This window comes from Sus scrofa, chromosome 1 (genome assembly GCF_054392235.1).
Source record: "Sus scrofa isolate SSC_HxYL_T2T_F1_AM1 chromosome 1, Sscrofa_HxYL_maternal_Yorkshire_Landrace_v2.0, whole genome shotgun sequence".
Lineage (NCBI taxonomy): Eukaryota > Metazoa > Chordata > Mammalia > Artiodactyla > Suidae > Sus > Sus scrofa.
Window position 1 is genome coordinate 84,153,495 of NC_139383.1, and position 144,006 is coordinate 84,297,500.

Below are 144,006 nucleotides of genomic sequence, written 5' to 3' on the forward strand. Positions count from 1 at the left end.
TGGCCTTTATTATGTTGAGGTAGGTTCCCTCTATGCCCACTTTCTGAAGGGTTTTTATCAGAAATGGGTGTTGGATTTTACCTGTGATCTTTTAAGATTGGCTTTTTTCACTCAACATGTTGCCTTTCAGACCCATCCCAGTTGTTATGTTAGTTACTTAACAATGAAAAGTTAGTTACTTTTCATTGTTGAGTAGTATTCCAAGGTACAGATGTACCATATCTTGTTTAATTGTTCACCCACTGAAAGACATTCTGGTTGTTTCAAATTTGGGATAATTACAAATAAAGTTGTTCGTGTGCAGGTTTTTTGGTTGACTTTTAAATGGTGTCTTCTTTGGGTGGATCTGCTTGATAGAGCCCAGGCCAAAGTTTGTGCCCAAGCCTCTTATAGACCTTCCTTTATCATCATTAGCCCCTACTGGTCATTTGGTACAATTTGTAACTTACCCAAAGCAGATAGAAATGTACGTGAACACCCATGTTGTCTCTGAACTTCAATAATATCATGACTCTGCCATTTTTTTTCATCTATATCTACCTACTCTCCTTACGAACACTTGATTATTTTGAGACACATCCTCAAAATATAATTTTATCTGTGAATATTTCATTATGTATCTCCAAAAATGGAGCACTTAAAAAAAAATCAAAAATGCCACTGCCCCACTGTCATACTTCATGTTCCTCCAGAAACCAATAATGAAACAAAGACTTGAATGAAAATAATCTATGTGAAAGGGAGGCACCAAGAGGAAAAAGGGAGAAGTGAGACAAAAAATGGAAGGTTAAGTTAGAGGTTGGCAGAAAGTTGCTCTGGCGAGCATTAACTCCTTGCCATTTGGAGAAAGCCATGAGCAGGCAAAGATGTCAGCAAAGAAATATAGATGCTGACAGCTGAATTCTGGGTAGATGCACTGAAGTAGTTACAGTGAGGGCCTATGGGACCTTGGAACTGACAGCATCTCCTACATAGGCCTAAAAGCAAGTAACAAGTAACCAGCCAGTATTCAGATTTCCCCTAGTGTCTCATAATTTTTTTTTTTACAGTTTGTCTAAATCATAATCCAAATAAAGTACATACACTGTATTTGTAATTTTTTTTTTTTTGGCTGAGCCATGACATGTAGAAGTTCCCAGGCCAGCCATCCAACCTATAGCAGTGATAATGCCAGATCCTTAACCTACCAAGCTGCAAGGGAACTCCTGATATGTCTATTTTTTAAGTCTGTCTTTCTCCAACTTTTTATTTTGAAAATTTTAAATATACAACAAACTTGGAAGGATTTTACTGTGAACAGCTATATATCCACCAAGATTATACAGTAAACATTTTTAATATACTTGCTTTATCATATATCTACCATCTATTCACCTTTTTTACCTGAACTCTCTTTCTTGATGCATTGCACAGCAAATTGCCAGTTTCAATTTACATTTAAACACTTCAGCATAAAAATCATTACTGAAGGCCATATCATTTACTGTTTTTTTTTTCTTTTGGGGTAAAACTTAAACAGTGAAATACATGAATTTTAAATGTGTATTTGCTGAGTTTGGACAATACATATATCTTTGTACCCCATACACCTCTCAATATACAAAATATTTTTACCATCTCAGAAGGTTTTCTCATACCCTTTCCCAGACAATACATAGCCCCAGCTCCTCAAAGGCAAACCTCTTTTCTTTTTGTCTTTCTTTCTTTTTTTTTTCTTTTTTTTAGGGTTGCACCCTAATCAAGGAACAGAGGGGATGCGGAGCCCAGGGAGGAAGAGTTAGGAAACAACAGTGCATGAACTTCTTTGCAGAATAGATACTGACTCACAGACTTTGAAAAACTTCTGGTTTCCAAAGGAGACAGTTCGGGGGATGGGGGGATGCACTGGGGTTGTGGGATGGAAATCCTATAAAATTGTATTGTGATGATGGTTGTAAAATTATAAATGTAATAAATTCATTGAGTAATAAAAAAAGTCTGATGCAAAAAAAAAAAGAAAGAAACAAACAAACAAACAAACAACAGTACAACAGTGCATCCTTGGGGCAGTGTCCTGGTTCCTCCTTAAGGGATGCACCTAACAATGTGTTTGAGTTCTTCTGTAGAACTAACACCCCAACAAATGGAAGACGTTAACTATTTGATGAAGTTTTTTTTTTAATTTTTTGGGGGAGGCATCTTTTTAGAGCCACATCAGCGGCATATGGTGGTTCCCAAGGCTTGGGGTGGAATCGGAGCTGTAGCTGCTGGCCTACACCACAACCACAACAATGCCAGGCCCAAGCCACATCTGCAACCTACACCACAGCTCATGGCAATGCTGGATCCTTAACCCACTGAGCAGGGCCAAGGATCGAACCTGTGTTCTCATGCATACTATTCAGATTCATTTCCACTAAGCCATGACTGGAACTCCCATACCACTTTTCTGATTTCTTTACCTTATATTGTTTACAATGTTCTCTTAATTTTTTTTCTAATGTCTGTAGGCTCTGAAGTGATGACTATTCTTTCATTCTTGATATTGGTAATTGCGGTTCTTACTGAGAGACAATGACTCATGGGTCTCTGTTAACAGAAAACTGGACTTGCCTATTGGTGGTTGTAAGACAAAAGATGCAACCAAGCCGAAGATTGGGAGAAGAAAGGATTTATTGCTAGGAGCAAGATAAGAAGAACAGTAGGGATCTTTCCCAAAGTACTAACTACCTAAAGAACAAAATTGCTAAAGGTATATGCATATTCATGAAGAGGTTGGAAAAGAGGAGAATTCAGCACAGAATTGGGGCAAAGATTAACAGAGTTAAAGGTTAACTAGTTAAAGATTAAAGGTTAACAAGTTTTAGTTGATTGAAGTCACTCTTGAGGATCAGAAAAGGTCAACCTTATCATTCCTTAGATTCCAGTTGACCTGGTGGTTGAAAGGGTTCGAATTCTGCAAAAGATCTCAAGATAGTGCTTCAGGCTAACCTGTACCATTGTAATGGAACCAGGAGTCTACAATTGATTTATTATCTTTGCTGTTTTTACTACTTGCCTGATAAAAAGAATGTTCCTGCCTTCTTTTGTTCCCTTAAGATCAACATGTTTATAAAGACCTGTTTATACAACTATAAATGTAAGAAAACTCATTGAGTAATTAAAAAAAAAAAAAAAAAAGAACTGTTCAAGGACAAGTGTTGTGGCCAGGCTTAGGTCAAAAAATGACTTGGGGAGTTCCCGTCGTGGCGCAGTGGTTAACGAATCCGACTAGGAACCATGAGGTTGCGGGTTCGGTCCCTGCCCTTGCTCAGTGGGTTAACGATCCGTGAGCTGTGGTGTAGGTTGCAGACGCGGCTCGGATCGGCTCGGATCCCGAGTTGCTGAGGCTCTGGCGTAGGCCGGTGGCTACAGCTCCGATTCAACCCCTAGCCTGGGAACCTCCATATGCCGTGGGAGCGGCCCAAGAAATAGCAACAACAACAACAACGAAAGACAAAAAGACAAAAAGACAAAAAAAAAAAAAAATGACTTGGGCCAAAATGGCTTCTCTTATGTCAAGAAAGCCATGCGTAGTTCTCTTTTTCCAAGGATCCCCTATTCCCATCTGCTTATACTATCTATTACTGAGAGACAAAATCTGTTATGATTATGAAACTGTCTATTATGAAACTGTCTTTTAGTTCCGTCAATTTTTGCTTTCCGTATTTTGAAGTTCTGTTATCAGGCACATACATATTCATGATTAGGCATACATACATTATTTCTTCCTGATTAGATCCTTTAATCATTATTAAATATCTTTCTATCACTAGATAAACTTTTTGTGTCAAAGTCTATTTTTGTTATTTTAATAGCCATCCTGCTTTTTTTTGTTTATGATATATTTTTTTCCATCCATTTACTTTTAGTCTGCTTCTTTATACTTAAAGTGAGTCTATTTTAGACAACATATACTTGGGTCTTAAAAAAAATTTATACTGGGAGTTCCCTTTGTGGCTCAGCAGAAACGAATCCGACTAGGAACCATGAGGTTGCAGGTTCAATCCCTGGCCTTGCTCAGTGGGTTAAGGATCTGGCGTTGCCGTGAGCTATGGTGTAGGTCATAGACAAGGCTCAGATCTGGCTTTGCTGTTGCCGTGGTGTAGGCCAGCAGCTACAGCTCTGACTCAACCCCAAGCCTGGGGACCTCCATGTGCTATGGATGTGGCCCTAAAAAGACAGAAAAAAAAATTTATTCTGACAATCTCTACCTTTCAATTGGAGTGTTTAGTATTAAATCAAAAATAAGTAAATAAATAAACATGTAAAAAATAGAGTTCCCTGATGGCCTAGTGGTTAAGGATTTGGTGTTGTCACTGCTGTGGCTTAGGTTACTGCTGGGGTTTGGGTTCAGTCCCTGACCTGGGAACTTTTGTATGCTGTAGGCATAGCTAAAAAAAAAAAAAGAACTTAATCATTTAATACAGTTGCTGATAGGGCTGAATTTGTTATTATCTTATTTATTTTCTATCACTTGATTATTGTTACATTGTTTCTGGTTTCTTGGCTTTTTTAAATTATTTGAACTTTTTATAATTCCATTTTAATTTATGTATGGCTTTTAGATTCTAGTTCTTCTTTGCATTATTTTTTTTAATCAGCTCCTTTAAGGATCACAATATGCATCATTATCTTTCCACACTCTACTTGAGTTAGTATTGTACCAATTCACATAAAATATAGAAATCTTGGCTATAAACAGGCCCATTTGCCTCCTCTACCCTGTCTTTGAAGCTATATTTGTCACTTATATAATGGTTATATACATTATAAACCTATGCGCAATATCATAGTCTTTGCTTTGAAGTCATATGTATTTAAAGGCATTGATAGGAAAATACAAACTTTTACATACAATGATTCTCATTGTTTACAGTAGTTATGTTCTAGAAAGTCACCACAAACACCAAATTTTGAATACTGAGCATTGCTCCCAGAAGAAATACAGAATTAGCTTCCTGGAGGCCTCTACTCACAATATTTTTTGTCAATTGATCAATATATAACCTTGTTTTATGTATATTTCTGTTTAAAGACACCTAATTAAAGTATATTGTTGATTATTAACATTGAACCGATTACCAGTGACATCAGTTCTTGAACAAAGCTTATCTAATACATGTATTTTTTTCCATAAAGCATACTGTAGACTTCTTGGGCTTAGGAACAGTAGACAGCATTGTCATCATTACATTTGGGAGCCACTTTAATGAGCAAAATCATCAAACAAAGCACAAGAATGCAAAAAACATGACAATTATAGACAGTGAAAAGTCACTTGTTTACATTACAGAAAGGCAGTGCCCATCTGGGAACTTTCTGGGAATGCACACGCACTGGGCAGCTCATAGTTTCCACTGCCCTGCATGTGTCCCTGAATGACTGTGAGTACTGATTTGGGGGTGACAAATAAAGATTAGCAGGCGGGCAAATTCACAAATGTGGAATCTGTGAATAATGAGAGTTGACTGTATTTCCTCGAATGTTTTTCACTTCTCACATTCTTCCTTCCTTCCCAAAATATTGAGTTTCCATCTGGCAGCATTCGATCAGGCTGAAGAACTTTCTTGAACATCTCTTGTGGCATAGTTCTGACGGCAAATACTTCTCTTAGTTTCTCTAAAATATCTTCATTTTCCTTCATTAATGAAGGATAATGTGTGGGTTGACAGTTTCTTCTGCTCCTTAAAGCTATTGATCTACTGTCACCTTCATAGTTTATGATATGAAATCCTTAGTGATTCAAATTATTCTTTATGTGATATTCCATCTTCCTCTGAATGCTTTCAGATTTCTGCTTATTTTTGGTTTTGAAAAATGAACTATTGCCTGCCAGATCAGTAAACAAAAGATGTCACAGTCATTCGTCATTGCAGCCACCTCCTAGGGTGAACAAAACAGGAACACCAGCCATCCAGCACCCATCAGACTGCAGCCACTCCCGACAGTGAGCCTTGAGAAAACTCAGGATGTGAAAAGACAGAGCACTGGCCCCAGAGCAATAAGGTTTATATCAAAGGAATTATTTTAGTGAGCCCAGACCTTGCATTTTCCCATACTTAGAAAAGCACTAAATTCTTTAATTTGAGATATCTAGTTTTGAGTTATTAGCAGTAATCTTTTGTTCTTACTACCAGCACATGATTGCAAAACTCCTATATAGCTTAGCTCCCCACAGCCTCCTTAGAGCAGTTTTCTCAGGGTTCCTTGAGATGCTGCCTACCAGGCTTAAGTCCTCAGTTTTGTCCACCAAATAAAACATAACTCTCAGGAGTTCCCATTGTGGTGTAGTGGAAACAAATCTGACGGAATTCCTGTCATGGCGAAGCAGAAACAAATCCAATTAGGAACCACGAGGTTGCAGGTTCAATCCCTGGCCTTGCTCAGTGGGTTAAGGATGTGGCGTTGCCATGAGCTGTGGTGTGGGTTGCAGACATGGCTCAGATCTGGTGTTGCTGTGGCTGTGGCATAGGCCAGCAGCTATAGCTCCAATTCGACCCCTAGCCTGGGAATCTCTGTATGCTGTGGGTGCGGCCCTAAAAAGACAAAAAACAAAACAAAACAAAACAAAAAACAAAAAACAAACCAGAGTAGTAAAAATGAAGACTCAGGTTCAGTCCTTGGCTTCGCTCAGTGGGTCGAGGATCTGGCATTACCATGAGCTGTGGTGTAGGTCATAGACTCAGCTCAGACCCTACATTGCTGTGCCTGTGGTGAAGGCTGGCTGCTCTAGCTCTGATTCAACCCCTAGCCTGGGAACTTTCATGTGCTGCAGGTGCAGCCCTAAAAAGCAAACAACAACAACAACAACCACCACCCCATAACTCAACTTTTAGGTTGTGCATATTTTTTAATCATCAGTTTTTGGCTATCAGACTGTGGTGTCTCTGGGCATAGCTATCTTTGTATTTATCCTGCCTGGGGTCTACTGAGCTTCTTTGGATCTGTAAATTTGTTTCTCATGATGTTGATTTTCCTCAAATTATTTGGCAATTCTTGGTTTTGTGGTCATTTGAACACATAAGAGATTTTGGTTATGGAGGAGAGTATCTGTCATATACTCTCTCCGTGGGTAGAAATAGGACCTGTGGCCACCACCTGAATAGCTTGCATTCTTTCAGGATGTCATTGCCCAAACTCGGCCTTTGTCCACTGTGCCAAACAGAAACACGGAGACAGAGTTTGGGGTGAAGGAGAAATGAGTATCTTTATTGCTTTGCCAGGCAAAGGGGGCCACAGCAGCCTAATACCTTAAAGACTGTGCCCTCTCTGGGGAGAAAATAGGAAGGGGTTTTATAGTTTGGGAGTGGAAAATAGGGCCATAAATAAGGGCCAATGTAGATGTAAGCTTGCATTCTTCTTCAAAGCTGGCATCAGGTGGTCCCAGGTTCTGGTGGTCCTTGAGGCTGTCTCACTCTAACAACTTTCTGGAATAAAGAATGCTTCATCACGAGTTTCCATCATGGCTCAGCAGAAATGAATCTTACTAGTATACATGAGGACACAGTTTCAATCCCTGGCCCGGTTATGGATCTGGCGTCGCCATTGATACTGGAATCTGGGTTCTTGTTCACAGCAGTCAAAGAATGTACTCTTTGAACACACAGGCAGCAAGCAATCAAAGTCTTTATTAAAGAAAAGCAAATCGCTCATGGGGCTACTGGAAGGGGGGAGAAGAACCCCCCTTCTTTATTGTCCTATAGGGATTTTTATCTCTTAGAGGTGGGGAGGGGCACCAGCGGGTCCAGAAAGATATGGTTTTCTCCCAGTGGCCTTGCTCAATTATCTATATCAGTCTTTGTCCAATAGAGGTTTTAGGGTTGGAAATGTCCCATAAGTTTTACGGTTTTTTGGTCCTTTTCTTTCCTTAGACTAAGTCACCATTCCTTTCATTCCTTTTCTATCAGTTGAGGAATGGCTAGAGATTGGCATTTCCTATAGTAAACAAAGCCTGTGGGGAATGTGCATTTCCTATAATAAAACAAGACCTGTGGGGGTGTTATTCCCTGGAGCCCTTAAGCCACAAATGTTAATCAATATCCATACCAAAGAATGTAGAGGAGCCCATGTTCCTACACTGACTACCTGAGTTAATATTCTGCCTCACAGTGAGCTGTGGTGTAGGTCGCAGATGCTGCTCGGATCTGGCATGGCTGGCATTGCTGTGGCTGTGGCGTAGGCCAGTGGCTACAGCTCCAAGTCTACCCCAAGCCTGGGAACCTCCATATGCCATGGCTCTAAAAGGACCCCCCCCAAAAAAAAATTTTTTTTAAAAAGAATGCTTCATGAAATAGTTAACGTCTTCCATTCGTTGGGGGTGTTAGTTCTACAGACGAACTCAAGACATTGTTAGGTGCATCCCTTAAGAAGGAACCAGGACACTGCCCCAAGACTGCACTATTGTTTCTTAACTCTTCCTCGCTGGTCTTTGCATCCCCTCCCTTCCCTGATTAGCAACTGTTTGAACCTGCTGTTTGGAACTCAGGGGAGGTCGTGGAAGCTGAATGAAGCCTACTACTTAAAAACTAGAAATGAGGGACACAGAAAGGCTTTTGTGCCCAGGAGCCCCACAGTGCCCTGCTCCATTTCAGTATGAGGAATGGGTAGGGCTTGCTGCTGAACAGGAAGAGCTAGCAGTTCATGTTTTGGTAAAAGAGTTTCCTGATTGGAGTTCCCTGGTGACTCAGTGGCTTAAGGATCTGGTGTTATTGCTGTGGTTCTGGTCACTGGGTGATGGGTTCAATCCCTGGCCTGGGAACATACTCATGTGGTTGATACTGGAAAGATGATACAGGAATCTGGGTTCTTGTTCACAGCAGTCGAAGAATGAACTCTGTGAACACACAGGCAGCAAGCAAGTGAAGTCTTTATTAAAGAAAAGCAAATAGCTCCCAGGACAGTTGGGAGGGGGGAGAAGAGCACCCTTTCTCTATTGTCCTATAGGGGTTTTTATTCCTTACAGATGGGGAGGGTACCAACATGGGGTCCAAAAAGATGTGTTTTTTTCCTCCCATTGGCCTTGTTCAAGTACCTATATCAGTCTTTGTCCAATAGGGTCTTAGGGGTGGAAATGTCCCTTAAATCTAATTTCTTTGTCCTTTACTTTCTGTAACCTGAGTCACAGGGGATTAGGGATTAATGTCCATCTGGGCAAACAGGAGTGTGGGGAGTGTTACTCCCTGGAGCCCTTAAGCTGCAAATGTTAATTAATGGCCATATCAAAGAATGCATCAAAGCCCAGGGTCCTACACTGACTACCCTCACAGGGATGGGGGGGGGGTGCAGCCACACACACACACACACACACACACACACACACACACACACACACACACACACACACAAAAGCTTTCTGATTATTCCAGGTTTCACCTGCCACATGGAATGTCCTATCTTATCTTTTAAACTAAAGGCCCTGTATTCTACCTGCTGCTATCATTGATGAGGCTAGCTTATCTGCTCCTGAAACCAACACACTTTTGACTCAAACCCAGGTTCAACACAGGTGGGACTTGAACCCACAGTTTTTTGTTTTTGTTTTTATGTTTATTTATTTGTCTTTTGTCTTTTCTGTGGCGTATGGAGGTTCCCAGGCTAGGGGTCTAATTGGAGCTGTACCCACCAGCCTATGCCAGAGCCACAGCAATGCCAGATCCGAGCTGCGTCTGTGACCTACACCACAGCCCATGGTAACACCGGATCCTTAACCCACTGAGCTAGGTCAGGGGTCAAACCCACAACCTCACGGTTCCTAGTCAGATTCGTTAACCACTGAGCCATGACAGGAACTCCCTGTTTTTTTTTAAATTAGAATCACTCCCTGGAGGGAGTTCCCACTGTGGCTCAGTGGTAGTGAACCTGACTAGTATTCTTGCGGGTCGGGTTCAAACCCTGGCCCCGCTCAGTGGGTTAAGAATCTGGTGTTGCCATGAACTGTGGTGTAGTTTGCAGACTTGGCTCAGATCTGGCATTGCCGTGGTTGTGGTGTAGGCTGGTGGCAGCTGCTCTGATTTGATCCCTAGCCTGGGAACCTCCATATGCCATGGGTGCGGCCCTAAAAAAAAAACTAACTAAAAGAGCATTAAAAAAAAAAAAAAAAAAAGAATCACTTCCTGGTGTCTGGACTTACTAAGGCTCTGGTTCCTTGTGTCTCAGCATAAAGAAATTCAATGAGAGACAAAGTGATAGGCAAGAAATAGATTTATTAAGATAGAATGCTTGTGAGCGATACAAGTGGGCAGGCACAGAAGCTCTGCCCCGAGGATTAGCTGGGCTACATTTTTATAATCCAAGGAAAGTGGGGAGTGAGAAAAGATGGGCTTCTTCCTCATTCTTTGAGTAGACATCAGGCTTATATCACCAGCTCCCCCTTTGTATCAGGTAAGAGAGTATTTGACCCTCTGAGGTCAAACAAGGATTGTCATGGTGCTTATTTAAATCAGCAGAAGGGTGGTAACATAGGCTAAAATGTGTTGAATCATCTCAGGTTTCTGTATAATCAGGGTCTCCTACTTTGAAATATCATCTTTCCCTTAAACTCCTGCCCTTGTTCCTCAGGATCATTATCTTGTTGCTGACCTTGAATGCAGACGTCATTTTATCTTTCACTCAAAGACCTTGTGGAAAGTAACATAATGTCTTTTCTATCAGAGGAAATTTTGGTTACTCCATTTTGCTCTGGTTTTGGCCTAAATGCCCCTGCGACCCCCTTTCTGTTTACTTCTTTTTCCCAGCAACAATTTGTTTCAATTAGCCAACCTCTAAGAATGTGCGCCCTGACCTGACCAATGGGAAGGGGACAGGTAAATCACCTGCGTTAGGGATAAATAGGGAAGGGTCCTTTGTTTGGTGGGCATGCTTTTTGGAGTACCCGCGCTTTTCTGCAGAAGTAAAGAGCCTTGTCGATATTTCTCTTTGTCCATGTGTCTCACTTTCCGACACTGGTGACCCAAGCCAGAGTTATCTTAATTTCCAACAACCTGAGGCATGTCACGTGCTTTTATTTATGGTTTTATTTTATTTTATTTTTTCTTTTGAGTACTGCACCTGTAGCATATGGAAATTCCCAGGCTAGGGGTTCAATCAGAGCTGCAGCTGCTGGTCTACCCAACAGCCATGGCCATAGCCACACCAGATCCAAGCTACACCACAGCTTGCAGCAAGGTTGGATCCTTAACACACTGAGTCAGGCAGGGATCAAACCCACATCCTCATAGATACTAGTTGGGTACTTAACTGACTGAGCCACAGTTAGAACTCTTATTTAAGCAAGACTGCTTCATTCTCCAGACATTCTGATGACTTTCTTTCTTTTTTTTTTTTTTTGTCTTTTGTCTTTTTAGGGCCACACCCTTGGCATGTGGAGGTTCCTAGGCTAGGGGTCTAATTGGAGCTATAGCCGCCGGCCTACACCAGAGCCACAGCAACGCCAGATCTGAGCCGTGTCTGTGACCTACACCACAGCTCATGGCAACGCCGGATCCTTAACCCACTGAGCAAGGCCAGGGATCAAATCCGAAACCTCATGGTTGCTAGTCAGATTTGTTAACCACTGAGCCACGATGGATACTCCTCTGATGGCTTTCTTGAGCAATTATTAACTAACAGTGGTCTCCCAAATTTCCCTAGGTTTCCCTCTCTATCTGTGGTCTCCTACTGGGACTTCTACAACTACCTGTGTAACTATCCTACTCTATCTGCTGTGATACTCCAATCTATCACCTTGTGACTTAGTGTGGATTCCTTCCTGCTCCTGACAGCCACCTGTAGATGTGGGTGCTACTACTGCCTTTTTCAGCAGTCCCGTCTTCTTGTTGTTTGGGCTGTTTCTCCTTTCTACTGTCCAACCTAGCCTCCTCTCCATCTTTCAGGGACTCCTAAATTCTGGACCATCAATAGCTAATCTTGTTATTTTCCAATGCACTCCTGAATTTATGAATTTTAAATATCAATTTTCAAGATGTCTTGTCCACCAAGTCTAGGGATTTGTGGCATGTAGAGAAGGCTGTAGTATGTGTCTAGTTTGCCATTTTATTTATTTATTTATTTATTTATTTTAATTTTTCCCCCCTTTTCTGGCCACCCTACAGCATATGTAATTCCTGGGCCCGGGATCTGATCTGAGCCACAGCTGTGGCAATGTTGAATCCTTAAACCACCGTTCTGGGGATAGAACCTGCATCCCAGTGCTCCAGAGACACCTCCAAACCCCTGTGCCACAGCAGGCACTCCTCTAGTCTGCCATTGGCATTTAAAATCAAATGTGCTTTGGAGTTCCCATCATGGCTCAGTGGTGCCGAACCTAACTAGAATCCATAAGGACGTGGGTTCAATTCCTGGCCTCGCTCAGTGGGCCAAGGATTCGGCATTGCCATGAGCTGTGGTGTAGATCACAGATGCAGCTCAGATCTGGTGATGCTGTGGCTGTGGTGTAGGCCAGCAGCTATAGCTCCCATTCAACCCCTGGCCTGGGAACTTCCATATGCCTTGGGTGCAGCCCTAAAAAGGACAAAACAAACAAACAAACAAACAAAGAACATAAAATGTGCTTCTCCCCCTCCCCCGACATCCCCATCTGCTCCCTCCTCTTTTTCTTAGGGAAGCAGTGCTGATAACAGCCTGATTTAATAGTGAAGTTAGGTAAAGAAAGGATACAAGAAATTCTTTTTTTTTTTTTTTTTTTTTGTCTTTTTTGTTGTTGCTATTTCTTGGGCCGCTCCCGCGGCATATGGAGGTTCCCAGGCTAGGGGTTGAATCGGAGCTGTAGCCACCGGCCTACGCCAGAGCCTCAGCAACTCGGGATCCGAGCCGATCCGAGCCGCGTCTGCAACCTACACCACAGCTCACGGCAACGCCGGATCGTTAACCCACTGAGCAAGGGCAGGGATCGAACCCGCAACCTCATGGTTCCTAGTCGGATTCGTTAACCACTGCGCCACGATGGGAACTCCAGGATACAAGAAATTCTAAGTAAGATGAGCTGCGAAAAGAACACTACAAACTTTCAGAGTGAAGGGGAGTTTGTTCTGATTGGAAAAGTGTGCTAAGCTTGCCAAATTCATAGGTTTGATTTCTCACAATTTTTGTTTGTCTCATGTAGGCTTTGAATTTGTCTTGAATTCCTCCAGTATTTGCCTTGCGTTTTTAGATTTATTGGCGGAGTCTTCTTTCAAGCTTATACATTTCTGAAGTTATATTCAAACACTGCCATCTTGTGGGTCATTCTTCCTGTCTCCCAATCCCACCCCTCAAACTCATGCAAACATTTCTATCCAGAACAGTTCAGGTATGTCAACTTTTATTAGGTGTAAACCGCAGTACTAAGTGTTCTACATATATTAAATTGTTAAACTTAATAAGACATTTAGGAAGGCAGTTCCTAAACTGTTTGTTGTTGTTGTTGTTTTTGTCTTTTTGGGGCCGCACCCATGACATATGGAGGTTCCCAGGCTAGGGGTCTAAATGGAGCTGTAGCCGCCGGCCTACACCACAGCTCATAGCAATGTGGGATCTGAGCCGCATCTGCAACCTATACCACAGCTCACAGCAACGCCGGATCCTTAACCCACTGATGGAGGCCAGGGATCGAACCCACAACCTCATGGTTCCTAGTTGGATTCATTTCCACTCCACCATGTCAGGAACTCCAAGTTCCTAAACTGTTAATCCCGTATTAGAAATAAGGGGACTGAGGCCTCGAGGAGTTATATAACTTGCCTTAGGTTTTACAGCTAGTAAGAATAGGAGTAAATTTTTACATGTAGGACGTTTGCCTTCAGAACGTTTGCTTTCCTGCCATGGCTCAGTGGTTAATGAACCCGACTAGGATCCATGAGGATATGGGATCGATCCCTGGCCTCGCTCAGTGGGTTAAGGATCCGGCATTGCCGTGAGCTGTGGTATAGGTTGCAGATGCGGCTCGGATCTGGCATGGCTGTGGCTGTGGCTGGCAGCTAGAGTTCCAATTCGACCCCTAGCCTGGGAACTTCTATATGCTGTGGATGTGGCCCTAAAAAGCAAAAGCAAAAAAAAAAAAAAAGTAGTTCCCGTCGTAGCGCAGTGGTTAATGAATCCGACTAGGAACCATGAGGTTGAGGGTTCGATCCCTGCCCTTGCTCAGTGGGTTGACTATCCAGCGTTTGCCGTGAGCTGTGGTGTAGGTTGCAGACTCGGCTTGGATGCCGCGTTGCTGAGGCTCTGGAGTAGGCTGGCAGTTACAGCTCCGATTAGACCCCTAGCCTGGGAACCACCATATGCCGCAGGTGCGGCCCAAGAAATGGCAAAAAGACAAAAAAAAAAAAAAAAAGGAACACTTACTTTTACTGCACCCTCATGTAAAACTAATAAATCTAGAACCAACACAGGGTGAAACAGTAATATGAATAAACTATAGAGAGGAGGAGGTAACTGTTAAAAAAAGTCATCAGGGAAGGCGTCACAAATCTATGAGGAGGTGGACTCTTCTAAGTGAGAATTTGCAGGGAAGTCATTACCTAGGAGGAGTGCAGCGGGGGCCCTATCCCCTGGAACTAATGGTGTGGAAACACCCTTTAGTTGTCTATTGTTTTGTCTGCTCTGCCCCATCTTCGTTTGAGAAAACATTGTCACCCTGCTTCAACCACAGACCTCTAAAAAGTTGTCAGTCACAATACCCTTGACTCCTCACCTAATCTGAGCTAACCTGAGCCGATGTGAGGGCATATCGGTGCCTCTGGGATCTTCATGCTTGAAGCAGAGGGCTCAGTGTGACCTTCCCTAAGGGCAAAGCTGAGATGTGTGTCAGAAAACTGCTCCTAGGTGCTCTCCTGTGGCACAGCAGCATTGTCACTGCTTTGGCATGGGTCACTGCTCTGGCTTGGGTCTGATCCCTGGCCAAGGAACTTCCCCATGATATGGGCATGGACAAAAAAAAAAAAAAGAAAGAGAGAAAGAAAGCTGCCTCCAGCCATGTGTTTAGATTCGGAAAGTGGAAGATGGTTTAGAATAAAAGAGAATATGGCCAAACAATAAGTCATTTGCAGGCCAAATGTGCTGCTATTCTTCCCGTGGTGATAATCATTCTTGCAGAACCTGAACAGGTTTGGGTTTTGATCCACTGCGACCGTACAAGCTCTGATGTTCTCTATCTTTCTCTCTCTCTTTTATTTTTTCTCTTTTTAAGCAGCATCTGAGGCATATAGAAGTTCATGGACCCAGGATCAGAATCAAGCTGGAGCTTCGACCTATGTAACAGCTTCAGCAATGCTGGATCCCTTAACACAATGTGACGGGCAGGGGATCGAACAGGCACCACCACAGAGACAGGCTGAATTATTAACACCTTCAATGGTTGTTAAAGTCAATACATTTTGATTATGAAGGATATTAATTTATTTTGGAAAAATGGCATTTAGGGAGTTTACTGCAAATGATGTGGCTCAGTCATTTCTGCAGCACTCTATCCTGGCCTCATCTCAAACTCCATTCTTGACGCCTGGATTATTCTCCTCTTTCTCCTCTAAATCACTGCCCTCTTCTAAAGCCATCTTTAGACTTCTTTCTTTCCACATTGGTATTTTATTTTATTTTACTATTTTATTTTTTGTCTTTTGGGGGCTGCACCCATGGCAAATAGAAGTTCCCAGGCTAGGCATCTAATTGGAGCTACAGCTGCTGGCCTGCAATGCAGCCACAGCAACACCAGGTCCGAGCCATGTCTGTGACCTATACCACAGTTCAGAGCAAAGCTGGATCCTTAACCCACTGAGTGAGGCCAGAGATGGAGCCCATGTCCTTATGGATACTAGCAGGCTTTGTTACTGCTAAGCCACAACAGGAACTCCTAAACTTTGATTTTTAAAAATTAATCAAGTAACTCAACTACTACAAGTAAAAATGACAATTCAAAATGATAGAAATCAAGAATCACTCATAACCACACAGAGACAATCATTGTTTTTGGTATATTTCTATCTTTCCTTCTATGGGTAAACACAACAAATTTTTTTAAATGGTTGATTTTGATCTCTTCTTTCACTAACCACATCTGCAATGCAGTTTTCATTTAATTGTATTTCATCTGTACTGTTGCCTAATCATTGCAATATTCTGTCCTAGAAATTATCAGTATCTTTGAGGACAATTTTCCAGGGAAATGGAGAGCAATCCCATATGGCTTGCAATCTATTGCATCTGGTTATCTCCTACCCAATATTCTAGTCTCAGTTCAAGTGTCACTTCTTTGCAAAGTTAAATTTATCATAGCATTATTTGCAGTTTTTGTAAGGGTTGCAAACTATTTTTACATGTGTGATTATCAAGTTTGTGTTTTGTTCACTTTTGGATCCCTAGTGCTTACCACAAAATCAATGAATGCTTGGAATAATTCTGTTGCTAAGGAAATACTTCTTACTTATAAAAAGTATGATCTACCACTTATGAAGTGTTATTGTGTGCTAGACACTCTGTTAAGTGGGATATATCTGTACATAGTTATGTTTTCACAACCCTAAAATGCATTATTGCTTCTATTTTACAGTTGAGGAAACTGAGGCTTCAAAAAAGCCAACTAGGAGTTCCCAGGCTAAGAATCCAGGGTTGTCACTGCTCTAAGGATGTTCATTTCCTGGCCTTGGAACTTCCACCTGCTGTGGGCTTGACCCCAGCCCACTGCCCCCTCCCCCCTCCAAAAAAAAAAAAAAAAAAAGAGAACTTGCCCAGCGACAAACAAAAGATTTAAAAGATTTGAATTTAGGTCAATGCATTTATTTACATTATGGGCTTTACTTGCCATTCCTAGCTTCTCCATGATTATAAAGGTCATCATACATAGCTTATTTTCAAAACCAGCCGATTTTTACATTACAAACTGGTTTTTGTTACATGTCAAAAAAGGACGTCAGGCACCTAGAAGGGGCAAAGAGACAGAACAAGGTTTTGGGAAGGGCGGCGGGAGAGCTAGTTATTTTCCTATTCCCTTCACTAGGGAGGTGCGTGGCTTTGGGGATTCCATAAGGTAGGCTCCAAAAAAAGTAAAGCCGAATGGGCCTTTAAGAAGACATCTAGTTCAAGTCTGTCGTTTTACAGATGAGAGGGACTAAGTGGCTTGTATAATCTACACGTGGCAGAACTGCACAGCTGTGTCTTGACTCCTAGCGTTGTTTGTTCTGAGTCACACTAGCCCTCCCTGAACAAATATTTACTGAATCAGGCCTACTCTGCAGGATGTTTCCCTTTCCCTATCCTAGTATCGATTATCGGCTACTTGCTTTCCTCCCTAATTATTTTCACTCCATTTTTAAAATGGCCCTTGGATGCAGAGTTAAAGGGGAAAAAGCATAGTGCAAGAGCTTGGGGTGAGGACTGAGTGCAGTGATCTGGTGAGTGGTATGACCCTGGTCTGGTCCCACAGCAGTGATCTAAGGAGGCAGTGACGCCTCCTGACCCAGGGAGTGACCCCAATATAATGCGGGTGTAGGAGCGGCCGGTGAGGGGCGAGGCTGAGTCTCTGCAAGACAACGCCTTTGGCTTTCCTGTGACCCCAGAGTCAGGGCAACGGGAGGGCACTCTCATAGGTGCAACATGCCAACAACGCCTTTGACTTCTGCGGCGTGGCCAAGGCATTCCGATGCCCGAGACATCTAGCCAGGTGTCCCATACTGTTTCTAAACCCAGGTTTATCCTGAGTTCCAAATCTCCTGCTGCGGGGGAGCGACGTTTCCTCTTGGGCGACGGCTGACCCCCGAAAGGGCCGTCACCTTTCCCACCGCCCCGGTCGGCCGAGTGTCCCCGGCTGAGGCCTGCCCCGCCCCCGGCTAGCGCTGGTTGCCCCAAGGCCGGCGGGGTCAAGTTCCTTCACGCGGCCAGGGAAAGGCCAGAGCTTAGGGCTGCCACGCGAAGCATTCTGGACAGACTCCAGCCAATCCGCAAGAGGCATACACGACAGTCAACCAATCAGCGCCGGTCTTATTCCTGGGTCCCGCCCGCGCCGGCCCGTCCCTCCTTGCCCCCCTTCCGCGCGCCTGTAGTCGCGGCTGTAGCTGCAGCCGCCTCCGGAACTGACCCGGGCCTGGGGAACGGGCCTCCACTGGCGCCCTTCGGTTTCTTCTGCTGCCTTCACTGAGGATGAGTCCCTGCGCGGCCGTGTGCCCACCCCGCGGAGAACACCGGCGTATTTTCATCTAGCGACTGGTGAGGGACTGCATGGCACGGTGCGACCCCGTGGAGCCGGCAGGGGCGGTGGCCTCCCCGGAGCAGGGTGGCGTCGGGACGGTATTCTAGCTTCCCTGAGGGTGCGAGTGGGCCGCGGGGCGGGGACGCACAGGCTGCCCGGCTGCCCGCGCATTGGCGCGGGGCCAGTCGAGTGGCCTGGTCCCGGCAGCCGCCCTCAGGCCGCCTCCTGGAGCTAATGAATGGTCTGTGCAGGCGACGTGCTACGTTGCTGTCCTGCCTGCCACGCCCTCCATCGACGTAGAGGTGCTGGGTTTTGATAGTTGTCTCGTGTCACTTTCCCTCGAGCCTTGAGTTTTAAGCCATTCCTCCAGGCGCCCCTGTCCCTTATCTCTTTCGTGGCGTCACTGAAGTTTTAGTCACTGTGGGGATACTAACGATGAAGTTCAGCCTGAATCTACAGTTGTCTGTGAAAAGGGACCCGTGTGTTTTTTGGGGGGCGTGGGGTGGACAGGGGAGAGGCCTTTTTCTTTTTTGGCCGCCCCGCAGCGTATGGAATTCCTGGGCCAGGAATCAGATCCGAGCCACAGTCACGACCTAAGCCTGAGGTGCAGCAACGCCAGATCTTTAGCCCACTGCGCCAGGCAAGCGATCCAACCTGAGTCTCGGGGCTCCCAGGATGCTCTTGATCTCATTGCGCCTCAGCGGGAACTCCCCGATAGAGGCCTTTTCTGATATCATGTTGCTTTATTTCTAAAACGTTTTAGTTCAGCAGTGAAATAAGTAACCCAGGACTTCTGTGACTTCTGATCTCCAACGTAGTTAAAAAAAACTTAAAGTCTGTTGACCAGACAGGTTATTTTTCAGGAAGCAGAGACCGATGTAGTAGCACTTTTTTTTCCCCCTCATGCCTGGAAGCAGAGTGTGTTTGAAAATTGAAATTTGAAAAACAGTTTTTTTGAAGTGTAGTTGATTTACAATGTGTTAATTTTTGCTGCGCAGCAAAATGATTCAGTTATATACACATACACTCTCACGCTTTTTTTTTTGTTTTTTGGTTTTTGGCTGCAGCGTGCAGGGCCTTGATATGGGATCTCAGTTCCCAGCCCAGGGATTGAACCCTGCGGCAGCTGTGAAAGCACTAGGGATTTCCCAGCATTTTTTTTTTTTTTCTTCTTTCTTTTGCCTCCACTGTGACATATGGAAGTTCACAGGCCAGAGATCAGACCCGATCCACAGTAGCAACAATGCCAGATCCTAATCTGCTGCACCACCAGGGAACTCCACAACATTCTTTTTTAAAATAGTTTTTTCTTGGAAAAAAAATTCTTAAATCGATGAAGTTAACATTTTAATTTTATTAAAGTATAGTTGACTTACAATGTTGTGATATTCTTTTCCATATGGTTTATTACAGGATGTTGAATATAGTTCCCTGTGTGCTGTATAGTAGAGCCTTGTAGTTTATCCATTCTATATGCGGTAGTTTGCATCTCCTAACCCCAAACTCCCACTCCATTCCTCCCCCACCTATTTTCCCCTGTGGCAACCACTAGTTTGTTTTCTGTGTCAGTAAATTTGCTTCTGTTTCATAGATAGGTTCATTTGTGTCATGTTTTAGATTCCATAGATAAATAATATAATAAGGTGTTTGCCTTTCTCTTTCTGACTTACTTAGCATGATAATCTCTAGGACCATCCCTGTTGCTGCAAATGGCATTATTTTGTTCTTTTTATGGTTGGGTAGTATTCCATTGTGTATATGTACCACATTTTTTTAATCCACTCATCTGTTGGTGGACATTTAGGTTGTTTTCCTATTTTAGCTATTGTAAATAGTGCTGCTTGTGAACACTGGGGCACATGTATCTTTTTGAGATAGAGTTTTGTCTGGATATATACCCCGGAGGTGGATTGCTGGATCATATGGCAATTCTATTTTTAGTAGAAAATCAAAATTTATCAGAAATACTGAAAGAATGTGACTCTTGTGAGTGGTAGAGTTTATATGCCCATGATGTGCAAATTCACATCCTTCCATAGCTCCTTCATCTTTGTACTGTTTCTCTTTCTTTCTTTCTTTCTTTCTTTTTTTAACAGCCACATCTGTGGCATATGCAAGTTCACCGGGTGAGGGCTTAATCAGAGCTGAAGCTGAATCCTGTGCAATAGCCATGGCAATGCTGGATCCTTAACACTGACTTGAAGCAGGAATTGAACCTGCATCTTTAGAGACATCGGGTCCTTAGCCTGCTGAGCCACAGTGGGAATTCTTCTATTTTTTTTTTTTTCTTTCTTTTTGTCTTTTTTGCCATTTCTTGGGTCGCTCCCATGGCATATAGAGGTTCCCAGGCTAGAGGTCGAACCGGAGCTGTAGCCACTGGCCTACGCCAGAGCCACAGCAACGTGGGATCCAAGCCACATCTGCAATCTACACCACAGCTCACGGCAACACTAGATCCTTAACCCACTGAGCAAGGCCAGGGATTGAACCCGAAACTTCATGGTTCCTAGTCGGATTCATTAACCACTGAGCCACGATGGGAACTCCTCTTCTTTCAATTTTGAATTCTTGATTTTTTTTTATTGGTTTTTAGAAACTGGTATAGGGTAGATAAGGGCAGAAAGAGCTGTTTTCTAAAAAGAATTATAGAGGGTACAGATACTTGCAGAAACTTTAGTCAAAGCAAAGCAAATTTTACTTCAAGGAATTAAAAGTAGGTTACTTCAAGGAATTAAATACATGGCTCGTCCATTATTTTAAAAAAAGACTAAGGAGTTCCTGTTGTGGCTCACTGGGTTAAGAACCCAACTAGTATCCTTGTGGGTTCGATCCTTGGCCTAGAAACTTCCATGTGCTGCAGGTTTGGCCCTAAAAAGGAAAAAAAAAAGATGAAAAACTTATATCCAGATCTTTCAGTATGCTAAATTTTGAGTAAGGAACTTGTTATGTTTTTAACTCTCTGTGCTTTAGAATGATACGCTTCTATAGACCGAATTACATAAGGAGCTCACCATTACTTGGTTAATTATTATAAATGATGTCAAAGTTAGTTTACTGTCATGAATAGGACAATAATTCTTTCCCCCCTAAAATTTAGGGAAGTTATTAGTTGTGAAACTGAGTTTTGCACTAATAAAATATTGGAGTTTCTTTTGTTCCCAGAGATTATTTGAAAAAAACTTTAGAATGAAATACAATATTGATAAAGCTGAATTATTAATTTCCTGAAGTAGTAAGTCTTGATGTTTTAAAACTATGTGAACTCTTTTCAGGGCTTGCAGAGGGATATAAAATCTTGAAAATTCTTCAATTATGAGTCATTGTAATTTGTAGCTTTGTAACAGTTATTTTAATATAGATACAAGCTTATAGGGAAGATACTTTGGTTTTAGAGAGCTCTTTTTTAAAAAACTGCTTATTGAATTTTGAATATTTTATTTTGTGAGAAACGTAAGCATGGCATTCTCTCTGCTTCCCTCCCTTAAGGAGGCAAGGTACCTCCTTACAAGGCGTGTTATCATCATTTTGCAGATGAAGAAATTGAGGACTAGAGAGATTAAACCATTTGACTTAAGTTTTAGGTAGCAGGAATTCAAATTTTATGACTACAAATAAGAGTAATTTTTTTTTTTTAATTCTGTTACACTATTCTTCTCATTAAAGATTTCCTAACTGCATTTTGAGAGTGCAATTTGGGTAGAGTAGAATATGTGGAATCTAGAGGACTTTCTGTCTGTGATATTGGGTAGGCTACTTAAACTTTCACATCAATTTCCTTATTGTAAACTGAGAGTAATAATATATATAGGGCAATATAGGCTAGAAGGAAGATTAAATTAGTTAATTTATGTAAAGCACCATGTTTGTCCATGTGAAAGCTCACAAGGTGGTAGATGGATGGTTTTAAGCCATGGGCAGATTGGCAGCCTTGTAAAGGTTTGGGTAAAAAAGCTTTCCAAGTAGAAAGGATTCTAATACAGTTATGCTATTTTCTTGTGCACACACACACACAGACACACACATATATGTACCTTTTTCCTATGTGACATTTTTTGGGTGCTTTCATGAATGAATTGTTTCCTTTACTTTTCAGAACAACTCAGAAGATAAATAGTTGTTATTCCCATTTTACAAATGTGAGAATTGAAGCTTAGGCAATTATGATTGTGTGCCCAGGGTCATTTATTAGTTGTGTACCTGAGTTACTAGCCCAGCATTCTGAATTCATTGAGTCTGAACTTCATATGCTACATCGTTCCCAGGTCTAACTGACATCCTCTTCTTGAAGTCACAAGGCTTTTAACACATGAAATATAGATATTGGTTGATTTTGGCTTTGGCTGTGTCAGAGAATAGCAGTCTTGTTTTTTAGGATGATAACTGAAGTCAGCCATGGATGAATAGGATTGTGAGCATTTGTCGAGGGCTCGGCCTCTAGTGGTTGGCACCTTTGTGGTGGACCATTCCTCAAGGTTAAACAGTGGCCTGCAACTATCTGTACTTCTCAACTCAATTTCTCGTCAACCCTTCCTGTCATCACGTACATAATAGAAATCTTCGCCTTTAATTTCTTTGTTCCTTTGTTTATTTTTCTGATTTCCAAAGTATTTATAACCCTTACTCTTCTTCCTTGCTGCCCTATCTGTAATCAAACCGCAAACCTAGGAGTTATCACCATGTACTGTCAATTCAAGGTCCTAAACATGTTTCTGAATCACTCACTTTATTTATCCTTAAAGATAGGCACATAAAACTGTGTAATCTAGTTCATCCTTATATGTATTTTAGGCCTTACACATTGCTGTCTTCTGAATTACATGGAATTTTCAGAATGGACCAAGATGATTTTAGTGCTTTTACATTTACTGTTCTTTCTGCCTCAGATGCCAACCCACCCTGAATTTATCAGGCAAACATGTACTCGTTTTAAGTCTCCTTTGGGAAATCTTGCCTCTGTCCCTCTTGTCAGCTCCCCATTCCTGTAGGCCACTTGTTATATCTTTACCATAGGTTTATAATCATGATGTATTTTTAAAAATATTTGTTTATTTTTGGCCACACCTGTGGCATGATATATTTTTAGTGGTTAAATAAAAACCATTCTTGGAAGTGCCCCTGTGGTACAGCGGGGAAGGGATCTGGTGTTGCCAATCCTGCAGTGCGGATTTAGATGCTGGCCTGGGAACTTCCACATGGGCCTGGCCAAAAAAAAAGTTATTCTCTACCAAGCTGTGACCCATTGATGGTAGAGACAGTATAATAGATAATATATTTCATTCGCTTAGTATGATTGTTAAATGAGCTATATTTTTTACTCAAATATTATCCATGAATCTTTGCTTTATTATCTAAAATATTTAAGTTCTGTTTATTTTTGTATTCCCAGTACCTTATGACCTATTGATACACTGAAGAGGCAGCATAATGTTGTAGAAATAGCTTGGACTTTACTGTTAACTAGATCAGTGTTTGAATTTCAACTCCTCTTTTACTGGTGGCGTTATTTGCTTACTTAACCTCTGTGATGAATAATATCATACCGTGTAAAATACCACATGCTTAATAATTATTTCATTTGCTTTCTCGGCCTTCAGTAAGCACTTGTTGAAAGCATAAATAAGACTGACACTAGGCATTGGAAATATAGGCCAGAAATTTAGGAGATACATGAAGAGTATACATGAAGACAGATTGGGGGATTATGAGTATGTAGGTTGAATAAAGTTAACATGAAGAGATTGAAGTTATCCAGAGAGAATATGAAATGGAGAGGAAAAGGAGACTGAAGATAGAACACCGAGAGAAGCCCAGCATTTGAAGGTTAGAGGAAGGGGAATGCCTTTGGAAGAAGTGGTAGGAAAGAGATCCCTTGCTTTAATGCTTCAGTGGTTCTTATGCTTTTAGTATTCTTTTATAGATTTCTTAGGAGAATGGACTATAAAGTAATATTATCCAAAAGTATTTGGCAATTTGGAGGTCAATAGTAACCTTATGTTAATGATTTCATTGGAGTAGAATGCATAGAAACCAGGTAGCAGAGACACTGAAGCCCAGACTTGAACTTCAGGATTAAAATTTGTTAACTTTTTACTGAAGAAGTGATAGTAATAAAAGCTGCTGTTTGTTGAATATATTTTGGTGCCAGGCACCATGCTAAGCAGTTTCATTTATCACTACAGTAATCCCATGAGGTTTGGTGGCATTGTCTCTATTTTCAGATGAAGAAATGAGGGCTTATTTAGCTTATGTAATTTTTAGAGTTGTGTAATTGGTAACAGCATTGCTGTGTTTGAATCCAAATATGTAGGACTCTAAGAACTGCTAGCTCTTAGTCACTTCCGTATTTATGTTCATAGTACTCTATTCTTCTTTCTTCATGTATTATAGTATGGTATTACTTTTATATTTAATACTTTTTTTACATTTTAAGTGTTTAAATTATGTATAGTAACAAATTAGGGAATTCTTTTCTATTGTACCTTAATTCTTTTTGTAGGCTTTGAATGATTTATGTAAGTGATTCCTTTCAGGTATTAGGAAGATACTGAAAAAACAAAGATGGCAAAATTTTAGAGCCTCGAAGCAATGTAATTAACTACCTTTGACTATTTTGCCATATATCATGTTTTCCAATTTAACATTTTAACTACTTGCGACTTTGGTACTTTTTTCTTTATGTCAACTACCACATACTTTTTGCTGATTTTTGGTTCAGATAAGGTGGAGCTGATTTTTATAAGGATTCTATCAAATTATAAAACATATAGTCTAGTAGAAACAGAGCTGGAGCTAGAAAGGATTAGGAGTCATCTAGTTCTATGCTCATTTCCAGATGGGGAAATGAGAATAGTTTTTCTTGTGCATATAAACTTACTTATGTCCCACTAAATATTATTCTTATAACTGTTTTTCTGTCATTGAGTAAATAGAGTTGTCTCTTGGTATCAATAGGGCATTAATTCCAGGACCCCAGCAGATAACAAAATCCACAGATGCTCAGAGTCCTTTGTATAAAATGACATAGCATTTGCATATAATCCACATACATCCTGCAGCATACTTTAAATTATTTCTGAATTACTTGTGATACCTAATACAGTGTCAGTGCTATGTAAATATGGTTGAACCTTGAACAACTTGGGTTTTAAGTGATGGGTCCACTTATGCTTGGTTTTTTTGTCAATAAATGTGTACTGTAGTACTACAAGATGTGCCTTTGGTTGAAACTACAGATGTGGAACCATGAATTGGGAAAAGCTGGCTGGCTGTAAGAGGGTCAGTGTGTTGTTCAAGGGTCAACTATAATTGTGAATGTTTTGTAAATAGTTGGCCAGCATGGGGCAAATTCAAGTTTTTCTTTTTGGGACTTTCTGGAATTTTTTAATATTTTTACTTGAGCTTGACTGAATTCATAAGTGTGGAACTTGCAAATGTGGAGAGCCGGCTGTATTTTAAAAACAAAACAAAAAAAATTCTTTGGGGGAACTTAGTATTTAGGATAATTTGATAGCTTGGAGAAGAGAATTTACATAGAATTTCTGCTATAAAAGCTTTAAAATCTAGACATTATGGATATGACATTTTATAGTACATTTTCCAGATTATTTCATTGTAGGAAATATATAGCTACTTTATTCTTTTTGATACATGAATAATCTGTTGCATGATCATATGTAATCATCTCTTAACTGTTTATTTTTTTTTCCATACAGTGATAGATGCAATGAATATATTTGTGCTTATGTCATTTGCACATGGATGTATTTTTACATGATAAATTCCTAGGAGTAAAATTGCTTCAATCAGAAGCAATGTGCATTTTACATTTTGGTACTTATTACTAAATTGCTGTCCATAAAGGATGTACTAATTTACACTCACCAACAATGGAATAGGGTTTCTATTTTTCCACAGCTTCATCAATACATAGTAATATCAATCTTTTTGATCTTTGCCATTCTAATAGATAAAAAATGGTGTCTTGTTGTAGTTTTTGCATTTCTTTTAAGGACAGTTTTTCTCCTTTTTTATCTTTGACATTTCTTATGTATATTTTAAACCGATTCATTGATCTTTTATAACTTTTGGATTTCTGATCTTTGTTTTGTTTTGTTTTTTTTGTTTTTGTCTTTTTAGGGCCACACCCTCATGGCATATGGAAGTTCCTAGGCTAGGGGTCGAATTAGAGTTGCAGCTGCTGGCCTGTGCCACAGCCACAGCAACGCCAGATTCGACCCGTGTCTGTGACCCTCACCACAGCTCACGGCAGCGCTGGATCCTTGATTCACTAAACGGGGCCAGGGATCGAACCCACACCCTCATGGATCCTGGTAGGGTTTGTTACCGATGAGCTACAATAGGAACTCCTCAGATCATATTTAGAAAGGCTTTTTTTTTTTTTTTGGTCTTTTTGCCATTTCTTGGACCGCTCCCATGGCATATGGAGGTTCCCAGGCTAGGGGTCTAATCGGAGCTGTAGCTGCCAGCCTACGCCAAAGCCATAGCAACGCAGGATCCGAGCCATGTCTGTGACCTACACCACAGCTTATGGCAACGCCGGATCGTTAACCCACTGAGCAAGGCCAGGGATCGAACCCGCAACCTCATGGTTCCTAGTCGGATTCACTAACCACTGTGCCACAACGGGAACTCCAAGAAAGGCCTTTTGTGCTTTAAGATTATATGTAAAAAAAGGGTCTCTGGTTTTCATCTGGTGCTTTTATAGTGTCATTTCTTATGTTCGTCTTGGAATTTATATTGGTGTAAGATATAAAGTAAGTATTTAAAGCTATTTTTTTCTAGCGAGTTAACCAGTTCTCTTGATACCTGTTGTTTGATTATCATCTCCTGTGATGAAGGACCTTCCAGGCAGAGAGAACAGTGTTAGCCCAGAGCTTGGCACTTAGTAAAAACTAATGAAGAGAGCCTTGGTTATTGTGGTGGTGAAGGTGGAGGTGATGGTGATGATGATTATGTAGTTTTAAGGAGTGAAGATTTTGAATGGTAGTCCAAAAAAATCGTAAATTTAAGAATGTTTATAGCTTGTAGAGGCATAACTAGTTGAGTGTAAAAAATGCGGAAGAGAAGGAATGATGATCTGAAAGAAAAGAGGTGGACTCTTTAGACACAGAGGTTAACCTTCAACATAACACTGGAAAAAAGGTGAGATTGACTGATGTAGATACAGAATATTATAGTTGTGAAAGTGATATTAATGCAAATAACCAGTAATCTATAATAAGAATGGAAGGGAGTTCCCATTGTGGCTCAGTGATAACGAACCCTCCTAGAATCCATGTGTATTCAGGTTCAATCCCTGGCCTTGCTCAGTGGGTTAAGGATCCAGCATTGCTGCAAGCTGTGGGGTAGGTCGCAGACTTGTGGCTCAGCTCTGGCATTGCTGTGGCTGTGGCGTATGTCGGCAGCTGCAGCGCCGATTCGACCCCTAGCCTGGAAATTTCCATATACCGTGGGTGTGGCCCTAAAAAAAAGAAAAGTAAGAACAGAAGAGGGTTTTATTCCAGTCAAATAGGACAAGAGTCCAGGAACCAGCCTCTCAGTAGCTTTGAGGGAACTATTCTGCGGAGGTAGGGGAGGAGACAGTATGTATGAATTATTTTGATTGGGAAATATATATAGTCAAGCATATATGTTGGTAAATGATTACTGTTAATCACAAAGAACTGATACCTTGAGTTAATGATTTTAGTCTTATTCTATATATGGGAAGGTGCAAGAATCTGGTCTTCTTTTTAACTACTTAGGAGCTTCATCCTGTTTTTCCCATCCTAAATTTCCCTCAGTATGCACTGTCGGTGGACTTCTGTAGTGGGTTTGAACTTAACCTTTGTATACCTGAATGATGAGCCACACTCTTCTTTAATGATTAAAGCAGATCTACAGTGTATGTTCATAGGTCATGAAATAGGCTGCTGTAGTTAGCATAAAATTCAAGCCAAGTTTGTATAAGCTGAAGTGACTTCCCCATGTCTCACTATGTGAAAATTTCTTCTATCAGTGAAAAGTTGATAGATTCTTTTTTTGTTTGTTTGTTTTTTAAGTAGGAAATTGGGGCATTAAGTTTATAGGAAATTAAAGAGGTACTTGTATTATAAAGTATTTGAGGAGAATAAGAGATAGATTTTGAATTTTTACTCTTTCTTTCTTCTCTTCTAGGTCACCCTTGCAATTATGGATATTTGAAAGGATCAGTCAGTGTGGAGGGGGAGTTCCCCTCCCCACTCCCCCTTGGTGCTTGACTCCAGGAGTAATTTATAAACTGTGGAAAGCTTTTTTTTTTTTTTTAACTAAATAACTTGTATTTGATATAAACTTTATAGAGCTATTTATAATTTTCTGACTGAAGTGCCAAATAAATTGTAACAATTCTATATAGTTTTATACTGTTACCACAAGGGTTTAAATTATAATACTAAACAGGCCATTTATTCTCTATACATCTCTCTGAATAGCACCTTTGTGTCCTGGCTTTTGGATTTTTTTAAATTATCTGACTATTCTGAAGCAGTAAACTGTATAAAGCAATTAGGATGAATTCTTCCATCCCAGACTGCACATCAAAGTGTCGATCCCTGAAGCATGCTTTGGACATCCTTTCTGTGGTAACCAAGGGGAGTGAAAACCAGATTAAGGCTTTTCTCTCTAGTTACTGTTACAATGCTGCAACTATCAAGGATGCCTTTGGCAGAAACGCCCTCCACCTTGTTTCCTCCTGCGGAAAGAAAGGAGTATTAGATTGGCTCATTGAGAAAGGAGTGGATCCACTGGTGAAAGATAAGGAGTCAGGATGGACAGCTTTGCATAGAAGCATTTTTTACGGGCATATTGATTGTGTTTGGTCTCTCTTGAAGGTAAGTGTCATTTAATTAAAACTCTTTGGTCTGGTATATGTTTTCTTAATCTTTTTCATATGCTCCAATTTCCAAAAGAGATTTGAATTTGTTCTTATCAATTGTTTTTGATGTCTCTTTTATTGTAACTCTTCTTAAGATAGAATTCACACCTCGTATATCTTTTTGTTTATAAATGTATGTATGTGTGTATTTGAGGGCTGCTCCTGAGGCATATGGAAGTTCCCAGGCTAGGGGTTGAATTGGAGCTGCAGCTGCCAGCTTATGCCACTCAACACAGGATCTGAGCCACGTCTGCGACCTACACTGCAACTCATGGCAATGCTGGATACTTTACCTACTGTGTGAGGTTAGGGATTGAACCTGCATCCTAATGGATACTAGTTGAGTTCATTTCTGCTGAGCCACAATGGGAACTCTTCATATATCTTTCTAATTTAAACCTTTTGTGATGTAAAATTTTAAGCATATACCAAATTTGCAGTATATTGATAAACTGTTGGCCAGTTTTATGTTATATATGTCTCTACTGACTTTTTCCCTTCTCTGTTATTTTGAAGTAAAGCCTGGACATTTTGTCATTTACTCAGTACTGTGTATCTTTTAATATTTTTAAGAGATACGGTTTCCTTTTATTTATATTATTATCTACTTCAAAAGGGCAGCAGTTATTGAAATCACTTGGGGACTGTGTTTTGAATAGTGCCTTTATTTCTTGTTTGACTAGGATAGTTTTTTTTTTTTTTTTTAAGGACCTGTCCCACAGCATATGGAGGTTCCCAGGCTAGGGGTCAAATCAGAGATGTAGCCACTGGCCTACACCACAGCCACAGCAATGCCACATCTGAGCTGCATCTGCTAACTACACCACAGCTCATGGCAATACCGGATCCTTAACCCACTGAGCAAGACCAGAGATCAAACCTGCATCCTCATGGATTTTAGTCAGATTTGTTACCGCTGAGCCACAATGGGAACTCCTAGGATAGTTTTTATATATTAAAAATTAGAATCAACCTAATTTATTTTGAAATTTCCCATCAAGTAGATTAAATCTAGGTTTTGTTCTACTGTTTAGCCAAAAAATACGAAGTGTTTTGAAGTATCCCCTGATGTCATTTCGCTAATGAATGCAAATTAAAATCTATCAGAAGTCATGAGTTTTAAAATGAACAATTTTCTTTTGTATAGGCATTTTGTTATGTTTGTAGAGGACCCAGAGAACAAAGCAGTTCCTGTCCTCAAGAAACTTGTGGTCAAATTAGGGCATTAGAGCACTATCTTCAGTGTCTTAATTTTTGATAGCTATTTTGACTTAAAAGTTTACCTAGTGGTTTTTATGTAGTAACATTTACTGATCAAAATTATTTTCAACATGTATTAATGGCAAAATATCCTTTTTGCAACTAAACTATCCAGGTCTATTACTTACTGAGTCATCTTGGACAAGTTACTAAATCTTAAACCTCAGTTTTATCTGTAAAAAGAGAATAATAGTAGCACTTTCCTTATTTCCTTTTCCCCTGGGAGTTTCTGTGGGAGAAAAAAACTTAAGTTTATTAATAGTACTGTTAATTCCTTTTATATCTAAAACCTTTGGGCATCTGTTTAATTCCCTTGTTGTAATCTCTTTTATAGGGAAAGTTAGGTTAGTAAGAGTTAAAGCATCTATCAGCTCTGCCTTTACCCTTTCCCATCAATTTCTGCTGGAAAATTGGATGACTGCCAATTCTTTCAAGGGTGGGTGTGTCCTTGAGTTTTCTCCTGTCCTAGGATTGCCATTCAGGTCTTGGGATTTGTGGCTTCAGTTTGAAATAGGGTCTGGTCTGAAGTTGGGACCTTCCTCCTTTTCAGTTTCATTTCCCTTTAGAAATCCCCAGTCATCATCACTGCTGTAGCTCAGAAAAGCCAGGTTATGCCTTGGGCCACCTTTGCCCTTGGCTTGACTTATCATCAGAGACCTTCTGATCAATGGTAGACTTCTGACATGGACATATTCTATTGATAAAATATTCCTGCAAAAACCTCTTTCATCCATTTGGTATCCACATATTGTTGTGATGTAACTGTATTTGTTTAGCACAAACTTCTTTCCTTTGGCCTTTTAACATTCCTTTATTCTGAAGGGCTGCAGTGATGGGGTGTTTATGTCAGTTCCACTTCTGGGGACAGCTGAAACACTTAAGGTGTTATAGATTGGCAGGAAGAGCCATACAGAAAAACACATTTTAAATGAATTGCATTTGATAAATAGTTTATAGATATGAAATTTTAAATTTCAGTGCCAAAATAAATTGTACAATAAATTGACACCCATGCTATCAATTCCCAGTTGCCAGTGATGAAAAAACCTTAGCAGAAACTTGTCCACCAAAAGCCACAGTAGAAACAGCATTCCTATGCAGTTTTTCATTGCCTCCTTGATTCCGTGACAGGATGCATGTTTATGTTTGTAGGGTACTGATAAAGCTGTTAACACTGTACTATTGTTCCTTAATATTGTTTGTTTACTTACATTACTAATCTGGAAGAACTTGCTTTAATTTTCCCCACTGGTAAATAGAAGAACTGAATCATAAGATTGTGTGGATTAAATGATATACTATTTGTAAAATATTTGGAATGAAAATTTTGAGGAGTTCTCATCGTGGCTCAATGGTTAACGAGTCTGACTAGGAACTACGAGGTTTCGGGTTCGATCCCTGGCCTCGCTCAATGGGTTAAGGATCTGGCATTGCCGTGAAGCTGTGGTGTAGGTCACAGACATGGCTTGGATCCTGCGTTGCTGTGGCTCTGGTGTAGGCTGGCGGCTGCAGCTCCAATTCTACCCCTAGCCTGGGAATCTCCATATGCTGTGGCTTTGGCCCTAGAAAAGACAAGAAAAGAAAAAAAGAAAAATTTTTTGAGTGCCTGATGGCAGTGATCCAAGTGCTAGGGATATTGTAATTAACAAGACAGAATTCTTTTCTTGTTTGTTTTTTGTTATAGTTAGATGCTGTTTAATAAACTAATGAATTTACCTACTATTTTGGGGATTTGTAAAGGGTTGATCTTTACTTTTTTGGCTGTGCCCATGGTGTATGGAAGTTCCTGGGCCAGGGATCAAACCCATGCCACGGTAGCAACCTGAGCCACTGTAGTGACAATGCTGGATCCTTAATCTGCTGCACCATAAAGGAACTCCTAGTTGATCTTTTAAATGGAGTAAACTACACACTGGTCCTACTATCTTTAAAGATGAACATATTAGAAACTGTTTGGGCAAAAAAAAGTCCCTAGTCCTTTATACAGTTAGGGCTACTTAGTATGTAGTCTTACTAGGGTTCACTTGGTATGTATAAAGTTTAGGACTATATATAAATTTTATAAAACTGTTAAAATAAACTCTCCAGGAATCTAAGCTTCTGGGATCCTATTCATTAGATTCATAGCTTGGAATGCTCTACCCTAAAGTCTGCCTTTCTTACTCTTATAAAGGCTAAGCTCAGGTCTTCCCACATGGGCTTGTTAATAGTATCTAATTTGTAATAGTATCTAATTTAAAAGTAGTAGGCAACATAAAATTGTTAAGGTCTAGATCACTTCTGAATTTTGTTAGCTCACTGACTTGAGAATTTTTTGTTCATTGATGATCTTGTGAAATCAAGTATTATTAACCATCTGGAACACAATGAAGTTAGAATTGATTTCAATTTATTAAAATCCATTGTTATAGGGTAAGAGGAGATTTTGTTTCTTAGGTAACCCCAAACAGTATTCCAGCATGTTAGGGTTTAAAAACTTCATGGTTTACCTTGGCCCATAACTACCCAGGTAAACTGTGTGTAGAAAAGCAGTTGATGACTCAAACCAGTTAAAATAGAAATCAAAATAATTGTTGAATGCCTTATTAAACTATCAGAAAATATTAAAAGTTATTCTTTAAAAGGTCTATGTTTTATATTTAAAAAACGAATGAAGTAACAGTAATATGAACATTCCTCTTTGTCTCCCCCCCATTATATTTTAAAAGACAGTAAGAATGGTGAAGGGATAAATAAGTAGGACAGAAAATGTTCTATTTCATGTTTGAATTTGAATTGTGGAGATATAAAACAACAAATTACTTTAAATTCTTCTTTTTGGTTGCACCTGTGGCATGTGAAAGTTTCTGGGCTAGGGATGGAACCTGAGCCGCAGCAGTAACCCAGGCCACAGAAATGACAATGCTGAGTCCTTAACTGCTAAGCCACCAGCAAACTCCCTGAATTCATCCTTAAAACATGTATAAACATGCATTCGCAGATTTTTTTTTTAGATGCAATTTAACTGTAAGTTAGACTGCTATAAAATTTTAAGTAGAAAAACATAAAAATACCTAATACACAAGTGGGAAAGAATGTAATTATCTTAATGTCAATAACAAGGATAATAGAATTCAAGGCAAAAAGAGATGGAGCATAGGTGATCATCGTATTTATATATAGTAAATACTATTATGCATAGTAAATACTAATATAAATATTGTTTGCTATTTCATAGAAGTGTTTATAGCCCTTAATTGGACGTGGAGTTTGGCTCTTTAAATACAGGAAAAAAAGTGTGTGTGTACATACACGGAGACACAGACCCAGAGCTACAGCCTTCAAGGCAACTAGCCCTGCCTTACCGTGGAACTTTCAATATCTAGTTCATTTTGATTATAAATGGTTATTGATTTTATTTCTTCACGTTTTCTGGTTTTTCCTTATTCCACCAAGAATTGAATATTCAATTTCTTTTAGTTTTTTTCTGTGTGAGAAAAAATATGTATGAGCATAGGTGATAATTCTTATTAAATGCTTATTTTTTAATGTATTTATGGGCTCGATCACCTGGTATTTTTTTTGGCTGACCCATGGTGTATGGAGCTCCTGGGCCAGAGAGCGGTTCAAGCTGGAGTTGCGACTTAAGTCCACAGTTGAAGCAATGCCGAATCTGTAACCCCCTGTGCTAGGCTAGGGATCAAACCCAAGTCCCTGCCACTACAGCGATACCATTGATTCCATTGTGCTGCAGGGGAAACGCCTGAGGTTTTGTTTTGTTTTTTTTTGTTTTTTTTTGGTCTTTTGTCTTTTTAGTGCCCCACTTGGGGCGTATGGAAGTTCCCAGACTAGCGGTTGAATTAGAGCTGTAGCTGCTGCCCTACACCACAGCCACAGCAATGTGGGATCCCAGCTGGGTCTGCGACCTACACCACAGCTCATGGCAACGCTGGATCCTTAACCTACTGAGTGAGGCCAGGGATCGAACCGCAGCCTCATGGTTACTACTCGGGTTCATTAACCACTGAGCCACGATGGGAACTCCATGCCTGAGTTTTTAATGTGAGTGAATTACTGGTTGTAGGTAAATGATAAATATATATGTATACATATCTCTCTCTGTATACACACCTATATTTTTTCCTTTTTTTTTTTTTTTTTTTTTTTAAGCATGGTGTTAGTCTTTATATTCAAGATAAAGAAGGCTTGTCAGCTCTGGATCTTTTAATGAAGGATAGACCAACTCATGTAGTATTCAAAAATACTGGTAAGGAAATTCCACAAATATATTCTGTTAAGGTCCAGCCTAGAAAATTTTAGTGAAATTTTATTGTTATTAAAATATCTAAGAAAATTGATTTGTGTGTGGATATCTACAAAGACTTTTATTCTTGTATATGTTGGTTGATAATTTTAGTTTTCTTTTAGAAGACTTTGATTTATTTTACACTTTTCAATTTCAGTGTACATTTATGTCTATAAGTGTAAAAACACAGCCTAAAAAGGAGAAAGGCAGTTAGAATTGTAACTACAATAGAAAAAATCATTAATGTGCACGGAGAAAGCAACATCAGCATTTGATGTAGAGGGAAAAAGGAAGTGATTCTTTTACCCACTGTCTTCTAGTTGCACTCATATCTCCATTTTTTTTTGCCCTGCGAGCTTTGGAAATTGAAATTGGCAGAAAAGGAGATGAGATTTAAATGAGAACAGTCTGTAATTTGCATTTAACTAGTAAGCAAGCTAAGTGAAGACACATTCTTCATTTTTATTTCTACCTTGGACACTATATTGCAAGTCACAGTCATATAGAACCGTATAAACCTTCCAAAATAAAATGAAGATTTGTATCATAATTAGCTGTGATTAGGTTTTATCCCAGTTTAATGGGTATTACCCTAATCACTAATGTGGTTTTACATCTATTAAGAGCAAACTATTAGAAGTTAATGTTTCTGTAGAAATAGTAACTAATATCATGTTTGCCTCATTTAGAACCTTTATATGTGCGTGTATATATTTAACAGTTCACATATTCATGGAAGCTAGAGGTATATGGCAGGTGGCATTTTACTCATTTGTCAGTTAAACTTCAGCTGCTAAAGAAACAAGGGTCAAATGTTAGAATGCTTAAATTGAGACAGGCCTGTGCCTAATTCAGATTTTCTGGTTTCTGTTCCTAGAATTATATAGTAATAGATTCATTATTTATTTATTTATTTTTATAGATTCAAAATTTAGAGTGTTGGTAGTATCTTTTTAAATACGGTAGTTAAATTAATTTTTGTAAAGAGTCATGTTTGAGGTAAACTGATTAGTGGAGTATATAATTGAACTACACTGATACTTGTTTTAAAATGTAAAAGAGTATATATAAAACCCAGTTTTTATTTTAGATCCTACAGATGTCTACACTTGGGGAGATAATACAAATTTCACCCTGGGTCATGGAAGCCAGAATAGCAAACATCATCCGGAGTTGGTGGATCTCTTCTCTAGGAGTGGGGTTTATATCAAGCAGGTATATTGAAGTATATATATATGAGTACTTTTAGAGATTAAAAAGAACTTTTGCGTTTGATAGCTCATCTTTTCATTTGGATTTTGTTAACTTTGTTGAAGATATGATAACATATTTGAATGAAGAAACTGATCAGAACTCCTCTAATTCTGTTTTAGATTTTGTTAGATCTAACCATATTTAGACATCTCATAACTATGTGAGATGTTTGTATAAGGAGTGCTTAGAAATTAGAAGGCACTATACAGATTTTTTTTTTTTTTTTTTTGGCTTTTTGCTATTTCTTTGGGCCGTTCCCGTGGCATATGGTGGTTCCCAGGCTAGGGGTCTAATTGGAGCTGTAGCCACTGGCCTATGCCAGAGCCACAGCAACGCGGGATCCGAGCCGCGTCTGCAACCTACACCACAGCTCACGGCAATGCCGGATCGTTAACCCACTGAGCAGGGGCAGGGATCGAACCTGCAACCTCATGGTTCCTAGTCGGATTCGTTAACCACTGCGCCACAACGGGAACTCCACTATACAGATTTTAATTTAAGAAGATAGAGCTTCTGTTGATTTTCTAGTTTTTGTTTCCTTTTAATTAAATTTCTTCAAATTGTTTCTTAAATGAATTTGTTGTTGAAACTTGGTGTTACTAGTTCGAGGTACGTGGACCTGAGTTATTACATATAAGTAGTTGTAAAATATTACCTGATAATTGTGAAGGGTTGGTCTTGGTCTCATGTCGTTGTTTTGGATAATATCTTCTACTTCCGTGGATTTTGGTACTTTTGACATACTCATCTTGTCTACAAGGCTGGGTGTGTGTGTCGTGTGTGTATATAATTTATATCTCTAGCCTCTGCATTTCTTCCTCTTCAGCTTCGTTTCAGTTATAGTCTGGATATTCTCTCAAAATTTTAAAACCTGACTTTCTGAAGTGCTATTTTTGCAGCTCCTAAACATTCTTTATTTAATTTTATAAGCCATAGATCTTAGTTTCTGAATTTTGAGGAGTATACCTCAGAACATGTCTATTGAGGTCATCATGTGTTTTTTTTTTCCCTGATATAATTATTAATATCATCCCTTCTTGGTCCCCCCAATATTTAGGTGGCAAATTATGTGGCCACTATATTTAGGGCACTGCTTTTCATACCAAAAGTTATCACTTAATGTATCACAGCAGTTTAAAAAAGAAATGGAAGAGTTAAATTCTACAGAATATTAAAATTTGAGAGGCCAAGAGCAGGAGCCCAAATGGGAATGAGGAGTAACTAGAGAAGTAGAAAGTAGAGTGGTGTCATGCAAGCTAGGATTCTGGTTGGCCATCTCCATGGACTGGAAGGGAATGTAGGATACTGAAGACTTGGGATGGCCAAGAGCTACAAGCCTGGTGTCACGGTCTCTAATGAACACGAGGGAAGCTGTTAGAGCAGGGCTGGCTGCTGGAGAAAGACCGCACGTGGTTCATATCCTTTGGTGGACATTGCTAATAAATGAGGGCTTACTCTTGCTCTCTTGTGTGTTCTCTCCCTTCCTCCGTCCCTCTTCCTCCCCCTCTCTGTTTTAAATTGAACTTGAACAGGTCCTCAGCGTCTATCCATCAGCAGCCACTGATGACTGATCAGAGTTGGGGCACTTAGAAAGATAACCTGTTTTCCTTTTCTAACTTAGTACATGATGTAGTCATATTTCATGAGCTGAGATTTTTTTTAAAAGCAGAGATTTTTACTCAAAAGTGGAGGAATAATGTTAGCTTTAGAAAATAGGCTGATTATGGGAGTTCCCGTCATGGTGCAGTGGTTAACGAATCCGATTAGGAACCATGAGGTTGCGGGTTCGATCCCTGCCCTTGCTCGGCGGGTTAAGGATCGGGCGTTGCCGTGAGCTGTGGTGTAGGTTGCAGACGCGGCTCGGATCCCGAGTTGCTGTTGCTCTGGCGTAGGCTGGTGGCTACAGCTCCGATTCAACCCTTAGCCTGGGAACTCCATATGCCACGGGAGCGGCCCAAGAAATAGCAACAACAACAAAAGACAAAAAGACAAAAAAAAAAAAAAAAAAAAAAAAGAAAATAGGCTGATTGTACCTTCTGATGCTAAGGTACATGTGCTATAGGAGAATTGAGCATATTCCATTGGTAGGGTTAAGGAAGAATCAGTATACCCAAAGAGAAAGGTACATTTCGGTTAAGGTAAGGAAGTGAGAGTACTTTGTGGAGAAATTCACAGTATAAAGGATTTTACTTACTGCAAAACAAGGGCTGGAATAAAAGCACTATGGATGGATTGGAAAGGAAGGAAAGCAGTGTAAATTTTAGTTAGAAAAAAGAAAGCAAGTGTATGGGAATATTTACTGAACAACTCTTCTATAGCGAGAGTGCTCCATTAGTCACTGAAAAGGGGCTGATTCTATAGTATGGTTCCAAATTAATTAAGTGCCATGGGACAGATATTATTATGCATAATATATTCCTAAGAATTAACATGAAAAGCATGATCAGTACTTCCTTTAAAAAATTCAGAGGTTTTGGAGCTCCGTTGTGGTGCAGTGGGTTAAGGATCTGGCATTGTCCCTGCAGTGGCTCAGTTTGCAGCTGTGGTCCCTGGTCCAGAACTTCCACAGGCTGTTAGTGCAGCCAAAAAAAAAAAAAAAAAAAAAATCAGAGATTTTAAAGTTGGAGATCTTAAACTCTGGCATTGATTGTTTAATAGAAGTCAGAAATTAATAGAATGGCATTCTGATATTGAATATAGACTTGAACAAGATGTATTATTTCTGATTTCATAAAATAATTTTTCCATTATAGATTTTAACTTTGTATTACAAATACGAATACAACTTTGGGTTTTAATTTTAGACTTTTCAGATATTTATGGTACAGCCAAATAAGATAATGACTTTTTGTATTATGGTAGGCACATGTATTTAGAGAATTTGCCAAGTGGTTTAAGGATATATATAAATAGAGCTTGCGGTTCAGCCTATCACTTTCTTTTTTTTAATTTTTAAAAATTATTTCGACTGCGCACAAGGCATATGCAAGTTCCTGGGCTAGGGATTTAACCCATGCCCCAGCAGTGACTCAAGCCACAACAGTGACAATGCCAGATCTTTAACCTACTGAGCCGTCAGGGAACTCCTCAGCTTATAATTTTCATATTTTCCAAAGAAGCCTGACTTTCTGGAAAATAATTCTAGGATTTCTTAATTTCTTAATCCTTTTTTAATATCTTGAGTTAGAAATATGAATGGATGACATAAGAAATATAAGTGAAAATAATTTTTTAAAATAAGGAAAAAGGATTTTTAAATAATATTAAGGTAAAATGAGTATACTGATTCATTGACAGAATAGCAAAGTGTGGTCTATGGGTTAGGTATGAAACTATACACATATTCAAAGGTGTTTCTTGTTCTTGCTTTCCGCTGATACACTCAGCCAGCCATTTCAGTACCCTTGCTTTCTGGTGAGAATATGTAACAATGGAAGTGTTCTTCAGAGGATGAGGAGGGGTCTGGGAAGGAAGCAGATAAGACAAGAAGTGGGGAGGAGAGAAAGCTTGAAAATCAGTATAATGTTATTTAAAGCCACGTCATAATGTTAAAGATAGATTACAAAACCAGAGTTATAAAAAGGATGCACTGATTATCCTCTAGTCCTTGTTTATAGGTGATGGTGTTCTGAAAAAAATCTCTTAAGGCATTTCCACTGTTTTCTATATTTAAGTAATATTCCGTTCTTTCTTTTTTTTACAAAACACATGATATTTTATCCCTAGAAGTTTAATAATTTCTTTTCTTTTTTTTCCTATAGGTGGTGCTTTGTAAATTTCACTCAGTGTTTCTGTCTCAGAAAGGGCAGGTTTATACCTGTGGACATGGTCCTGGAGGACGTTTAGGCCATGGAGATGAGCAGACATGCTTGGTAATTGAATTGTCATTACACATTTTAGGTATCTTCAGTAAAATTTGGTAAACTGGAAGCTTAAATTTTTTTTTAACCAACTATAAGGAGAAAAGAATATATCAATTGATAATAGATTTTATTTAATTTATTTATTTATTTATTTTTTGTCTTTCTGTCTCTTCTAGGGCTGCACCTGCAGCATATGGAAGTTCCCAGGTTAGGGGTCTAATTGGAGCTGTAGCCGCCGGCATGTGCCAGAGCCACAGCAACGCCAGATCCAAGCCATGTCTGTGACCTACACCGCAGCTTACGGCAACGCAGGATCCTTAACCCATTGAGCAAGACCAGGGAGCAAACCTGCAACCTCATGGTTCCTAGTTGGATTCGCTAACCACTGAGCCATGACAAGAACTCCGATTGATAATAGATTTTAAAAGATCGGTTACTTTTCTGATATATCATGTTCAAATTAAGGATTTAGGTATAATGCAGATTTCTAAAGCAGCAAAGAAAAATTATGTATAAGCTTTAAAGTATTTCTATAATTGAAATTAAAAATGTCAGACTGATTATAAAACCTTTTTCTTGAAGTACAGGTTTTTGTTAAGGTGTTTGTGTTATAAAAATTGAGCTGGTATTTTCATTGTATAATCTCAAAATTGACTCTTAGGGGAGTTCCCATTGTGGCTCAGCAATAATGAACCCGACTAGTATCCATGAGGTTGTGGACTAGTATCCCCGCTCTGGCGTTGCTGTGGTTGTGGTGTAGGCTGGCAGCTGTAGCTCTGATTTGACCCCTAGCCTGGAAACTTACATATACCCTAAAAATTGATTCTTAGGCCACTGACACTTATTGTTAATTGAAAGAAACCTAGTAATCATTACATTCAAGAAAATACCTTACTAGTTATTTTTTAAGGTAATTTTTTTTTTTTTTGGAGGAAACTAGTGGTATATTCATCATTAATTAAGGGGTGCTTTAATTGAGAGAGAGCTATGATAATAACTTCCCATTTTTTGAGGGTGTATTATGTTCTAGATATTATTCATGCTTTCCATGCAGTATCATTACCTTGATTTAAGCCTTACAGCAGCCCTGTGAGGTTATAGGCGTTATTATCTTCACTTTATGTACAATGACAATGGTAATACTAACAGTCATTTATCAGTTGCTTACTCTGAGCCAGAGACTGTTGTGTTTCGTCCTTACGTACTCATTTACTCCTTACACTGATCTTATTATCATCTAAAATACTATTATTTTGTGTTCAGATGAAGAAAATGAGGTATAGAGAGGTTAAGACATTTGAGATTCAATAGCTAATGAATGGCAGAATTAAGATTTGAACCCAGGACAGATGACTCTGAAGGAATCTGCTGTTATATGTTTGGTAATTCATGGACGGGATGCATTGATTCTTGCATTTTTATTTATTTCTTCACTATACCAATGAATATTTCAGCTGAAGAGCTCCTTTTATTCATACCAAACTAATTTGCACTTGGTGCATGATTTATATTAAGAACTCAAAAATATTTGTTAAATCACACTTTTTTTTTGTCTTTTTGCCATTTCTTGGGTCGCTCCTGAGGCATATGGAGAATCCCAGGCTAGGGGTCAAATTGGAGCTGTAGCTGCTGGCCTACGCCAGAGCCACAGCAACTCTGGATCTGAGCCGCATCTGCGGCCTACACCACAGCTCACGGCAACGCCGGATCGTTAACCCACTGAGCAAGGGCAGGGATCGAACCTGCAACCTCATGGTTCCTAGTCGGATTCGTTAACCACTGCGCCACGACGGGAACTCCACACTTAAGTCTCTGATGATGAGTTGAGTACTTTTTCATGTACCTGTTAGACATTTTTACATCTTGGCAAAAATATCTACTCAGGTCCTCTGCCCATTTTAAATTGGATTCTTTGTCTTTTTGCTGTTGAGTTTTAGGAGTTCCTTATATGTTTGGAAATGATACCCTTATCAGATATATGATTTGCAAATATTTTCTCCCATTCTGTAAGTTGCCTTTTTATTTTATTGCTTGTTTCCTTTGCTGTGGAGAAGCTTTTTAGTTTGATGTAATTCTACTTGTGTGTTTTTGCTTTTACAGCATGAGTTTTGAAGTAATGTCCAAAATAAACATGGCAAAAACAATGTTAGAGAGACTTTCCCCTTTGTTTTCTTCTAGGAGTTTTACAGTTTCAAGTCTTACATGTAACTATCTATTCCCTTTTGAGTTATTTTTTGTGAGTGATGTAAAACAGGGAGCTAGTTTCATTCTTTTTCAACACCATTGTTTTTGAGAAACTATCCTTTCCCCTCTGGCAATCTTCCTAGGGAGTTTGATGCTTTCTCAGATATTTTCTAAGGATATACCTGCTCCACAATTCTTATTCTATCTCTGGGGGAATTCTTAAGACTGTACGCCTTCTCTGGATGCTGTAAAGCCAGGCCAGTTGCTAACAGCTTTCCATCTGCTATTCCTAGGGTGGTACTAAATCCTTTTTTTTTTTTTTTTTTTTTTGTCTTTTTGCTATTTCTTTGGGCCGCTTCCGCGGCATATGGAGGTTCCCAGGCTAGGGGTCCAGTCGGAGCTGTAGCCACCAGCCTACGCCAGAGCAACAGCAACTCGGGATCCGAGCCGCGTCTGCAACCTACACCACAGCTCACGGCAATGCCGGATCGTTAACCCACTGAGCAAGGCCAGGGATCGAACCCGCAACCTCATGGTTCCTAGTCGGATTCATTAACCACTGCGCCACGACGGGAACTCCTAAAGCACATTATTTTTTTTTTTTTTTGTCTTTTGTCTTTTTGTTGTTGTTGTTGTTGTTGCTATTTCTTGGGCCGCTCCCGTGGCATATGGAGGTTCCCAAGCTAGGGGTTGAATCGGAGCTGTAGCCACTGGCCTACGCCAGAGCCACAGCAACGCAGGATCCGAACCGCGTCTGCAACCTACACCACAGCTCACGGCAACGCCGGAGTGTTAACCCACTGAGCAAGGGCAGGGACCGAACCCGCAACCTCATGGTTCCTAGTCGGATTCGTTAACCACTGCGCCACGACGGGAACTCCAATCACATTATTTTTATTGAAATGTCTTATTGGAGTTTTAGATTTTACTCATTAAACAATGTCCATTTCATGTTAAACTCATCTCCTTGCTGAACTATAGCATTTGCCTCTTATAGATCCAGCCATGTATCAGTCATGTCATTTGGGATGTGGTATCAGATTCTATTTATATTTCTATATAGATGGTTAATGTAGTGTGCTAAAGTTAATTTTATTTTGTAGGTCCCAAGGCTTGTGGAAGGACTGAGTGGTCATAATTGTTCTCAAGTGGCAGCTGCTAAGGACCATACTGTTGTATTAACTGAAGATGGATGTGTTTATACATTTGGTCTAAATATTTTTCATCAGTTAGGAATCATCCCTCCACCTTCCAATTGTAATGTCCCCAGACAGGTAAATATATCTTTTTTAAACAATATGGTGACCATTTGCTATAAAACCTGTATGGACAAAAAGATGGAAGGTATTAAAAGAGCAACTTATTTTACTTATATTCAATGGTATATGTTTCTTCAACGGTATAAACTTTATTTTTCACAGGAGATTTAGCATAGTACAAATTAGTATTTGTTTGGCATGAGAACAAATGCACTTGGGAAATTAGGTGCTTAGATTCAGCTTTTAAGTATTCAGAAGCAGAAGGTGGTCCAGATATTTTGCCTTTGACCCTTAAGTAATTTTAGGCCCTGAAAAAATGTGCAAAGTTTATAAATAAAAAATGGGCCGTACAAGTGAGGCACTCAGAAACTTAAGCTTATTGGCTTTATGGTATATCTGTCCCCACACAGAAATCACACTTGGTAAGTTTATGTGAGTGCGCATAAGTCCAAAAGCCACTGTTCTTTGTTCTATTTTCCCCTTTTCATTTGAGCAGCCATGACCAGAAGGTGCCCTTTCATCTCAACTCCAGGGACCTAGTACCCAAGACGAGACTGCACAGTGCTTTAAATTAATAGGTTAATAGAATCATCACAAGTGTGTTTTCAACTCATAAAATGTTGCATTTCAGGTGATATATTTCTTCACTGGTTTAATCCTCTGAATTAAATTATTAGATATGCATTTTTATTAATTAGCTTTAAAATCCAGTGCTTTTCCATTCTGGGTAGCTAATGAATCAATAGAAATTACTCCAAAATAACTAGAAGTAGTTTCCAATCTGATTTTTTTAGAAGATCTGTTTTCCCCAACGAACTGTGGAATTTGTAGATATTTAATTATTTTATAGACTTCTTTAGGAATGTAGGTTTTGCTTCCATTTTTATTCTCATTGTGTGGCTACCTTGAGCTCTGGATTTATATGGACATGTTCTTAAGTGGGGGCAGTTTTGCCCCCCAGGCGCCATTTGGCAATGTCTAGAGACACTGTTGTCGTAACTGGGGGCTAGGGGTGGGAGCAGTGCCACTGACACACGTAGTGGGGCAGAGTTTAAGGATATCACTAAACCTCCTGCGATGCACAACACAGTCCCCCACAACCAAGAATCATCTGGTTACTGTTGAGAGACTCTGAATTTGTCAAATTTAAAAGTACCATATTTTCTAATAAGAATGAGGATGCCTATTTTACATATTGCTTGTTAACAGAAGTTTAATGATTTGGTTTTTATTTTATTTTTGCTTTTTAGGGCTGCATGAGCAGTATGTGGAAGTTCCCAGACTAGGGGTTGAATCGGAGCTACAGCTGCCAGCTTACACCACAGCCGCAGTAATGGCATCTGCGACCTACACCACAGATCATGGCAAGGCCAGAGATCGAACTCACATCTTCATGGATACTGGTTGGGTTCATTACTGCTGAGCCACAATAGGAACTTCCAATGATTTGGTTTTTGTACCATGCCAACTTTATACATGTTAAAACTGCTGACATCAAGTGGCTGCACCAAAATATCTCATGTTCTGAGAGGAGTTGGGGTCTCAGTGTTTGTGCTGGGATCTTTTAATGATGACTGCCCCTAGCACTTGAGGGGAGAATTAGCAGCAAGGATGCCATGTGTTTACCACCCTGGTGTACTGTTTTTTGCACGATTATACTAGTTCATAGATACATAAGAAATGAAAGTCTTGTTTGTCTTTTGAATAGATGCAAGCAAAATATCTGAAAGGAAGGACAATCATTGGAGTAGCAGCAGGCAGGTTTCATACAGTGCTGTGGACTAGAGAAGCTGTTTACACTCTGGGACTAAATGGTGGACAACTGGGTAAGAAATCTGTGATGACAATATCAGAAAAATAAATTGGATTCTTAAAACAGATATTTTGTGATTTGTTTATTTGTGTAATTTTTTAGGTCACTTACTGGATCCCAGTGGAGAAAAGTGTGTAACTGCTCCTCGTCAAGTCTCTGCCCTTCATCATAAGGACATCGCTCTGTCTTTGGTTGCTGCTAGTGATGGGGCCACCGTCTGTGTTACCGCAAGGGGAGATATTTACCTACTTGCAGACTATCAGTGCAAGAAGTTGGCTTCTAAGTATGTGTATTTCAGCTCTTCCAGCAAATATCTGAGTATCAGCTTTATGCTGTCCTCTGAAATGTCAAATGGAGAAAATTGAATGGTGGGAAAGTCAACAGTTTTGCCTTTGATAATCTTAGTCATTTGACAAAACATCTAGTGAATATATGTTAAAGTTCTTTGAAGGTTATAAAACAGTATTTCTGAATTATGATAACATGTAGTTAAACATTACCTATAAACTTCCTTTTTTTATGCTTCAGGTGCACAGAAGTAGATTAATCATAATTCTTGGTTTGTGACACAGTCGTCACTTGTGATGTTTTATATATTATACACTTATTTTATAAAAAGTAGTTAATCATATTCTGTGGACCCTCTACTCAGTCCGAGTTTTAAACCTATCTGATATATTTTTTTATCTTTGTGTAATTAATTTTATCTGGTAGCATGTTACAGTAACTTGCAATAAATAAGAAGTTGGCTGTCTAATCAAAAATTTAGTTAAAGCAGGGACTTATAAAACTAAGGTTTAATTTCAGAGGGATCTGTCAACTGGAGTTCTCTCTCCTTTGTGCATAAACCATACTAATAATGTATTACCAGTGATGTCATTTTTAATGATTTAGGAAACAATTGTGAAACAAGGGCAGAATCCTATATTTTTTCATACATTTTCAGTCTTTTATATAGTTGATTAATTCGTATCTGTTTTGACAGCAATTTTTTTGCTTTTCATAATTATTGTGTCATTTTAAAGTATCCAGCTTTTGTAACAGATGTTCTTTTCAGACAAATCTTTCATTGATTTACACAATATTTCATTATAACTGTAGTACTAAATACAAGTAGAGAAATATATCATTGAACAGATAATGTAGCTCAGTTAGTGGAAGCGAGAGTGTGTAGGAATTCTAGAGAGTAACCATCCAACTTTTAAAGCAATCAGGGTTTTACAGTGCAGCAGAATGTGCTTTTGCTAATGTAAATGAGATGGTATTTCATAAAGATACCATCCATGCAGTTATCTTATGAGCAGAAGATGTCAACTTCTTTATTTTAGGTTTTAGGTTTTGTTTTTACTTAACATTTATAAAACTTGCCCTGATAACATTAAATTACACTTTAAACTTAATGTTTAAAGTTCTATCCAAGTTTTCACTAAGAAAATTCTTTTGTTAACAGCTTGTTACAACATAGTAATTTTGAAAAGAAAATTTTTTTTTTGAAAATGCAGGCAAAATATCCAAAAGGGAGGACAGACATTGCAGTAGCAGCAGTCAGGCTTCATACAGTGCTATGGGCACATCACATGTAGATATATTGACAGGTGCGATGAATTGGCTAGCAGATGAGTTATTAAATTAGCAATATGAATGGTTTTTATGGTAGCTATATCTATTTAAGGTTGTCCATATTCAAAATTAAGAATTTATATTTCATTTCAAGGTTTAAATTTTTCTGTTAAAATACAGATATATTTATGAGCTTTTAGCTTTATCAGTTACTTAATATAGAGTGAATGTGTACATGAGCAAGTGGGGTTTTATGTATGTATTTATTTATTTATTTATTGCTTTTTAGGGCCACTCCCGCAGCATATGGAGGTTCTCAGGCTAGGGGTCTAATCAGAGCTACAGCTGCTGGCTTACGCCACAGCCCCAGCAATGCCAGATCCGAGCCACATCTGCGACCTACACCACAGCTCACGACAACGCCAGATCCTTAACCTACTGAGCGAGGCCAGGAATCAAACCCGCAACCTCATGATCCTGGTCGGATTTGTTTCCACTGTGCCATGACGGGAACTCCAGTTTTAGGTATTTAATGTATCTTTGTAGTAGGGCCTTTTGGGAAGGAAGGATTTTCAATAGAGAGATATGGCCAAATGGCCGTTGTGTAGGGGAAACTTATAAAAAGGAGGGACTGAGGATGCCGAGGGCACATCATCTCACTTCAACTTTCACAGTTACTGCTCTGAGGTATTGTTTGAATAGTAAGTTCTTTAAAGTTGAGCTGGTATACTTTAGAGAACATATTAATCTAGAATTTTTTTCTTTTTTACCCAGACAACTAAACTTGAAAAAGGTTCTTGTATCTGGGGGGCATATGGAATACAAGGTTGATCCTGAACATTTGAAAGAAAATGGGGGTCAAAAAATTTGCATTCTTGCAATGGATGGAGCTGGAAGGGTGAGTATATATTTAGGCAAAGGCATAGTAATGTTTTTTTTTTTTTTTTTCTTTTTTAGGGCCACATTGAGGCACATGGAGGTTCCCAGGCTAGGGGTTGAATCGGAGCTGTAGCTGCCAGCCCACACCACAGCCACAGCAATGTGGGATCTGAGCCGTGTCTAAGACTTACACTACAGCTCATGGCAACATGGGATCCTTAACTCACTGAGCAGGGCCAGGGTAGAACCCACATCTTCGTGGATCCTCGTTGGGTTGCTTACCACTGAGCCACAACGGGAACTCCAAGGCATAGTAATCTTGTTCTCAGTTGGTAACTGTAGAGGATCCGATGATGTTAAAAATACATGTTTTATGGATCATAAATGCTGTGATAGACAGTTTCTATTGACTTTTGTTTCCCTCCTTGCTTTTGATGTCCAGTACTAATTAGTTTGGAGCTGGTGTTTCACAGAAAGTATGATGACATTTACCTAATCTTGCACTGTACTTGTTAAACTAGTTTAAAATTTCATTTGTTGTGCTTAAAATGGAAGTAAGGGATTTTGATGGGTATTTAATGTGTACACTGAGTAATGAAAAAATTGAATTGCATAAATTTGAGATATAACTACTCTTTAAAGATAAAGTAAAATGCTAAGCTGGCAATGTTGAAAATTTGATACATAATAGGAAATTTTCTCTCAGATTTGGTTTCTAAACAAATGTGCATATATAAATGCAGAGATTATTACTATCATAAATAAAAGGTAATGTATTTCTAGATCACTAAAGAAAGAATCTTATCTCTTCCAGTAAAGAGAGTTCTAATTTTTATTTCTCTAATAAAATTGTTAATTAAAATATATCATACATTAGAAACACTGAAAAAATTTTATACCATGTCTATAAAAACGCATTACTTTGTGCTTTGTTTATATAAAAAATACAGAAATTATTTTCTTAGGTTTCCTAAGTGCTATAAAAATTTACATTTTAGAGATTGAAAAATTAATTATAAAGCCCTACCTACTGGTACATTACAGGTATAAACCTACTGGTTGATTATTTTATTAGAATTATATTTAAGAATTAAATATCTAATTTATACTGAAAGAAGGAAGCAGAGGCATGGACTTACATTTAAAAAGTTGAATATAAAACCGTTTGACTTCGGGATGTATTTCATTTACATTAATAGAGATTAGCTTATTTATACATGTGGAATTTTCTGTGAAATTAATTACTCCTATAAAAGTGACAACCAGGCTCTGAAGGAATCAAATCAATATAGTCTATTTTTTGTGTACATAGCTTTTGAGTGACCTTGGCAGATACCATTCTGTGCTTTAGATTTCTTAATTATGAGGGGAATGAACTTTTAAAAATCAGCATTATTAATTGTTCAGGTGAAATCATCCTTAAAACACGAGGCTTTGAGCAGATGAAAGGGTTGCTGCTCTGGATAAAGCTGGGTTGGGAGCCCAGCGCCCTGTCTCGTTCTCCATCCTGAGCAGCAGTGCCTGAGCTATCACTCTGGAACACTAAGGGAGAACCATGTGGGAGCCATTAAATTTTCTGATGATTTTTCTGTCCCTAAGATTTTGTTTTGGTTGTCTGAGTTATGCAGACATCTGTTTTTTTCCCTCAAGAGCAAAGTTTGGATTTTCATAGGCGATTTTCATTGCTCTTGCAAATAGATGGTACTACAGCAAGTCTGACATCTAAGGTTTAGCACTAAGACCTTTGTTTTTCTTTAGCATTGTAGAATATCTGTTTGCCCCAAATTTTAATACTGAAAATCATTTCTTTTTCTTTCTTTTCTTTTTTTTTTTCTTTTCAGGGCCACACCTGCAGCATATGGAGGTTCTCAGGCTAAGGGTCTAATCAGAGATATAGCTGCTGGCCTATACCACAGCCACAGCCACGCCAGATCTGAGCTGGGTCTTCAGCCTACACCATAGCTCACGGCAATTCCGGGTCCTCAACCCACTGAGCGAGGCCAGGGATTGAACCCACAACCTAATGTTTCCTAGTCACATTGGTTTCCACTGTGCCACAACGGGAACTCCTGAAACATTTTTAATGCTTCATGTTTGCTTGATGTATTTTCTGGAAGACAGTTCTTTAAAACTATCTTGACTTTATAGTAGTCATATATATGTATGGAAAAATGAACCCTGAAACATATTAATCAGTGTCTTTCTTTTTAGAGGCAGTATCTCCTGATTTCCGCTTTTTGTTGTTCCAATGCTATATTGCTCTCTATTCCAATGTTATTTGGTTTTATTGTAGGTATTTTGTTGGAGATCAGCCAGCAGTTCTCTGAAGCAGTGTCGATGGGCCTATCCACGCCAAGTCTTCATTTCTGATATTGCTTTAAGTAGAAATGAAATTCTTTTTGTCACACGAGATGGAGAGGGATTTAGAGGGAAATGGTTTGAAGAAAAAAGAAAGAGTTCTGAAAAAAAAGGTTAGTTCCTATATGTGAATGGCATTTAAAAGTGAATGTATAATTTTGTTAGTATTTATCATTAGGTTTAATTGACAAGTGTTATTAGGTTTTACCCCATGTCTATTTTGATTTTGTTTTGTACTTGCATGTAAACAAAGGGAATTCATTCCACTTAAATCTGGAGTTTTCAGTCTTATCCATCTTTTTTTTTTTGTCTTTTTGCCATTTCTTGGGCTGCTCCTGCGGCATATGGAGGTTCCCACGCTAGGGGTCTAATCGGAGCTGTAGCTGCCAGAGCCACAGCAACACGGGATCCGAGCCACGTCTGAGACCTACACCACAGCTAACGGCAACGCTGGATCGTTAACCCACTGAGCAAGGGCAGGGATCGAACCCACAACCTCATGGTTCCTAGTCAGATTCATTAACCACTGTGCCACGACGGGAACTCCAGTCTTATCCATCTTAATATGCCCTGAACTGGTGGTACATTCCCATGGGCAATGGGGGGCATTATTGCTAATCTTTAGCCATGGCTGTAAGGCAAGGAATTAGAAAGTTAAGGGAGGAGTTCCTGTTGTTGCACAGTGGAAACAAATCTGACTAGGAACCATGAGCTTGTGGGTTTGATCCCTGGCCTTGTTCAGTTAAGGATCTAGTGTTTCCTTGAGCATTGATGTGGGTCCAAGACTCAGCTTGAATCCTGCGTTGTTGTGGCTGTGGTGTGGGCCGGCAGCTGCAACTCTAATTCAACCCCTAGCCTAGGAACCTCCATATACTGCTATGCAGCCCTAAGAAAAATTTAAAAAAAAAAAAAAAGTTAAGGGAAAAAAAAAATTAAAAAACTTCCTAGATGGTTTTGAACCAGCTTCCAAGCTCCTTTTTTTTCCCTCTCCCCAGATTGAGAATTGAGTGACTTATGCTATAGGTTTTTCGTTTTTTACATATAAAATTTTACAAGTTTTATAAGGTATATTAGCACTTAGAGGAAAATAAGAAGAATAAGTTTTTTGTGTTTAAGAATTTTTTTTTTCTTTTTTTTATGGCTGCTGCTGTATAAAAGGTTAGTTCCCAGGCCAAGAATCGAATTGGAGCTGCAGCTGCAGGCCACAGCCACAGCCACAGCAACTCTAGCTCTGAGCCACATCTGCAACCCATGCCATGGCTTGTGGCAATGCTGGATTCTTAACTCGCTGAGCAAGGCCAGGGATTGAACTCATATCCTCACAGAGACAATGTCAGGTCCATTAAGCTACAATGGGAACTCTTCATTGTGAATTTTTTTTTTTTTTTTAATAAGAACAAGTAGTTTTAATTAAACAGTTGCTGAATAATCGGTGACAAGTATTATTTATTCCTTGAATATAAAGGAGGAGAGCTTTAATTAAGATGCTGCCATTGAAAATAGAAGCTATTCATTATATAGTTCATTTTTAATTATCTGATTTTAAATTTACAAACTTACAGATTATTTACATTGTTTTTTAACTTAGGTTGCCTACTTTTGTCTTTTATCTATAGTTAGCGATCTTTTTTCATCCCCAAAAAATGAAGTTCATTTACCTCTTTACTTCTCTTTACTCACTCCCACCCTAGCCCAAGTCACATCACATGGTCTACTGCAAAGAATAAGTTTTCTTATTTGCACTCTTGTTTCTTTTTATCTGTTTGTTTGTTTTAACAGAGTGAGTTTTTTATTTTTTTATTTTTTTGTCTTTTTGCCATTTCTTGGGCCACTCCCGAGGTATATGGAGGTTCCCAGACTAGGTAGGGGTCGAATCAGAGCTGTAGCCACCAGCCTACACCAGAGCCACAGCAATGCAGATCCGAGCCACGTTTGCAACCTACACCACAGCTCATGGCAACGCCAGATCCTTAACCCACTGAGCAAGGCCAGGGATTGAACCCACAACCTCATGGTTCCTAGTCGAGCCACGACGGGAACTCCCAGAGTGAGCTTTTAAGATCTGAGTTTAAAAACTCAGTGATGGTTTCCTCACTTCCTGAACATGACCTACAAAGCCTCTACCCTGACCCTTGTCTGTGTCTATGGACTCTGTTGAGCTCTCTTCCCCTCACTTACCACTCTACAGACACACCAACCTTCAGGTTTTTAGTCCAGCTATGATTTTTTCCAGGGACTTTCTTAATTTTTTACATGTCAGCTTAATTTTATACTTCATCAGAGATGTTTTCACCTATTCTCAATCTAAACTTTGTTACCCTGTTTCAGTTTTAATCTCTTTGTGTTTTCATCATGTTCATTCGTTTTGTGGACTCTTAGTTTCCTACATTATCTCTTTTTTTAATTTAAACATTTTTTTGTACTGCAGGCAGAATCAGTGCTTTACATGCACATTTCATGTTTTTCTTTCATAGCTTTGATCTGACTTGTAGTAATAAAATCATTTATTTAGTGTCTGTCTCCTCTGCTGGATTGTGTATTCCCAGGTGGTAGGGACATGCCTTACTTGTTCGTGACTATATCACTAGGGATAGACTGATAAGCACTGTGTCACTGTAGCACGATGTGGTCACTCATATTTGCTGAATACACGAAAGGGAGGGAGAGAAGAAGGAAGGGAGCAAGTAAATAAGGAAACAGACTATATGAAGATGCCATGTTTATGTATTTTTAAAATATATAGACAGTGCTAAGTTTATATGTTTTAAGTTTTTATTTATTTATTTTGTATTTTTAGGGCCACACCTGAGGTATATGGAGTTCTCAGGCTAGGGGTCAAATTGTAGCTGTAGCTGCCGCCCTATGCCGCAGCCACAGCAGCACAGGATCCAAGCTGCGTCTTCGACCTACACCAAAGCTCACGGCAACACCGGATTCTTAATCCACTGAGTGAGGCCAGGGACCTGTGTCCTCATGGATATTAGTCTGGTTTGTTACCGCTGAGCCACAATGGGAACTCGCAAGTTTTTATATTTTTAATGGAAGCTGACAAATTTTTAAAGGTAGTGTAACACTATATTTTTCTTTTAGACAACTTTGGTTGCATGTGGAGGATAAAATTGTGGGTAATTGAGAACTGACTCACCAAATTTTCCTTTGTAATACAGTGAATAGATAGGGTGTAAACTGTGTTGAAGAAAGAGATGTACAAGAGATAGCAACAACAACAAAAGACAAAAAAAAAACTAAAAAAAAAAACTAAAAAAAAAAAAAAAAAGGAGTTCCCGTCGTGGCGCAGTGGTTAACGAATCCGACTAGGAACCATGAGGTCGCGGGTTCGGTCCCTGCCCTTGCTCAGTGGGTTAACGATCTGGCGTTGCCGTGAGCTGTGGTGTAGGTTGCAGACGCGGCTCGGATCCCGCGTTGCTGTGGCTCTGGCGTAGGCCGGTGGCTACGGCTCCAATTGGACCCCGAGCCCGGGAACCTCCATATGCCGCGGAAGCGGCCCAAGAGATAGCAACAACAACAAAAGACAAAAAAAAAAACTAAAAAAAAAAAGAAAGAGATGTAGTTCTTCAGAACTTAATACAGACAAAAGATATGTCCTTATTCTCCTTATTGTTTTCCTATTGCATTTACTCCTAAATCATGTCACTGTTTCAGTAAGTAAAGCCTTGATTAATGGAAATTTATTTTTTTCTTTTTAGCAGAGATTTTATCAAACCTTCATAATTCCTCACCAGATGTGTCTTGTGTCTCTGATATAAATAGCGTGTATGAAAGAATTCGACTTGAGAAACTTACTTTTGCCCACAGAGCTGTTAGTGTCAGCACAGATCCAAGTGGATGCAATTTCGCAATCTTGCAGTCAGATCCTAAAACAAGGTATACTTGTATATATTAAATTTCTTTTTTAGAGGGAACAGTCAGTGGGTTTTCTTTGTATTCAGTAGCTCCTGGAACAAATTTAAATTGAAGATCTGTTGCCAAGTCTTGTAGAGACTTCAGACATATAATCATGTTGCCAGGTTAAATCAGAAGTGAGAGTTCAGTTGTGGCTCAGTGAAAATGAACCTGACTACTATCCATGAGGATGAGGGTTCAATCCCCAGCTTCGCTCAGTTGGTCAAGGATCTGGTGTGGCTGTAACTGTGGCTGTGGCTGGCAGCTGTAGGTCTGATTTGACCCCTGTCCTGGGAACTTCCATGTGCTGTGGGTGTGGCTGTAAAAAGCAAAAGAAAAAAAAAAGAAATTAAAAGTGGAATTTATTATATTGAAAATGATGAGTGTTCTTTTTAGTTTGGAAACTGATATTTATGGAAAATACTGAAGATTTTATATATATATATATGTAACGTTCATGTCTTTAGTACTTTGTGATCTGTTTGAGGTTCTCAGATTCTGAGAAATAGAACTATTCATTAATGTAATATATAAAAATTGCTGACCCTTGCATACAATGAGAAATGACAAAGAAGAAGTAGTGTAGAGTCATCTGGAGGGCACTGTGAGTCTCAGTGCAAATCTTCCATTACCTCAGGCCAGACAAATATCAAGGGTATTAGTGAAGAGGGAAAAGTTTCCGGAGATATGGTGACCATCCCTTCTGGTTTGTCAGGTCTGTCCCATATTGAGCGCTGAAAGTCTCCTCTCTTGGGAAACCCCTCAGTCCCAGGCAGAACAGGGGGTTGGTCACCCTACGTGGAAGGATGGGTGATATGTATATTGGGAAGGGGAGCGTGCATTTTTAAGGTACCGATATGACCTGTGTGTGTTTATTTTCTTGAGTTTCTAACCTATTCTAGGATCTGGGACCTGAAGTATTTATTTACTGGTTTCTCAGTATGTATTTTTCCCCACTTCTGAAATAAAAAGATAAAAGAAGAAAAGGTTGAGACTGTACTCTCCTCTTTTTGAGTGTTTTTAGTTATACTTTCAATAATTAAGATATTCTATGAAACAATCATTTGAATTTATCTTATATAGTGTTTCCTTGTGGAAATAGAAAACACTGCTTTGAAAGGAAACTTAATTTTTGTCGTTTTAGTTTAGGAAAAAAAAACACATACATAAAGGAATAGAAAAAAATTATAGGGTGACATAGTATCTAAGCCTGTATGCAATGTTATATATTGGAAATACCAAATTTAAAATTTTCTAAGTTAAATAAAAAAGAAATTACACTTTAAACGAATTGGGCAGGGACGTTTTCTTTTTTTTTTTTTTTCTTTTTTTTTCATTATCTTGAAAGTAAAAATAATTTTTGTTTCACTTCTAGCCTGTATGAAATTCCAACTGTGTCCTCATCATCCCTTTTTGAAGACTTTGGCAAACTGTTGAGGGAAACGGATGAAATGGACAACATCCATGATGTGACATTTCAAGTTGGCAGTAGAATCTTCCCTGCACATAAATATATTTTGGCAGTGCGTTCTGACTTTTTCCAGAAACTGTTTCTTTCAGATGGTACTACTTCAGACTTTACAGATGTTTACCGGAAAGATGAAGATTCTGCAGGATGCCATCTCTTTGTGGTAGAGAAGGTTCATCCTGACTTGTTTGAATACCTTCTACAGTTTATATACACAGATACTTGTGACTTTTTAACTCATGGCTTCAAACCAAGAATAAATTTAAACAAAAAACCAGAAGAGTATCAGGGCACTGTGAATTGCCATTTGAATAAAAAAATTTCACATGAAGATAATCAGAAGTCAGCATTTGAAGTTTATAAAAGTAATCAAGCTCATAGTGAGAGGCAGAAAAGTAAATCCAGATCTTCCAAAAAAGTTAAAAGCCTTGGGGAAGATGATCCTGTGAGAATGTTGCAAAATGTTGCAAAGAAATTTGGTTTCAGTAATTTGAGTAGTAGGTATGACTCCTCCTTAATGTCCATTCATGTAACTTATTATTATGTCCTCCTTTTAGTAATCCTCTGCTAGCCCTCTCTCCTCTCTGCTGCTGCTACTGCTTCTGTTCCTAGTCCTGCTTCTCTTCCTCCTCCTGACCTCCACACCCTCCCACATGTCCTCTTCATCTTCCTTCTCCTTTCCTTTCCTTGCCATTTCTCCATTTTATGCTCAAGCTTTCTCTGGGGTTCCCTGGATTAAAATGTTAAAGAATGGGAAAGCTGTTAGTGGGTTTGAACTCTCAGTGATGGACTGGCAGGCAATGTGCTATTCTGAAGTTAGAATGACCTATATATGCCTCTTAGCTATGCTATGACTACCTAGGGCAAATTTCTTATTTCTTTGAACTTCAGTTTCTCAGTTTATAAAATCAGAGGCATACGATTGACTTAATATTATTGGTAAAGTGCTTACACAGTATTTGTCATCTTATAAGCTAGGTTTTTTTTGGAATTTTCTACTTTTAAGGTATTTATGTTGCCTGTGGCAGTATAACCTTAGTTGTGGGGCAGGAGCAAGAGAGAAGAGTGTATGGTGTCTTTAAAAAAAAGTGAAGGGCTTTGTGTCATAGCTTTCATTTGTTTTTTCAGTAATGATGTTTAATATATTTTGAATGTTAAGTAAAATTGAAGGAGAATGTAGGATATTTCTTTATCACTGAGTAGGGATTTGTGGAGATACTTTTTTCTAGGTGATACAAATTATGTAATTGTGTTCAATTGTGAGCTAATTTGCTGGATTTCTGTTGTTTGTTTTGGAAGGGGAATATATTCACCAATTAATTTTTATCTATTCTTGATAGGTTAGATGGAGTCAGATTTGAAAATGAAGAAATTAATGTCATTGCCAAGAAAACTGGTAATAAACTAAAACTAAGTCAGAAAAAATGGTAAGTTAGGAAATGAAGATAAACCTTTCATGTCTAGATTTGGGGACCTAAGTGTGGAAATAGAGCTCTTTTTACTCATATGAAGCAAAATGTGTAGATGAATTCCCTTTTATCTTTACTAATATTCTTCATTTCTGGAAATGTTGGAGAGCATTGAGGCAAATGGATAAAATTTTAACTGCTCAGTAAGACATTGATATAGTTCACTTTTTTTCTGATTACTTTTTAATGAAGAAAGGAAATTTTAATTTTTTCTTCCCTGAATTTTGTCTTTTTTTTTTTTTTTTTTTTTTTTTTTGTCTTTTTAGGGCTGCACTGGCAGCATATGGAGGTTCCCAGGCCAGGGGTCTAATTAGAGCTGTAGCTGCTGGCCTATACCACAGCTCATGGCAATGCTAGATTCTTAACCCACTGAGCGAGGCCAGGGATCGAACCCACAACCTCATGGTTCCTAGTTGGATTTGTTTCCACTGCACCATGATGGGAACTCCTGAATTTTGTATTTTTTATAGACAGTGATATTAATTCAAAAACCAAATAATTATTTCATTATGAAGATTATTTCCTTTAGTATTTTTTCCATAATAAATAGACTCATCTAAAATATGTTTATTTTTAAAGTTTTTATACTTTGTTAGTGAAAAGTTTTGGAGAAAACAAAGGGAGGAATCTAGCCTGCTTAGCACAGAATAGATTGTACAAATAAGTGAATTCAAGACCTTTGACAACAGGGTCACTGATTATCATATTGCTAACACCTGGCCTATAATAAAAAGGAACATTAGAAGACTTCTAAAAATATTTATCTGTATTTATTCAGTTATCTTTTCAAATATTATCTTTATTGTAAGGCCTTATTTTCCCTAAAGTGGAAGGAAATGAAGTACTTCCTTATATATGTGTACCCTCAAGTTGCCCCTTCTCTGCCATCCTTTTTATTTGTTTGCTTTTTAGCTGTGCCCACAGCATATGGAAGTCTCTGGGTTAGGGATCGAATGCTCACCACAGCAGCGACCTGAGCCACTGCAGTGACAGTGTTGAGTCCTTAACCTGCTGTGCCACAAGGGAACTCCTCTGCCACCTTTAATTAGGAGAAAATCAAAAGTTAAGACAGATCCTATTTGCTTATTTGCTACTTATATAAAGAAATTGCTCTTGCTTCAATTAAATTTTTTTTCCCCAGTTCATTTTTATGTGATGTGACCATGAAATCAGTGGATGGAAAGGAATTTCCTTGTCATAAATGTGTTCTTTGTGCTAGACTTGGTAGGTACATTTTTTGTTAGTTGCTGTTTTATTTGTTTTAGTATTGTTTTTCTATTCTTACTGAATTTTTTTCCTTTCAGAGTATTTTTACAGTATGCTGAGTAGCTCATGGATTGAGGTAAGATTTAAGCAGAAACCACATAGGTTGGTAATGACAGTTTATATTATGGGGAAATTACTAAAGAGATTAAAAAATTTTTAACTCATTTTTTCTTTTGTATTGAACTTTAGCTTAAGCCTACTGAAAAATAGCAACATTTTGAGATGAAAATTGTTGCAAAAAAGCTACTTAAATAAGTTCCTCGTTATTGTTTAGACTTGTATTTGGAATACCAATGTGTTTCTTTTTTTCTCAATTTTTCTTGATTCCTTTTCATGTTACAGAGCATTTTAAAATGAAATGTATCTCATTTTAACTTTATGTTTTATATAGTGTTATTTTTTTGTGTTTGATATGATTCCTATTAAAAGTTTTTCGTATCAATAACCTCAGTCTGTAGTAGTATTTTTGTAGTGTAAAATTATCTTATTTTATTTTATTCAGGCTTCCAGTTGTGCAGCTCTGGAAATGCCAATACATTCTGATATACTGAAAGTTATTTTGGACTACCTCTATACTGATGAAGCTGTGGTGATAAAAGGTATTAATAAGAGTTAGGACATTTAAATATAATCACAAATGAGAAAATCACATGAATATTAATTTCTACTCTAATTGAAATAAGCCATCAACAGAGGCTTTAACTGAAACTAAGCAATAGTAATGGCTACTAACAGTGAAGGAATGGAAAAGAAAATTTTCATTACCTGTATGAAAATGAACTCTTTTAAGAATTGTTAATAGTGTTTAAGATTAAACATTTTCACACCCAGCTGCTTATGATTGAGATGAGGAAATGACAAGGAATGTAGTTTTGACAAATAGCCTATAAAAGTTCTTCTTGCCTGTATTTCCCCTTGTGCAAACATGAACACGTCTGAAGTAAAAGAAATAGACTGATAATTGAATTGAAATCTATGAAAAGCATTTATACACTTTGTTAGGCGATACAGCCATGTTAATTTACCAGGTAGGTGTCTTTAGTCATAGGAGTGGTGTAGTCTCTTGTTGTGTGTATGTGTATGCCACATTTTCTTCATCGATCTGAAGATTGTTTCTATATTATAACTATTGCGAATAATGCTGCCCATGAACATGGCAATACAGTTATATCTTTAAGATCCTGATTTCACTTCCTTTGGCTAAATACTCAGAAGTAGGGATGCTGGATCATTTTATGGCTCTATTTTTAATTTTTTTGAGGAATCTCCATACTGTTTCCCATAGTGGTTGTACCAATTTATCTTCCCACCAACAGTACACAAGGGTTCCATTTTCTCCAAAACACTTGTTATCTTTTTGTAGTTGTTGTTGTTAATAATAGCCTTTCTGACAGGTATAAGGTGACATCCCATAGTTTTGATTTGCATTTCCCTGATAAATATGAACATTGAGCACCTTTTCATTTACCTGTTTGCCACTGTATGTCTTCTTGGGACAGGTGGGTCTTTTGCTCATTTTTAATTTAAATTTTTTTTTTTTTTTTGCTTTTTAATTTGTAGGAGTTCTTTATGTATTTTGGGTATTAATCTCTTTTCAGATATAGTTTGCAAATATTTTCTCCCATTCCAGAGTTGCCTATTCATTTTGTTGACTTTGCTATACTTTCTAGTTTCGTGTAATACCACTTGTTTGTTTATTTATTTATTTATTTATTTGGCCATGCCAGTGGCATACAGAGTTCCAGGGCCAGGGTTTGAACCCTAACCATAGCAGTGACAGTGCCAGATCCTTAACATGCTGAGCTACCAGGGAACTCCTGTTTTTGCTTTTGGTTTCACATCTAGAAAATCATTGTCAAAACCAATGTCTAGGACCTTTTCCCCTTTTTTCTTCTGAAAGACTTAACGCTTTCAGGTCTTAAATTCTAGTCTTTAATCCTATTTGAGTTGAATTTTGTGTATAATGTAATATATGGGTCCAGTTTCTTTTGCATGTGGATATTCAGTTTTTCCTAATACCCTTCATTGAAGAAACTGTTTTTTCTCCATTTTGTATTCTTGATAACTTTGTTAAAGATAAGATGGCTATATATGAGGGCTTATTTGTGGGCTCTCTATTCTGTCTCATTGGTCTATGTGTCTACTTTTATGTCAGCATGTTACAGAGTTGATTGCTATAGCTTTGTAATATGATTTTGAAGTCAGGTAATGTGATGTGTAGTTGATTTGCAATACTAGTTTCAGGTATACAGCATAGCGAGCCAATATTTTTATTGATTATACTCAGTTATTATGAAATAATATTATTTCTCTCTTCTGTAGAATATATCCTTGTTGCTTATTTATTTTATACATAGTAGTTTATATCTCTTAATCCTTTAACCCTGCCTTGCCCCTTTCTCTTCCCTCTCCCTGCTGGTAACCATTGTCTTTTTCTCTGTATCTGTAGGTCTGTTTTTGTCTTGTTATGTACATTCTTTTGTATTGTTTTTAGATTTCGTGATTCCATGAATGATAACATAGAGTATTTGTCTTTCTATGTGACTTATTTCCCTAAGCATAAAACCTTCTAGGTCTGCTGTTGCAAAGGGTTTTTTTATGGCTGAGTAATATTCCATTGTATGTGTGATATGTATATATCTTTATCCATTCATCTGCTGATGGGTACTTGGGTTGCTTCCATATCTTGGCTATTATCCACAACTTAACTTTGGTTGCATACGAAACCTCTACACTTTTTTTTTTTTTTTTTTTATGTCTTTTTAGGGCTGCACCCACGGCATATGGAGGTTCCCAGGCTAGGGGTCTAATCTGGTCTAATCTGCTGGCCTACACCACAGCCACAGCAACTCAGGATCTATGCCATGTCTGTGACCTACGCCACAGCTCATGGCAACGCCGGATCCTTAACCCACTGAGCAAGGCCAGGGATCGAACCTGCAACCTCATGGTTCCTAGTGGGATTCGTTTCTGCTACACCATGATGGGAACTCCTGAAACCTACACTACACTTCTTAACTTCTCTTCTTCTCTGTCATTATTTCTTCAAATATTGTTATGTCCTCTTTTTCTTCTGGGACTCTCATATGTATCTTGTTATGCTGGATAATGTTTCACAGGTCTCTTATACTCAGTTTATTTTCTTTCTGTTCCTCAGTTTGGATAATCTCAGTTGACCTATAGTTTCTGTTTTCATTGATGGTCTTAATTTTTTGAGATATTATTCTCATATTTTCTTTTAGAGTTTTAGACATTATTTCCTTCAGATCTTTGGACATATTTAAAATAGCTGATTTAAACTCTGTAATAGTTCAGCATCTTGGCATTCTTAGGGACAGATCTACTTGGCTGCTTTTTTTCTGTATGGCCATACTTAACATCTCTGTTTCATCTTTTCATAATTTTGTGTTGAAGACTGGATGCTTAAATAACAATATGCAGCAGCTCTTGAAATCAGATTCTCCTGTTTCTTCAGGGGATTTTTTTTTTTCCTTTTTGTTTAGTGACTTTTTGTAACTAATCTGTAAAATTGGTGTTTTTGGTCATATGTGACCACTGAAGTCTCTTCTTGGTCATCTTAGTTGTCAGCTAATAATTAGACAGAATTTTCCTTAAACGTCTAGACCGTTAAATCTCCCAGCCTTTGCCTAGTGGCTCTTTGTATGTGTTGTGGCATGGCTTCAATTCTTAGGCAGGCAATTTACAATTTTGCCTTAGCTTTTATTTCCTGCTTCTGTAGAGCCTCAGAGTCAGCCAGAGGTAAGAGTTTTGGGCCTAAGTTCTTAAGTCTTGTTATTTTTTAAAAATAATGCTGAACGTGTTTGTTCAGAATCCAGTCACTTTTCCACATTCTTTATTACTTGTCATTGTCAGCAGCATCGCCAGCACCCTGCCATTTACCAAATACATTCTGAATTTTTTTTTTTTGGCCGCACCCACAGAATGTGGATGTTCCCCAGCCAGGGATCAAACCCACACCATAGCTGTAACCAGAGCAGTGACAGCACTGGATTTTTAACTCACTGAGCCATGAAAGACTCCTGGGCCACCTTAAGTTTTTTTCTGGGTACATGCACAGCCCTCCGTGTATGTGCGGCCTTTTAGATTCACAGGAATTTGTTAAAACTTCAAAACCCCTTATGGACCCTTGTACTAGGCTTCTCAGATGGCCACAACAATGTAGACTGAAATTTATCATTCACAGTTCTGGAGGCTAGAAGTCCTAGATCAAGTTCTGGCAAGGTTGGTTTCTGGTGAGGGTTCTCTTCCTGGCAGGTACCTGGCTGCCTTCTTGCTATGTCCTCCATGGTCTTTCCTCAGTGCTTGTCTGGTGTGGTGGAGAGAAAGTGAGAGAGCACACTCATGTGAAGGGGTAGGTGGGGAAGGTATAGCTCTGAGGTTTCTTCTTGGAAAGACACTGATCCTGTCAAGTCAGAGCCTACCCTTATTGCCTGCATTTAACCTTAATTATTTCCTTAGAGCTTCCATCTCCAAATACAACCACTTTGGAAATTACAGCTTCAACATGCAAACTCTAAGGGGGCACAAACATTCAGTCATGATAGCTCTTTTCTTTTTAAGGTTTTTTGACCTGCTTCTTGTTTGTTCTGTCCCCTATTGTATCAGGCAGCTTCACTGTTAAGCAGTTGCTGATTGTTTTAAATAAATGCCCTCTCCTGAGGCTTTGCACACTGGGTAAGCTTTGAGTCAGGTCAAAAAACCCTGCTGTGGGGTTCCCAGGAAATTGCCACATAGGTCAAATAATGACAACTATTTGATAATGTTGCTCCACAGCTGTTCTGTCTCCTTCAGTGGCTGTTAGGTGCTCCTTTCTGCTCGTGATAGCAGGATTAATGGTTTTCAAGACTGCTGTGGAGGAGAGGTGAGGAGAGGAGTATCTAAATAGGAGAGGCTACTATGTCCCAAAGTTCACCATTCTGCGCAGGATTCAGCCGGTTTTTCTGAGTCAGTGCTCCCTAGATTATTGCAAGGTTTTGGCTAACGTCTTGAATTCTGAAAGAGTTGATTTTTGAAATTTTTTTTGTAATATTCTTATTGCTTTTGTAGAGAAGAATTTTTGAGGTTGTTCTTAGTCTGCCATGTACAATGATGTCACCTCTCCCTCGGTTTTTAAAATGGTTTTTCTACTTTCACTTTTTCTTTTTTAACCCTTTTTTTTTCTTTTCTTCCTATGGTGGTTGTATTGGTTTTTTTCCTATTTTACTGTTCTGGCAGTGACTCCAGCATTGCCTAAGGTCATTATCATTGGGCCAAGGTTGTATTAAATTAAGGAATTTATATAGTTTTTATTTATGTGTTTAACTTTTGTGTGTGTGTGTGTGTGTGTGTGTGTGTGTGTGTGTGTGTTTTAGGGCTGCACCCATGGCATATGGAGGTTCCCAGGCTAGGGGTCAAATCAGAAATACAGCTGCTGGCCACAGCCACAGCAACACGGAATCTGAGCCATATCTGCATCCTACACCATAGCTCACTCTGATGCCAGATCCCTAACCCACCGAGCAAGGCTAGGGATCGAACCCACAACCTCATGGTTCCTAGTCAGATTTGTTTCCGCTGCGCCATGTCGGCAATTCCAGGAACTTCTATAGTTTTTAATAAATGTACTCTTTGATGACTAATTTTGTTTTAAATAGGGAACCTAAGAGTGTTAATTGACACCTCTTCCTTCCCTCCCCCATGTATATACATATTAACATATATGTATCTGTTTAACATATACCTGTATGTTACCTTTAATGGTGAGATTTGACTTTCCACTTTATTAGTTTGAGAAACATTTAACAGCAATGGGAGATTTTAATGTCAGGCATTATAATAGCCTTTTACACTAAAAAAGACCTATTCAAATTGCCCATTTTATGGTCTTAGTGTGAACCAGAGCATTGTTTTTTTTTCCCCAACAGCCTTCTATCTAAAAGAGGATAGGAATGTTTTGAAATTACTACTCTTGATCATTCTTGCCATTTCAACCTTTAGAAAATAAATCATCATAATTCTTCTTCAGTGTCTTAACTACCTAAATTTTCCCCCTAGGTATAATGTGTACAAAATAATAAAGAGTGATACTTGTTTTCTTTTTCTTTTTTAGAATCTCAGAATGTGGATTTTATTTGCAGTGTTCTTGTGGTGGCTGATCAGCTTCTCATAACTCGATTGAAAGAGATTTGCGAAGTAGCATTAACTGAAAAACGTGAGTATATTTGAATTAGAATTTTAGTGTTTTCAGGTTGATCCAGGATTTGTGGTATTTTATTGACTTTATGATGCAGCTTGTGGTAAAATACATGTTTTTGTATCATGAAAAATGTCAAGATATTTCAACTATTTAATGTCATCATTTGTAAGTACATACTTATTTTAGAGATAGTAATATGTGAAAACATGTATATCTTAGAATTGAAATATGTTAATTTTTTGGAAATGTCATACAACTGTGAATAATAAAGATAGCATGAAATTCATTTTGGAATTTTAAGGATGAGAGTTTGAAAGCAGAGGTCTTTTACCCTTGCCCTGATCTTTTAAGTGTGTGCCTAGCTACCCTATTGTTTGCTGAAATTTTAATGTAAACCATTTCATCATTATATTTGATCAAACACTTCTGTTTTCTTTTATTCCTCTCTCTGTTCATTATTTCAGTTAATTGCATGATTGTCATCCTAACACTCAACTTTGACACCTGAAGTTACTTTTTGTAATTTTGTAACTTACACTCAAATCGCAGCTGTCAAAACTGATTGATCCTGTGTTAATTGTATTTCCTCACCTTTGTATTCTCCTTCTCGCTGTGGTTATTGAGATGATTGTTATCCATCCCTGCTGTGTAGTGTCATACTAGTTTGTTAAGTCCAATTTCTCTTTCTTTAATCTTTCTCTTTGTTTTTTTTTTTTTTTTTTTGCTTTTTAGGGCCAGGCATATGGAGGTTCCCAGGCTACAGGTCAAATTGGAGCTGTAGCCGTTGGCCTATACCACAGCCACAGCAACACCAGATCCGAGCTGCATCTGTGACCAACACCATAGCTCACAGCAACACTGGATCCTTAACCCACTGAGCAAGGCCAGGGATTGAACCTGTGTCCTCATGGCTGCTAGTCAGATTCATATCCACTGAGCCATGATGGAAACTCCTCTTTAATCTTTCTATAGGAAGTAATTATGTCTTCCCCCGCTTAAATATTTTTAGTTGCTTACTCTGGGATAAAGTTTAAATTTCCTTAGCCTGATAGAAAAGTTTCTTTGTTCTCTAGTCTTATTTTTGTTCTCCTTCATTGCCTCTTCAGAAAGTGTGAAGGGATTTCCTGTCGAATTTTTCCAGTTTGTACTTGCTGATAGTTCTCTTAGCTCTAGTTTCTTACTTTTCTTTAGCTCTGTGGAAGACATTCTCCTTGATTATCAAAAAGAGAACAACAGCTCTGATCTTTAAAGACAGAAAAGGGAAATACAGTTGTCTCTCAGTGTACGTTGGGGTTCCAGGAACTTCTGTGGATGCCAAAATTCACAGGTGCTCACGTCCCTTATATGAAATGGTGTAGTGTCATGAATACAGCTGGCCCTCTGTATATAGAGATGTGAAACCAGCAGGTACAGAGGGCTGACTGTACATTAAAATAATGACCAGAATATACAGTAGGTTTAAAAATTACATATTGGTGATATTTTCAGTTGTTCAGATGACTTTCCTGGCACCCCGTGGTTATTCCTTTTTGGCTCCTACTGCACAGTTGCCCCTATTAATGAATTCCGTGATCTTCCTAGAATCTAGCAAGAGAAGTGCTCAAAAGAATTTTGGTCTCCGATTATTGGCGATTCTTGTTCCCAGCCAAAAACTTTATATGATCCATTTGTATTTCTCTGAAATGGGAGACTTTGGGTTCATCATTAGTTGAAACTTGGGGTTAGTCAAGAGTGAGGCAGAAATCATTATTGTCTGCAGTTATAACTTTTGACTGAGTTACAAGAGAGAAAGAAAAAAGAAATGGAGGAAGCCGGGTATAGAAAATAGTTGTGTTCCTCTGTTGGCTGGGACTCAGAGTAAATAAGGAAAAGAGTGGAGAGGTTTGGGAAGCCAACATGTTAGGTAAGTAGAATATTCTGGGATAGTTTCTAGCAAAATACAGCGCATATACAAAGTTACAAGGATTGTAACAAAATCTAGCATCTCTTGTACAGTATGCCAGATTCTGCACTGGAATGAATGATAATACAGTAAGATTTAGATGTACTTATTTTCTAAATATAGAGTATGTGTGTGTGTTTACAAATGCAAATATACTCACATAAAGTCTGATAGATTATTCAACATAAATATATTTTATAGAATGATTTCATCAGTTTGTTTTAGTTTTATCTTTTTAGTTTTCAAGAGGATGGCTATTCCATATTATATAAATGAAAAGGAATGTTGTTTATCAGTGAAAGTTAAAAATATTCCAGAAAGGTTAGATGGAAGATTTCAATTCTTATGTGTTTGCTTTTAGATGGCACTGTGACGTACCCTGTGTATTTTCTTTTTTTTCTTTTTTTTTTTAAATATAAAGGTTTTTATTTTTTTTCCATTTTAGCTGGTTTAGTGTTCTGTCAATTTTCTACTGTACAGCATGGTGACCCAGTTATACATACCTTGTGTATTTTCTTTTGCTTAAAATTTTATGTGTTTATTTTTCCTCAGAATGAATTATTTAAAATTTCTTTGGCATATTGGAAGGGAAAATGAGTTTTATATTTGTCCTAGTATAAGTTATTTTTGGCAAGGCACTACTTTCTTTCTTTCTTTCTTTTTTTTTTTGGCCATGTCTGTGACATGTGAAAGTTCCTGAGCCAGGGATCAAACCAAAGCACACTAGTGACCCTCACTCAAGCCACAGTAGTGACAATGCCATATCCTTAACCACTAGGCCACCAGGGAACCCCAAGACACTACTTTTAATTTTCCTTCTTCTAAATGTTCAAACCTGTCAGCTTGAGAAATCAGTATACTTCATTTGCTATAGTAGCATGCCTTTCATCTCATTTCACAAATCTTTTCTTTTGTAGTTACCCTGAAGAATTCTGTGATGCTACTGGAATTTGCAGCAATGTATAATGCTGAACAATTGAAACTGTCTTGTTTACAGTTTATAGGACTGAATATGGCAGCTTTACTTGAAGCAAGGTAGGTTAGGTATATATAGACTGTTGGAAAACAATGTATATGTAATAGCAAATATATTAATAACTTAAAAGTGAATGATGATATATTCCAGCTTTGTAGAAAAAGTGAAAATATAAGAGGATTTAATCATTTCATTAGTGTTTAGATGCTTAATATATACAGCAATTGCTAAGATTCTCTGGTGAACAAATAGACACTATCCTTGCTCTCAATGGAGCTTATATTATGGTTGGAAAGTTGTGGGACAGTATTATCACAACTGTATTTTTATATATGTTTATCTTTCTTTGCTTGTTTAGGCTAATGTATAACTATACAATTGTTATCTTGGCTTTTGAAAACTATCTATAGTACTAATTAAGCCAGTACTGAATTATTTCACATATATGCATGCGTGTAATAGATTACTAGTTGATTTCTATTTTTCTCTTTATTATAATATATCTCCTATACTGTATATTGACTTTTTTGTCAAACTTAGCCTGTAGGTAGCAGATGGCTTAAAAAATTTTGTTGGTCTAGTTTATTGTAAACAGATACATGTGTTCAAGCCTTGATGTAGAAATCAATGAGTAGTGAAATATTCCTTATGAAAAGTGACACATTTTACATGAAAAATCAGCTATATATATAAATCAGGGGCTATATATATATATTATATATAATATATATATCCTGTTTCATAAGCTAATATTTCAATATATTGATATTTACCTGGATGGAAAGAATTTTTTTTTTTTTTTTTTTTTTTTGTCTTTTTGCCTTTTTCTAGGGCTGCTCCCCATGGCATATGGAGGTTCCCAGGCTAGGGGTCTAATCAGTGCTGTAGGCACTGGCCTACACCAGAGCCACAGCAACGCGGGATCCAAGCCACATCTGCGACCTACCCCACAGATCATGGCAACGCCAGATCCTTAACCCACTGAGCAAGGCCAGGGATGGAACCCGAAACCTCATGGTTCCTAGTTGGATTCGTTAACCGCTGCGCCACAATGGGAACTCCTGGAAAGAATTTGATAAATGCTAATGATTTAGGGGTCATAGACATTTTAGAATTAGAGGAATCTTGGAAATTTCATCCTATTGTTTCCCACTATTTTTAGCAGAATTTTTAATGAGATAAATTTACAGATTTATTTTTTAATATAAGGTCAGAATTTTATTATATTTACTCACCAAAAAGTCAGTTATGAGAAGAAATGAGTGTTTTTGATGAACATAGAAATTTCAGAGTACTTGGTATCAGTTGCCTTTTTTTTTTTGGATATTTAAAGTCAGTGTCCAATGTAAGTATTTTGTTTTAACTGTAACAATAGCTAACACTGCCATAATAATAGTTATTAATAGTAAAAACCAATACTAGTAATATAATAATAAATAAAAATAATAATGATAAACTATGTGCTAGGCAGCATTCTCAGGATTTTTTATATAAGGAGATTTATATATATTTTAATATAAAGATTTACTTCATTTTCATGAAAACCTTATGATGTAGATTCTATTTATATACTCATATGAAGATGAGAAAACCCATGAAAGTTTTTTGGCCAATAGTCAAGAAAACCTTGATCCATATAATTAATTATAAATGATAACAATTTTTTGATAACTCATCTTTCAAAATCAGGATGATATTTTAATGAAATTCTAAAATACATTTTGAATTAAAGTTTTCTGCTCTTTTTAAAGGCATATCAGTCAGATTCTTAATAATTGCCACTTAGTGTTCAATTTAGAGGAAACTCTCTTTGGCAGTATAATGCTTTGTTATTTTGTGAAAATGCTTTTCAAATGCAAATTAGTATTATGGGATATTAGACAATGTCATTTCAGATTTCCTCTAGTATTTTAATGTTATAACCTGGCAAAGGTTTCAGAATAAATTTAATTTTTTTGCTGACATTACATTAATCATAGCAACTTTTTTTACTTTGTATTGCCAAATTAAGTTCATTTAATTTGTAGATAAGTCAACCACAATGTGAAATAAGCGCCAAATCTGTCTAAAACATATTAGAAAATGATGTGTTACACTACTGTTGTTCAGTTATTATGACAAATTTGTCAGCTGAACTATTAAGGGTGGCACATGTTCTCTAGGGAATGATTTTACGAGTAGACATGCATTAAACTTAACATTAAAGCAAAAATTTACATGACCATTCCTAATCAAATATGTGTTTGGTAGAAGTGTAAATAAATATGCACAGAGATGTTGAGAAAGGAGAGCTACGTCAAGCATCACAAGCTATTTATCTTCAAAATGTTAAAAAAAAAAAAACTGGTATAGTACAGATTTGAACATGCTTTGTATTAGTTTTAAAAGTAGTTTGAAATATACTTTAGAATGTAAACTTTGATTTAAAGTTTTACTGATGCCTCAGAGTACCTCTTTGGAACCTGAGTTCTTTAAAATCTACTTCAAAGTCTAGTTCCAATGTTAATATGCACATGAAGATATTAAAGCCTAGAGAGAGAAAGTGAATTGCTTAATATCATGCAGGTAATTGGGAGCAGTGATAATTCTAGATAGATTTCATGTACCTGATAGTTAAGCTATCATTCTATCAATTTAATACTCCTTCTGTAGGTAAAGATTATAATTTGTGAAAAAGGAAGGTTGAAAACTAGTACTTGCTGTTATGATAGAAAAGGTTTTTCTTTCTTATTTACATTGAGTTTTATTCAAGATGTTTCTCTAATATGTTTGCTGTTTATATGAAATATAGAACTGCACATACTTCCAATAAGAATTTGTTGCAGCTGGCATATTAATGCTTTAAAAAATGTTCAACAACATTATGTTATCAATGTTGTTATCAACAATATAAAATGTCTCTACATATTTGAAAATATTGACAGGTATTAAATTACTTGAGTCTTAAGATAGAATTTATATCTTATTTTTTTAGGTCTCTTGATGTTTTAAGTGATGGTGTTTTGAAGGATCTTTCTGTGTTTTACCGAAAAATGGTAAGGTTTAGGTTTTCGTCAATGATAATGTCAACTAAAGAAAGCAGTGTGTTTGGTCAGACTTAATGGAACAATTTTCTAGTGAATTCTGATACATTAGGATCTTTTAAAGATGAGGAAATAGGCTTTCTTTACAGATTCCACAGGTGAATATAATTATCAAAATTGAAGATTTTTTTTTTTTTTTTTTTTAAATTCTTTTTTCTTTTTGTGGCCTCACCTATGGCATATGGAAGTTCCTGGGCTAGGGGTCAAATTGGAACTTCGGCTGTGGTCTATACCATAGCCAGGCAACACCAGATCTGAGCTGCATTGGCGACCTATGCCACAGCTTGTGGCAACACTGGATCCTTAACCTGTGAGGCCAAGCATTTGAGCCCATATCCTCACAGAGACGTTGGCTCCTTAACACGCTGAGCCACAAGGGGACCTCCCATTATTTGTCAAAGATCAGGACAGTGTAAAAACATGGGCTTTTAACAATATTATTTATTTTTATTGACTTTAACATTGATTTATGACATATGTTTCTTGTGTACAACATTAAATTTCTACTTCTGTATATGTACCCTCCAGCTTGCTCACTACCAAAAATTTAACTAATGTTGGTCTAATTTAAATTTTTTGCATGTGACTGTCCAGTTTTCCCAGCACTATTTATTGAAGAGACTCCTTTCTCCATTGTATATTCTTTGCTCCTTTGTCATAAATTAATTGTTCATATAGGCAAGCATTTATTTCTGGGCTTTCAGTTCTCTTTCAATTCTAAGAACTTTGTATCTTTTTTCTGCTAATACCATGCTGTTTTGATTATTATGGCTTTGTAATTTGAAATCAGGGTGTGTGATACCTCCAATTTTGTTCTCTTTTCTTAGTATTGCTTTGACCATTGAGGGTCTTTTCTGTACCCATATAAATTTTAGAACTTAGAATTTTATTTCTGTGAAAAATATTATTGGGATTTTGATGGGGATTATATTGAATTAAATTGCTTTAGGTAATATTGACATTTTGATAATGTTAATAATTTCAGTCCATGAACATGGAATATCTTTCCATTTATTTGTGTCATCTTTAGTTTCTTTCAACAATATCTTACAATTTTTAGCATACAGGTCTTTCACCTCCTTGGTAAATTTATTCCTAGGTATTTTATTCTTTTTGTTGTGATTATAAATGTGATTGTTTTCTTTTTTTTTTTTTTTTTTTTTTTGTCTTGTGTCTTTTTAAAGCTGCACCAACATCATATGGATGTTCTCTGGCTAGGGTCTAATCAGAGCTTTTGCTGCCGGCCTACACCACAGCCACAGCAATGCCAGATCCGAGCCGCATCTGCAACGTACACCACAGCTCACAGCAACGCCGGATCCTTAACCCACTGAGCGAGGCCAGGGATTGAACCCACAACCTCATGGTTTCTAGTCAGATTCGTTTCCACTGTGCCACGACAGGAACTCTGTGATTTTTTTCTTAATTTCTATTTCTGATAATTGTTCATGTATAGAGATGAAACAGTTTTTTTGTACATTGATTTTATATGCTGCAACTTACCTGTATTTGTTTTTATTTCTAACAGATTTTTCATGGAGTCTTTAGGGTTTTCTATATATAAAGTCAGGTCACCTGCCAATAGTGACAGTTTTACTTCTTCCTTTCCAATTCAGATGTGTTTTACTTAATTTTTTCTGGCCTAATTGCTCTGGCTAGTACTTCCAATACTATGTTGAATAAGAGTAGTGAGAATGAGCATCCTTGACTTATTCCTGATTTTAGAGGGAGAGCTTTCAGTTTTTCACCACTGAGTGTGTTAGCTGTGGGTTTGTTGCATATCATACCTTCTATACCCACTATATATGGAGTTTTTATCATAAATCGGTGTTGAATTTAGCAAATGCTTTTTCTGCATCTATTGAGGTGATCATATGCTTTTTATCCTTCATTTTGTTAATGTGGTGTATCATGCTGATTGATTTGTGGATGTTAAACCATCCTTAAATCTGTAGTGAAAATCTCACTTGATCACGTTTTATGATCCATTTGATGTATTTTGAATTCAGATTGCTAATATTTTGTTTGGAGATTTTTGCATCTATGTTCATCAGAAATATTGGCTTGTGATTTTTTGTTGTTGTTGTCTTTTGTCTTTTTAGAGCTGCACCTGTGGCATATGGAGATTTCCAGCCTAGGGGTCTAATTGGAGCTGTTGCTGCTGGCCTATGCCAGAACCACAGCAACACTGAGCTGCGTCTGCCACCTACCCCACAGCTCATAGCAACACTGGATCCTTAACCCACTGAGCAAGGCCAGGGATCGAACCTGCAACCTCATGGTTCCTAGTTGGATTCGTTTCCGCTGCGCCACGATGGGAACTCCCAGCTTGTGATTTTTTTTGTCACTGTAAGTTGTCTTGTCTGGTTTTGTATCAGGGTGATGTTGGCCTTGTAAAATGAGTTAGGAAGCATTACCTCCTTTTCAGTTGTTTGGAATAGTTTGAGGATAGGTATTAAATCTCCTTTGAATATTTGGTAGAATTTACCCATGAAGCCATCTGGTCCTGGGGTTATGTTTTTGGGGAGTTTTTTGATTACTCTTTCAATCTCTGTATTAGTGGTGAGTGTATTCAGATTTTCTGTTTCTTCTTAAATTGGTCTTAGAAGGTCACATGATTCTAAGAATTTGTCCATTTCTTCTAGGTTGGCTTTCACCTTTTTTCCATAGTGAGTTTACATAATGGGCTTGTCAATTTTGTTTATCCTTTCAAAAAACATTTCTTTTCTATTGTCTTCTCTGATCTTAATATTTCCTTCCTTCTACTGATTTTGGTTTTCATTTGTTCTTTTTCTGGTTCCTTTAGGTGGGTAACTTTTTCTTGTTTCTTGAGGTAGGCATTTATTGCTACAAATTCTTGGTACCACTTTTACCGTTTCCCATAGATTTTGGTGTATTGTGTTTTCATCTTCATTTGTCTTCAGGTAATTTTTAATTTCTTCTTTGATTTCTTCATTGACCCACTAGTTGTCCTGTGGAATGTTCTTTACATACACTTGTGATTTTTCCAGTATTTTTATTTTTTATTTCTAGTTTCATACCATTGTGATCAGAAAAGATGTTTGATAGGATTTTAGTTTTAAATTTATTGAGACTTTTTGTGTGTGTGTCCCAGCATATGGCCTACCCTAGAAAAAGTTCCATCTGCTTGAGAAGAATGTGTATTCTGTTGCATTTGGATGTAATGTTCTGTTCAGATCTATCAAATATATGTGGTCTAACATTTCAGTTAAGGTCGCTGTTTCCTTGTTGACTTTCTATCTGGATGATCTATCCATTGATATAAGTGAGGTATTAAATATCCCCTGCCATTGTTGTGTTGTTGTCAAATTCTCCCTTTGGGTCTGTTAATTGTTTTATATTATTATGTGCTGATCATTTTTGTCTCTTGCTAACGTTTTTGGCTTGAAATCTGTTTTTGTCTTGTATGAGTATGGCTACACCTACTTTCTTTTGGCTGCCATTTGCCTGGAGTGTAATCCCATCTCTTCACCTTGAGCCTGTGTTTTCTTTAGACCTGAGGTGTGTCTCCTGGAGGCAGTATATAGTTGAATCTTGTTTTTTAATGCATCCATCTTTTTTGTGTCTTTTGATTGGTGAATTCACATCAATTTACATTTAGGGTGATTATTGATAGATGAGGACTTAGTCCTGAAATTTTATGTTTTGTTTTTTCATTTCTTGTTATCTCCATTGTTTGTTATTTCTTGTGTTTTTCTCTGTCATTTTGGTTTGGTGGTTTTCTGTGATATTTACTCAGTTTCCTCTTTTTTTTTGTTTGTTTGTTTGTTTGTTTGTTTTTTAGGGCTGCACCTGCAGCACATGGAGATTCCCAGGCTGGGGGTCAAATCAGAGCTACAGCTGCCAGCCTACACTGCAGCCACAGCAATTCAGGGTCCAGGCCATGTCTGCGACCTACATACCACAGTTCATGGCAATGCCAGATCCTTAACCCACTGAGCGAGGCCAGGGATCCAACCCACAACGTCATGGTTACTAGTTGGATTTGTTTTACTGCACCTCAAAGGGAATTCTGTTCCCTCTTCTTATGTTTCATGTCTCTGCTCTATAGCTTTGTATAAAACATTTCATAGGTAAAATACTCATTTTTCTGCTGATAGTATGTTATCTTCATTTACCTAAAGGAGTTTTTCCTCATCCTCTTTTATATTTTTCTTCCTAAATTATCCCATTTTATCTTGTGAGTTTGCTACCAGTTATTTTTTTCTTTTTTTTTTCCTTTTAACCTTTATGCTCTGATAAAAAGTTGCAATTTTTTGGTTCCGTTTCTATCATCATGCTGAATCTTGTGTACTTTCTGCCTGTTTGTTTCTGTTAGAAGTGCTTCTTTCAACAAGTCTTGTTGGGCAGGGCTAATAGTGATGAACTCCCTCAGCTTTTGTTTGTCTGAGAGTCTTTATCACTCCTTCATATTTGAATGCTAGCTTTGCTGGATAGAGTATTCTTGGCTGGCAGTTTTAATCTCTTAGTATTCTGACGATGTCATTTCACTCCCTCCTGGCCTGTAAGGTTTCCACCGAGACATGATAGCCTGGTGGAGGTTACTTTGTAGGCACCACCCATATTAAAGGCACTGGATGCCTTTAATATTCTTTTTTCATCATTGACTTTTGACAATTTTATGTTATGTGTCTTGGAAAAGGTCATTTTGCATTAGATAACTAAGTGTTCTCTTAATTCCATGGACTTGTATGTCCAATTCCTTCTCCAGGTTTGGAATGGTCTCATCTATTATTTCTTTCAATAAACTCTCTGCTCCCTTCCTCTTCTTTTCTTCTTCTGGGATACGCACTACCCTAATGCTGTCTTGCCTAAAGGAGTCATATAGCTCTCATAGAATTCCTCAGTTTTTAAATATTGTTTCACTTTCCTCTTGTATCATTTCAAGATTTCTACCTTTGAGCTTGCTAATTCTCTCTTTCATGTGCTCTGCTTTATTTCCATTGCTCTGTAATGCATTCTTCATCTCATTTATTGAGTTCTTCAGCTCTGCTGTTTGTTTGGTTCATTTTTAGAGTTTTAATCTGTTTGGTAAAGTATTTCTTCTGAGGAAAAAAAAAAAGTATTTCTATTCATTAATTTTATTCCTGAGTTCATTAAATTGCCTTTCTGACTTTTGTACAGCTCATTGAGTTCCTTCATGATAACTATTTTGAATTCTTTAAGTTAGATTGAAATATTTTGTGACTTTGATTTCTGGGGAATTGTCATTTTCTTGTGATAGAGTGTTACAGTGCTTCTTCACTTTGCTTGATGAATTGTTCCTCTGCAAGTGCATTTGAAGTTAATGACAAGGTCCTTGCTTTTGCTTTCCAGTAGATGGCGCTGTAACACAAGGTTTTGGTTTCTCTTACCTGAGCTGTCTCTGGTTATATTTGAGAGTTGACACTTTCCAGCCTTCACCAGCTCTCTAAGAGGTGTGCCTCTGTGCCTTCCCTATTACTTCTTGTTCCCTCAGGGTCCTTACTTCTTTTTTCCTGCCAGAGCTACTGTCATCACTGGGATGATGGGGTCTTTCCCAGTGTCCAGGATTCCTTGAGTAACAGGCTTCTCTGTGTGGGTGAAGAGGATGATGGGGGTGGGGGAGCCAGGTTTGTGTATGTCCCTCTTGTGTCTGGTGTTGCATAAAGTCCATGGGCCCTGCCACTGTAGATGGTGAAGTGGCAAGGCTGGATTCCAGGGCCCACTGCCACTGCCACCCAGTTACCTGTGGTTGTCAGCACCCTTTGTTCAGGATGCCAGAGTTGTGTGCACCACCTTGCCTGTTGCCACTGAATTCTCGGAAGCTGTGGACTCAGGGATAGTTAGAGGCCCAGGATTGCTGACATGGACTTTGCTGTTCCCTCTGATTCCACCTCCGTCTGCTGCATGTTCCAATCCCCCCACCTTTAGATGTGCAAATGTATGGAATTCTGTGGTGTCCTAGTGTCGCCTTTGTTGACTGTAGATGTTTTACTGGTTGTAGATTGAAGGGGAGAGAGAATTACTTTATAAATTTGTATTTAAAAAGTGACATCTTTTTTCTATAGATTCCAGCAATGGATAAAAGAGTCATTACACCATATCAGGATGGACCAGATATTAGCTATTTGGATGTAGAAGATGGAGATATATTTTTGAAAGAAGAAATAAATATGGAACAGAATTATTCGTGAGCTCTGTTTTCTTTTTTTTCCTTTTCTTCCTTTCCTCCTCTCCCCAACCAAATCTTGGATACTGATGACACTTTTATATTAATAACCGAAGGAAAAACTGAGAAACCTGACATAAAAAAATAGGTATTTGTGTTCATTCTTAGCCTTGATATAATACAAAGTAAATGCAAAATTAATTCTTATAGATATAAAAAATTATATAGAAATATAAAAGGAAGGTAGCCTTCTGGTTAAATATATTGGGTTGAGTAAGTACATTTACCTTAATTACCTTTCTGAACCCTGGTGAGATTATAGTTTAAAAAAAAATTCAAAAGGCATATTGCACTATAGCAAAGAGAACAGGAAAGGAGTGAATTGCAGTCATGAGATGTTAACAGTTTTGGAGGCTGGAAGGTGGTTGCCAAGCAGTAATGACTTAGAACAGAAAAAAATTAAAACAGGATTATGGAAAGGTTTAAGAATTAGGGGTACTAGGCTTATGGAGACCAGGGTTAGGTGGTTAGATTTGGAAAATAGAATTTTTTTAAAAAGACTTTTTCAAAGAGCATTGCTCTCTTCCTTATCCCCCTTCAACCACGTGATTGCCCTCCTCAGCAGAAGATGAGAAATTTGCCTTCTGAGGAGGGTGAACTAAGGGGAGTGCATCAGCCATTCTTCTCGACCCTTCTGTATAGAGAACCTTACTGGTTCAGGAGCTGTGACCTTCAATCACTGTCATTTGAGAGTCCTGCAACGAAATATCCCATGTTCTGCATAATTTCCTGTTGACCATTTGACAAGTCCTGTTTAGAATTTCCACCCACATTTTAATCTCACTTATCAGCTGGTTATAGCATTTACTGTCCTTCTACTTGGTAAATGACCTATTAAAATAAAGTCTTTGAATGTTCAAGTCGTTTACTACATATATGTGTGAATGTATATATATATGTATGTTTATTAAATATGTAAGCTCACTGAGAAACTGTTCTTGCTGCCAGAAAAAAAAATTTAACCTCTTCTAGGACTTGATGGTAGCCTGGGATACTTGAATTTTATTGATATCTGACCTAGATGTATGACATCCTATCATATTGAAAATTATAATAAACTTATTAACATTGACATAAATATTCTTTAAAAAATAATAGTGTTCATAGCTGACCTATATAACTGGATAAATTATATAATGAGATCTAAAATTCTTAGGTGAAATAAGACAATTGTAGTCTTCATAGATAGTTTTATTTTCCCTTTCTGATTAATAATACTTAATTCAAAGAATTAAGTAGCCCCTGAAATGCTTTAAAACTTATTGCCAACTATTTCTAGTCCAAGATCATAGTTTGTAATAGCTTGGGTGTGAACATGTGCAGCATTTTATTTTTCAAAGTATTTTCCTATATAACATCTTGCTTCTAACTTTTACTGAAATGCTAGAGTTAGAACAAGTGGTAGATCACACTGAGATTTGGTGAAACTGAGTAATTTGCTCCAGGCCACATAGATAAATGGAACTAGAGCATGCATATTCTTCGGTGTTTTCTGTTTGACTAAAATACTATATTCTGTTGCTCAAAGTGCATGTTTCACTTCTAACTTTATTTTTTAAAGTGATTTTTACATTTGCTTTTTTCCTAGGGAAAGTATGTTCAAGAAGACAAAAACAAAAGCAAAAAAGAAGCCACGTAAGCGGTCAGATAGTTCTGGAGGTTATAACCTTTCAGATATTATTCAGAGTCCACCATCTACAGGTTAGTGGAAAGTGTTTTAGGATATAAATTTTCTGATCTAATCATTCTTGTCTTTATTCCTTATCTAATTCATTTAACACTTATTAAATATTATTATATGCCACCTCTGATGGGGCTATACAAATATAAAGTAGTCTTTGTCTTAGGGAGGCCACAGAAAATGGTACTGTATTGTGGTAAGTACTCTGATTGACATTTGCTTTGTGAGTGCAAAAGAGGCACCCAAACTGGTCTGAAAAGATCAGGTAACACCTGTTAGAGGAAAGTGACACCTGAAGTGTGAAGAGAAGGTAACCAAGAAAAGGAGGCAGACTGACATGCTAAGAAGAGGGGGCCTCAACCATATAGGGTATGTGCAGATGGGAGACAGGCTGAAGAGGGTCAGCTTTCAGAGGTTGTTGTGTGCCACACTAAGGAATTTGCATTTTAATCTCAAGGCTATAGGTAGCTATTGATGGATTTTTAAGTCAAAGTGTGACTGGATAAGATTTATGTTTTTAGAAAAACAACTCTGTCTCCTGGCATGGAGGGATAGAGGTGGGCAGGACATGACAGATACTGTTACCCCATGGATTCAGTTCCTGTGCATCAGGGCTCCAGGTGTGATGCCATATGGGGGTTATTCATGTACATAAGGGGGTTATAATCCAGCAGGGTGCACTGTTGGAAGATGAATAAATGGAGGTTCAGTCATGAAACTGGTGAGTTTCTAAACACCTAAAAGATTTATGGAAAAAGCAGATACTCGTTTTGTTTTAAATGATGTTATTGTTAGCACATGTGCTAGAGTCAGCATTTCAGAGTTGGAAGAGACATCAGTAATGAACTAATTTATGCCCCATCCTTGAAACTTGAGGACATAAGCTCAGAAAACCTAAGTGATTTGAGATAGCAACAGATAGAATTTATTTTCTTGATTCCTGTTCTATATTCTTCCTGCTATACTGCTCTTTCTGTGGCCAAAGCAAATGATTGAAAAGTTAAATTTAATTGGGGCCTATTCTGGAAAAAAAAATTTGAGTATGAAGCAAATTTCATCAAGGACAGTTGTGTGAAGCCTTAACATTTATTTGTGTTGATCCTTAAAGTTAGAAGACACTCTGAAAATGTTTTTTTATCAAAAACAATTGTTGATAACTTTAAATCATCTTTATTCATTAGATTTACTTCTGACTGACTTTTGGGAACATTTTGCCATTAAATATACTCTCTTATATATAAACATTTGGTACTCTTAAACAGTTTGAATGTTATTCAAAACTGTATTTTAGCAGTAACTACCAAAAAGGCACATATCTTGTCAAAGTGATTTACTTTAAACAAGAACAACACATTGAATTGATGAGATATATTTTATTTATTTTAAAATCAGTTGTACAACTTCTAGTTGCGGTTCATATAATTTGTTTATTTTGCCTCTTCATTTAGATTGTAGTGCATTTTAAATATGTGAAAATGAATACATGAACCTGAGCAAAAGTTTTTCCCTGTTTATACTTGAAATGACTTGATTTTCTAATGAATCTGGATACCAGGTATAACAAGGAGACAGGTATTTAGCTTGCCTAAGAGAAGAGATGGTATATATATTTCATACTGACTTATGCTGTAGAAGATAAGCTAATCGAAAATAGCTCTCAATTCACAGAATTTTGCAGAAGGAAAACCCCTCAAACATGCTGTAATTGACTTCAGCAAAGCCTATGCTACATGGCCAGTCTGATTGGCTAGATGAGTGGCAGAAAGGCTACAGTGCTTGTCCCACACAGACTGGGGCAAGCACACTCCCCCTCCCCATAGGTGCAGAGACCTCTGTGCAGAGAGATAGATGAGAAAGGAAAAGGAGAGGGGTCTAGAGTTTATTAATTTTGTCTTTTTTATCTTCATGGGAAAAAAGTTCTGGCTCACTTCTTTAATTGGATACCAAAGAATTGTCTTCCTCAGGTTTATAACATAATTTGTATGTAATTGAAATGAATAAAACTTGTTTTAAAATCTCCATTTCATTTTTTCACTTCAACTGATTTCTTTTTTCAGTTAGCCTGAATTATTAAGATTTTGGTCCATTGACTATATTTTAAATGTTACTAAATCCGGATAAATGGATGCATTTAAGTTTGTTAAATGTAATACATATATGTTTAATGTATATGTGTTTTAATCTTTTAAAAATTCTTACCTTTTAGGGTTATTAAAGTCTGGTAAGACAAATTCTGTAGAATCTCTTCCAGAACTGTTGACGTCAGACTCTGAAGGGAGCTATGCAGGGGTGGGTAGTCCAAGAGATTTACAGTCTCCTGATTTCACAACAGGATTTCATTCAGATAAAATGGAGGTTTGTTTTTATTTGTTTATTAATGCACTATTTTCTTCAAGTTTTGGTTTGTAGAAGTTTATTTTCTCATTATTTTTACTCTAAAACACTCTTCTGGCCGGCTTATAAGAAAATATAATTAGGGAGTTCCTGTTGTGGCTCAGCTGGTTAAGAACTCACTGTCCATTAGGATGTGGGTTTGATCTTGGCCTCGATCAGTGGATTAAGGATCTAGTATTGCCACAAGCTACAGTGTGAGTCACAGATGCAGCTCGGATCCTGTGTGGCTGTGGCTGTGGCTGTGGCTGTGGCTGTGGCTGTGGCTGGCAGCTGTAGCTCTGATTCTACCCTTAGCCTGGGAATTTCCATGTGCTGTGAATGCCGCCCTGAAAAGACCAAAAACAAAAAAAAAAAACAAAAAAAAAAAAGAAAAGAAAATTAATTAATGATATATGTAGTATTAGTTTTCTCAAATTTGTCTAATATTTCTAGTTTTAAAAATTTTAGGGAGTTCCCATCATGGCTCAGCAGAAACAAATCTGACTAGTATCCATGAGGATGCAGGTTTGATCCCTGGCCTCGCTCAGTGGGTTAAGGATCTGGCCTTGCTGTGAGCTGTGGTATAGTTTGCAGCCATGGCTTGGATCCCATGTTGCTGTGCCTGTGGTGTAGCCTGGCAGGTACAGCTCTGATTCAGCCCCTAGCCTGGAAACCTCTCTCTGCCACGGGTGCAGCCCTAAAAAGAGGAAAAAAAAAATTTTTAATAGCAAGAGTTTCTGCTGTGGCACACAGAATCAGCATCATCTCTGTAGCACCAGGATGCAGGTTTGATCTCTGGCCTGAGAACTCCATATGCCACAGGGTGGCCAAAAAAAAAAAGATTTTAATGGCAGTTTTAAGCCTTTTATGATATATTTCTAATCCTTCTGCAGTAAAATATAATGTCAGTGTCAAATATAGCAGTACCGTGTAGGCATATTGAAATATATATTCCAAGTTAAATTGCTTAAAATTTGTGAAATATAAGTTAACACCAGCTAAAATCTGTCAAAAATGATTTTGAAAGTAAGCCTCATTTAAAAATTTGTTTAATCTTTCCTCCATGGTGTTATTTGGAGCAGTGCAATCTGGAATAGAGTTCTTGTAGTCTAGCATAAATGACACTAAACTGCTGAATTCCTAGTTTGGGCAACTCTAGGGAGGCCATTTTTTAGACCTCTGTTAACATTTTATTCCCTGATTATTAATCTATAGGGAAGGAATAATGTCTAACTTAAAAGAGTAATTTTTTTTAACCTCTGTATGTCCATAAAATGTACTAGAACATCTAGAAATTTGTGAGAGAATAGAAAATTTACCCTTTCTTATAAGTCTTCTAGGCCTCAAGGATTGATTTTAAACAAATTTTTATTAACATTTTTTTATGTAGGGTAAAAGTTGGGGGAAAGTCATATTCCAGACCACTAAGGCTGGTCTGGAAGACAGTTGAGGTTTAAAGGAGGAGTGAAGGCATGCTGTGAATTTCTGGCAGTAGTAGAAGAATCTATCCTGGCAGTGGAAATAATATTTCAGTAACTTCCTTGACCTATTGTGATAGCAATAGTTTTAGGGCCCCTTTTGAAGTGTCACTGTTATTTGGATTTAATTTTATACCAAATCATTTATATTCAGATTGAATTGTATGACATTTATACCAGACTTTGATTTTGTTTCATTTTAACATTATAGACATTAATTTGAGTTACTGCTTCATATCTTATTTGAATAACATTTATTAACATTTTTGTTTAGTGCTCAAGTAGAGACTTAGTATGCAAAGTTATTTCTCTAAAAATTATTCCCAAAGCTTTCAAAAATTGGGTTATACTTACTAATATGGTTTTAAAATTGATCAAGATACTAAACTGTAGAAGAACTAAATTGAAAATGCGAAATGATTATTGTCATAAGACTTTACTCTTTAATGTAGTTTAAAGCAACATTTACTAAGTACCAACTGTGTGTTAGCTACTGTGCTAGGGGGTGCCTGGTATTACTCAATTTTAATTTTAATTTTTTTTTTTTTTACCCCCAGGGGAAAATTAAATCATATGCTAATGGTACACCTCCTACATATTTTAGGGAAGATTTAAAACCATGGGAAAAATCACCAGTACTTAAAATATCTGCTCCACAGCCCATTCCCAGTAGCAGAATTGATTCTTCAAGCTCTTCCAGTTGGGTTTCTGGCTCTTTCAGGTAGGATTTTCATTTTGTCCTGTACCTGTTTGTTCATTTTCAGTCAAATGAAAAATTTTAAGAATACTAAAAATATTAATATAAATTCCTAATATACAGAAACTTTCCTAAATACATACAAATTACTAACCAGCTAAAACAGGCTCAGAATTCCATGGTGGTTCAGTGGGTTAGGGATTTACCATCATCACTGCTGTGGTTCAGGTCACTGTTACAGCAAGGGTTCAATCCCTGACCTAGGAACTTCTGCATGTAGCAGGTATGGCCAAATAAAATAAAATAGGTTCTTTTTTCGCAGACAAAATTTAGTTGCTTTTGTGAATACTAGTAAATGTTCTATAAGGACATCTACAACCGTGTATATATATAGTGACTTGATATCAACTTTTTTTTTTAACAGGTAGTGTGTATTCATAAAAACTCCCACTCAGGAAGACCATTTTGTTATTTGTAGCCTTACTTTATCTTTTCTTTAGCACATTAAAGGATATTTAAGATCTCACAAAATGTGTTGATTTTCACAATTTTCAAAGGATTATTTATTTGATGTTACACTATACTTTTTTATTTTAAGTGAGAATTGCAGCTTTATTTTTAATATATTTGCTTTTTAGGGCTGCACCCGAGGCATATGGAGGGTGCCAGGCTAAGGGTGGAATTGGAGCTACAGCTGCTGGCCTACGCCACACAATCACAGCAACACAGGATCCAAGCTGCATCTGCGACCTACACCACAGCTAACGGCAACACCAGATTCTTAACCCACTGAGTGAGGCCAGGGATCAAACCTACAACCTCATGGTTCCTAGTTGTATTTGTTTCTGCAGCGCCACGATGGGAACTCCTATTCCATGCTTTTAACTTAACCTATCTATGTTCTATCCACATTTTTCTTTTATTTTATTTATTTTTATTTTTATTTTTTTTAGGGCTGTACCTGCAGCATATGGAAGTTCCCAGGCTAGGGTTTAAGTTGGAGCTGCAGCTTCCGGCCAACATCACAGCCATAGTGATGCCCGATCCAAGCTGCATCTGAGCCCTGCACCACAGCTCATGGCAACGCCAGGTCCTTAAACTTATAGTATTCTTTCAAAGTGCTTACTGAGCTTGTGGTTCATCTTTATATATCCAGTATGGTTCATAATAGTCTAAAACTGTTAATCAACTTACTAATTATATTATGTGGGCATTTGTGTCATTATTTTGAAATAATCTCTATTTTACACAGTTGGAACAAAGATTATGATGTCCTGTTTTATGATGCTTCATAGTCTAAAGATAGTTCAGAATATAGTTTCAAATTTTTTGATGAAGGAATTTGTGAGAACACCTTAAAGTACCTACTAATCACTGTTAGAAAATTTTATTAAACATGTATCACTTAACATTATGACTTTGGATGTATTTTTAGCTGTTATTTATGTATGTATATGTAAAAGTGTCTTCCATTCAAAATATCTGTTTTGAAGTTGGCCATAGCTGGCAAAATAGACCTAAATTATCCTCTCATTAATGATGTTATATGTAATTTACAGTTTCATTGACGTTTGGGTGTATTGGTAAGTGAATGGATTGTAAAGTAATTTTTATGTCTTGTAGTCCTGTCAGCCCTCCTGTCGTGGATCTCAGAACCATCATGCAAATTGAAGAAAGTAGACAAAAATGTGGAGCTACACCAAAGACAAATTTGGGGTTTGTTACAAAATCATAAAGACCATGTTGTATTATAGTTCTGCTCTAAAGATTTGGAAAGACCTACTGGACCTTTCCTTTTATTTTTCTGCATTTGATAGTTTAAGTTAATTATAAGCTCTTTTCTAGGTAATTTAGCCTCCATAACATGATTCTTAAATATATGCTAAAGATTGAGTTGGGCTGATAGTCCAGCTCTTTTGGAATACCGTATTATGCCATAAATTTGCCTCTAAAATGATCATTGTAGGCCTCTAAAATGATCATTTCTGATACAAGCATGAGGCAAATATATTAATAGAATGGCTCATGTAGCTATTACATGATCATTGATAATATAAACTGAAACTTACGGTCATTTTGATCTAGTAATAGTAAAATCCCAAACAGAAAGCAGTGTAATTACCTGTGAACTTTGTTAGTCAGAAATTAATGTGAATTGGTTTAATTTCTAACAAAATTATTTTTTATGGAATTAAACTTTCTCAGAAGCAGTGGAAGTAATTGGTTTAATTTAACTTAATTTCTAGAAAAATGATTTCTCATGGAGTTAAACTTTCTCAGAAGCAACGAAAAATGATTGCAATGACTACCAAAGATAACAATTCAGGAATGAATAGCGTGGAAACAGCTTTAACTGCTCCTTCAAAAACCTCCAAACCAGCGAATGCATGGTATGCTCTAATGTTTATTAAAATAAGCATATATTTGTACATTAGCTTTAAGATATTTCTTGGCTTTGGAATTTTTTTTCTCTCCTATCTTTCCAACTATTTCATTCTCTTTGCTTCTCAGTTAAAAATTGGAATTTGGGAAATAAAGACTTTATTTTTATTTTTTAAAAAATTTTTTGTCTTTTTAGGGCTGCAGCCACGGCATATGGAGGTTCCCAGGCTAGGGGTTGAATGGGAGCTGTAGCTTCTGGCCTATGCCACAGCCACAGAAATGCCAAATCCAAGCCACGTCTACCACCTATACCACAGCTCACAGCAACACCAGATCCTTAACCGAATGAGTGAGGCCAGGGATTGAACCTGTGTCCTTGTGGATACTTGTCAGATTCGCTTCTGCTGAGCCATGACAGAAACTCCAAGACTTTAATTTTTTTGTTTGTTTTTTTGTGTGTGTGTGTTTTGACAAGTACATCTTGATTTTCAAAAATTTTTCATATATATAGATATGATTTCTTGGTATTTAATATTTATTGCTAAAGCAATTTAAAGGAGGATTCTATTTTTTCATTTTTATAAGAAATAATAGCTATCATAGAAAAATTTGATAAAAGCAAACATTAATATTTTTACCACCACTAGTTTTTGTCCATCTGTATCATGAATATCTTTATTTAAAAAATTTTTTATTATAGTTGATTTACCATATTGTGCCAATTTCTGCTGTACAGCAAAGTGACTCAGTCATACATATTATATATACACATTCTTTTTTAATGTTATTTCCCATTATGTTCTACCTCAAGAGATTGGGTAGAGTTCCCTGTGCTATACAGTAGGGCCTTATTGTCTATCCTTTCTAAATATAATAGTTTGGCATCTACTAACCCCAAACCTCCCAGTCCATCCTATTCCTTCCTCACCCTCTTGGCAAACGCAAGTCTGTTTTCTATGTCTGTGAGTCTGTTTCTGTTTTGTAGATAGATTTATTTGCGCCATGTTTTAGATTCCACATATAAGTGATATCATAAGGTGTTTGTCTTTCTGACTTCACTTAGTATGATAATCTCTAGTTGCATCCATGTTGCTGCAAATGGCATTATTTCTTTTTTTTTTCTTTTTTTTTTAATACGGCTGTACCTGTGGCATGTGGACGTTCCTGAGCTAGGGGCTGAATTGAAACTGCACCTGCATGCAGTTTATTTTTTCCATTATTGTTGATTTGCCTGTTGTCTTTTTAAATTATAGTTTTGTCTAGATATATGCCTAGGAGTGGGATTGCTGGATCATACAGTAGTACTATATTTAGTTTTCTGAGGAACTTCCCATATTGTTTTCCATAGCAGTTATACAGTTTACATTCCCACCAATGGTGTAAGAGAGTTCCCTTTTCTCCACACCCTTCTAGCATTCTTATTTGTAGACTTATTAATAATGGCCATTCTGATGGGTATGAGGTGGTACCTCATTGTAGTTTTGATTTGCATTTCTCTAATAATTAGCAGTGTTGAGCATCTTTTTGTGTGCCTATTGGCCATCTGTGTCTTCTTTGGAGAAATGTCTATTTAGGTCTTCTGCCCATTTTTCAATTGGGTTGTTTTTGAGTTTGTGCATTTTGGAGATTAAGCCTTTGTTGGTTGCATTGTTTGCAACTATTTTCTCCCATTCTTTAGGTTGTCTTTTCGTTTTGTTTATGGTTTCCTTTGCTGTGCAAAAGCTTGTAAGTTTGGTTAGGTCCTGTTGATATATTTTTGTTTTTATTTCTATTGCTTTGGCAGACTGACTTAAGTAAAACACTTGTATGATTCATGTCAGAGAATGTTTTGCCTGTGTTCTCTTCTAGGAGCATTAAAATTGTGTCATCTTACATTTAAGTCTTTAAGCCATTTTGAGTTTATTTTTGTGCATGGTGTGAGGGTGAGTTCTAGTTCCATCGATTCATATGCAGCTGTCCAGTTTTCCCAGCACCATTTGCTGAAGAGACTGTATTTTTCCCTTTTTATATTTTTGCCTCCTTTATCGAAGATTAATTGACTATTATTTTAGGACTTTCTCTTCTGTTGATCTGTATGTATGTCTGTTTTGATTACTATGCTTTTTGTAGTATTGTCTGAAGTCTGGGAGGGTTGTGCCTCCTGCCTTGTTTTTGTTCCTCAGGATTGCTTTGATAGTTCTGGGTCTTTTATGGTTCCATATAAATTTTTGGATTCTTTGTTCTAGTTCTATGAAAAATGTCATGGGTAATTTGATAGGGATCACATTAAATCTCTAGCTTGCTTTGAGTAGTATGGCCATTTTAACAATATTTAATTCTCCCAATCCAAGAGCATGGGATATCTTTCCATTTCTTTGAATCCTCTTTAATTTCCTTGATGAACGTTTTATAGTTCTCAGCATATAAGTCTTTCACCTCCTTGTTTAGGTTTACTCCTAGGTTTTTTTTTTTTTTTTTTTTTGGGTGTGGTTTAAAAGGTATTGCTTTTTTACATTGCTTTTCTGACATTTCATTGTTAGTATATAAAAATGCAGCTGATTTCTGGATGCTAACCTTGTATCCTGCTACTTTGCTGAATTCATTGATCAACTCGAGTAGTTTCTGTGTGGAGTCCCTAGGTTTTTCTATATATAGTATAATGTTATCTGCATATGACAATTGTATTTCTTCCCTTACAATTCGGATATCACAACTATGTTTACATTGTTATAATCATTCCTTATTGTCACTTTTAAAAGCAGGGCTGTTTACTTAATATTGTATTATATAAGTTTTCTCCATTAGAATTTCCCCATAATGCAGCATTAATAGGAATAATCTCTAAAGAGATCAGAGCAATTTTGAGATCTATTAAATAGGTTGTACTTCCTGCTCCCCTCCCAGCCTCCTTTTTCTTTGTAACTAATATCATCAAAATTGGAAACCAATTTTAGAGGCAGAAGAACAGTGTGAAGGGCAGGAAAGATCACTAGAACCCTGTTGCTTTCACAAGCATTGAAGAGGCCATTGGAGAGTCTTCTTGGTTTGGGAGCATCCCTTCATTGCTTCTAATGCTACCATTTCTATTTGTAAGAGGGAAATTTTTACCAATTAAAATGTAAATTATATTGAAGAGAATGACAACTCATTTTATTTTGAGTGCCATCAGTAGGACTAAATTAATGTCTGTTATAACTACTAGTAAGCCTAAAACATGATCACAGAAAAAGAAAATAAAACAAGAAGTAGGAAAATTCAACTAAAAATGAAAATGGGAAAACTCTAGGGAATGGATTTAGTAGCATGTTTTAATTCATTGGTATTTGTTGTGTACCTTCTATATGCAAGGCACTGTTCTAGTTTCTGATGGTAGGCAATGTACAAAACTGTTTTGATCACTGCCGCTGTAGGGTTTATAGGGTAGCTGTTACAATGGCAAATTGTATTTTCTCTAAGGAAAAGTATAGAAACGATTTTTTAAAACGTTTTTAAAATACTAAATATATTGCCAGTGGAAAGAATAACTAAGCACATGAGGAAGCTTTGGGCTTAGTAATAGAGTTTTAGGCATGCCATCAACCAGTTTCCTTATTTAAAAACAAAGTAAATGAACAAAAGGAGGAAAAAAACAATGATCTCTCAAGTTAGGAAATCCAACTAATAGACAAATACTTTTTGTTCAGAATCTATTTCAGATCTATTTCTATTTCTTCCCAACCCAGTAAAAGATTTTTTATTTATTTATTTATTTATTTTTTGTCTTTTTGCTATTTCTTGGGCCGCTCCCACGACATATGGAGGTTCCCAGGCTAGGGGTCGAATCAGAGCTGTAGCCACCAGCCTACGCCAGAGCCACAGGAACGCGGGATCCGAGCCGCGTCTGCAACCTACACCACAGCTCACGGCAACGCCGGATCGTTAACCCACTGAGCAAGGGCAGGGACCGAACCCGCAACCTCATGGTTCCTAGTCAGATTCATTAACCACTGTGCCATGACGGGAACTCCAAAAGATTTTTTAAAATCAAATTAAAACAATAGTTTAAAAAAATGTAATAATATGATAATACTTGAAGGCTTATCATGAAAGATAGCAGTCCCCGTCCTAAACCTTCTCTCTCTCTTTTTGTCTTTTTAGGGCCACAGCAGTGGTGTATGGAAGTTCCCAGGCTAGAGGTCAAATCAGAGCTGCAGCCTGTGCCGCCACAGCTAGGCAGGATCCAAGCAGCATCTGCAGCGTACACCACAGCTCATGGCAATGCTGGATCCTTAAACCCACTGAGTGAGGCTAGGGATTGAACCCATGTCCTCATGGATATGAGTTGGATTCTTAACTCACTGAGCCACAATGAGAACTCCCCAAACCTCTTTTATGACATGACTCGTTAATGAAGATTCACAACAGAATAGTATTATGAGTATGATTATATTTCCTTTTTATAAATACTTTTAAGAAATATTTAAAAAAATACTTTTCTATTTTTCCCTAGAATAAGTAATTCCCTCAGTTTTTCTTTGCTACCTATGCACTCATCACTGATTCTCCCTCTCCCCTCAAACCGTCTAAAACAGAACTCTCTCCAGTATGATGAAATATATTGGGTAATTTATGACTTTTTTTTTTTAGTTTTTTTTTTTGCTTTTTAGGGTCGCACACGTAGCATATGCAAGTTCCGAGACTAGGGGTCGAATTGGAACCGCAGCTGCCAGCCTACACCACAGCCACAGCAACGCCAGATCCGAGTCACATCTGTGACCGACACCACAGCTCACAGCAAAGCTGGATCCTTGACCCACTGAACAAAGCCTGGGATTAAACCCGCATCCTCATGGATAGTAGTTGGATTCATTTCCACTGTACCACAATGGGAACTCCAACTTTTGTTTTTTCTTGGAGTCCTCTTTGTTAGAAATCTGATTTCTTGGGTCCAAACTAGGCCTTTTCCAGGCCTGCTTAATATCTGTGATCTTGAGACTGCCCTTAACTGTCATCTCAGAAATTGCCTTACTTACTTCCAGTGTGTCATCTCCAGTTTTCAAGATTCCATCTTTTTGTATTTCTTGCTTTACTCTTTGGTTTGATATAACACAGTTCCAGTAGTTTTTTGATGAAGGATGTATAGGACATACATTTTTGGAGCTCTTACATGTTTGAAAATGTTTTTATTCATTTTTTAAAAATTATTATATATATATGTATATACATATTTTTTATTGTTATTTCCCCAATTTTTTTTCCCACTGTATAGCATGGTGACCCAGTTACATGTACATGTATACATACTTTTTTCTTCCATTGTCATGCTCCATTGTAAGTATCTAGACAGTTCTCAGTGCTACACAGCAGGATTTCATTGTTAATCCATTCCAAAAGCAATAGTTTGCATCGTTAACCCCAAGCTCCCAATCCATCCTACTTCCTCCCCCTCCCCCTGGGAAACCACAAGTCTATTCTCCAAGTCCATGATTTTCTTTTCTGTGGAAAGGTTCATTTGTGCTGTATATTAGATACCAGATATGAGTGATATCATGCGGTATTTGTCTTTCTCTTTCTGACTTACTTCACTCAGTATGAGAGTCTCTGGTTCCATCCATGTTGCTGCAAATGGCATTATTTCGTTCTTTTTTATGGCTGAGTACTATTCCATTGTGTACCACATCTTCCTAATCCAGGTGTCTGTCGATGGACATTTGGGTTGTTTCCATGTCTTGGCTATTGTGAATTATTCTCTTCATTATTGACTGATAAGGTAGACCAGATGTCTGAGTTGGAAATCATTTGTAGAGTCCTTTTTCTTTCTCATTGCTATTAGGAAGTCTAATACCATTCCAGTTCCTAACTCTTAATGTGTTAGCAGCTTCCTATCTTTTCCCCCTCCCCACTTATTTATCTCCAGTATTCTCAAATTTCATAGTGGTGTGACTTAATGAGGGTTCTTTTATATTATCAAAATATATACTTGATGTACTCTTTTAATTGGGAAAAGCATGTCTTTAAGTTCTAGGAACATCTTATGTACTATTGATACTTTCCACCTTACTGTTAGCTGGATGTGGCTCTTCCTGTACTTTGCTAATTTTCTTACTTTTGCTCTTTTGTCTACATAATTATCTTCCTATTCTACCTTTCTGGAACATTTCCCAGACTTTATCTTGCAGCCCTTCTACTGAGTGTTTTAATTAATAAAATCTTTAATTGCCATGAGCTTTTTCTTATTTTCTGATAGTGCTGTTTTTATAGTATCTTATGTAATAGTCAACTGTTAAATATATCTGTACTTTATAAAACTTTTTTACTCTTTAGTATATATCAACAGAAATATCTTAATATCCTCACCAGGTAACATGTATCAGAATGTTCATATTATTTGTAAAAGCCAAAAACTGGAAACAAACTAAATGTCTACAGTAGTAAATGGATAGATTGTAGTTTATTTGTAGAGTAGTGAATTATGAAAAACAAATTAAGACTAAATATGGCTGTGTGGATAAATTTCATAAATATGATATTGATCAAAAGCAGCCATTCAAGAAAAAAAAATGTGTATGGGAGTTCCCATTGTGGCTTAGCTGTTAACAAACCTGACTAGGATCCATGAGGATGCGGGTTCGATCCCTGGTGTTGATCAGTGGGTTAAGATCCAGTGTTGCTCGGATCTGCCATTGCTGTGGCTGTGGTGTAGGCTGGCAGCTATAGCTCTGATTCGAATACTAGCCTGGGAACCTCCATATGCTGAGGGTTTGGCCCTAATTTAAAAAAAAAAAAAGGAGTTCTTGTTGTGGTGCAGTGGAAGCGAATCTAGCTGGGAACTGTGAGGCTGCAGGTTCCATCCCTGGCCTCGCTCAGTGGGTTAAGGATCCCACATTGCCATGATCTGTGGTGTAGGTTGAAGACACAGCTCAGGTCTGGCATTGCTGTGGCTGTGATGTAGGCCGGCAGCTGTAGCTCCGCTTCAACGCCTTACCTGGCAACCTCCATATGTAGCAGGTATAGCCCTAAAAAAAAAAAAAAAAAAAAAAAAAAAAAAAAAAAAACCAAAACAAAACCTGTATGATTTCACTTATAAAACTTAAAAATAGTCATGATTTAGATTCGTGTTTATCCACTCTTATGTATATCTTGGTTTATTTTAGTTTTATTTTATTTGGTTAATCGTTTCAAGTTCTGCTTGGAGTCTCTGTGTGCCTGTGAGGAATAGGTGGACTGGTTAATGTGACTGTAGGATAACTTAGCAGTATAGAGGACGTAATGTTCACTATCCCCATATCTTTTCTCCTTGGTCTCTCAGTTTCTCTACAGAGGAGGCTTTTCAATTTTTGTGTTTGGTTCCCAGCATTCTCACCACTGATGGGGGTGAACCACTTAGGACTGGGACTGAGCTTCTCCCCATCTGATTTAGATTTTTACGTAGCTCATTGTTTAGTGTTTAGATTGTATTCATTTTGACCTGCCCCTATAATTAGTGATTTTCAATCAAAATTTTTCTTCTACCACAGTGGAGGAAGTCACCTGACCACATGGAGATGGGGGACAGCTGTCATTCTCAGCCACTCCACAGGTCACCTTTGAACTAGTATTCATGTTTTCATTCTCACGCCTACTTCAGGATTGATACATACTATGTGTCCAGTGTACATGCCTTTTCAGGGTTCCGAGCTCCACGCTCTCCCACCACCCCACTGGAGGGCAGGTTCCCTTTATTTCCACTACATCAGTGATTAATCTGGCTTTTTTCTGCTTTCACTAGGATATCACAGCTTTTAGTCTGCTATTGTCTTAATGCCTTCATCTTTTGCCTTTGTGGGTTTATGCCTTTCTGATTACTCTCTTGTTCTTTATATGGGATTTCAGAGAAAAGGATTAAAGTAATCATTTATTTGTAACTTCAGACTTTGGTTTTCAGATTAGGAAAACATTTTCCCCACTATTAGCAACATGAGCTCATCTCCTACATTGAAGAGACTTTCTAAATTTCAGAAGAAATCCATTGTGGTCTATTAAAGAGAATTCTAGGAATGTGGGAAGAAAAATGCCATAAAATTTGGCCACAGATATAATCAGGGTATTTTTCTTTGAAAAGTATTTTGGTGACTGTGAATTAGAAGTGATGTTTATTATATGTTTATTTTATGAAAATGCAACTGGAAAATTTAAATACAAACATATAATGGATCTTATATATTTTAGGGAACTAAATTTGATTATAATTTTATTTTGAATTTTTATTAAAATGAGAGATATATAAATTGTCATAAAACTGATCATTAAACCTCTTTATAACTTCTTGAGAGACTATATTTTTGGTAGATGAAGGCTCTTTCAAAGTTCATTTCTGCTAAAATCTTTGGAATTTATATATTCAAGCAGTATAAAGCAAATAAATAGCTAACTTAGTAAAATTTTATGTAAGGTATAAATATGTATATGTAAGTAATCATACATAAGCATAGATGTATGTAATATATACATATAATTTGGTCATGGAAATTTTATTATAGAGCATGGATTGGCAAACATTTGTTAGAAATTTTAAGAACATACTTATGTAAAATGATTGATGTTGGTATTCCTGAATTTTGATGTGTATTTAGTATAAATGGAAACAGTCATTATTCAGTTGTTGAATTTTTTTTTTTTTAAATCCTTTGAAGGCTGCATTTTAGTATATCACTTGCTTTTTAATCAGATACACATAGGGTGTAAGTGCATGTGGTATATACTTGAAGGAGTTTAAAAAAAGCAAGATTTGTTTTCCTGAGACTATTTCTTATAAATACTGGCCTTAAAAATGTTGGTAGAATTTAAACTTAGCACAGCTTTGAAAAAAAGTAGAAAATTAATCTGATTTACAGATTGTATTTATGGAATATATTCATTACCGTAGTGATTTATCTTTGTCTTTTTTAAGTACTTCTCAAAGGTACATCTTCATCATCCTGATGAATCATCTAATATAATTTTATTTATTAGAAGATTTTTTTATACTTAATGTTTATAATGTTATCTTTATACTTATTTTTTATGTTTATCTTAATAAGGTTAAAGTGCAATTCTTAGCAAATCACAAATTAGCCCTCTAAGTCTGCTTCTGGTTGTGATAAGGAATTTTATTTAGTTTGTTCACACATTCATTCACCTAGTCTGCATGACTCCTTAGTATGTAGGCAGTACTCCTGCTGTATGCAGTTACATGTGGCAGTGTTAAATGCTTAAAGACAACTGGTTTTTGCATTACAGTGAAGTTCTAACCAGTTGCATTTTAAATCTAATGTGAAAACACCAAGCATATATAGGAGTTGCTCATTTTTCATTATCAAATGTTTTACTTGGAGGAATAATACAACATTTCTCACCAGTCATCTTGAGTGGAAGAATGTACAATCTTTGTGGCCTGGCTTGATGTATGAATGTAAATTCTTCGGAATTCCATTTGGAGATAACCTATAAATTACAAACTAATTTCAATTATGTAACTTTTTAAAGCTAGAAGTGTTATTCATTAAAGCAAAATTTTAGCGCTGCTTTAGTTAAAGAACAAAATCTCTATTAATTTTTATGTGGCTACAGATGTCTTGAAATTCTTCTTCATAAAGTTTCTCTGGCTGCTAAAATGGAAAATAGCCAGAGCCTGAGTTAGAAAAGTAAGATCTTGGGAAATCAGACACTGTTTCAAATCGTGGCATGATCAGTGGAAAGAATAATAGAACTCATTTAAAAGAGATCTGTGTAAGACATTTTATAGGTAACCACTATGCGTGATTAATGAACTTGTGAGTTTAAGATATTTTTTGAGCACTGTTACCTCTCTTTATTCTTAAGGAGACATTATCATAAATGGCTATTAAATAAATAAAAAATTTTAAGGTGTATATAAATTTTACCACATCTGGGAGTTTCCAAATTACCACCAAGATGAGTCTGACAACTTGTGGGTTTTATACAGATTGTTGTGAAGTTTCAGAGACATGAATTACTTAAAAAGACGCTCAGCAATTTTTTTGACATAATATTTCCCAGCACTGTTCCCAAATGACTAATGATACACTGTACTGTACTTACACCATAGTTACCCTGTTTTCCAGTAGAAACCTTCAGGTTTGTGTGTTTGGAGGAGGAGAAAGGAATTGATAAGGAAATCAGAAGTGGTTCTTTGTATATGTATTTAATTTTTTAAAGTTCTATATATGTATATGTTTTGGAGAAAATTTTGTGATAAAATCATGGTTAAGTTCCTTTCGAAGAAATATCTTGAATAGGAATGACTTAATAGGTCTTGTTTCAGATACAAATCTGTAAAGAACATTTATCTCATATGATTTAAGATTCTAAATAGGGTATGTAATTTTTAAGTGTGGACCAGCAGTAGGGTATAATGATTAAGCCTGGGTTCAGGAGAGAGCCTTGCCTGGTAGCAGTGTGAATTCAGATTGGTGATGCAGTCTTTGTCTTCTTGTTCATAAATAGGGCTAAACATAGAAGGAATTTCACCAGGGGTGTTGTAAAGCTAAACTGAGTTAATAAATGAAACACATATTTTTAGCACAGTACCTTTAACATTGTATAATCAAATGTATAAATGTTAACCATTATTATATACTTTAACTTAATTTGTAATATATTCACATGATTAACTGATTTCTTTGATATGTAGTAAGTTTATGATGAATTTTTTTTTTGAAAAATTCTGTGAGGCAGGTTACATTGATTTTATTATTGAGCAAATAGAAATTTGATAAAAATTTGTAGCTGATTTTGTTATGAAAGGATGCTCTTAGCTCATATGCTAACAAAACAGAGTATGAATCATCATATTCCTCCCATTTGTGTCATCTTTGGCACTTTATGCGAGTATTGTTCTGATTTCGTATTGAAGCCAGTGGTGGACTAGATGGCAAAATGAGTTCTGTGATCATTATGAATTGGGTTTGGATCCCATTTTGCCTTATCTTGAGTGATCTTAGGATCACTGAGATCCCTCAGCTTTGGTTGTCACTTTTTTAAACTTAGGTAGTGATGAAAATACTTTAAGGGTTGTTATTGTAAGGACTAAATGAGATAAGGCATGTAAAAGTGTTTCAGTGGTTAGGTCAGTACAAGTGAGCTGGTCTAACAAGATAAAGGATTTTAAAAGGCCTTGCCAATTTTTTATGGGGCACCCCAAATAGTGTATGAAATTAATCTGGGTGTGGATTTCATGGTTTTTTCGAAGTATTTAAATTAAATTAACTGGTCAGCATTTGTGTTCACTTTGTTTTTTCTTTTTTTGGGCGGGGGTGGGGAGCCTGTGCCTATGACATGTGGAAGTTGTGGGCCAGGGATTGAACCCACGCTGCTGCAATGACAATACCAGATATTTAACCCACTGCATCACAAGGGAACTCCCTTTATTTTCTGAGTAAATAAAAGAGAAGAAAATTAATGTTAGACTAGGAAGCTGTTTACATTATTATTGTTCATAATTTTGACTATTATTAAGAATTCCAAAAATGATGCTAAGGATACAGTTCTAGTATACAAAATAGTAACGACAGATTATCTTTTTGAATTTATTTTCTAAGTCACATTTTAGGAAAGGAAGAGGTATTATGTCTATTAGCTGACTACATTTCTTCGTGTCAGAATGTCTATGTTATTCTTATTTTCTTGTCTTTCTCTTAAATCAAAATAAGTTAGTTTTGGGAGTTCCCTGGTGGCTTAGCAGGTTAAGGATTCAGCATTGTCACTGCTGTGGTGTGGGTTCAATTCCTGGCCCAGGAATGCAGCCAAGTAAATAATTGAGAAATAAATGCAGGGGGAAAAATCAGTTTTGTTTAAATGCTGTAAAAATTGTAGATAGTAACAGACTTAACATAGATAGCATTTCTATGTGTCAGGTACTGTTTCAGTATTTTATCATAAGTTAACATTTGATTCTCATGACAACCATTATAATGAAGGAGATGGTACTAGTATCTCCATGTTATTGATGAGGAAATTGAAACTCAGTAGTTAAGTGCCTCCCCAAGGTCAAAGCTTTTACTTGGCAGAGCCAAGATTTGAACCCATGCAGTCGGTAGCAGAGCCTGTGTGCCTTACCTACTACCCTGCAAAATCTTTTTATATTTTTGATTATAAAGTAAAACACTGATTGCTAGATAAAACAATTCTTTTTTTTTTTTGGTCTTTTAAGTACTCGCGGCATATGGAGGTTCCCAGACTAGGGAACCAAATCAAAGCTGGAGCCCACTGGCCTACACCACACCACAGCCACAGCCACATGGGATCTGAGCTGCATCTGTGACATACACCACAGCTCATGGCAACGCCAGAGGCCAGGGATTGAACCTCTGTCCTCATGGGTACTAGTCAGATTTGCTTCCGCTGAGCCATGACGGGAACTCCTAAAATGATTCTAATACCATAAAAACATGAGCATGAAATCTTTGGAGGCTAAATCAATCTGTATAAATGATTTTAAACTTGTTTACAGTTTTTTGGTGGATATTCTAAAGTGCATCCCACCCTTAAAGTATTACAACCTGTATTGGGTGTGATTAATTTTGTATATTTTTGATTATTCAGATCAACTTAAGTTTTATGTTCCTCTATGGTAAGCATGTAAAATCATTATTATTTTTTCTTTTTAGGGCCACATCTGCGGCATATGGAATTTCCCAGGCTAGGGGTCAAATCGGAGCTTCAGCTGCTGGCCTTCGTCACAGCCACAGCAATGTGGGATGTCAGCCGTGTCTGCAACTTACACTACAGCTTAAGGCAACGCAGGATCCTTAACCCACTGAGCGAAGCCAGGGATTGAACCCACATCCTTGTGGATACAAGATGGATTCTTAACCTGCTGAGCCACAACAGGAACTCTTATCCATGTAAAATTAGATTTAAATTTTAATTACTTTTTATTGAAGTATAATTTATACACTTAGAAGTGCAGTTATGTTCGTTAGGTTGTTGTATTTTCATAAACTGTGAATACGTCTTGTGAAACCAGCACTCAAATCAAGAGGTAATATTTACCAACACCTCAGAAATCCCCTCTTCCCCAGTCAACTATCTTGACTTCTAGTTCCATGGAGTAATTTCTCTCTTTTTGAAAATATATGCATACATACATATAGAATCATCTTGTTTCTGGCTTTTGTTCAACGTTATATTTATGAAATTTATGCTTTGATGAGTACTGTCTAATATACCATATGTAAATATACCACAGTTTATTCATTCACTTCATTTGAGTAGCTTTATTGTTTTACTGTTAGGGTTGCTGTAGATATTCTAGTTCATGTCCATGTTGAACATGTTTGCATTTCTGTTGCGTATATAACTAGGAATGAAATTAGCAGGTCATAGGATATGCATGTATTCATTTTTTAGTAGATACCGCTAAACATTCTCATCAGCAGTATGTGAGTTGCAGTTTCTCCAGTTCCTATCCATAAGAAATTATTTGTCATTTAGAGGAGTATAGATTTCATTGGGTATTCTGTTTTGTTTGTTTTTTCTTTTTTTTTTTTGCAATTACTGAGGTATAATTTACATAAAATAAAATGGGCTGATTTCAAGTGTATAGTGGTAGTTTTGACAAGTAATGAAATTCCTATTACTATAATAGGGTTAGTTTTTGCCTATTCTAGAACTCATGTAATTGGCACCTGTGTGCAGTGGGCTCTGTCTTGTGTCTGGCTTCCTTCTTTCTGGAGCTTTATCTATGTTGTTGCATGTATTAGGAATTTCTTCTTTTTTTGTTGTTGTTGAAAAATACTGGGTTGTTTCCAGTTTATCTTTATGAAAAAAGTTATTATTTATGTACAAGTCTTGTGTTATTTCTTTTGAGTAAACACTTAGGAGTAGAATTGCTAAGTGAGTAAGTTTGAGAAAAGTACCAGTTTCCCAAAATGGTCATGCCATTATGCATTCCTACTAGCAGCATATAAGAATTTCCATTATTCCATATCCTTTCCAACACTTTGTATATTTAATTTTTAATTTTAGCTCTTCTAGTAGGTGTTTTTTATTTTACATTTCTTAGGGGCTTACTGACCATTTTCATATCTTTGAAATGTCTGTTCAGATCTTTTCCTTTTATTGGGCTGTTTTTTTTAATTTTTTTAAATTGTTATTTCCCAATATATTTTCTTAATATAGAATTCTAAGAGTTTTCTATTCTGGAAATAAGGCCTTTGTTGGCTATATGTTTTGTGAATATTTTCTCCCACTTTGTATTTTGCCTTTTCATTTCTTAATAACCTTTTTCTTTGGAGAAGCATAAGTTTTTCATTTTGGTAAAACCTATTACATCAGGGTTTGTTGTTTTCAATTAAAGTTAGGGCTTTTAATATCTTTATTCCAAGGTTACAAAAATTTTGTGTTTGTTTTGATCTAGATGTTTCCTAAGTTTAGCTTTTGTGATTGGGTTTATGATTAAGTTTCTTTTTATATGTTGATAAGGTAGAGGTCCAGTTTTTTGTTTTATTCTTTTTTCTCATACAGATATTCCTAGTTTCAGCACAATTTTTTTACAAGACTGTCCTTTCTCCATTTTATTATTTGGTACTTTTGCTGGAAAAAGTATGTGTGGGTCTAGATCTGGACCCTAACTCAGTTCCTTTTGACCAGCTTGTATGTGCTTGTGCCCTCACCACACTGACTCAATAATGATAGCTTTTATCAGTATTGAAATCAGATAGGACAATTTCTCTGACTTGTCTTTTTTTTCAAAATTATCTTCTCTATTTTCAGTTTTGACCATGTTTATATAAATCTTAGATTTGGCTTATCAAAAAAAAACCCTGCTGGGATTTGTTGGATATTGCTTTGAATCTATAGATGAATGGCACAGTATTGATAGGTTATTGTTATTGAGTCAGTGAGCCTTCTAAGAATGAACATAGTATCTATCACATGGTGTCCTTTAGGGCCTCTTTAAAATCTCTCAGCAGTGTTTTGTACTTTTCAGTGTATGTATCATGTCCATCCATGTTTTGTTAAATGTATCCCTAAATATTTCATTTTTTTGCTTCATTGACTTGATCACAGAACTTTTCCATAGGACTTTTATCCTGTTAATGTGATGAATTATATTGATTTTTTTTTTTTTTTGTGGTACTTATTTTTATTTTATTTTTGTCTTTTTGCCTTTTCTAGGGCCGCTCCCATGGCATATGGAGGTTCCCAGGCTAGGGGTCTAAGAGGAGCTGTAGCTACCGGCTTATACCACAGCCACAGCAATGTGGGATCTGAGCCGTGTCTGCGACCTACACCACAGCTCACGGCAACGCCAGATCCTTAACCCACTGAGCAAGGCCAGGGATTGAACCTGCAACCTCATGGTTCCTAGTCGGATTCGTTAACCACTGAGCCACAACTGGAACTTCCTAATTTATCATTTCTTGATTTGATGGTTATTGCTATGTATGTCCTTAAGAAACCTTTGCTTACCACCAAGTTGTTGTGATAGTCTTTTGTTTTCTTCTAGGCTAGTAGTTTTTTGTTTGTTTGCCCTTTGGAGGCTGCACCTGCGGCATATGGAGGTTCCCAGGCTAGGGATCAAATCGGAACTGCAGCCGCCAGCCTACATGACAGCCACAGCCATGCCAGATCCTTAACCCACTAAGTGAGGCCAGGGAGCGAACCTGCATCTTCATGGAACCTAGTTAGATTTGTTTCTGCTGAGCCCCAGTGGGAACTCCAGGATAGTAGCTTTTATGTTGGGTCTATAATTCATCTTGAAATAATTTGGGGGTATAGTGTGAAAGGTAAAAGTTTTTTTTTTTTTCTCTTCTCTAATCCATTTGTTTATTATAGAAAACACTTCCCACTGGATTGCTTTGGCAGTTCAGTTACTGAAAGTAAAATGACTTTGTACATGAGGGTATATTTTTGAGTTCTTATTTTTTTGTTACCTTTGATAAATTGTTTTTTTCAAGGTATGTCTAGTTCATGTAGATTATCAAATTAATTTGCATAGTTATTTATGTATGTATTCAGGTAGGTATTTATTTGACCAATTACATTATATTCCACCAACATATAATGTTCAGATAAGGTACACATCCCTCCTTTTAATTTTCACATATTCTCTTAGGCAGTTAATTTCTATATACTTGCTGGTTGTATTTTTGTGAGATAAGAGGTCCCTGGCCCATTGTTTTGAGATAAGGTGGAATTTTTTTTTCTTCTCTTTTTTAAGGGCACTCCTGCGGCATGTGGCGGTTCCTGGGCTAGGGGTCAAATCAGAGCTGCAGCTGCCGGTCTACACCATAGCCATAGCAATGCCAGATCCAAGCCACATCTGATCCTTAACCCACTGAGTGAAGGCCAGGGATTGAACCTGCATCTTCATGGACACTGTGTTGGGTTCTTAACCTGCTGAACCACAGTGGGAACTCTGATAGGATGAATTTTATGACATGTAAACTTTTAAGTTAATTTCAGCAGTTTTTAGTATGTCTTCCTTGTCCTTTTAACTCATATGTTATCTTCTATAGTTATCTATTGGTTTGTAACAAATAATCCCTAAGCAGTTGCTTAAAACAACCAGTGTTTTTGTCTCTGAGTTCCTTTGGGTCAGGAATCTGTTATGGCTTAGCTTAACATTTAGGTGGGTGCCCGGTCCAAGGTCTCCCACATTACTGAGTCAAGGTTCATACAGGACTGGTTTATTTCAGAGCTTGACTTGGAGAGGATCCTTGCCCAGGCTCACTCATATGGATGTGGAATTGTGAATTGACAGTTTTCCCTCCTTTCATCACATTAAATATTTTGGCCTTCATTGTTTCTAATAAGTTAGGTGTTTTCATGCTGTGTTGAAGTTCTGTGACTGCTTTCAAGACTTTTTTTTGGATCTCTGGTTTTTAGCAGTTTGCCCAGTGTGGGTCTAAGCGTGGTTTTGTGTTTGTTTTCTTTGGGGTTGGTTAAAATTCGTGAATCTTTAATTTTGTGTGTTTCACCAAATTTGGAGAATGCTTGGTTATTGTTTAGATATTTTTATCTGCCATTATATCCTCTCCTTTCGAGACTCCAGTTACATGTATGTAATTAACCTTAGTATTATCCCATAAGTCACTTTGGTTGATTTAAAATTTTTTTGTTCTTTTTCATAGTTTCCCTCTGCTGAGCTTATTTATTAATTTATTCAGAGCAAATTTTTGGTCTTTACTTAAGGCATAGTTATAATAGCTTTTTTTTTCTTTTTGGGGCTGCACCCTTGGCACATGGAGGTTCCCAGGCTAGGGGTCTAATCGGAGCTATAGCTCCTGGCCTACACCACAGCCACAGCAATGCTAGATCCAAGCCATGTCTGCAATCTATTCCACAGCTCACGGTAACGCTGGATCCTTAACCCACTGAGCGAGGCAGGGATCGAACCCTCAACCTCATGGTTTCTAGTTGGATGTTTCTACTGTGCCATGACAGGAACTCCTAACATTGCTAGTTTCAACATCTGAGTTATTGCCTATGTTGGTCTCCATTGATTGTGCTTTAATAATACACAGTTTTGTTAGTTCACAGTTGACAGCAAGAATCCAACATTGCATTGAAAACTGTAACTATATAATACATTCACTCCATTGTCCCCTTGTCACTTTCAGCAGCAACCTTGTTAAAAACAATGAGTATTTTACATCATCTCTGTTGTTCTTTCAGGGCATCTTCTCTACATTCAGTGTCATCCAAGTCATTCCCAGATTTCTTAGTAGAAGAAAAAAAATCTGCTACTGATTATGTCAGAAAAGTTTGTTTCAAAGGAATTGAAAATTCCCAGGATCCAAAAGTTGTAAGGTAATAAACATTTTCTACCTTAAAGTGTTCTGTGGTGATTTTACATGCTGAAGTAGTCTTTAAAAATTATGAGGTAGATTTTTATACATTCTTTTACATTCAAAATTACGGTGTTTATTTTTTTTAAGATTTATTTTGGTATAATTGGCTCACAGTAAACTGTACATATCTGAAGTATACAGTTTGAAGTTTTGGCCTGTGGAAACCCTTATGAAACCATCATCACAGCTTTTCCAGTTGGTGGATGTAACCACCACTCTCATGCCCCTGTGTGGTCCTTCCTTCCCTATCCTGCTCCCCTGCAGTTACTCACTCATTTCTTCAGTACAGACTAGCTTATATATTCTACAGTTATAGACCTGTAAAGTCATTCAGCATGTACTTTGTTTTGGTTTGTTTGTTTCCTTTTTTGGCTGCCCCGTGGCATATGGAGTTCCCGGGCCAGAGATCAGAATCTGATCTGCAGTTGCTACAGCTGCAGCAACACAGGATCCTTAACCCACTGTGCCAGGCTCCAGATTGAACCTCCGTTCCAGTGCTGCAGAGAGGCTCTCGATCCCCACAGTGGAAACCCCTGTACTTTTTTTTTTAAATCTGTCTTTTACTTACCATACGTTTTAGGATTCATCCACATTGTTATGTGTATCAGTAGTTCATTCTATTTTATTACTCAGTAATATTTCATTGTATGGTTAAAAAATCATCTGTTTATTTGCATCTGTTAACCAACCTTTGGGTGTTTACAACTTTTAGCTATTTTTGATACTGGTTTTTAAAGTCCAGTGTATATTAAAAAGATGTTTCATATGCCTATATGAAACACAAACATATAAACCTAGTTTAAAGGTAGAATTTTAATAAAAGTATTTTCCCCACCATGATACATCCAAGTTCCCTCAATCAGTGTTCAAAAGAGAATATTTATGGGTATTAGGCTAGTGTTGGAAGAAAAAACTGTTTCAAGCTGGTTGACTAAATAGTGTTGTTGTTTTTTTTCCTATTTCTGCTAATGTGACATCTTTCCAAGATAGAATATACTCCCCAGAGTGTTTTAGACAAGACAAAAAATTAAAAATCAGTCGTGACCAGATTAATAACTTTTTCATAATGATAAATAATTTCAATCCCCCCCAAGCCCTTCATTAAAATCAAGTTTGATATCCAGTTATAATAAATAGGAAATATAAACTTCTTTTTTCAGATTCCACATGTAAGTGATAGCATTTGATGTTGATGTCTCATTGTCAGACTGACTTCGCTTAGCATGATAATTTCTAGGTCCATGCATGTTGCTACAAATGCCATTATTTTGTTCCTTTTAATGGCTGAGTAATATTCCATTATGTATAGGTACCACATCATCTTGATCCATGCCTCTCAGTGGACATTTAGGTTGTCTCCATGTCTTGGCTGTTGTATAGAGTGCTGCAATGAACACTGGAGTACATGCGAGTTTTCGAGTCATGGTTTTCTCTGGGTAGATGCCCAGGAGTGGGATTGCTGGATCAAATGGTAGATCTACTTTTAGTTTTCTGAGGAATCTCCATGCCATTTTCCACAGTGGTTGCACCAATTTACATTCCCACCAACAGTGTAATAAGGTTCCTTTTTCTCCACACCCTCTTCAGCACTTATTGTTTGTAGACTTTATGATGACGGCCATTCTGGCTGGTGTAAGGTGGTACCTTATAGCAGTTTTGATGTGCATTTCTCTAATGATGAGTGATGTTGAACATCTTTTCATGTGTTTTTTGGCCATCCATATGTCTTTGGAGAATTGTCCATTTAGATCTTCTGCCCATTTTTTGATGGGGTTGTTTGTTTTTTCGGTATTGAGCTGTAGGAGGTGTTTATACATTTTGGAGATTAATCCATTGTCAGTCGCTTCATTTGCAAAGATTTTCTCCCATTCTGTGGGTTGTCTTTTTGTTTTGTTTAGGGTTTCCTTTGCTGTACAGAAACTTTTAAGTTTAATTTGTTTTAACTGTCATTATTCTAAGAGGTGGATCTGAGAAGATGTTGCTGTGGTTGGTTTATTTCGCAGTGTTTGGCCTATGTTTTCCTTTAAGAGTTTTATAGTGTCTGGTCTTATATCTAGGTCTTTAATCCATTTTGAGTTTATTTTCGTGTATGGTCTTAGGGAGTGTTCTTTTCCTGTGGCTGTCCAATTTTCCCAGCACCACTTATTGAACAGGCTGTTTTTTCTCCATTGTCATAGATGAGTTGACTGTAGGTGTGTGGGTTTAATTCTGGGCTTTCTATCCTGTCCAATTGATCTATATTTAGGAAATATAAACTTCTGATTGAAGTGAGGAAGGGGATGGGAATCATTAGTTAACCTTGCCTTACCTGCCCTGAAGCAGCTCAGGAACTGTCGGTCTTCTAAAAGCCTTGGAAACTGCTATTTAGGTGAACTGTTTTAAACATAATTTTAGCGTTGATAACGTGACCTGCTTTCTTATTATATACAGGTACATTTGCAGCTAAAGTTCTTGAGCTGTTTACTTCTAGTACAGAAAAGCAGAGATTAGGAAGGACCTGAAGGAGTCATCTGGTCTGTCCAACTTTTTAAATAGCTTTGGCAGTGGATTGCTATTTTAAAATTAAAATGTTGGAGTTCCCATCGTGGCGCAGCAGAAACGAATCCGACTAGGAACCATGAGGTTGCGGGTTCGATCCCTGGCCTTGCTCAGTGGGTTAAGGATCCGGCGTTGCTATGAGCTGTGGTGTAGGTTGCAAATGTGGCTCGGATCTGGCATTGCTGTGGCTCTGGCACAGGCTGGTGGCTTCAGCTTCGATTGGATCCCTAGCTTGGGAACCTCCACATACTGTGGATGTGGCCCTAGAAAAAGACAAAAATAAATAAATAAAATAAAATTAAAATCTTAAATGGAACCCCAACACATTCTTATGATAATGTAATAATATTAAGGCTGTTTTCATAAGTCTTATAAATACAAATTGGGTGCAATGTAAGACATTTATTAACTGCTCTGGATCAGACATTACCATAGGTATTTGAGTTACAGTGGTGAAAAATATTAACACAGCTCCTGCTCACATAGAACATGCAGCCTGAAAGAACAACCTTAAACAAATGATTACTTAAAACTGTATAAAGCATTATGAGGAGGAAGTTTATCAGCCTCAGCATTCAATTTATTTCTCATTTTGTTTTGTCCAGTATTAAGAAAATCCTAGTTGAAATAAATGTCATTATAAATGATTTTAAAAAAAATCAACCCCTCTTAGCATTCCATGTCCAAACTACATTTGAGTGCTACTTGTATATACGCACACACTTATGCATGTATATTTTATATATATTTCATAAATGTGTTTATTATATAATTATAATTTTAATTTTTTTTTAGGGCCACCCTCATGGCATATGGAGGTTCCCAGGCTAGAGGTCGAATCAAAGCTGCAGCATCCAGCCTACACCACAGCCACAGCAACGCCAGATCAGAGCCACGTCTGCAGCCTACACTGCAACTCATGGCAATGCTGGATATTTAACCCGTCGAGTGAGACCAGGGATCGAACCCCCAACATCATGGATACTATAGATGGGTTTGTTATCGCTGAGCCCAATGAGAACCCCCTAATTATAATTTTTAAATGTTCTAAAATAGTCATTATGTATACATATTTCATGAGGTTTTTCTATTCAAATTTTCAGTTGGAAAAAAAAATTTAATTGGTTATTGGTCATCCTCCGTAATGAACCTACATCTGTGATAATATTTTTTCTTTTGTCTTTTTGCCATTTCTTGGGCTGCTCCCATGGCATATGGAGGTTCCCAGGCTAGGGGTTCAACTGGAGCTGTAGCTACCGGCCTACACCAGAGCCACTGCAACGTGGGATCAGAGCCATCACTGCAAACTACACCACAGCTTTCAGCAGCACTGGATCCTTAACCCACTGAGCAATGCCAGGGATCGAACCCTCAACCACATGGTTCCTAGTCGGATTCATTAGCCTCCGAGCCACGACGGGAATTCCTGTGATAATATTTTTTTAAAAATTTAATAGACTTTTTAATCGAAAAATAAACATACCATTGTTTTTGTGAGTTATAAGTGCTATCCCATAGGCATGCTTATAGAAAGACATGTAACTTCTTTATTTTCCTACTTCAAATACACAGAAACCCACCTCTGTTTGTCTTCATCTCATCCTCCTTTCTTGTTTTGCAATAGAAGAGTTATCCTTCCCATCTAACACTAGGAATTAGACCTATAGTTATATCTTAACCGCTTTTCACTTCTGAAGGCTTAAACTATTTATTATCCCTCTCTCATAGATGTTCAACCTTTTCCTTTTAAGTAGATTCTTCCCATCTGGTTTTGAATATCCTCAAATCACTAGCATGTAGAATGGGTGGGGTATTGAATCCCTCACTTAGCCCCCACACTTTCTTCTAGCAGTTGTCCTATTATTACCAATTCCCTGCTTCCTTCACAGCCAGATTTCTCAAAAGAGCTGTCAGCACCCTCACTTCTTAATCCATTCTGGCTTCTAGTCCCATTACTAAACTGAAGCTGTCTGGGTTAAGTTCAGCAGTGACCTCCATATTGCCAACACCATGGACTTTTTATATGACTCATCGTACTTGCAGTTCACTAGTAGGTCATCTTTCATTTCACTTACATTTTTGCTTTTTAGGGCCGCACCCATAGCATGTAAAAGTTCCCAGATTAGGGGTCTAATTGGAGCAGCAGCTGCTGGCCTATGCCCCAGCAGTGTAGGATCTGAGCCATGTCTCTGACCTACACCATAGCTCACAGCAATCCCGGATCCTTAACCCACTGAGCCAGGCCAGGGATTGAATGTGTGTCTTCATGAATGCTAGTCATATTCATTTCCGCTGAGCTATGATGGGAACTCCCTCACTTATATTGTTTCTATGATATTTCATGAGCTTCTATGTTTAGTTATCAGCTCTACACTAAAGAGTTGAATTGCCTGTCCACATCTAAGGCAGATTTGACTCTCCCTCTGCCTTCTTGATATCTCCATCTTATTCGGATGTTTCCTTCAGAGATAGTGATGTTGGCAATTCGGATGTGCCAAAGAGGAGCCATAAATTGCTTCCTTTAAGTGAGAAAATGGAGAGTTCTCGATCTGATAAGGTGAGAAAAAAAATTGTATGTTGTTGAGGTTGCTAAGGAGTTTGGCATAAATGACTCTTCATCTATAAAATTATGAAGGAGAAATTCATAATAGTTTTGCTATTGCACATCAGATCAAACTTTTTTGTATGTGCAAAAGCCAAAGTGCATGCATGATTAGTTCTTAGTTAAGGTGGAAAAGACATTAAGTTTGTATAAGATGTTTTGAAAGACCACATTCACCTAACTTTCATTACAATATATTGTTATAACTATTCTGTTTTATCATTGTGGTAACTTTCTTACTGTGCCTAATTTAATTTATAAGTTAAACTTTATCATAGATATGTATGTATATATAGGGGAAAAACAGTATATATAGGGTTCAGTACTCTGCAGTTTCTGGCATTCACTAGGCTACCTGGAATGTACTCCCCATGGAATGTCTGTATATTCAGCTGTATGTTCAGTGATTAGAATGTTACCTAGCAGGTGGTGGGTGCTCAGTGAGCATCTGGTGAACGAGAGGATGAATAAATGAAACAGAATTGTAGCTCTCTTTCCAGTAACTTGTTTTTAATGTAGTGGTTATATGCCATAGATGTATGTATTTTAAGATATGAATGGTTCAGTTGGTTTTAATATTTTAACATTTTAAAATTTTACATTATTTTTAAAAATTTAATTTCTTTGGATAAATATGTCTTCTGTGGAACTTTTAAAATATTGTGGATTTGTGGTTTCATAGTTGATCACTAGAGTGTGCTATAACATCAGGGCTCTTAATTGTGAAAAGGGTGCTGTTACACTGCTTTGGAAATTTTAGCTAAAGGAGCATATGATGGATCATGCTCTCTCCATAGTTTGGGTGTTTGGTAAGTGGAAGTTAATGTTTTAAATAGTTATGTGTTGTCATCTGATCACTGAGAAAGAAAACTGCTTGGATTTCATTTTAATTTAGTCATAGGAAATATGTAATCATAAGAGCTTTTTTAAAAGGAAGTAATAAAATATAACAGATAAAGTAAAATATTTATTAATTCACCAAATTATGTGACATTTGGTATATGTATGGTATTCTGCTGGCTTCTCTTGGGTATACATAATACACAGGCCCAGCCTTAAATGTATTTGAAGTCTAGGTGGTGTGTCTACATATGCACACATGGAAGTTCATTGACAGAAGAATAAAATTACAGTTTAACAGTGTTAAAGAAGTCACAAAGCAGTGTATGACTAAGTGCTATATGAGAGGTTCAGAGAAGGAAAAATGACCATGGGCTTGTACTCATTGAGGAGTACAAGCTGGAGTATTATAAACTCTTTCCCTATCCTGTTCCAAATATTTAATCATTATATTTATGGCCATATGAACAGTATTAGAAAAATACTGATCCATTTCATTGCTACAAGCTTTTGAACATAGGATGAGATCATTAAAAGCAGAGAGGAGAACAAATGGAGAAATAGTGGGAATTAAAGCAGGAAGATAGGAATGCTTATTATTCTTTAGGGAATCAGGATAGCAGGGAGAGAGGAAATTCCTCTCAGGAAATTCCACAAATAACACATTTTTGTTTTAATTGTAGAAAATGTGATTTTTTCCCCCCTCTAATATTAGGGATATCCAAGAATGGCAATGTTACTTACTGATGTGAAAAGAGAAATTTATGCAGTTTCTGTTTGTTTATTGTTACTCCTGTTCTTTTCCATTTTAATGTGTTTTCTTTCATTTTCCTTTCACTGAAATACCCCCTTATGTAATTCTGGGCAGAAAATGTGAACTTGTGTTTCTAATTAGTAAGAAAAACTATGTGTGAGACAAAATCATATCAGCTCCCATTTTTTATAAAAACCTTTGTAATTGGGATAATGCGTAGTTCTTTTTAAAAATGTCAATTGTATAAGCAAGAAGTAATTTAGTTGTTCTCTTAAAGTCTAAATTTGGCAAGATTAATGTTCCTCACTTTGAACAAAAGTCTTTGAAAGATTTTAGCCAGCCATTTTATGTTGTTTCTTAGAAGGCTAAATTTTATACAGATTATCTATTGGGATGTCTTTTTCTATGTTGCAAATACCTAAAGCTTCATAATGTTATTACTTTTTATCTGAAAGCTTAGACATTTTATATTTAATCATAGCTCTGTTTTAACTGGTTTGCTTCATTCTAAGATGAAATTTTGATAGATTTCAAGTTGTTTGAGTATAATTGATGATTTTCTCCATTGAAAGTCATTTATAGAATTGTAGCGTTATAATCTTATGAAACAGATTTGAGTTTTAGTCTGATGTTTACCAGTAGCCTTCTGTGAACCTTTCTGAATTGAGAACAGTAATGCCTACCATATAGGTTTATTACAAAGGTTCATGTCATATAATTTATATGAAAGTACTCTGTAAACTATAAAATGTTACATAAAGTTTTTTACCTAAGCTCTGATTGCTTAACTTTAACAGAACCTATGTAGGATATTATAGTCCTTATATTTAATTCTGTTAACCAATGACATATTTTTAAAGATGGGGCTTGTAGTTACTGCTTCTTACTTAACAAATAATTGGTTTTACATTATTTTCACATTTCTTTGAAAGTGCAAAACACAAGCTGATCCCTAAGCCCCAAGGATGATTTTTGAGCACCAGTTAAGTTATGTTTTCATTACTCTGTGTTATACTTTATTGTCCTAAAATGCCTCTAGTCTCCAGTCTTAATTGACTTAAGAATTTTTCAAGGAACTTAACCAAGGGGATTTTGCATTTAGTCTGTCTAAGGTAATTATCAGAATGTAGCATATTTCCATTTAGTTTACAGTCATTCTAGTTTAGATTTTCATCATCTCATAACAAGTTTAACCCAACAACCTTCTAGTTCATCTCCTTGGCTTTATTTTTCTTCTGGTCAGAAGTTTTCTTTTACTTCATCCTGGAGACTTCTTTTTTGGATATCAATGGTCAGGTATCCAGTAAGTTTCAAGTCATAGAACTTCATTAAAACTAAGAGCCTGTTACTACCTATTTTCATTTCAGTTTGTATTTCAGTACCTACATCTAGAATAAACAAGTTATCAGTAATTCAAAACAATAAGGAACTTCAAAAAAAAAAAAAAAAGACCTCTGCTTTTATTCCATCCCATGCTTAAAATCCTTTGGCTTTCTGCTTCAGTTATGTATTTTCTAGTTTTTTACAAACAACTATATATTCCGGGTGTTCTGCTGGACATTGAGATACAAAGATGAAAGAAAAGTCCTGTACCTTGAGAGACTAGTCTAGCAGTTAAGACACAGATGTGTAAACAGTACAAATACCACGTGTGAAGGTCTAAAGCAGTAATTGACATGGTCTGAGAGCAGAGAGGAGGTGATGTTTGGGAGGCAGCTGTGTTCACCACTGTGCCACCAGTGCACACAAGACAAGGTGATATTTGAGCCAGTTCTTGAAGAATGAGAAGACGTTTGTGATGGACTGTAGTCTATAGACTGCAGGGGAGAGGAGAAATAAAGGTAGCTTTGTAAGAAAGGTACTCTGTACTCTGAGTGAAAAGGCCTGGATTTGTCCTCAGAAAAGAAAATCATGGACTTGGAGAAGAGACTTGTGGCTGCCTGATGGGAGGGGGAGGGAGTGGGAGGGATGGGGAGCTTGGGCTTATCAGGACACAACTTAGAATAGATATACAAGGAGATCCTGCTGAATAGCATTGAGAACTTTGTCTAGATACTCATGTTGCAACAGAAGAAAGGGTGGGGGAAAAAATGTAACTGTAATGTATACATGTAAGGATAACCTGACCCCCTTGCTGTACAGTGGGAATATAAAAAAAATTATTTAAAAAATTAAAAAAAAAAAAAAGAAAAGGCCTTGATTTGAGTTCTGTCTTTAGCATTTACTCACTTTGCAAATCAGGCAAATTATCTAATCTTCTTTGAATATTAGTTTCCTGATCAGTGTAATAGAAATAATATATGCTTTCTTCACAGAGTACTACAAAAATTAATTGGGATAATGTATGTGAAAACACAGTAAATTTGTTTACACATATATACATCAGGTTTAAATATTTTAGTTCTTAGTGCTTTTTTTTTTGGCTTTTTAGGGCCGCACCCATGGCATATGGAGGTTCCCAGGCTAGGGGTCGAATCAGAGCTGCAGCTGCCAGCCTATACCACAGCAACATGTGGGATCCAAGCCACATCTGCATCCTACACCACGCTCATGGCAACGCTGCCTCCCCAACCCACTGAGCAAGGGCAGGGATCCAACCCACATCCTCATGGATAGTAGTTGGATTTGTTTCTGCTGTGCCACAACAGGAATGTCTAGTTCTTAGTGCATTTTGTACATTTTAACTTTATTTCCCTTTTTAATATCTTCCATACTTTTAATCAAATCATTCTGTTTATTGAAGCCAACAAAATCTTTAACCATCCATGTATTTGTATGACCAAAGCCCTGTCTCAGTGCCACTCTCCTCAGCTTTCATGCCGTTTCCTCAGTGAAGCCAACCCTCTCCCATGATACATTAATTTGTCCAAGTCCTGAGTACCTGGCATATTGTTGGTATAAATGTTGTTCATGTACTCTTGGTACATGTTGGTATACTCTCAAATTATTCCTATACGCTCATGCTGCTTTATCATTGCTTAAATACCTTTTAAAAAACTCAATAAGAGTTTTTTGAGTGGAGGGGACTGAGTTTTAAACAGCCTGATTTTCAGTACCATAATACTGATAGAGGAGTTCCTGTTGTGGCTCAGCAGTTAACGAACCCGACTAGCATCCATGAGGATGGGGGTTTGATTCCTGGCCTCTCTCAGTGGGTTAAGGATCCTGCGCCGCCATGAGCTGTGGTGTAGGTCACAGACAGCTCGGATCCCAGGTTGCTGTGGCTGTGGTGTAGGCGGCTACAGCTCTGATTGGACCCCTAGCCTGGGAATATCCATAAGCCGTGGGTGCAGCCCTAAAAAGACCAAAAACAACAACAACAAAAACTGATACATAGCCAGTAAATGTGCATAAATGAGTCAAGAAATCAATATTTTAGGCCCTATTTCTTCACCTTCTGTTTGACTTTTCTGTTGTGAAACCCAGCTAGACCTAAATTTGCTTATTGCTGAAAGAGGGCATTGGATTAATCTAAGTAATTTCTGGCTATCTTTCTAAGGCTAAAATTCCACAGTTAGGCTACTCTCTATAGTTCCTTTGTTAATTTTTTTCTTTACAGGAATGCTTCTTCCCCAATCCTGTAAACCCTTTTATTGTCTTTGCCATGAGATCTTCTTAATGACCAAATCTTTTTTATTTTTGTAGTCCATACTGTCAGTAGAACTTTGTTAGATACGTTTAAGTTCATTTCTGTTGTATTATGTCATTTTATATGTTGTTTCCTCATCTTTTTGTGAGTTCCTAGAAGGCATATTATGCCTTAAATTTCTGTCCTATCTGTAATCCCTACAGTTTCAAAGTCTCTACTATATTTTTATTGTTCACAAAATTTAGACTATGTATTAGTTATACAGTTCAGCTGCTATTTATCTGGTTTCTATATATTTTGAGACCTAGTACTAATTTGTCACTTTTATTTATAAAATGTTAATGTAAAACATTCTTTACAGACTTGTCTATTTCCTTTGTATGATTGATTACAATAAATGGCTATGTATGACAATTATTAGAAAAAATAGTCTATTTCTTCTAAGATCTTCCCCTGTGGTATTTTATACACAAGATTTTATAACTACCTCTTGACTTTTTTGTTGTTATTTAATGATGTTAAAGATAAGTCTGACTATGTATATTAGTTAATCTGCTGAACCAGGGCCTTGCAGTACCTCCTTGACACTTCTATTAATGAGTGATTTTACTAGTGTTACTAGAAGCTTTAATCTCCACTTTTGGCATGTTTTGCAGATGCTCTACTCATGGTTCCCCAGGACCAGAAGGCAACCGTTTTTCAGATGTACCACTTCTAGACAGTCCCAAGTAAGGTTAATTGATTAGCTTTGGGACCTCAAAGCTAAACTGACACTTAGCCCTGAGAGAGAATGTTAAGAAACTGGGACTAGTATGATACTGAATAGAATGTATTGGAATACTCCCTGCTCCACAGTTTGAATTACCTTTCTGTTTAGTTATATTGCTTTGCTCCATTCTACTTTTTGATATTTCCAAAGTTTTCTCTATAGCTCTGATCCAAATAAAATACTAATTCTCCTTCTGTTTCTCACCTTGTCATTCTATAAGTGAAATGCAAAAGTTTCTAGGTCCCTTTATGTTGTAGGTCACTAAGGAAAAAATGTAACATGAAGAGTATTTCGGGGAGATTTTTGTGTGTAAAATGTGCAAGATGAATGAAAATTCATTTTTACTATTTCAGTCCCTGGCTCTCTTCTTCAGTGACTGCTCCTTCCACAGCAGCCCCAGTCACTTTCGCATCTATTGTGGAAGAAGAGCTACAGCAGGAAGCAGCCCTTATCAGAAGTCGAGAAAAACCTTTGGCTTTGATTCAGGTAAATAACATGCTTGTTTGGGTTTATTTTGGGTAGGAACTATACTACATTTCATCCTGAGGTCCTAAAATCCTGGGAATTCTAGTGTTTTAAGCACTAGCTTCTTTGGCTCCTTGCTTGGTGCTCTGCAGTTAACACTACACTTCTTCACCACAACCTGGTATCAGTAGTTTGGCTTCACTGTGTGTGGGTGAGTGGACCTAAGTCTTGGATTGATAATGATAGTTCTTGCTGTTTTTCTTTTTCACTGGACTTTTAACTGGGCCAACAGCTTACCCTAGTCCTTGACTCAGCCCTGCTTGGTAGGCAGGACTGGTGGGGGAACAGAGGAGGATGGTCTGGAGTGGAATGTGTGGCACCTTTCTGGGGGTAGTGACATTTAAGCAAAAACAGCAGAAAAGGAAGAAATTAACCCCATGGAAATTAGGGGAATGGGGAGTTACCTGCTGGTCTATGGTTAAGACTCGGCACTTTCACCGCTGTGGCCTGGGTTCAGTCCTGGTCTGGGAATTAAGATGCTGCATGTGTGCTGTGGCCAAAAAAAAGAAAAAGAAAGAAGGAAAATTGTTGTTTTCTTTGCAGAGGTGCATATATTTATCACATTTAACATGTAAATGCAGTACAAGAGTAAACTGGAGCATCAGCAAGTATTAACTGAATTGTAATTCAGGATAACTAATTTAGAACTGATAAATTGTGCTAGAACTAGTTTTGTTTTGTTTTGTTTTCCCACTGGTGATGCTTTTGACTCTTTTAGTTGTTGAAAGTGACCCACAGAGAACTTGGCATTGTCTAGTTCTTGGGTTCAGTAAGAGCTCTAAGGTTGTAAGCCACAGACACACACTCAGGCTAACTTAAGGAAAAGAGAATTTATTTGAGAGATACTAAGATTCCACTGACATAGCTGAAAACCAGAGAGCTGGGTTTAGGAAGCAAATAACACTCTTAGTTGCCCTAAAGAGCTTAAAGAATTAGATGACTGGTACAATAACAAAAAATATCTCACAGAAAGAGCTATTGGATTGAATGGATTCCAACAGCTGTCTTCACTTTCTTTTTCCTTCTGCTCCAGATTAAAATAAAGGGCAGGTGGCTATCTGATTAATCTATTTAGGCCTCAACTCTCCAAGTGCTGAGGGGATAGTAGGATATGTAATTCTGCTGTATTGTATGCCTAGAAAGTGGTAGTTCCACAAGAGGAAATTGGAAGGCTGATAGAATCCTGCTTAATTTGTTATTGAAAGAGTAAAGCAAATTTTCTTTTTTTCCCCCTTCCTCCTTTCAGATTGAGGAGCGTGCGATTCAAGATTTATTGGTTTTCTATGAGGCATTTGGCAACCCTGATGAGTTTGTCATTGTTGAAAGGACACCACAGGGACCACTGGCAGTACCTATGTGGAATAAGCACGGATGCTAGTTCACCATGGACTTGAGATACATTTTTCATAAATTGTGATTGTTATAAATAAATGCTGTGGCAGAAGATTGGTAACAGCATTCTAGATAGAATAAGAAAGGGTCTAATTTCTTTACTGCATTTTGAGCATATAATGTTTATATGATTAAAAAGAAATTCCTCAGAATTGTGATTTTAGTAACTATGTAAAGATGTGTGAGAGGAAAAACTTAGTAGATTAAGTTTAAATAGAACTATTTATTCTGAATAGTCTTAAAAGGAAAACATGAGTGATTGAAGTATAAAATTTAAGAGTGATACATTAAAGATAATTTCATTTGAGAATTTGGGATAAGTAATTTAGAAGATTTTTGCCAAATAGCTGTCTTTTTTTAGTGTGATACCGATGAACTTAAATTAGGAGCATCAGCCATTACTTCTGATTCATTAATGGTCAAAATTTTGTGTTTCCTGCAGTAGTTATGTCTCCATTCATGTGTCTTTTGATCAGGCATTGGGTGTTCTGGGTATTTAAAACCTGAACTGCTTGAATGTCATATTATTTCAGCTTGAACAGCGCATTCTCCATTTTGCATTGAACTGTAGAATGTGGTAGAAAGAAAGGAAGAGTCTAAGATAATAGTTCCTTTGTGAGATTTGGAGTTACTGTGGGGTTTGTTATTGGTTGGGATGAGGAGACCTTTTAGAAAACTTTAACACTTGGAAAAATTCTTTCACAATTAGGCTTTTATAATAAATACTTCATTATACATCCAAGAACTGAAAAATCTGCAAGAATTTTGGTTTATAGTTACCTTTACAATGTTACATAATCAAATTCTTTGAGCCTGGGTTATAGGAATAGACATTATTTTCTTTACAGTATGCTGTTTGGGTTGTTTTTGAATGTTTAAAGATTTTAAAACAAATGTTAAATTTGTGCTCCTAGACAATTTGGGAAGGCTAATTTTTCTGGGACATAATAAGCCTAGGGGAAAGGGGCAAATTACTGCTATAATTAGGTTGATAAAAATAGGGCTGAAATTAACCCAACAGGAGGTTTAGCTCCACCCAGAGCAGCAGACTTGTAAGCAAATGTGCAATAAAAACTAATGTTGATCACTTCACTGGTAATGTGTTTGCTATCTTAAACTATACTGATATATATTATAGGAGGAATTCCTAATGATTCTGTCATATATTGTAGCCTGTATTTTATTGAACTTGATGCTCTATCCATTCAGATGCCTAAAAAAGGGCAGTTTTCCTAAAATCCACCTGTGAAAAGTTTTATATTATGTATGTTTGAGTAAATTGCAAACAATGAATTTTATGTTTTATTGATATTGCTCTAAAGAGATCTTCTATTTCACTTGAAACTTTGATTCTTCTATGCATATTGGCATCTTTAATATTCAGAGATGCTATAAAGTGATGATTTTCATGGCGTACTCCACACTCTCTGGAAAGCACCCTTTAAGGGCCTCTAGTAGGTCGGATGTGAAGGAGGAGCTGGAGCTGACCAGGTCTGTACAGTTTTAGGCCTTTACGAACCTCATTCAGAGCAGTGGTACTTTATGGCCCGGTTTATATATTATACAGAATTTCATTTGGGTTAAAAACAAATTCTTTTTTGCTAGTAAAATGAAAGATAAGCACTGCTATAAACTAATTCATAAATGATTCCATGAAAATAACAACTTGATATGCTGTGACCAAAAAGCCCAGGAAGTGACAGGTTTTCTCCGTAACATTATTCTGTTATAATAACTCACCTTTAATCCCATAATTTTAAGAAAGTCTTAATAGCATCTAGAAATGGGCAATTAAGAGATCAATGGGATAGAAGGTTTTTAAGACGGATCAAAACAATCACTCCTTAGCCTGGAAAGGTGATGATTAGATGGGGATTTGGGGTTAGGGGAAGAGGTGTTAGAGCAGAATATGCTTAAAATTTGCAAAATCAAGTCTACCAGTCAAAGGCATATTTGTTGACAAAATACTGGGATTTGAGACTTCTCATGAAGTTCTAAAGAGACGGCTTTTAAAATGAATTGAAGATAATCCTACTTTATATAAGAATAACAGACAGTAATTTAAGAGGGTTACTGCTAGTTAATAATTGGTTTGGTTATATAACTCTTTTGGAGGCCGGGGTATATTTTTTTGTTCATGGTAAGGGGGGTGTTGTAGTTGATTCATAAAATTTAAGATCTGAGGAAGCCATATAGATTAGCCTTCTATATTCTCTATTTTATAAACTGAAGAAAGTGAACTCTAAAGAAAGTAACTATTGAGAATGAAGTTTTGTCTTCTGAAGTCTACAGCTACAGCACACTGCCTCTTAGAAACTGTTAATTGTCTATAGCAGTTCAGCCAAGACTGAGAAAATATTAAAAAACACTTAGTAAAAATAAATATAACCCAGAAGCTTCCAGAATGGTCAGTAAAAGAGCTATTTGCAGAAGAAACTACAACCTTCCACGAAGGAAATGGGGACAAGTGATCCAAGATATTCATGGTAATGTTTATGTAACTTTTTTGCTTGAAGTGATGCTCCGTCATGTAAGATACCAAAACAACTTGGTCTTTCCTACACAAAGGACTATCACACTATATCTTAGACCCTATGTATTTCACTTTCTTAGATGTTTCCACTTGGCCCTTGGCTGTCTGTTTTAAAACTGAATTCTTGTCTCCTCCAAACTCTCTGATCTTTTTTATTTCCTTATCTCTTAATGTCACATTCCGTCTAGTCACTCAGGCTAAACTTTCTGATTCTTTGACTCTTTTCCTATTTTGCCCTGACATTTATTGTCCATCTTCTATCAGTTCTGTCTCTGCAATTTCTTTAATCTTTTTATATATGTTGACTACATACCTATCCATATTTAATATATTCTAAGGTAGAACTTTAAACGTAAAAATTATAAACTGACACATCCTAACATAAATAACATTTTTAGTGAGAATGTAAACCATTCTACAAAAAATTAGAGTGAGCTTATTTTATATTTTCATGGTCATATATAAAAATACATAACTCAGTATTTCAGGTTTAAGTCTCTTCACTGCCTGGCTTAATAGAGGTTTAGGTATTTACTGCCTGGTTTAATAGAGTACTCCTAGATTTTCAGGTCTGTTTCTGCATTTAATCTTTTGTGAAAATACATGTCATATCCTGTATGGAAACTTAAAAGACTGAAATTGAAAAAGGCAAATAACATGTTATGAAAATAGTTTTGATCTCACCAAACTCTTAAAAGGTTGAGAATGTGATTTAGCTGCTTAATTGGCTACCCCATTCTCTGTCTTCTTGGACCAAGACATTAATTTTTTTTTAATTTACGGCTGCACCCACAGCCATAAATCCCTGGGCCAGGGATCGAACCTGTGCCTCTGCAGGGACCCAAGCTGCTGCAGTTGGATTCTTAATCCACTACACCACAGTAGGAACTCTGACATTAAACTCTAACTTTGAAACTAATTCCTCCAAAGCACATGTGTTGTCTCTTTCCTGCTCTGAAAACCTGTTCTTCCCCCTCCATTTTAAGTTCATATTTCCTTAGCTTGGCCTTCCAATGACAAATATTTTTAACCTACACATGGAGTGGTGGAGCCAAACCTGACCTGTTGTTTTTCCCAAACAGGAGTCAAGCTTTGCCCATGCAAGATCTCTACCTAAATTCTTTCTCTTCACCTACTGAAGGTCCATCCATGATAAAGGCAACCTCAATTCTATTTCCTTTATAAAGTTTTTCTTGTTTTTTTCTTCTTGTAACTCAAAAGAAAAACAGCATACATGGATCAATTATGTTCCCATTCCTTAACACTTTATACCTTTTAGGAAACTTGTCAAATTCTGCCATTATTTTGTTTTTCTGTTAGTCTGGTTAATTCTATTTAACTTTTGTTAAATTAGTTTGAAAGCATAGAGTAGGTACTCTTTCTTGTGTTTATATCTTTAAAATCTTGAACCATAACACAAACAGATAACTTCACAAGACAAAAATATTTAGTTCAGTGATTTACAAGTAAGTCAAGAAATGGACAACTAAGAGCACTTTGGAAAGAGGTTCTAGATTTGATTTGCTAATACTTCATTGAAGATTTTTCTTTCTACAATTCATGATATTCTGGTCTGTGATTTTCCTTTGCTTTTTCTAGCTATGGAATCAGTTTAATACTGGCCTCATAGAATGATTTAAGAAGTATTCCCTTTATGTTCTGGAGGTTATGTTTATAAATGACTAGTATTATTTATTTTTTAAATGTTTGATAGAATTAACCAGTGAGTCCAGCTGCGCATGGACTTTACTTGGTCGGAAGATTTTTAAATTATTCAATTTCTTTCTCTTTACATATCACAGGCAATTTTCTGTATTTTTTTGAATCAGTTTAAATAATTTGTGTCTCTAGGAGTTTTTCCAGTTCACCTAGATTATCTAGTTTATTGGCATAAAGTTGTTCATAGCATTTACTTCTAGTCCATTTCATTTGTGTAAGTTCGGTGGTGAGGCCCCACTTTTACTCTTGATTTTGGTAGTCCATTTCTCTTTTTTTCCTTTATCATATCAATTTTATTGTTCTAATAAAGAACCAACTTTGTGGGTACTTCTGATCTTTCCCTACTGTCTTCCCACACCTTGGTTTCAACCCTCATCTTTATTACTTCCTTTTTTACTACTTGCTTTAGCTTTAGTTTGCTTTTCTTTTTGAGATGTTTAAGCTTAGGTTATTGGTTTAAGCTCTTCTTTCCAAATACAGGCATTTAAAGCTGTAAATTGACTGGTAAGCACTGCTTGATCTGCATTCCACAATTTTTTTTTTCTTTTTTTTTTTGGCCATCCTGCAGGATATGGAGTTCCCGAGCCGGGCTGCAGTTGTGACCTGATCAACTGTGCTGGGCCAGGAACTGAACCTGCATCTAGTGCTCCCCAAATGCTACCAATCCCGTTGTGCCACAGTGGGAACTCCTACATTACATAAATTTTTTTATTGTATTTTATTGGAGTTATACTATAACTCCAACAAAAGTTACAGTGTTGTGTTAGTTTCAGGTATACAGCAAATTAAATCAATTACGTATATATCCATTCCTTTTCAGATTCTTTTCCCATAGTGTATTAAAGAATATTGAGTAGATTTCCCTGTGCTGTACAGTAGGTCCTTGTTAATTATCTATTTTATATACAGTAGTGTGTATGTTAATCTCAACCTCCTAAATTTATCCCTCCCACAACATTTCCTCTTTGGTAACAATAAGTTGGGTTTCAAAATCTTTGAGCCTGTTTCTGTTTCATGAATAAGTTCTTTTGTTTCATGTTAAAAATTGGATTCCACATAATATTGATCTCATATAATATTTGTCTGTCTGTCTTCACTTGGTACGATAATTTCTAGGTCCATCCATGTTGTTGCAAATGCCATTATTTTGTTGTTTTTTATGCTGAGTAGTATTCTGTTGTATAAATAATACCACATCATCTTTATCTAGTCTTCTATTGATGGACATTTAGGTTGCTTGTCTTGGCTATTGTAATTGGTGCTGCAGTGAACGGCAAGGTGCATGCATCTTTTCAAATTATGGTTTTCTCCAGATATATGCCCCAGAGTGGGAACACTGGATCATATGGTAGTTCTATACTTAGTTTAAGGAGCCACCATACTGTCCCCCATAATGGCTGCACAAATTTACGTTGCTACCAACACTGTAGGAGGGTTCCTTTTTTTCCCCCACCCTCTCCAGCATATATCATTTGTAGACTTTTTGATAATGGCCATTTTGACCAGTGTGAAGTGATGCCTCATTGTAGTTTTGTCTAATAATTAGCAATGTTGAGCACCTTTTCATGTGCCTGTTGGCCATCTGTATGTCTTGTTTGGAGAAATGTCTATTTAGATCTTTTTGATTGGGTTGTTTGTTTTTTGAGATAGAGCTGTATAAGAGGTTTGTATTTCTAGAGAATAACCCCTTGTTGGTCACTTTATTTGCAAAGATTTTCTCTCATTCTGTGGGTTGTCTTTTTTTTTTTTTTTTTTTTTAATGGTTTCCTTTGCTATATAAAAGCTTTTAAGGTTTTTTGTTTGTTTGTTTTGGCTTTTTTAGAGCTGCACCCACGGCATGTGGAGGTTCTCAGGTTAGGGGTTGAATCGGAGCTACAGCTGCCAGCCTATGCCACAGCCACAGCAATGGAGGGTCCAAGCCGTGTCTGCAACCTATACCACAACTCACAGCAATGCCAGATCCTTAACCCACTGAGCAAGACCATGGATCGAACCTGAAACCTCATGGTTCCTAGTTGGATTCGTTTCTGCTGCACCATGACGCTTAATTAAGCTTTTAAGTTTAATTAGGTCCCATTTGTTTTTGTTTTTATTTTCAGTACTGTAGGAGATGGATCCAAAACGATATTGCTATGATTTATGTCAAGGAATGTTCTGCCTATATTTTCCTCTATGAGTTTTACAGTATCAGGCCTTATGTTTAGGGCTTTAATCTATTTTGAGTTTACCTTTGTATATGGTGTTGAGACTGTTTTAATTTCATTCTTTTCCATGTAGCCGTACAGTTTTCCCAGCACCACTTATTGAAGAGACTGTCTTTTCTCTATTATATATCCTTGCCTACTTTGTCATAGATTAGTTGACCATAGGTGTGTGGTTTTATTTCTGGGCTTTCTATCTTGTTCCAGCGATTTTCTGATTTTGTGCCAGTACCCTACTATTTTGTTGACTGTAGCTTTGTAATATACTCTGAAATCAGGGAGTGTGATTCCTCTAGCTCCATTTTTCTTTCTCAAGACTGCTTTGACTATTTGGGGTCTTTTGTGTTTCCAAAGAAATTTTAAACCTTAAGCCTTAACCATGGTATATTGGTAATTGGCCCTAGTGTCTCTCAGGTGATCTTTTCATCTGGCCACCAGCACTGATCCACTGAGGCTAGGACCCAGGACTGCAGTCTTCATGCACTTAGGCCTGCTGTGGGAGCTGTGGAGGCATCTCAGCCTCTGGCCTGGTCTAACTCCCATGTGTATGTGTCCACAAAGCCCACAGCTACTAAACCCAAACCCCTTACAGCTGCAGGAGCACTTGTCTATTTGGTTTTTCACCAGCACTGAATTTAAAAGGCTGATACACACAGCCAGGAGGAGAGGTTTCAGGTCTTCATCCTTAGTTGCAAGGCTCCTGGGGCTCAGCTGTTGTTTCAGCCCCACCTCTACATGGGGGCAACCCACCTGGGACTGCTCCCGAGGCAGCAGGTGCACAGGAGCCAGTGGTGAAGAGTGGCTGTCAGAGTGCGGGGGTGAGGGGTGGCCATGATCAGAGGTGTGCACAGGCCTTTTTCAGTGGGAGGTGGGTGGCAGGGCTACAATAGGAGGGCCCCGTCCAGCCCAGGCAGGAGCCTCCTCCAGAGGCTGCAGAGGCACAGGCCTCATGGGGAAGGAGGCCACAATAGCAGCTCTGCCCTTCTCATGACCCTAACAATGGCACTTAGGCTCTGTGTCAGCCCCAACCTCAAATATTCTGGGATGCTATTCTGGGATTTAGCACTCTGCTCTCACTCCTCCAGGCTTTCTGGCACTGCCAGCAGCCATCCTCATCCCCAGGTGTGTTCTCCAGCCCCACTCCAACACTCAGCCCCCCACTGTCCCAAGCAGTGGATAACCAGTTCAGACTCAGTGTAGGCCTCATTCTGTACTGCCTGTCACAGACCCACTGTTATGCTGTCCTCCCTTTCCTGCCCCGCTGGTCTCTCTGATGGTGAGGGTACTCCCCAGGCATGGCAACCTCTCCTCTCCCTGGGGCGCAGGTCCCGACCCACTTCCACCTCTTTTTTCCCCCCTTTCATCCTACCTGGTCATGTGGAGACCCTGTTTGTCCTCTCAGGTGTTTGAGTTCTTCTGCCAGTGTCCAGTAGATGTCCTGTGAGGAGTGGTCCCTTTGTAGATGTGTACCTGATGTGTTTGTGGGAGGAGGTGAGCCCCACATCCTCCTATACCACCATCTGGATCTGTCATTTTGTTTTTAGATTAACGTCTTCAATAGAGGCACAATCCTCTGTGCTCAGGCACCACCATGTTGGGGGTCAGTCCCATAAATTTGTATATTTTGTGTTTTTGTTTCATTTTCATTCAGTTCAAATATTTTCTAATTTCCTCTATTTCTTCTTTGAACCATGAATTATTTTAAAGTATATTGTTTAATTTCAAAATATCTGGGGACTTCCCCCAATATCCTTTTGTTGTTGATTTCTGATTTAATGTTCAGTTTGAAGAATTTATTTTGTATTGTTTCGTTCCTTTTAAATTTGAGACATGTTTTATCAGCTATCATATGGTCTCTCCTGGAGAAACTCTCATCATATTCAAGAGAAGAGTATGACTGAATTGGCATCAACCTCTTATGAAATGGTAGCTTACAGGACTTGGTAAGTTTCCTAATTGAGGACACAATTTGTTACCTATATAAAGGATGAGAAGAGATGCAGGACAGAAGAGGTGGACAGTGCTAGATAGATATTAGGGTCACAGGTGCAGCATATGGGAGTTCCCAGGCTAGGAGGTCAAAGCAGAATTTCAGTTGCCAGCCTACACTGTAGCCCCAGCAACACAGAATCTGAGCCACATCTGTGGCCTACACCACAACTCATGGCAGTGCCAGATTCTTAACCTACTAAGCGAGGTCAGAGATCAAACCCACATCCTCATGGATACTAGTCAGGTTCATTACTGCTGTGCCACAATGGGAACTTCCAATATTGTGTTTGCATCTTAGATCCGTTCTCTGTTCCGCCCCCCCCCCCCCCCGCCCCGGGCGCCACTACTATGTCTTGTGAGGCTGAACCTAGGACTGTATCAGCCAGCTCATTTTCCCTCTGGGTGCTGGTTACTTTAGCCAGTTTGGAGTACTAGCATAATACTGGCATATTGACAGGAGAAAAGAGAAGGAAGTTTTTTTGTTTTTTTTTTTGTTTGTTTCTTTCTTTCTTTCTTTCCTTCACCTCCATGGTGTTGCTGTGGGCCATGCTTCTCACTAAAAGATTACGGCTCCTATTAGGCAGCTTGCTAGCCACACTGCACTCTCCAGATTCTGGTAAATGTTGCCTCCCTTCACCCTTTCATTTCGAGGAATGGCAGAAGATCTCTTACTGTTTCTATCCAGATTACTACAGTATCCATTGTAGTTTCCCTCTATGCTGCCCACACTTTAATCAAGAGGCCTTTAATAATTTATCCAAGTCGAGAGAGCTATCTGTTGATTCAGAGATAATCCAAGTAATGGAGTTGATTCAAGGATATTTTATTTAGTAACTTGTCAGTGAACTGATAGATGCATGAGGCACAAAAATGATAAATGGGGCAGTTGCTTTCTGTTTTAAAAAATGGGGGTCTGCATCAAGAAAGCAAAAAGTGAGAAGTCAATGCCTGTGGAAAGAGACTGAAGGCGCTGGGGATAGAGGGAGTAAATTCAGAATGGGGATGAAGATGGAATCAAGTACTATCTTGGAAGGAAGTACTATCTGTTTCTCCTAAACTTCAGGGAAGAAATTGAAGCTAGTCATTGGTCAGTGGTTCTCAGTTTGGTCTCCACATTAGCAACATCATCACCACCACCAGGAACTTAGGAGAAATGCAAATTATCGGGCTCCACTCCAGGTCCATCCGAAACATGGACAGTTCCACAACCAGTGTTTTATCAAGGCCTCCAGGTGATTCTGATGCAGCTGCATTACTCAGATACTAAAACCAGGCAAGACGCTACAAGAAAAGAAAACCATAGGCCAATATCCCCGATGTACATAAATACAAAAACCCTCAACAAAATAGTATCCAACTGAATTTAACAATACATTAGAGGGGTCATACACCAAGATGAAGTGGAATTTATTTCAGGGATGCAAAGATGATTCAACATCTGTAAGTCAATGTGATATATACCACATTAGCAAAATGAAGGATAAAAATCATATGATCATCTCAATAGATGCAGAAAAAGCATTTGACAAAATCCAACATCCATTTGTGATAACTCCCAATAAAGTGGGTTTAGAAGGAATGTACCGCACCATAAAAGGCCATATATGACAACCTCAGAGCCAACATCTACTCAACAGTGAAAAGCTAAAAGCTTTTCTTTCCTCTAAGGTCAGGAACAGAACAAGGATGCTGACTCAGATTTTATCCAACATAATCCTAGCCAGAGCAATTAGGCTAAATACATAAATGGCATCCAAACCAGAAAGGAAAATGTAAAACATCATCTTTTGCAGATAACATTATTTATAGAAAACCCTAAAGATTCCACCAAAAAAACTTAGAACTAATAAATGAATTCAGTTAAGTTGCAGGATACAAAATCTCTATATAAAAATCTGTTGTGTTTCTACACATTAATGATAAACTAATAGAACTAAGAAAGTCCCATTAATAATTGCATCAAAAGGGATAAAATACTTAGGGATAAATATAACCAAAAAGATGAAAGACCTACAGAACTATACAATACTGATGAAGGACACTGAAGATGGCACAAGTAAGTGGGAGGATATTCTGTGCACACAGATTGTAAGAATATTGTCAAAATGTTCACATTACCCAAAGCAATCTACAGATTTAATGCCATCCATGTCAAAATTCCACAGAAAAGGAACAAACCTAAAATTTGTATCAAACCACAAAGAACTCATAGCCAAAGCCATCTTGAGAAAGAATAACAATGCTAGAGATATCATACTTCTTGATTTTAAAGCTATAGTAATCCAAACAGAATGGTATTGTCATGGAAACAGACACACAGATCAATGGAACCAAACAGACACCCACATATATTTGGCCAATTAATTTATGACCAAGGAGCCAAGATGATACAGTGGAGAGAGGACAGTCTCTTCAATAAATGGTGTTGGGAAAGTTGGACAGCCACATGTGAAAGAATGAAACCTGACTACTATCTTACATCATATAAAAATTAATATGAATTAGATTTGAAATACTTGAGACCATTAAACTAGAAAAAAACAGCTGGTGAGCTCCTTATCATCAGTCTTAGAGATGATTTTTTTTGGATTTGTCAGCAAGAGCAAAGGCAACAAAAAAAAAGTGGGACTACATCAAACTAAAGAGCTTCTTCACAGAAAAGTAAACCATCCACAAAATGGAAAGGCAACCTCCTAAACCTAAGAAAATACTTTCGACTCATATGTCTGATATGGGGATAATGTCCAAAATGTATAAAAAATTCATGCAACTCAGCTGCCAAAAAAAATTGATTAAAAAATGGGCAGAGGGCCCATATAGACATTTTTCCAAAGATGACATACAGATAGATGGTCAGGAAAAGGTGCTCAACATCACTAATCTTCAGGGAAATGCAAATCAAGACCACAGTGAAATACTACCTCACACCTATAGAATGGCTCTCACCAAATAAACAAGACATAACATGGTTTGGTGAGAATGTGGAGAAAGGGGAACCCTTGTGCACTGTTTGTGTGAGTGAAATTGGTGCAGCTACTATGGAAAACAGTATGGAGATTCCTCAAAAAAACTAAACATACAGCTACCATACAATCCAGCAATTCCACTGCTGGGTATCCATCTGTAGAAAATGAAAATACTAACTCATGAAGATATATGCACCCCCATATTTGTTGCAGCATCACTTATAATAATGGAGATACGGAAACAACCTAGGTATCCACCGATGAATGAATGGATAAAGAAAATGTGAAACACACACATGTACACACAGTGAAATATTACCCAGCCATGAAAAGGAAATCTTGCCATTTGCAACAATATGGGTGAACCTTGGGGGCATTATGCTAAGTGAAATAAGTCAGACAGGAAAGATAAATACTGTTTGATCTCATTTATTACATGTGATCTAGAAAAAACAAGATAAGAGCTCACAGATATAGAGAACAGATTGGTGGTTGCCAGAAGTGGGAGGTGAGGGGTGGGCAAAATGGGTGAAAGGATTCAAAAGGCACTAGATTCCAACTATAAAATAAGTCACGGGGGATATAATGTACAGCTTTGTGATAAAATTTCTGTGACTATATATGGTGAGAGATGTTAACTAGGTTTATTGTGATCATGTCATAGTGCTTACACATATCTAATCCCTGTGTTGTACACCTCAAACTAATACAATGTTTATGTCAGTTATACATCAGAACAAGTTTTTCTAGTTCCATTCTTTGAAAATAAAAATTAAATGGCTCAGGCCATGACTGTATGGGGATTATTATAAGGCCAAACTCAATTTCAAATATTCAAGACCACGACTTCTCAAGTAATTTGGTATTTTGTCTTACAATCTCTCCCTTCACTCATCTTTTATACACTTAATTATGTATAGATAGGGTCACTTAAAATAGGGTTTTTCTATTCCAGACCTGGTAAATTATCTTTAACCTTGAGAGTCATTTGCATAGAAAATGAAGAATTGGATATGTTGTTGAATTGCTATACATATGAATTTATAATACAAATATTTTCTAAATACTTACAATTTTTGTTTAGCTACAGAGCTTAATTTTATATGTATTTGGAGCTTTTAAAAAGTAAAAGCCTATAAATATACTACTTTTTAAATAGATGGCAAATAATATTGTACCTTTTAAGAAATTTTGGCTAAAAATATTAAGGGAATCTCCAGTCCCTTCATCAGCACATGAGATGATTTAAAAAAAAAAAATTTGGGAGTTCCTGTTGAGGCTCAGCAGTTAATGAACCTAACTAGGATACATGAGGATGCAGGTTTGATGCCTGACCTTGCTCAGTGGGTTAAGGATTCAGCATTGCCATGAGCTGTGGTATAAGTTGCAGATGTGGCTCAGATTTGTTATTGCTGTGGATGTGGTGTAGTCTGGCAGCTATAGCTCTGATTAGACCCCTAGCCTGGGAACCTCCATATGCCATGGATGTGGCCCTAAGAAGACAAAAAATAAGATTTGGAGGTGGTGTAACTTTTTGTATTTATAGAGACTTTGGAGGCACAGTTTGGTGTGCACTATGATTTCTAGTTTTAGAATGACAGATGAAATACATCTTCAGCTTTCCCTTGAAAATCACTTTTGGAGGGAGAGGGGGGCTGCACCCATGGCAAGCAGAAGTTCCAAGGCCAGGGATCGAACCCTATGCCACAGTAGTCGCCCAAACGACAGTGACAATACTGGATCCTTAGCCTGCTGTGTTACCTGGTAACTCCTTGAAAATCACTTCTAAATAACAAGAAAGCAAGAAGCAAAAATACAATAGTCACTTTTGATCAAATCAGAAGAATGAAACACAGGGTAAGAAGACAGAATATATGGATCTCAAAAACTTCTAGGAGAATGGCCTCCACATTTATTTGTTGATTTTAACTATATAAAGTCTTTGTTCTTGAGGAATTTAACTTTTTTGCTACTTCTGATTTGAGCCCTTCTGGGTCCAATACATCTATCCTGAGCTTCCAAAATGTTCCCAGTGCTCAGAGTAGACTTGGTCATCCAGTTTGGTGAGTTTCAGGAATTGTGCGACAACGTATGAAACAAGCTTATAGACGTCAGTATGCTGCTTTGCTTACTCCCCAAGCCACTTCAGTATCAGGTTGACCCCAGCACAGCCTCTCACTGGCTCATCATCAGTTTTACCAATGGCTTTTGTGGTACAGCCCACAAAGCATGACCTCACTTTTCCTGTAGTGATCTTGAGAGTTTGCTCCTTCCCCAGTTGACTGGAAAGGGCCAGCATTAACTTACTTTGCAAAAATAAGTTCTGGAGATCTATTCAGCACGGTGCCTACAGTTAACGGTATGATTGTATACTTAAAACATGCAGATCATGTGTTATCATGCACATGTGCAAAATACTAATCTAATAAGGGGGGTGGGAAGAAACTTAGAGGTGATGTATATATTCACGACCTTGATGGTTGGGATGCTTTCATGGAGCTATTCTTATTCCCAAACTCATCAGGTTGTATAAAATAGTACAGTTTTTAACATATCAATCTTGTCTCAATAACGTGGTTTTAAAAATAAACTGAATTAAAAAAAAGAAACAGAAGAGGTGAAAAATCATTGTATTTGAGCTGGGGTTGGAGGCAACTTTGGGCACAAAGCTTTTTGACAGAATTTGACTTCTAATCTCTGCAAGTGTATATTTTATAGTAATTTAGAGATTGCTAAATTAACAATAAACTCAAAAATGTAGTAAGTAGATAGATGGCTTTAGAGAAAGAGAACTAGACATTAATTATTGCTCAGTATAAATACTGATTTAACTTGTGTTTAATCTTAAAACTTAAGGCTGTAAAACAAGTACCCCAAAATTGGTTAATATGAGAGCTCTATTTATTTTAGGCTACACTCACAGCATGTGGAAATTCCAGAGCCAGGCATTAAACCCCTGCCACAGCAGTGACCCAAACTGCTGCAGTGACAACACCAGATCCTTAACTTGCTGCACCACAAGGAAATTCCTGAAAGCTCTAATCATTAAGCCAAGTTTCCCTCATAAAACAAGTCCTACTTTCAGAAAATGTGCACGTATAAAACATCTATCTTCACTCTGTATTGTCACTGTACTAGGTATTTTAAGGCGTAATCTGTGGCAGAATATAACAAATATTTAGATTATTTACATATATAAAATATTGTTCATAGCCCTGAGTACTCTTTAGATTTGTCAAAGTAAAATTGAACTTCTGAATCCTATATGATGCATTAATGATATGAAGACACAGGTAAATTATGTAGTCTAATAAATTATAAAGATATGCCTTACAATAGCAAAAGAGAAGCAGATTGGAATAAACCCTTTTCTTTCTTTTTTATTTTTATTTTTTGTCTTTTTAGGGCCACACCCATGGCATATGGAAGTTCGCAGGCTAGAGGTCGAATCAGAACTGTAGCTGCTGGCCTACACCACAGCCACGGCAGTGACAGATCTAGGCGGCATCTGTGATCTGCACCAAAATTCATGGCCATGCCAGATCCTTAACCCCTTGAGAGAGGCCAGGGATTGAACATGCATCCTCATGGATGCCAGTCAGATTCGTTTGCACTGAGCTGTGATGCGAACTCCCGAATAAACCCTTTTCTAATAAGCATATTAATTACTGTCTTCCTATATGGACTATCAGCCAGTAAAGAAAATAAATCCAAAGTTAAGAAAATCAGTTAAAATTTATGAATGCTTCAAGTTGATTTCTAAAGTTAAGCACTTGTAAAACTGGTTTGAATTTCGTTTCACTCAAGCCTCAGATTCTTCTTTGGAATTGCCATAAAGATATTCCAAAATTAGAAACTATAGCTTTTTTTATAGGTTACTGGGAGTACAAAAGTCCAAATTTCATGCTCTAATAAGTCTCCAAATGAGGCACTATTCACATTCATAGCAACAGACTGTATGTTAGCTTAGAATTTTAAACCGTGAATTGTATCACAACTGTTAGCTTAAAATTGGAAAAGTTAACAGTTCTTTGTTTTTTGGGTTTTGTTTTTTTTTTTTTGTATTCTTTATGAAAACAGTTGCTAGGCAGATAAATGTTTAAACAGAATTGCACAAAGTGCATTTATCTACTTTATTTTTGTTTTCTTTTTATTATGAGCCAAATAAGCTTTAAAAAGTCAGAAGGTAAAATAAAGGTTTTGTTTTTTAAATCAAGTCAAGAACTTCAAATCAATCGAACTTTTGCAACATTCCAGCTTATTCTAATAACCCAACTTTAAAGTTCTAGGAAATAATATATTTTAGAATATTTTAAAAGTATATTTTGTATACTTTAAGCAGTTTAGGACAAAGTTATACTCTCACTGGAAAGAAATGATTTACTGGTAAGATTGAAAATAAAAGCATCTTAAGTTCAATTTATAACAACTTATGCCTTATACTATTAAATGTCTTAATTTAGACTCAAAGTATTCTATAGGTAAAAATTAAAGATGTATTAAAATAAGCAAAGTATTATATTCATTATTATAACTAAATTCTGTATTTCTTGCATAATATTTTGAGGAAATAAAACATCTTAATTTTTAGAGAAAAATGAATTTATAACTATTGTATCTCTAAAGTGCTATTTGTTCCATAGGCATGGCAGCAATTATGTGATTTAAAGATTTTAAAAATAATTTTGAAACAAATGACTAATTTCACTTATCAATAAAAACAGAAAAGCATTCAAGTTTTATAACTCTGGCATTCCTTTTATTTCCAATTCCAGGGAAATGGAAATAAAATTAAACTGGATCGAGAAGATGAATTTTCCTTTACCTTCTAAGAATAACAGCAGTGACCAGCCTGGGTTTGCTCACTACTCTAAAGCAGGTCTATAAAATAAAATAGTGTATTTAACTCCTTTTGCATCACTAGAAATGGAAAACTTTTAGAGGCAAAGAGGCATTAAAAAAATAAAAAAAGGGAGAACACTGTAAACCAACTATAATGGAAAAAATAAAAATCATAAAAAAGAGGCACTGAACATGAATGAAATCACGGTAGACGTATGCCCATAACTATCTAAAACCATCAACAGTGACAGCACACTTATCACCAAGCATTTGTTTAAATAGCTACTGCACAGAGGGCAGAGTTCAAGGACAGGGCATAGAACCCACTCCTCCTGTCTAGGGACTGACGTTTGGCCGTGAGTGGCAGAAAATAATACAATGTAGTGTGTTCTAAAGGCTTATACAAAGAGACATTGGTAACCAAAGTACTATAATTGAAGGTAAGGCCTGACATTTAAATAATATCAATTTGTCCTTTGGTTGTACATTAAACAACATTTGTTTGGCATTAATTAGAGCCCTCAAAATGACTTTATCTTAAACTTTTCAAAATTTGTACACCATTCAAGGTGGAAAGCAGGCTGATTAGGAAGGCGATAATGTTCTCTTTAATATCATTTGCCAGCAGAATTGGTGTAAACTTGCTACTCCCCTAGGGTTATCTTCAGAAACCAAAAGTGTATGTGTATATATATATATAGATATAGGTATGTATATTTATATACATATATATAGACACACATATAGATATCTATATACATGTAGATATACATAGGAATCAAATTTCACTAAATCTGCCATAGGATTATTCTTTCATCAGTAAGATGCTGTAATGCCATAGAGATGAACTATTTGTAGAATTTTGGTGAAGCCGCGGCACTTTTGGTATCACATCAGGATTAGATAGTTTACAAAAATATCAAGTGTTTTAAAACAGGGCACGATGGAGAAAAATGTGAGAAAAATAATGTATGTGTGTGTGTGCGTATATATGTATGTAAGATTGGGTCACTTGGCTGTACAGCAGAAATTGACAGAACAATGTAAATGAATGATAATAGAAAAAATAAAAACCTTAAAAAAAAACAATCAAACCAAAAAACAGGGCAGAATATAAGGCTCAGTGCTGGGTTCCCTAAAATGTTTTCTATGGAGTGCTAATTTTGGGGGGTGGGGTTGATCTATATATTTCTAAATGTACTAGGGGTTTCGCTGCAGTGAGCAGTGACTTGATGTGGGATCTCAGTTCGTAGACCAGGGATTAAACCTAGGCTCCAGCAGTAAAAGCACAGAATCCTATGACTAGACCACCAGAGAACTCTTAATCTATGTATTTCTAAAAAGCCCTGTGGCTAAGTTAATTTGAGAAGTGCTGGGTTAAAGACTACAGGACTTCTCAGAACCTTAATTTGTTAATAGACATTGAAAACTGTTAGAAGGGACTTTTAATAACATGCTGTATTTTAAAATGCATCTAAATTCATTTAACCAGTGAGCTCTTTTTCTTTTCTTTTCTAGCAATATCCCTAGGGACTGAAGTTCTATGGAAAATATTCTGAATCACACTGGCATCAAAGTTAGATATAAAAAGCCCTGGAATTAGACAACTAGCAAGTTATTTTATCTGAGCCTTGAGTCCTCACTTATACTTAATTATTGTCATTAAGAATAGTAATTCCAAGACCTAAAGACGGCAGAAGGAAGGAAATTATAAAGATCAAAGAAGAAATCAATAAAATAGAGATTCAAAAAACAATAGAGAAAATTAATAAAACTAAGAGCTGGTTTTATTTAAAAGGTATTTATTTTTGTTTAAAAGGTAAAATTGAAAAACCCCTGGCCAGACTCACTAAAAAGAGGAGAGAAAGAACTCAAATAACCAAAATTATAAATGAAAAAGGACAAATCACAGCAGATACTGCAGAAATACAAAAAACTATAAGAGAATACTATGAACAACTATATGCCAAAAAATTTGACAATTTGGAAGAAATGGACAATTTTCTAGAATCCTACAGCCTGCCAAAACTGAATCAAGAAGAAACAGACCAACTGAACAGACCGATCACTCGAAGTGAAATTGAAGAGGTCATAAAAACACTCCCTACAAATAAAGTCCAGGACCAGATGGCTTCACAGGCGAATTCTACCAAACATATAAAGAGGAACTGGTGCCCATCCTCCTTAAACTCTTTCAAAAGGTTGAGGAAGAAGGAATACTCCCAAAGACATTCTATGATGCCACCATCACCCTAATTCCAAAACCAGACTAAGATACCACCAACAAAGAAAACTATTGGGAGTTCCCGTCATGGCGCAGTGGTTAATGAATCCGACTAGGAACCATGAGGTTGCGGGTTCGGTCCCTGCCCTTGCTCAGTGGGTTAACAATCCGGTGTTGCCGTGAGCTGTGGTATAGGTTGCAGATGCGGCTCGGATCCCGCGTTGCTGTGGCTCTGGTGTAGGCCGTTGGCTACAGCTCCGACTGGACCCCTAGCCTGGGAATCTCCATATGCCGTGGGAGCAGCCCAAGAAATAGCACCAAAAAAAAAAAAAAAAAAAAAGAAAAGGAAAACTATCGGCCAATATCATTGATGAATATAGATGCAAAAATTCCCAACAAAATCTTAGCCAACCGAATCCAACAACATACCAAAAAGATGATACACCATGACCAGGTAGGTAGGGTTCATCCCAGGTTCACAAGGATGGTTCAACATATGCAAATCAATCAATGTCATACACCACATTAACAAAAGAAAAGTCAAAAATCATATGATCATCTCAATAGACACAGAAAAAGCATTTGACAAAGTCCAACATCCATTCATGATCAAGACCCTCGCCAAAGTGGGTATAGAGGGAACATTTCTGAACATAATCAAAGCCATTAATGACAAACCCACAGCAAATATAATATTCAATGGGGAAAAACTGAAAGCCTTCTCACTCAAATCTGGAACAAGACAGGGATGTCCACTCTCACCACTGCTCTTCAACATAGTTTTGGAAGTCCTAGCCACAGCAGTTAGACAAACAAAAGAAATAAAAGTTATCCAAATAGGAAGAGAAGAGATAAAATTGTCACTGTACGCAGACGACATGATACTAAGAAAACCCTAAGGACTCAACCCCAAAACTACCTGAACTGATTAATTCAGCAAAGTAGCAGGATATAAGATTAACATTCAGAAGTCAGTTGTATTTCTGTATACCAGCAATGAAATATTAGAAAAGGAATACAAAAATACAATACCTTTTAAAATGGCACCTCAAAAAATCAAATACCTGGGAATACACATGACCAAGGAGGTAAAGGACTTATATGCTGAGAACTATAAAACTTTAATCAAAGAAATCAAAGAAGATGTACAGAAATGTAAAGATATTCCATGTTCATGGATTGGGAAAATCAATATTGTAAAAATGGCCATACTACCCAAAGCAATCTACAGATTCAATGCAAGCCCTATCAAATTACCCAGGACATTTTTCACAGAACTAGAACAAACAATCCAAACATTTATATGGAAAAACAAAAGACCCAGAATCATCAAAGCAATTCTGAGAAACAAAAACCAAGCAGGAGGTATAACTCTCTCAGACTTCAAAAAATATTACAAAGCCACAGTCATCAAAACAGCATGGTACTGGTATCAAAACAGACAGACAGACCAATGGAACAGAATAGAGAACCCGGAAATAAACTCTGACACCTATGGTCAATTAATCTTTGACAAGGGAGGCAAGAACATAAAATGGGAAAAAGAAAGTCTATTCAGCAAGCATTGCTGGCAAACCTGGACAGCTGCATGCAAAGCAATGAAACTAGAACACACCCTCACACCATGCACAAAAATAAACTCCAAATGGCTGAAAGACTTAAATATAAGACAGGACACCATCAAACTCCTAGAAGAGAACATAGGCAAAACACTCTCTGACATCAACATCATGAATATTTTCTCAGGTCAGTCTCCCAAAGCAATAGAAATTAGAGCAAAAATAAACCCATGGGACCTCATCAAACTGAAAAGCTTTTGCACAGCAAAGGAAACCAAAAAGAAAACAAAAAGACAACTTACAGAATGGGAGAAAATAGTTTCAAATGATGCAACTGACAAGGGCTTAATCTCTAGAATATATAAGCAACTTATACAACCCAACAGCAAAAAAGCCAATCCATCAATGGAAAAATGGGCAAAAGACCTGAATAGACATTTCTCCAAGGAAGATATACAGATGGCCAACAAACACATGAAAAAATGCTCAACATCACTGATTATAAGAGAAATGCAAATCAAAACTACCATGAGATATCACCTCACACCAGTCAGAATGGCCATCATTAATAAGTCCACAAATAACAAGTGCTGGAGGGGGTGTGGAGAAAAGGGAACCCTCCTGCACTGTTGGTGGGAATGTAAACTGGTACAGCCACTATGGAGGACAATTTGGAGATACCTTAGAAATCTATACATAGAACTTCCATATGACCCCACAATCCCACTCTTGGGCATATACCTGGACAAAACTCTACTTAAAAGAGACACATGCACCCGCATGTTCATTGCAGCACTATTCACAATAGCCAGGACATGGAAACAACCCAAATGTCCATCAACAGATGATTGGATTAGGAAGAAGTGGTATATATACACAATGGAATACTACTCAGCCATAAAAAAGGATGACATCATGCCATTTGCAGCAACATGGATGGAACTAGAGAATCTCATACTGAGTGAAATGAGCCAGAAAGACAAAGACAAATACCATATGATATCACTTATAACTGGAATCTAATATCCAGCACAAATGAACATCTCCTCAGAAAAGAAAATCATGGACTTGGAAAATAGACTTGTGGCTGCCTGATGGGAGAGGGAGGAAGTGGGAGGGGTCGGGAACTTGGGCTTATCAGACACAACTTAGAATAGATTTACAAGGAGATCCTGCTGAGTAGCATTGAGAACTATGTCTAGATACTCATATTGCAACAGAACAAAGGGTGGGGGAAAAATGTATACATGTAAGGATAACTTGATCCCCTTGCTGTACAGTGGGAAAAAAAATAAATTATTAAAAAAAAAAAAAGAATAGTAATTCCAGCGTTCCCGTCGTGGCTCAGCAGAAAGATGCAGGTTCGATCCCTGGTCTTGCTCAGTGGGTTAAGGATCTGGCGTTGCCATGAGCTGTGGTATAGGTCGCAGACATGGCTCGGATCCCATGTTGCTGTGGCTATGGCATAGGCTGGCAGCTACAGCTCCGATTTGACTCATCCTGGGAACCTCCATTTCCCATGGGTACGGTCGTAAAAAGACAAAAGCCAAAAAAAAAAAAAAAATTCCTACCTGATGTCATCATTAAGAGATTCTGCTACTTTATGTAAAGAGCATAACTTATAATCACTACAAATACTTATAAAAACAGCATTAACTAGAGAAACAGAGGTCACAAATGCAGCCACTATGATTTCTCAGCCAAATGTAACAAGCCTAAAAATCTGAGTAGTATGTCAATGAAGACAATTGTGAAACAATAGGAAAAAGTTGAACCCTTGTGTATTAAAATCTAAATTTTTCTTTGGTTCATGATTCAGAATTTGATCCCATAATTGATTCCCTACTTATTAAACTGAGTATTTTCACATACATTATCTCATTTAATCTTCATAAAAAGGTGCTGAGATATGGTCTATTTTTACATTTAATTTTACAGATGAAAAAACTGAAGTAATAACTTTCCCAAGCTAATCTGTGGAGTCAGTACTAAAACTCTGATATGACTCCAATGTCCATGATCTATTTTTTAAACTAATGTACTCATACAGTTAAAAAGTCAAATAACAGAAAAAGAGGATGCATCACACCTCCTGCTCCTACCCACATTCTCTGCTTCCCACTATAGATTATATGCTTTTATTAGAGTCATTGTCCCCCAGTTCCTTTATGCAGATTCAAGCACATGGTTTTGTTTCTTTCAGAGCCCTTAGACATGACATCAAACATATTGTCTATAAAAGAAAAAATAGATAAAACTTTCGTGCTGTGAAAAATGCTTAAAAGGATGAGAGACAAGCTGTAGGCTCTATCTAGACTATATAAAGAACATTTTAAAAAAGAACAATCCAATTATAATATGTGCAAAAGATATAAACAGATATTTTACTAAAGAGGAGAAAAGGAAGGCAAATAAGCACATGAAACCATGTTCAACATCATCCACCATCAGAAAAATGCACATTAAAATGCAGCGAGGTATCATGATATGTCTATTGGAGTGGCTAAAATGAAAAGCATCAGTAATACCAAATGCTAGTGAGGGAGGAGGGGAGAAACTAGGTGTCTTATTTGCTGGTGTAAAGGTAAAATGGCAGAGCCACCCTGGAAAATAGTTCATCAGTTTCTTGGACAACAAAACGTGCATATACTGGGAGTTCCCATAGTGGCACAGTGGAAACAAATCCAACTAGTAGCCACGAGGTTGAAGGCTGGATCCCTGGCCTTGCTCAGTGAGCTAAGGATCTGGCATTGCTGTGAGCTGTGGTGTAGGCTGGCAGCTAGAGCTCCGATTCGACCCCCCAGCCTGTGAGTGTGGTCCTAAAAAGCCAAAAAACAAAAAACCAAACAAACCAAAAAACATGCACATACCATGTGACCCAGCAATTGCACTCTTGGGCATTTATCCTAGAGAAATGAAAGCTTGTCTTCACACAAAGACCTGCATACAAATGTTCATAGCAGCTTTAATTGCGGTGGTGAAAGCTGGAAGCAACTGAAATCTTCAACCGAAAGCTTCCCCTTAGGGGTGAATTGCTTTTTGTGCCCATTATCTACTCACTCAGCTGGAGGATTGTGTAGCTTGTCTCAGAGATGCAGCAACAACCCTCCTGACCATACTGAACTGAATCAACTCTGGCACATCAAGAAAGAGGATAAACTACTGATATAAGCAACAGCCTGGAAAGCCCTTGAGAATCTTATGTTTAGAGAAAAAAAAATCAATCTGGAAAGATTACATACTGTATGGTTTCTTGTAGAGAACATTCTCAAAATGATAAAAATTATAGAGATGGAGAAGAGATTCGTGGTTGGCAGGGAACAGAGATCTTTTCTGGTAATGGGACAGTTCTGAGTCCTAATTGTGGTAGTTGTTATGTGACTATAAATGGTATAAAATTGAATAGGACTATAGCCACACATACATGAATATAGGGTAAAAAATGATGGTAACTGAGTAAAGTCTATAGTCCAGTGAACAGTAATATACTAAGGTCAATTTCCTAGGTTTTTTTTTTTGGCTGCACAGCAGCAATGCCAGATCCTTAACTCACAGTGGAAACTCCTCTATTTCCTGGTTTGTGTTTTTTTTGTTTGTTTTTTGGGTTTTTTTTTTTTTTTTGTGCTTTGTCTTTTGAGGGCCACACTCATGGCATATGGAAGTTCCCAGGCTAGGGGTCGAATCGGAGTTGTAGCCACTGGCCTACGCCACAGCCACAGTAACTCGGGATCCGAGCCAGGTCTGCGACCTGCACCACAGTTCACGGCAACATCAGATCCTTAACCTACTGAGCAAGGCCAGGAATTGAACTCACAACATCATGGTTCCTTGTCGGATTCCTTCCGCTGCGCCAAGACAGGAACTCCCATTTCCTGGTCTCGATACTGTACTATTGTAGACTGTCCGATGACTGTGATGTCATACTATAGCTGTAATTCTGATATAATTTGGGGAAGGTGGCTGAAGTTTACAGAGGACTCAATCATTTCTGCAACTTCTTGTGAGTCTATATTTTATAATTATTTTAAAATACTAAAGTTTAAAAAAAAGTGCATGTGGGATGGAAGGGATCATTGCCACTGCCTTGGAGACAAGTTACACAGTCCTTCAACTCAGTGAATAAATAGCACAGGAACCGAGAACTTGGGCTCTTGGAGCCAATGAACAAGACAACAGGGCAGGTTTGGAAAGAATCATCTATCTCCAGGAACCCAGGCTCAGGAGGTGGTGTCTGTCTTCAAGGATGAAGCATCTACCAGATAGGGCAGCCAACCGATGAAAATTAAAGGCAGCCAACTGATGAAAATTAAAGGAAAATGTAGATCGAGACTCACTCCTGAGAACGAGACCAAACTGGAGAAAGGAATGGGCAGTCTGGGATCAGGCAGACTCCAGGTGTTCCGTAGCAGGGGGATCTAAGCCAGCGGGTCCTGTGCTGGCTGTGGGCCTTATCACCAAGCCCTACAGTTTGGGTTTCAGAGGCAGGTAAAATGCACAGACTGGAAAGAGCCCTGGACCTCAGACAGACCCTCAGGGTGAGGGGCTAGAGAATGCAGACAGCAGAAATCATGTGAGGGTCAAAGCACAAAGAGAACTAGGGCATTTCCTCAAAGAATCTTAAGTGTCACCTCCTTTCCTTTACCATTACATTTCTCATGAGGAATGCAATCAGGAAACAACTGCAAGTACTACACTTCTTTTTACAGAACTAAGATACTGCTTTAGGCCATCCTTAGGCAGAATCAAACCACCAGTGGTGACTGAGGTCATTCTGTTTCTTTGGATAGGGGATGGGTTCTCAGTGGTGATGAGCTTCTTGGACACTGTCCTTGCTTTTGTGAACAGGAAAGAAGAGCTTCCAAAATAATCTCAGTGTAATCCCCCAATAAACCTAGGTCAATGGCATTTAATCATCTGGGCTTAAAATTTTCCCTGACCAAGTAGCTCTCTTGTTCCCTTTCCAAGATGGTAAACCGGGATGTTATTTGCACTTTCCTCCCATCCCTGATCCCCAGGATACTGGGATAGGCCAGGAGGTTGAGTGCATGTTCCTGATGGTTGTAAACGGTCATGTGAATTAATGCTGATTTTCTCATTCAGAGTTGGTGCTTTTCCACCCCATCCCTGGGACTAAGGTTCCATACAGAACTACCTCCATGGCCCTGTAGTTGCTCCAATGCCACACTTCTGCCCCCACATAGCTGTGACTCAGTTCCCTAGCTGAATGCTAAAAATGTCAAGAACTGAACACACATGCAAATCCTTTCTTAGGACCAAATTTGATCTCTAGCGATAATCAGAATGCCTGACTTCTACACAGAGGACAGTAAAAAAAAGGATCAATTTGAGGAGTTCCCTGGTGGCTCAGTGGATTGAGGATCTGGCATTGTTACTACTGTGGCTTGGGTTGCTGCTGTGGCGTGGGTTTGATTCCTGGCCTAGGGATGTCTGCATGCTGGGGGCATGGCCCAAAAAAATCAATTTGATCATCAATTTTTCGACACAGATGGGAAGCCTGTTTTCATTGGCTACTGAATAAACAGTGCTTCAAAATCTTGCAGTAGTGTAGGATACTACTTAAATGCATGCTCTTAGTTCACAGAGCACTTGTGAATAATAGTTACGATGATAAATGCACTTGCTCAGTTGCCATTATGACCTTTAAATTTGGCACATATTTCATAGAGATTTTTCCATTAGAACATGACTCCAGGAGTTCCTGTCATGGCACAGCAGAAACAAATCCGACTAGGAACCATGAGGTTTCAGGTTCGATCCCTGGCCTTGCTCAGTGGGTTAAGGATCCTGCGATGCTGTGGCTATGGTGTAGGCTGGCAGCTATAGCTCTGATTAGACCTCTAGCCTGGGAACCTCCATATGCCGAGAGTGCGGCCCTAAAAAAGAAAAAAAAAAAAAGAACATGACTCCAAATGGTACCAAACATCACAATGGCTCTAAAGGCCAGGATTTTTTTTTTTTTTTGCTTTTTAGGGTTCCAAGGCTAGGGGTCCAGTTGGAGCTATAGCAGCTGGCCTATACCACAGCAATGCAGGATCCAAGCCACATTTGCAACTTACACCATAGCTCATGGCAACGCCAGATCCTTAACCCACTGAGCGAGGCCAGGGATCAAACTTGAATCCTCATGGATACTAGTTGGATTCATTTCCACTGAGCCATGATGGGAACTCCCATTTTTATTTATTATTTAAAAAAATTTTTTTTATGCCAGGACTTCAAATAGCAGGAGTTTTTTGGTTTTTTTTGGTTTTTTTTTTTGTCTTTTTTTTGCTATTTCTTTGGGCCGCTCCTGCGGCATATGGAGGTTCCCAGGCTAGGGGTCGAATCGGAGCTGTAGCCACTGGCCTACGCCAGAGCCACAGCAACGCGGGATCTGAGCCGCGTCTGCAACCTACACCACAGCTCACGGCAACGCCAGATCGTTAACCCACTGAGCAAGGGCAGGGACCGAACCCGCAACCTCATGGTTCCTAGTCAGATTCGTTAACCACTGCGCCACGACGGGAACTCCGAGGAGGAGTTTTTAAAGTAAAAGGAAGACGATTCTGAATTCAGTTTCACATATCAGATAAGTGTGTTGCCTGAAAACATGAAGTGAAGCTTCAGCAGGAACCCAGGCTGGTGATGTACAGACTGGAAATGAGTGTACTTGAGGTTTGACCCCGGTTGTTTGATGGTACTGCAATCTGCTAGCTGGCATACCGTGCCCTCCCCTGCCTAGTATCACAATATTCCAATAAGAATCTGGTTAACACTTGTTCCTTATCTCAGTGAGTTGCCATCAAAGTTAGTTTTTTAAAATCATAAAGCTCTTTGAGCTCTCAACATGGGAATTCACTTTTCTTTTCTTTTTAGGACCACACCTGTGGCATATGGATGTTCCCAGGCTAGGGGTTGAATTGAAGCTGTAGCCGTCAGCCTAGGCCATAGCCACAGCCACAGCCATGCAGGATCCAAGCCACACCTGTGACCTACACCACAGCTCACAGCAATGCTGGATCCTTAACCTACTGAGCAAGGCCAGGGATCAAACCCACGTCCTCATGGATACTAGTCAGGTTTTTTAACCGCTGAGCCACGATGGGAACCCCACCTTTATTTTTATACTGGGGCTAAATTTGTCTATTCTGAGTCCAGGCCCTAGGGCATAGCTCACACATTATCTTTTTCTTTTTTTTCTATTTTTAGGGCTTCACTCATAGCATATGGATGTTCCCAGGCTAGGAGTCGAATTGGAGCTGCAGCTGCTGGCCTACACCACAGCCATGGCAACACAGGATCCTGCAACCTATGCTGCAGTTCCGGCAATGCTGGATCCTTCACCAAAGTAGGCCTGGGATCGAACCGGCATCTTCATGGGTACTAGTTGGGTTCTTCACCTGCTGAGCCACAACAGGAACTCCTCCCCCTCACACATTATCAGCATTACCCTGATTCCTCTGTAGAAAGCACAGCCCAGCCTTGACCAAAAACATTGGAAACTCTAGGGAGGCCCTACCGAGGATTTCAAACTACCTAACTGAAGAACCCAAACTATTTCTTACGTCAAATGGAGAGCACTGCAAATAATTTTTATTAGAAAGGAAACATGCTTAAGAATTGCACCTGGAGTTCCTGTTGTGGCTCAGCGGAAACAAATCTGACTAGCATCCATGAGGACACAGGTTCGATCCCTGGCCTTGCTTAGTAGGTTAAGAATCTGGCATTGATGTGAGCTGTGGTGTAGGTCACAGATGCCACTCGGATCCTGGCATTGCTCTGGCTGTGGTGTAGGCTGCTGGCTGTAGTTCTGATTCGACCCGTAGCTTGGGAAACTCCATATGCCATGGATGCGGCGCTAAGAAGACAAAAAAAAAAAAAAAAAAAAAAAAAAAGCCTCATTTTAGATTTGATGCCCTTCCCTACAAAGTATCTTGTGATACTTATTTTTATCTACTTATTTATATTTGCCATACCCATGGCATATGGAAGTTTCTGGACCAAGAATCGAACCTGCTCCTATGCAGCAAACCAAACCACTGCAGAGATAATGCTGGATCCTTAAACTGTTGTGCCCCAGTGAGAACCCCAAGCATCTCTTGATACTTTAAAAAAAGATTCGAGTGACTGTGTTGCCAGGCTCTGCTAATCAATGCATGTTTTAATCAAAGAGAAAATATGGATTTTGTGTGTGTTCTGAAAGTCAGCAGGGAATCAAACTTTGTTCTGCGCATTGAGT

At 37.6% G+C, this 144,006-nt stretch overlaps 1 protein-coding gene across 3 annotated transcripts; it reads left to right on the top strand.

Annotated features, from left to right (window-relative positions):
- Window positions 1–18,022: 18,022 nt before the first annotated feature.
- IBTK (inhibitor of Bruton tyrosine kinase) lies at window positions 18,023–116,823 on the top strand. 3 transcript variants are annotated; one of them, XM_084964275.1, is made up of 30 exons: window positions 26,037–26,068; window positions 26,347–26,608; window positions 27,622–29,043; window positions 34,497–34,593; window positions 35,723–35,847; window positions 39,648–39,758; window positions 43,037–43,207; window positions 44,901–45,018; window positions 45,108–45,288; window positions 47,340–47,463; window positions 49,738–49,915; window positions 53,510–53,687; window positions 55,081–55,674; window positions 56,514–56,600; window positions 57,784–57,866; window positions 57,947–57,984; window positions 58,411–58,507; window positions 64,018–64,119; window positions 66,964–67,081; window positions 69,997–70,057; window positions 76,156–76,277; window positions 77,905–78,017; window positions 80,204–80,352; window positions 82,406–82,569; window positions 84,169–84,261; window positions 84,792–84,935; window positions 102,547–102,681; window positions 113,702–113,773; window positions 114,168–114,300; window positions 115,586–116,823. In XM_084964275.1, the coding sequence occupies exons 3-30, from the start codon at window positions 28,723–28,725 to the stop codon at window positions 115,715–115,717; spliced, it is 4,041 nt and encodes a 1,346-aa protein (XP_084820401.1). In that variant the 5' UTR covers window positions 26,037–26,068; window positions 26,347–26,608; window positions 27,622–28,722; the 3' UTR covers window positions 115,718–116,823. The 3 variants fall into 3 exon arrangements, with proteins under 3 accessions (XP_005659470.1, XP_001924905.2, XP_084820401.1); XM_005659413.4 differs by lacking the exons at window positions 26,037–26,068; window positions 26,347–26,608 and adding an exon at window positions 18,023–18,189 and having other exon boundaries at window positions 28,349–29,043; XM_001924870.7 differs by lacking the exons at window positions 26,037–26,068; window positions 26,347–26,608 and adding an exon at window positions 18,023–18,189 and having other exon boundaries at window positions 28,349–29,043; window positions 53,513–53,687.
- Window positions 116,824–144,006: the final 27,183 nt, after the last annotated feature.

Bases quoted from the DNA above. Each gene is read 5' to 3' on its own strand.
- IBTK (XM_005659413.4), top strand. From the start codon at position 28,723: ATGAATTCTTCCATCCCAGACTGCACATCAAAGTGTCGATCCCTGAAG. The intron at 49,916-53,509 runs GTTAGTTCCTAT...TTTTCTTTTTAG, and splicing joins AAAGAGTTCTGAAAAAAAAG to CAGAGATTTTATCAAACCTT. The intron at 84,936-102,546 runs GTATGCTCTAAT...TTGTTCTTTCAG, and splicing joins TCCAAACCAGCGAATGCATG to GGCATCTTCTCTACATTCAG.